We start from the raw sequence: 144,179 nt of genomic DNA, 5'->3' as shown, positions 1-144,179 counted from the left end.
AACTAAATGGTAACACAAGATAAACATACACTTAATACATTAAAAACAGGTCCCTAGCGGACTGACACCAATATGGCTGCTTGTTACAAAAGACATAGAGAGAGGGAGAGAGAGAGGGAGGGGGAGAGGGAGAGGGAGAGGGTGAGAGGGAGAGTGAGAGAGAGATGGAGAGGGAGAGAGAGAACATTGGTACATTTAGAAACTACTCTCACTTATAGTACTCTTATACTTTGCAAACGAACCACCGCCCGCTTGGAGTAAAAAGATCATGAATGTATTTACATGAAATGGGTTTATCTCTCTCAGAACCAGGTCACCTTGGAAATGGGGTTGGGCCTTTTCGCGGCATGCTTGTAAGGGTTTGATTGTCCAAAAATGGTTCCAATATGTCTTCTACTGTTGTTTGCCTCTGCATTTGTCCGGTGACTTATCGTGTAGTCCTGAACAGAACTACAGAGTTGATTTTTCCTTCAATTCGCTTTACTAAATACTTTACTTAGGACAGCTAATCAGCCGTACCAGTGATTGTCCGGGAAGTGAGTTTATCGTCTCTACCTCGTATTGAGATTCAGAGTTCAGACCAGTTTAAACATGCAGCTCTACGTCTCTCTGGTCTGATATGTTAATTCTTAACCCATCATTTTATACAGTTTGTTCAAAAGGGCAGTTCTGTCAGGCTGACACGCTCTCTGACCTCACTCAGGGGCGTGACTTGTCACATGTACAAAGTTATGTAAAACTATCTCTTATAGTTTCTCAAATCACATCCCTCTCAACAAAAACACCATCATTTTTTCATATTTCATGCACAACGCATAGGATGGACACTTCACACATGCAGTGGGTGTACTTTCCAAGGTACAGTATTTCCTTTATAACATTTTTAATGACATCACAAAATAACAAACCTAATTCGTAGCCTATTTCGAATAATATACTATTCAGACAGTCACTCCCATTTTATATTTAGTCTATGCCAATGTTTTTTATTTTACATCTTGTCACGCCCTGGCCATAGAGAGGTTTTTCTTCTCTATTTTGGTTAGGCCAGGGTGTGACTAGGGTGGGCATTCTATGTTCCGTTTTCTATGTTTTGTGTATTTCTTTGTTTTGGCTGGGTATGGTCCTCAATCAGGGACAGCTGTCTATCGTTGTCTCTGATTGGGAACCATACTTAGGTAGCCTTTTCCCACAGGGTTTTTGTGGGTAGTTGTTTTCTGTCTTGTGTTTTTCGCCTGACAGAGCTGTTGCGTTTTGTTCCACTTTGTTTTTGATTCAGTGTTCAGGTTTAATAAATACCATCATGAACACGTACCACGCTGCACCTTGGTCTACTCCTTCTCCTTGCAACAACTGTTACACATCTGTAATTGAATTACACTGAACAAAACACTGAACAAAAATGTCAACGCAACATGTAAAGTTTTGTCCCATTGTTTCATGAGCTGAAATAAAAGATTCCAAAAAGCTTCTCTCTATTAGTGAGCATTTCTCCTTTGCCAAGATAATCTATCCACCTGACAGGTGTGGCATATCAAAAAACTGATTAAACAGCATATTAATTACACAGGTGCACCTTGTGCTGGGAACAATAAGGACACTCTAAAGTGTGCCGTTTTGTCACACAACACAATTCCACAGACGTCTCAAGTTTTGAGGGAGCTTGCAATTGGCATGCTGACTTCAGGAATGTCCACCAGAGCTGTTGCTAGATGATTAAATGTTAATTTCTTTACCATAAGCCGCCTCCAATGTCGTTTTAGAGAATTTGGCAGTGAGACCAGTACGTCCAACTGGTCTCACAACCGCAGACCACATATAACCACGCCAGCCCAGGACCATCACCTGCGGGATCATCTGAGACCAGCCACATGGACAGCTGATGAAACTGTGGGTTTGCACAACTGAAGAATTTCTGCACAAATTGTCAGAAACCATCTCAGGGAAGCTCATATGCATGCTCGTCATCCTCACCAGGGTCTTGACCTGACTGCAGTTCGGCAATGTAACCGACTTCAGTTGGCAAATGCTCACCTTCAATGGCTACTGTCACCTGGAGAAGTGTTCTCTTCTCTGATGAATCCTGGTTTCAACTGTACCGGGCAGATGGCGAGCGGTTTGCTGATGTCAACATTGTGAACAGAGTGTCCCATGGTGGCGGTAGGGTTATGGTATGGGCAGGCATAACATGATTGCATTTTATCTATGGTAATTTGAATGCACGGAGATACCATGACCAGATCCTGAAGCCCATTGTTGTATCATTCATCTGCCGCCATCACCTCATGTTTCAGCATGATAATGCACAGCCCCATGTCACAATTCCTGGAAGCTGAAAATGTCCCATTTCTTCCATGGCCAGCATACTCACCAGACATGTCACCCATTAAGCATGTCTGGGATGCTCTGGATCAACATTGGCTCCCGAGTGGTGCAGTGGTCTAAGGCACTGCATCTTAGTGCTAGAGGTGTCACTACAGTCCCTGGTTCTAATCCAGGCTGTATCATATCTGGCTGTGATTGGGAGTCCCATAGGGTGGCGTACAATTGGCCCAGCGTCGTCCGGGGTAGGCCGTCATTGTAAATAATTATTTGTTCTTAATTGACTTGCCTAGTTAAATAAAAAAAGATAACATGTACGACAGCATGTTCCAGTTCCTGCCAACATCCAGAAACTTAGCACAGCCATTGAAGAGGAGTGGGACAACATTCCATAGGCCACAATCAACAGCCTGGTCAACTTTATGCAAAGGAGATGTGTTGCTCTGCATGCAGCAAATGGTGTCACACCAGATACTGACTGGTTTTCTGATCCATGCCTTTACCTTTTTTTTAAGCTATCTGTGACCAACAGATGCATATCTGTATTACCAGTCTTGTGAAATCCATAGATTAGGGCATAATGAATTTATTTATATTGACTGATTTCCCTATATGAATTGATACTCAGTAAAATCTTTGAAAGTGTTGCATGTTGCGTTTATATTGTTGTACAGTGTAGGGTTGAATGCTACCTTTCACTTGGTAGATAGGCACCAGCCCCCTGAGAAATGTGATTCCGACCTCTAACGAAATGCGGTTCCTATGTTCTGTGTTGCCCCATACTGTGCTGTCGGAACACATCCCCTTCATCAGTACTGTTTAACAAACCTTTACTTTTTAATTGTGTTTGTGTGCACTTAATACTGAAAAAGATCACCATGGCTGTAACAGAACGGTTTGAAACCTATGCAGTATTGCTTCATATTGTTTGCTTTCCTCAAGCTGATGTTGTTTGTCATCTGTGATCATGCATTCAGATCAGATGTGAAGCTTAGCTGGGTTGTTGCCTTTTCTTGTTAATGTATTAACCCTCTGAGTCTGTATCAACCCTCTGAGCTGAAGGCATCAACTCTTCACATCTTATAAAGATAGGCAACGTAACTCATCATTACAATTGCAGCCAACCGAATCAACTGTGCAGTAGCATTCACCATGGAAGTTCTTTGCTGAGGGGTGCATCCCAAATGGTGTGCTATGTAGGGAATACGGTGCCATTTGGGCATAGCTGAAGAATTTTGCAAATGAGAGCAAATCACCACAGCGGTAACCTCTTCTGTCATGATATACTAATGGCCACAGGTTACCAGAGTGGGCTTGCCAGCCGGAGCCTCCCACAAAGAGTAAATTCAGAGAGAGGAGGGATGCTGCATTTCCCATGGGGAATATGGAGAACAGAACGACAGAAAGAGACCCCAGGAATGTAATGAGGCGTGTGGAACACCAGTATGAACAAGCCAACATTACTGTCAAGCCAAACATCCCACAGGCTTCCAATGCCATAGTGCTGGATTTTCCAGATTTTCCTGTAACCTGTCAAGTCATAAATTGTAGTTCATTTATTGACATGTAAACACAACTTAATTATAATTAGGTTAATTGACGGGCTCGTCCCGTATGCGGGACGGACATCCAGCGAAAAATCATATCGCTATTAGCATAATGAAATTTAATTTTAAAAAAAATTCAAATATAGGACTATGTTATATCGTTTTATAGATACACCTCTCCTGAATCGAACCACGTTGTCCGATTTCAAAAAGGCTTTACAGCAAAAGCAAAACATTAGATTATGTTAGAGGAGTATATCGTAAAAGTAGCCACATAGCCATTTTCCGACCAACCACATGCATCACAAATAACAAAAAAAAACAGCTAAATGCAGCACTAACCTTTTACAAACTTCATCAGATGACACTCCTAGGACATCATGTTACACAATACATGCATTCTTTTGTTCGATAAAGTTCATATTTATATATAAAAACAGCATTTTACATCGGCGCGTAACGTTGACTAACTATTTTCCCTCAAATGCATCCGGTGAAATAGCGCTACAATTTACTAAATTACTATTCATAAACATTTTTAAAATGTAATATTGTCATTCTAAGATTTATAGATGAATATCTCTTGAAAGCACCTGTAATGCCAGATTTAAAAATAACTTTACTGGGTAATCACACTTTGCGATAAAAGGGGATGCGATACTCAGAAAATAGGCTAGCAATACAGGTCAGCGCCATCTTGGAACAATCGCATATCAAATCTAGTCTTGTATACTATTGTCAATAATCCCTTACCTTTGGTTGTCTTCATCAGAAAGCACTTCCAGAAATCCCAGGTCCACAACAAATGTATTTTCGTTCGAAAAAATGTATCCTTTATGTCTTCTTGTTAGCGCGTTCTGAAGGCTGCTCCAAAACTTCCGTCGTGCGCGGGACACCTCTTTCGAAAAAATGCATATTTTTTTATTTAGGTTCGTTCAAACATGTCAAACGTTGTATAACATAAATCTTTAGGGCCTTTATCAACCAGAGCTCCAATAAGATTCAAGGGGGATGATTGCATTGTCTTTCAAAACGTTTCAAAAGGGGAGGGTAGCCAGGGGCGCCGGCGTCATAATGGTGATGGCCCTCCTCATGTGACCACTTTCCACAGCGTCTCATTCATTCAGTTTTCACAGTAGAAGGCTCAAATCACTTTGTAAAGACTGGGGACTTCTAGTGGAAGCAATAGGAAGTGCTCAATGAACCATTGCTCACTGTGTGAATTACAGGCAAAGTGGTGAAGTTGAGTCTGCAATTCAGAATTCCACATCCTGTTACGATCGGTCTCGGGGTTTTGACTGCCATATGAGTTCTGTTATACTCACAGACACCATTCAAACAGTTTTAGAAACTTTAGGGTGTTTTCTATCCACAATTATTAATTATATGCATATCCTAGCTTCTGAGTTTGAGTAGGAGGCCGTTTAAAATGGGCACGAATTGTTTTCAAAAATCGCTGGAGCGCCCCCTATCCTAGGCGACCGTCAAGAGGTTAATGTTCTTATTTTTATTTGTATATATTTGTATACAGTAGCATAATGTATTGTATTTCACCATTTCATATGCTGTAGGGTAAAGCTTAACTGACATTCCTGTTTAATTGAACCCAGTCTTATATAGTCTAGAAAGTCACATGGTGTCTGGTACAAGACATAATTCCTCAAGAGCGCAGTTTGAAGTCATGCACTCAACAAACCCAACTTTACAGTGTGAACTGTAACGAAGCACAACTGCATATTCAAACATGCTTTCTCTCTGCTTTACCTGGAAACTCTGTCTGTATCAGCTAAGATTGAATATGTCTGTCTGTTTGAGTGATGTTTTTGTCATGAAACCACACTGTCAGACCAGGAGGAGACAGATGGGGTAGAGCAGCAGTGGGCCACAGGAGCCCAGGGGCAGAAGTCAAGGTAGCAATGGTCAAGAAGACTACTCTGAAGAACACTGATGCTGAAGCTGCCCACAGGAAGAGGAGAAAGATCCACCCCTCGGGATTCAGGGGGAAAGGTGGGAGAAATGTAATTCCATATTGACGTCAATTTAAAATCATAGAATAGCACATGATGTTCTCGTAAGCTCTTGTAATTAATGCAGAAAAAGCATAACATTTCTACCTGACTCCTGTAAAAAAAAAAAAATCAACTCTGTACGACATTGCCTCGGACAAAAGGTCCGTGGTGAAGGGAACTTTGGTTTGTGGGTATATACAACGTCATACTCAATGTTGACCAATAGATGGCAGTATTGACTTCTGAGATGTCTGTTTTTTGAGTAATATTCAGACATCATCGGTGTATGTGAGTGGTGGTATGTCATCAATAGCTATGTCCCAATTATCTTTCCTTCCTCCCAGAGTGTGCAGTTGTTCACTGATTTGAAAGGAAATGACTGGTGTAGAAATATGGTGGAAACTCCCACAAGCCGATGCCTCCTCCAATCCAATGCTTTTAGGTTTGTGGGAAGTAGTGAACGAGTGTACATTTCAGGAGAGATTTTGGTGACGTACAATATGATTATTCTTCTCAATTGATAGGCCTAAATCAAAAAAGGAGGATAAAAATGCATAAAAGGATAAATCATATTTTAATGTATATTTCAGTCTGTATCTCTTCCATCTTGTCCCTTTGAATGTGCAATTTAACTAGCATAGTTGCCTTTAAAGATGTTGCGGTCCAGTTCAGACATACTCAAGGGTCCTGTTCATTAGGCACCAAATGGAAGAAAACAGATTGAAACAGGGAGGGACTTTCATTTTCAGCTTCAATTTCTTTTCCTGTTGCTTGCCATAATGAACACAATCAAGCTGTCATGTGTAGTTTAGACCTCTGTTTCCTCCCTAGGGAACCTCTAATGCTGAATAGATGTATGCATAGAGTGCCCTTGGCATGACTCATGTACATGTTGTTTCTCGGCTGGATGAAAGTCCAGCCGGGGGGGGGTCAAGAGAGAGACAGAGGAAACAGGTACTAACTAGTGCTGGTTGTTCAGCATGATAAATGTCCATTGGATGGGGGCAGGGTATATGTCCATTGAGGTGGGGGGGAATCCATAGGGGCCTGATGGTCTGGGGTTAGAAGCTATTGGCCAGCATTTCAGTTGTTGCCATGATGCTCCTATACTGCCTGCGTCTGAGTGAAGGAAGCGGGGAGAGCAGTCCGTGGCTCGGGTGGCTGGGGTCCCTGATGATCTTGGCCTTCCGGCGACACCGGGTGTTTTAGGTGTCCTGGAGGGCAGGCAGCGTGCACCCAATGGTCCGTTCGTCCACCCGCTGTAGCGCCTTCTTCACCACAGTGTTCTTGTGGTTTGACCATTTCAGCTCCTCGTACATGTGTATGCCAAGGAACTTGAAGTTTTTGACCATCTCTATGGTGGCCCCATTGATGAGGATGGGGGCGTGATGGTCGGAGTATGTACTCAGAAGTAGGGATGGGGGAGAAATTCTGTACAGTAAAGTATTGTATTATTATTTTTTACAATATTGTATCGATTCTATGACTCCAAGTATAATTTTTGTTGATAGGTATTTAACGTCAGCTAGCATTAGTTGGCTGTACCTGCCCCAAAACTCGGGTATTTCTACTTTCTATAGCTTGGCCTCAATCTTTTTGTTTGTATAATTTTTATTAACGTAATTTTTTTCTTCCACTGCATATACTGTACAAACTTATACATACGAACAACAACTTACAGATACACACAAACAATGACTACATCTCATCTGCCCGGACCCACATGCTCACACCCCCATCTCCAGTACCCACATTATTGTTTGCAACTTGGCCTCAAATTCCGGACCCCACAGCATTCCCAGAAAGCATAGACCATTATCATTATAATCCTTACACCCAGACATGATTCCGCCACAGAATCTGTGAACCTTGTCTCCTGCACAACTCTACACAACAGTTTACAGTACACTGAATCAATCACACATTTTCGTGAACTGCAATTTATGCTCCAACTTTCCCTCCATCTTGTGCCAAAATCATTTATTTTTAAGTCTTGGTGCCAGTAGTCAAATATTTGTATCTACTGTATCTACATTGGTCAATCAAAAATTATCTTCCAATTATCTTCCAATTCTGTCATGGAAATAAATCTACTTCCTGTTTCCATGCCTCTAGTTTTCCATGTGGACCAATCCATCGGTGAACTTCAAAAAGCCATTCAAGGACCGCTCCACAAGGCCGTGCTCCCAGGGAATGACACTGGTTCCTGTAGAATACGCCTCACTCTCTTCCACATTGTTATAGTGTTCTTAACTATGAAGTTGTTAATGTTCTTAGCTTTATCCTTTGAAAATGGACAAGTAAAAAGATTCTGGGGGTGAGCATGCACACCTATTGTTCCTCTTTAGTGCATTTAGCTATATGTCGCAAGTAAAAGCCTTGGGTAGCGATTTGATAAAATTCTAAGTCTGGAATGTTAAAACCACCCTCAGACTTAGGAAGATGTAAAACTTTCCTTTTTATACTATGAATTTGCCCTCAGAACAGCCTCAATTCGTTGGGGCATGGACTCTACAAGGTGATTCGAAAGTGTTCCACAGGGATACGGGGCCATGTTGACTACAATGCTTTCCACAGTTGTGTCATGTTGGCTGGATGTCCTTTGGGTGGTGGACCATTCTTAATACACACGGGAAACCGTTGAGTGTGAAAAATTCAGCAGCATTGCAGTTCTTGACACAAACCAGGGCGCCTGACACCTACTACCATAACCCGTTCAAAGGCACTTAAATCTTTTGTCTAGCCCATTCACCAGCTGAATGGCACAAGTAGGGCTGTGGCGGTCCCGAAATTTCGTCAGCCGGTGATTGTCAAGCAAATAACATGAACACATTTAGCATCTCCTGGCTTCCACGCATAGCCTACAAGCCACTGCTGCTGACTTTTGGAACATCTACTGTCACAGATCCCCCCGGTACTGCTGCTCATTCTATTCCCCAGGTCCAGAGGTCTACGTCACCGGATTTCTAGGCTTCACTGAACGGGATTCATTATCATCAAACCCAGACTGTCTTGTCTGATTACACACACCTGGTTCCCATTTCCCGTTATTAGAATGTTATATAAACTCAACAAAAAAAGAAACGTCCCTTTTTCAGGACCCTGTCTTTCATAGATAATTTATAAAAATCCAAATAACTTCACAGATCTTCATTGTAAAGGGTTTAACCTCTCTGGTATCATTGGGATGCTAGCGTCCCACCTCGACAACCGCCAGTGAAATTGCAGGGCGCCAAATTCAAACAACAGAAATCACATAATTAAAATTTCTCAAACATACAAGTATTATACACCATTTGAAAGATAAACGTCTTGTTAATCCAACCACAGTGTCCGATTTCAAAAAGGCTTTACGGCGAAAGCACACCATGCGATTATGTTAGGACAGCGCCTAGCCTCAAAACACCATACAGACATTTTCACGCCAAGGAGAGGACTCATAAAACTCAGAAACAGCGATTAAATTAATCACTTACCTTTGATGATCTTCATCTGGTGGCACTCCCAGGACTCCATGTTACACAATAAATGTTTGTTTTGTTCGATAATGTCCCTCTTTATGTCCAAAAACCTCAGCTTTGTTGGTGCGTTTAGTTCAGTAATCCAAAGGCACAAAGCGAGCTCTCAACATCCAGACGAAAAGTCCAAAAAGTACAATAAAAGTTCGTAGAAACATGTTAAACGATGTTTAAAATCAATCCTCAGGTTGTTTTTGTCATAAATAATCAATAATATTTCAACCAGACAAAAGCTTCATCAATAGAAAAGGAGAAACAAGAAAGGTGCGCTCCCGATCACGCGCTGGACTCACGTCTGGAAATTTCCACTGTCCACTTATTTAAAGTGCTGTATCTCCCTCATTTTTCAGAGTAAAAGCCTGAAACAATGCCTAAAGACTGGCCACATGTAGAAGAAGCCATAGAGATTGCGAACTGGGTCCTAAGTCTTTGTATGGTGGATAGGCTTTCAATGGAATAACAGCTTTTCAACATAAGAGTACTTCCTGGATGGATTTTCCTCAGGCTTTCGCCTGCCATATCAGTTCTGTTATACTCACAGACATTATTTTAACAGTTTTGGAAACTTTAGAGTGTTTTCTATCCAAATCTAATTATATGCATATCCTAGCTTCTGGGCCTGAGTAGCAGGCAGTTTACTTTGGGCATGCTTTTCATCCAAAATTCCGAATGCTGCCCCCTACCCTAGTGAAGTTAAACACTGTTTCCCATGCTTGTTCAATGAACCATAAACCATTAATAAACATGCACCTGTGGAACGGTTGTTAACCTCCCTGGGCAAGGTGGGACGCTTGCTAGCTAATTTGACACCCACCAAGTTTGGCCCTCACCAAACTCAGATTTACTATAAGAAAAACTGGATTACCTTTGCTGTTCTTCATCAGAATGCATTCCCAGGACTTCTACTTCAACAACAAATGTTGTTTTGGTTCCAAATAATCCATAGTTATATTGAAATAGCTCCGTTTTGTTCATGCGTTCAGGTTACAATCCGAAGGGTGATGCGCAAGCGCATTTCGTGACAAAAAAATTCAAAATATTCCATTACCGTACTTCGAATCATGTCAAACGCTGTTTAAAATAAATTTTTATGCGATTTTTCTTGTAAAATAGCGATAATATTCCAACCGGGCGACGTTGTATTCATTCAAAGACTGAAAGAAAAACATGGAGTCGTCTCGTGGACGCGCATCTCCAGTGTCATTGTTCCCTGCCTGACCACTCACAAAAACTCCTGCTGTTTTTCGCCCAGAGACTGCAGAGACGTCATTCCACTTTCTGGCGCCTTCTGAGAGCCAATGGAAGCCTTAGAAAATGTCACGTTACAGCAGAGATGCTGTATTTTTGATAGAGATAATCAAGAAGGAGAACAAATTGTCAGACAGGGCACTTCCTGTATGGAATATTCTCAGGTTTTGGCCTGCCATATGAGTTCTGTAAAACTCACAGACACCATTCAAACAGTTTTAAAAACTTTAGAGTGTTTTCTATCCAAATCCACTAATTATATGCATATTCACGTTTCTGGGCAAGAGTAGTAACCAGTTTAAATCGGGTACGTTTTTTTATCCGGCCGTGCAAATACTGCCCCCTAGCCTCAACAGGTTAAAACCCCCTGTTGTGTAGTCCTGCGCCTGTTTCCAAATCCTTTATACCAGCGTGACATCTACATTTTAAAAAGTATAATAAATCCATGTAATTTAGCCTACACCTTCACAATAAATCCAATATTTATTTTAGACACGTCTAAAGAAAAATGTTATTTAGAAAATGTAGTCTATTTCAGAAGAACTGAATAGCAGACTGAGTTCTCCTTATGTTAGGTCCTGAGCTGGCTATGCCAAATAATTGTAGGCTACACTAGTTCATTTAGCAGACAAGCTTTCCTTAGAATTCCGTGGCATTATTTTATGGTATGAATACAAAGCTGAATAAAATGGAAAGGATATTTTCTCAAAACGATTTGAGGGAGTGCGCCCATGCGACTATTCTGTGTTGAGCGGTTAACAAAGAAATAGGTATTCCTATATGATTCATTTAGAGTTATTAATGTAACTTTAGTTGTACAAACGCTGGGCTATATGTTTTGATTTTTAATACATTGTATGGCTGCATGATGCAACTCTAATGATGTTGCTTAACCTGTTATGGCTAGGGGGCAGTATTTTCACGGCTGGATAAAAAACGTACCCGATTTAATCTGGTTACTACTCCTGCCCAGTAACTAGAATATGCATATAATTATTGGCTTTGGATAGAAAACACTCCAAAGTTTCTAAAACTGTTTGAATGGTGTCTGTGAGTATAACATAACTCAAATGGCAGGTCAAAACCTGAGAGATTCCTTTACAGGAAGTGGCCTGTCTGACCATTTCTTGAACTTCTTTGCCATCTCTATCTATTACAAAGGATCTCTGCTCTAACGTGACACTTCCTACGTCTTCCATAGGCTCTCAGAGCCCGGGAAAAACCTGAATGTCGTCATTCCAGCCCCAGGCTGAAACACATTATCGCCTTTCTCAAGTGGCCGATCAAGGGACTGTGGGCTTAGGCGCGTGCACTGGCCGCCACCGTCTTTGTGATTTTTCCTCTGTTTGCCGAAAAGGAGATTCCCGGTCGGAATATTATCGCTTTTTTACGAGATAAATTGCATAAAAATAGATTTTAAACAGCGGTTGACATGCTTCGAAGTACGGTAATGGAATATTTAGAATTTTTTGGTCACAAATTGCGCCATGCGCACGACCCTGATTTACCATTTCGGATAGTTTCTGGAACGCACGAACAAAACGCCGCTATTCGGATATAACGATGGATTATTTGGGACCAAACCAACATTTGTTATTGAAGTAGCAGTCCTGGGAGTGCATTCTGACGAAAACAACAAAGGTAATAACATTTTTGTTATAGTAAATCTGATTTTGGTGAAGGCTAAACTTGTCGGGTGTCTAAATAGCTAGGAGGGCAACAACCCAGCAGCAGGACCGCTACCTCCGCCTTTGTGCAAGGAGGAGCAGGAGGAGCACTGCCAGAGCCCTGCAAAATGACCTCCAGCAGGCCACAAATGTGCGTGTCTGCTCAAACGGTCAGAAACAGACTCCATGAGGGTGGTATGAGGGCCCGACGTCCACAGGTGGGGGTTGTGCTTACAGCCCAACACTGTGCAGGACGTTTGGCATTTGCCAGAGAACACCAAATTCGCCACTGGCGCCCTGTGCTCTTCACAGATGAAAGCAGGTTCACACTGAGCACGTGTGACAGACGTGACAGTCTGGAGACGCCGTGGAGAACGTTCTGCTGCCTGCAACATCCTCCAGCATAACCGGTTTGGCGGTGGGTCAGTCATGGTGTGGGGTGGCATTTCTTTGGGGGGCCGCACAGCCCTCCATGTGCTCGCCAGAGGTAGCCTGACTGCCATTAGGTACCGAGATGAGATCCTCAGACCCCTTGTGAGACCATATGCTGGTGCAGTTTGCCCTGGGTTCCTCCTAATGCAAGACAATGCTAGACCTCATGTGGCTGGAGTGTGTCAGCAGTTCCTGCAAGAGGAAGGCATTGATGCTATGGACTGGCCTGCCCGTTCCCCAGACCTGAATCCAATTGAGCACATCTGGGACATCATGTCTCGCTCCATCCACCAACGCCACGTTGCACCACAGACTGTCCAGGAGTTGTCGGATGCTTTAGTCCAGGTCTGGGAGGAGATCCCTCAGGAGACCATCCGCCACCTCATCAGGAGCATGCCCAGGCGTTGTAGGGAGGTCATACAGGCACGTGGAGGCCACACACACTACTGAGACTCATTTTTACTTGTTTTAAGGACATTACATCAAAGTTGGATCAGCCTGAAGTGTGGTTTTCCACTTTAATTTTGAGTGTGACTCCAAATCCAGACCTCCATGGGTTGATAAATTGGATTTCCATTGATTATTTTTGTGTGATTTTGTTGTCAGCACATTCAACAATAAATACAGAAAAAGTATTTAATAAGATTATTTCATTCATTCAGATCTAGGATGTGTTATTTTAGTGTTCCCTTTATTTTTTTGAGCAGTGTTTAATTCACAAGTCATAGGCTAATATTGTCACCCATTTTTTTTTTTTTTTTATCTTGTATTTACGTATACTAAATAATATATGAGTGACATTTTTTTAAATTTATGATGGAATGTTATCATGCACCTGTATCGAAACAGGGGTAGCGGGGAAAAATACATGTCATCTATGCACTTAAATAGCGAATGGAGGACGTTTTTTTTTTTTTTTTTTCATGCAAGCCAGGTAGGCTATACTCCTGTTGTAAAGATAAGCAATGTGCTTAATATTAGGAAAGTTGAGAAATAAATATAGTAGGCATAGTCTGTATAAAGCTGATCCTCCTCTTTTTACTGGAGGCCATTACTCTGTTTTCTCGTGCAATTGCATAGCCTATTGAAATGTTGCACAACATGAGCTCATGGGCTCTCAATAAGTGTTTGATTAGATTTTCAATAACATTTGCATTGACGTCAGAGTGATTACAGGGACAATCGAGTGCCGAGTACAAGACAGTTAGCAAGTTTGGTAGGGTACTAATGACCATCAGAGCTTGGAAAAGCCTAATTACAGTGACTAAAAGGTCACGTGGAATTTGACTGCCATCATGACTCGTGACCACAGGTGTGGCAGCCCTAGGCACACGTACACAATTCATATCTCAATTGTCTCTAGGCAAATCCTTCTTTAACCTTTCTCCTCCCCTTCATCTACACTCAGACTGACTAGGTGAATCCAGGCAAAAGCTATGTCATAGAAAGAGCAGGTGTTCTTAAAGGGGAATTTAACCCTGGGGGAATCTGGGCTTGTTTTAATCATGTCTGAGGCATTTCTAGGACAGTGGCCCCCGTCCCTCCCCCAAGGCGGGCTTTATTGAAAAGAGGGCAGACACTAACAACAATCCTTTGGGGCGAAACTGAAAGAACTGACCAGACACAATGGATTCAAGTGATTCCTCTCATCAACACGAATTAGACGATGGTGCATCTATTAACTACATGGTGACATTCAACATGTATTGCATATCCAGCAAGCTAGCTAGCTTATTGCCAAGTTTACTACCAAACAGTGAGGAGAACCAATAATACAACCATTTACTGTTGTAGATCTCTAAACTGAAGCTGGTTTTACTATAAAAAAATATTTGCCTAAGCATACCTAATAGCCATTGCTGTAGGCATATACTGTCTGCCTACCTAGCAAGGCTCATTTGTACGATCTGGCCATATTTCTTTCTATTAGGCTAGATATTGTTGTAAAAGTAATCTCTGTGCCTGTGCACATGTATGCATGTTTAACTAGTCTACCCTTATGTTGATGTTATGCTGGCATGGTTCAACTGTTGTTCAAACTGTACAATAGATAATTTATTTCGTTTTTTGTCTTACAGACAATATGGTGTAGTGCCTGGGATTCTTTCTGGAGTGGATTCCAGATACAGAAACAGAATTCCATTACCTGCGTGTGTCATTGTTGCAGAACTGTATCCCGTAAACTTTATCCCTCTTGAAAGATTAGACATTATGCTGGATTTCAAGCAGATGACTCATGAGGAGCTGAATGGTAGTTTGATCATGACAACACTCCTCCCACAGCTTTACAAGTATTCCCTGAACTTACTGTATGTGTCTTTGGAATTAAGTTTCACCATGACCCATCATCTGCTGACCACCAGTTCTCTTAGCTACAGATTATTACACCAGATAATGTGATTTAACCAAAGATTTTTGCTATCCATTACTGGGAGTTACAGGATAGGTACTGTTTGGTGTAGCACAGAGAATTTTTGACCAACCTTAGCGATGCTGTCTTCGTCCTTGATTCAGGGAAAAAGGAGCCTGATAAAATGTCCTTGTCCAGTGGCAGGGGTCAGTTTGAATTTAGAAAATGCTCCGTTATTAAAATAAAAAAATTCTACATAAAGTAATTCAAGAATATGTGCGCCGCCATCGTGTCTATTTCAAGTCTTCTCACTCATTGATTGAGACAGGACTTTGGGGTGGACACCCACCTGTCTCGATCAATGAGAGAAGACTTGAAATCGACAAGATGTCAGCAAAAATCTTTGGGTAAATCACATTATCTTCTGTAACAATCTCTAACTGCAGTTCTCTGAACTTGTGTGTTTTTACACCTGAAAAATACTTGGACACACTGAACTGTACTACACCATTGATACTATTTGTTTTGTATGTTACTTTTACCACATAACATTGTTCTTGAATACCCAGGTCTCTTGAGTTAGCATTAAATATTGTACACTCTTCTGTATTTTACATTTGGCAAATAAACAAACATTCTTTTGATATCTGGTTGACGCTACATAGCCCTGTACAGCTTATTTAAATACTTGATCTTCTGTGAATCCATAAGGGCAGACAAATTTCGAAGATTGATAAACAAAATATCCATATTTATGCTATGGTGGTTCTACATCAGGGCTATCCAACCCTGTTCCTGGAGTGCTACCATCCTGTAGGTTTTCACTCCAACCCTAATCTAGCCCACCTGATATCCATGAATTGGACTTAATCACATCAGATCTTTTTTAGAACTGATCTGATTGGTCAAAAGACCAATTAGTCTCACACTGCCTGTGTAATAGCAGCCATAGTCCTTTATCTGGCTTCGATACACGTGGGCTAGGGTGGCTGATACTCTTTGTGCTTATGGAGATGGGCTTGTCCTGTCTGCGGTGAATGGCCAGCTGGATAAGACTCTACCGATAATGGTGTAGGGCTTCTTAACCACCAACTGTTTGCTCCTCTTGCAGAATATTTGCTGGTACTGCACCTCTCCTGGAAAGACATGGTTGTGGTCTTAGCATTTTACACTTTTTGTGGAAGGGACGTAGGGCAACACACCTTTGTTGGTAAAGGTATCAACCTAATGGGACCAGCTAGGATATTCATTATGGACAATTAGGGGACATTGGGAGCTGCTTTTGAGAGGAAAGATCTGTCAACAAAGTGAATGGGCTGGGAGACTAAAGGTGTGAAAAGTCTTAGGAAGGCAGTTCTCACACAGTATGAATTGTTGTGTATGGGAGATTGAGGAGAAATGGCACCTCAATCGCTCTCATACACACCATACATTTACTGTCTAAGCACAACTCTGCACAACCAAACCCCCCTTCCTCATCTCAAAGTACTGTATGTAAACCTCCCCCAGCCCATTGACTTTGACTGATAATTCTTGTCAATAGTAGCCCTTTGCAGGGGAATTTTGTAGACGCGTCTTTGTATTGTGTTTTGAGGATAATCTCTGCAGAGAGAATAATGAGGTGGTTGTAATTACTGTTGTAGTCTTGATTTTCTTCCTTTCAGTGTCCCTTGCTGGTTTCTGTTCCACAATATTGTTGTGCTCCATAACCGCAAGGTATGTCAGCTCCCTCATGCTTGTGTACACAAAATGCCCCCGCTTTGCAGTATTTTTCAGCAGGACACTGTGGAATGATTTTGCACGCCCAATTTTTCAGTTTTTTATTTGTTAAAAAAGTTTGAAATATCCAATAAATTTCGTTCCACTTCATGATTGTGTCCCACTTGTTGTTGATTCTTCACAAAAAATTACAGTTTTATATCTTTATGTTTGAAGCCTGAAATGTGGCAAAAGGTCGAAAAGTTCAATGGGGCCGAATACTTTCGCAAGGCACTGTATACTCCGTCTGTCACCAGGCCTCGACGAGTCTCCCCCTGGTGGCTGACCTGCTGTACGCCACAGCGTGTATACCAAAATATATGATTTACAGGACTGTAACGTTAGCAAGCTAGCTAACGTTAATTGAGAATGTTCTGTTTTGTGGTGAAGAAAAAACATTACTGGTATCGCATCACATCTCAGCTGTCGTCGAAATGTATTCCCCATCAGTTCAGCCTGAAAATCCTTCTGATAATGTTTGGTCACCGCATCATTCTTGATAGCCCAAAGGCACTGGCAGAATCGGGGTGAATCTCTGGTAGGCAGAATGGTGAAAGATAACACATTTTCGCGCTTGTTTGTAACTAGCACAGCCACAGAACACCACGCGGTCATGATGACAAACAGTGATAAACAAACGTTATCAAAAAAAAATCTTGCCTAGAGATGTTCTGAGATTACTGTGTGTTGGTCGTTCGAAGTAAACAATGACATTATTCAGGTTTGTGGGCATGCCCCCTTTACCTAGCGGGCGGTATCAGCATTCGCAATGAATGCCAGACTTTGTGGTTCACTATGAGCAGATCAATAAACAGGGAGTCCAAACTTCCCGATTCTACCAGTGAAATAAAAATGTGCTTGTTCTAGCTTCTGGTTTGGATAATTGGGATGTTTACGATAAAAAATGTAATGTCGTTAATATAGTAATGACTATATGCTGTGGCAGAGCCAGTGTGAAATTCCCCTTTAATGTTTTGTATACTCAGTGTAGAATCTCAATACTTATATCGGCACCTAAGTATCATGGTAATATCGTATCGTGAGGTACCTGGCAATTGCCATTTTATAACCTCATATAGAAGCACAATGTTGTATTCAGGAATTCCTACAATTGATTGAAAATAAATGTTCTCACTAGTAATCAAGCATGTGTTGTTCGCTGTTGCTAATATTTGAACGATTACGCTCTTTGTTATTTGTGACATGTATTGTATATGATCTATCCTACTGGATGTAATTGTCCATAGTTCTATGTATGCACTCTCCTATCCTCCCCTCCCTCAGGCTACTAGGTAAAGTCCATTGCTCCATTGAAAAGGGAAGTGACCCCTGATAAAAAGTACATGCCGTATATCTTCAGTGATAGAAAAATATGAAGTGGCGTTATATAAAAGGCTGTTGTTTTGCCATATCAATAGAGCGGCTGTGGCCTTGTGTAGCCAGACGTCATGTTGTTTTCATGTTGTAAGGCAACAGCAGCAGCTGTTAAAGTGCATTTTAGAAGACAATTATACCAGTCTGAATGATTTCCTGTCAAAACGATGCTACCCGTTTAGCACTACTGATATACCATAAACCAAGTGCTACTTGCTTTGTAAAAATGCCATGGAATGAACCTTGGGATGCATTGTTCACCTTTTTTTGTCTGTGACCCACTCTGGCATTCATCACCATCTTAGTGTGGTTTTAAGTTGCTGCTTGGCTGGTGAGAATGAGTAACTCATAAAGATGAAAGTCCATTAACAGATAACAGACCACTGCTTGGACGGCTAGGATCTTAGAGCTCACCTGAACTGGCAACAGTAAAACATGGTGTAGGGTAAGGTTGCCCCCTAGACGCTGATCTTGGGTCAGTTTATTATTTCTCCCACTAATGGTTAAAATAACTGTCCAGTGTTTACAGATGAATTACAATATGATTTAAATATGTTTCCATACAGAAAAGGGCAATTAAGTCTGTTAAAAGGAAAATGTTCTGTTGTAATAGTGTGGGTGTACCCCAACAATAGAATGGTGTGGGCGTGTACTGGTCATTAAAAATATGAACGATAGTAGACCGCTGATTGGCCAGCTCATTCTCCTCAAGAGGATGACATCCTCCTCTATGAGGAAATAGCAAGCATTTTTTTAAACGATCTGTTTGAGATTCAAGTTTGAGGTGGGGTTTTTGAAGTGCTTTTTCTCCAATTTATTCTTTGGCCACATATGAGTATAATACAACAACATTGTTTGGGTATGTGGTAGCAAAATATGAACTTTTAAACGTGAGATTTTCACTGAACAGTTATTTTAAGGTTAGGATTGGGAGAGTGGAAGCTGATCCTAGATCTGTGACTAGTGGGAAACTTTACCCCTGAGCTAGATTGGAGGGGTTTTAATGTGTTGGGAAGGGCTCCGGTAGTTCCTCAGAGCATTCCAGGGGCCCATGAGTGGTCTGGTCCATGTTTTGAGTGTGGCTGGCTCCAGGGTGAAATCCTGTCATGATGCTCTGGTGTGAAAGGGCAATCTGGAGCACGGACGCAGCACAGAAGTCACTCAATTGTTTCTAGCCGTAGCAGCAGGTGGACTGGCACCTCCCTCCATTCAAATGAGTCCCCAACCAATCAGAGGGTCCCCATTACCAATCTCTGTTCAAAACCAAAAGGTGGTTAAGAATTATGAGCACACACAGTTGTCTTTTTCTCTCTGACTGGACACACATTCACTGACAAACTGATTTATTTGGGTCATTGAGGATTCCTTTGGAGCATGGATTGAGCCAAGTAATGCGGAGAAGGGTTTTATTTAGGCTAGCAGTCTTCAGTCTTTGTTTACTGTTGAGCATCATTATGATATGGACGACTGTCAATTTGCAGTGATAAGTTCAATTCAAAATCAAGTTACAGACATCCTCAACCCTTTTACAAACCTTTGGAGAGTTTTTCTGTTTCTACTTTCTTTATGGGTTTGTCTGTTTCTGCACGCTGACACTATGTTACTGTTTTAGTAACCTAATGACCTAATATGCCTTTGTTTTTATTTTGAAATGTTGAATCAACCCAAAAATATGTATTTTATTTCTTTGTTTTTCATCCTATTTATGTGCACATTTTTATGGTGTTCTTTCGGAGGCCTTTTGGAGGCTTAGCGGGGTTTTTTTGTAAAAGGAGATTAATTCCAAACCCCCTTCGTATTTAATAATTAATGTTTGGCACAACAGTAGGAAGCTTGAGAGAGTAATAGAGAGTAGAGCATGACGGGAAAGTGGCCAACCTGGGGTTCAACTGTGTGTAGTCTTGATTTGGCAGCGCTACCACTACGCCCAACCCTTGCTTGCATCCCAATTGGCACTCTATTCACTATTTAGTGCACTGCTCTTTTCAAAGGAAGTGCACTATATAGGGAACAAGGTGCCATTTGGGACTCAACCCCAGGCTCTGAAAATTACAGTTTTAATTGTGGAATTGAATTACCGTAAATTCCGGACTATAAGCCGCAACTTTTTTCCCAGGCTTTGAACCTCGCGGCTTAAACAATGACGCGGCTAATATATGGATTTTTCCCGCAAAAAAACACATTCTGTGATGTGCTCAGTTTTTTGGCGGCCGAACGGGTTACGGTCAAACAACTTTTTTGTTTTCTGTTTAGATTAAACTTCCCATCATTCTGATTACGGTAGTCATTTTGTCACCCTCATCATGGCAAAGACACGGAGAAATGCATATGATGCAGCTTTCAAGTTGAAGGCGATTTATCTGTCTGTTGGAAAAGGAAATAGAGCTGCTGCACGGGAGCTTGGTCTTAATGAGTCGATGATAAGACGTTGGAAACAGTAGCGTGAGGAATTGACTCAGTGCAAAAAGACAACTAAAGCTTACTGCAAATTTTACATTTTTTGTTACAAGCCGTGTTTCGTTAAAGCCTGTGTAAAGGTCATTTGTTTCAATGTACCGGTAGGCACCTGCAGCTTATAGACATGTGCGGCTTATTTATGTTCAAAATAATATATTTTTTTTAATTCAGTGGGTGTGGCTTATATTCAGGTGCGCTTAATAGTCCGGAAATTACGGTAGTTAAAATAATTATAAGGATCAGCCCTTGGTTAGTTCTGCTCTCAGTGAGTCATGATGGCCTTCATGTGACCAAACATGCCTAAACATCCGTACGGAGGCCATAATGATCTGATTAATAAGTTATTAATGCGTCAAATGCGTCAAACATACTGTCATCATATGATCCAGAAGGACAGCCCTTCCCGCGCCTTGCTCCTGTTTTTTACTGTATGCCCTACTGAATGTTTCTTCTTTCACATATAGGTCAGCTGAGAGTGTCAATAATGCCACAAAATGGCTGCCTTAATATTCAGAGTAAGTATGTTATTCAGTATACTGAAGATCAGGGCCCATATTCATAAAGGGTCTCAGAGTACGAGTGCTGATTTAGGATCAGTTTGGTATTTAGATCATAATGAATAAGATTACTTGGACAGGGGTGACTTGATCCTAGATCAGCACTCCCACTCCAGTTCCTAGATACATACGGCCCCTGGTTGTGGTTGAATCTTGAATGTGTGGTAAAGTTAATGAAATTATTAATGATAATATGGGTCTGTGATTGAATAAACCGTTTGGACAACTAACCTGGGCTCAAGTTGTTTGCCCCATTAAACACCATTTTCTTTTATTGACGTTAAATAAGTGTAAGTATTCCATGTTATTTGGTCTGCAGTAGACGGTTGGATGTGTAACCTCTTGTGTACTCGTCACAACTCTTCATTCACAGTCATTGAAGCCAGAGGACTCCTGGGGAATGAAAATAGGAAATGTGATTCTTATGTCAAGGTATATTCTTGCTTCCCTTAGTTTGTTTACAGTTGAAACTAACACCGGGATTCAATCTGATCATGCGTTGTAGCGTGCTTGACATTGGTTAATTTTTGATTGAGCCGGCATAAACAGCATATATCTCTGTGAAAAGGCACATTATCGACATGGCTCTACAATGTGTTCAAACAATTACTCCATACTTTACAAACAACAAGAACATAAACAAAAAATGCATAGCTCCAAAAATTCAACTACCGTATGGATGTCACCTTCTAGTGTTACATTTACCCACCAAGTAGCAGGGCTGTAGTTTTTCTGAAAAAAACAAATTCCAGATATGAACTTTAAATGTCTCGTCTGTTTGTGTGTTATATGAGTCCAATTATTGTCAATTTCAGCTCGTGATTATCCCAGACCTCAGTCACAGTACTCATCGGAAGACAGAAACTGGACTAGACTGCAAGAATCCTCTCTTCCATGAGACCTTTTTGCTGTGAGTGGTGTTTTTTGAATTCTTGTGAAATCCCCTTCAGTCTGTTGAAATGTTTCATACATAACATTTGTTAAGCCTTATTATAAGATATTATGAGAGCTCTTACAAACTTCCAACAAGTTATAAAGCATTATACCTGAAGATTTGAATAAGCTAAAGTGTTATCTATCTCTGTTACTCAGGGCTATTAGTGTGGAGGATTATCAGAAGAGACTGCTGGTCACTGTGTGGAATCGCAACCCATCCTCCAGGTATTTGGTCTTTAATGTTTTTCATTATTTCAAGTATTATTTTATTTTTGATAATGATAATAATTATAATCCTTATTATTAGTTGTATATAGTGTTGTTTGTTGAATATATGGTATTATTATGGTATTATTATATGGTTAATTGATTATATTATTATATGTGTGATGAAGTTTGTCAACCTCCGGACCATGGAATGTTGCTGGCTGGTCCCTGAGATGGTTAACTGACCCTAATTTAATCAGTTATACAGTGCTAATGTAAGCAGCCCCCTAAAGAGGATAAACTATAGCTTGCCAGTCCCTGGCATCAGAAAGGTTGAGAAACATTTGGCACAGGGCAGTACAAGCAGATCATTGTGAATTTAGGCAGATTTCACTGTGATCTAGATTTCACATTTCTAGGCAAGCATCTCCTTGAATCTCTCTCCTGTCAGCTGTTCTAGTATTCGGCAGATTACCATTTATGATATGGAGAAAGGAGGACTCGGTTTACATTTTCATTGACTGGGAAAATTTGAAAAACAAGGGTCATATTTCTTGTGACGTTTCCCTTTGGAACGTGGATGTAGGGTATAGTTGCCCCTATATCTTAAAGGTTAGGAATGGGTAGGGGAAGCTGTTTCTAGATCTAAGGGAAACTTAACTCTGGAGCTCTTGTGTCTACAGGAGGAGTGAGTTCCTGGGCTGCATGAGTTTTGGAACACACTCGCTCATAACTTCATCAAAGGTGACTATAATCCATGGAGGCACTGGAATCCTCATCTCTCCCAAGTGGACATTCTCTCTTTCTCCCCTGACCCATCTGTCTATCTCCTCATTTGAATTCCATGCTGTCACAGTTACCAGCCCTTTCAAGCTTAACATCCTTATCATTTATCGCCCTCCAGGTTCCCTTGGAGAGTTCATCAATGAGCTTGATGCCTTGATAAGTTCCTTTCCTGAGGATGGCTCACCTCTCACAGTTCTGGGTGACTTTAACCTCCCCACGTCTACCTTCGACTCATTCCTCTCTGCCTCCTTCTTTCCACTCCTCTCCTCTTTCGACCTCACCCTCTCACCTTCCCCCCCTACACACAAGACAGGCAATACGCTTGACCTCATCTTTACTAGATGCTGTTCTTCCACTAATCTCATTGCAACTCCCCTCCAAGTCTCCGACCACTACCTTGTATCCTTTTCCCTCTCGCTCTCATCCAACACTTCTCACTCTCCCCCTACTCGGATGGTATTGCGCCGTCCCAACCTTCGCTCTCTCTCTCCCGCTACTCTCTCCTCTTCCATCCTATCATCTCTTCCCTCTACTCAAACCTTCTCCAACCTATCTCCTGATTCTGCCTCCTCAACCCTCCTCTCCTCCCTCTCTGCATCCTTTGATTTCCTCTGTCCCCTATCCTCCAGGCCGGCTCGGTCCTCCCCTCCTGCTCCGTGGCTCGACGACTCACTGCGAGCTCACAGAACAGGGCTCCGGGCAGCCGAGCGGAAATGGAGGAAAACTCGCCTCCCTGCGGACCTGGCATCCTTTCACTCCCTCCTCTCTACATTTCCTCTTCTGTCTCTGCTGCTAAAGCCACTTTCTACCACTCTAAACTCCAAGCATCTGCCTCTAACCCTAGGAAGCTCTTTGCTACCTTCTCCTCCCTCCTGAATCCTCCTCCCCCTCCCCCCTCCTCCCTCTCTGCGGATGACTTCGTCAACCATTTTGAAAAGAAGGTTGACGACATCCGATCCTCGTTTGCTAAGTCAAACGACACTGCTGGTCCTGCTCACACTGCCCTACCCTGTGCTTTGACCTCTTTCTCCCCTCTCTCTCCAGATGAAATCTCGCGTCTTGTGACGGCCGGCCGCCCAACAACCTGCCCACTTGACCCTATCCCCTCCTCTCTTCTCCAGACCATTTCCAGAGACCTTCTCCCCTACCTCACCTCGCTCATCAACGCATCCTTGACCGCTGGCTACGTCCCTTCCGTCTTCAAGAGAGCGAGAGTTGCACCCCTTCTGAAAAAAACCTACACTCGATCCCTCCGATGTCAACAACTACAGACCAGTATCCCTTCTTTCCTTTCTCTCCAAAACTCTTGAACGCGCCGTCCTTGGCCAGCTCTCTTGCTATCTCTCTCAGAATGACCTTCTTGATCCTAATCAGTCAGGTTTCAAGACTGGGCATTCAACTGAGACTGCTCTTCTCTGTGTCACGGAGGCTCTCCGCACTGCTAAAGCTAACTCTCTCTCATCTGCTCTCATCCTTCTAGACCTATCTGCTGCCTTTGATACCGTGAACCATCAGATCCTCCTCTCCACCCTCTCCGAGCTGGGCATCTCCGGCACCGCGCACGCTTGGATTGCGTCCTACCTGACAGGTCGCTCCTACCAGGTGGCGTGGCGAGAATCTGTCTCCGCACCACGTGCTCTCACCACTGGTGTCCCCCAGGGCTCTGTTCTTGGCCCACTCCTATTCTCGCTATACACCAAGTCACTTGGCTCTGTCATATCCTCACATGGTCTCTCATATCTCATACCTGTGCCATTAAACCCCTACAACTCATCCAGAACGCCGCAGCCCGTCTGGTGTTCAACCTTCCCAAGTTCTCTCACGTCACCCCGCTCCTCCGCTCTCTCCACTGGCTTCCAGTTGAAGCTCGCATCCGCTACAAGACCATGGTGATTGCCTACGGAGCTGTGAAGGGAACGGCACCTCCATACCTTCAGGCTCTGATCAGGCCCTACACCCAAACAAGGGCACTGCGTTCATCCACCACTGGCCTGCTGGCCCCCCTACCTCTGAGGAAGCACAGTTCCCGCTCAGCCCAGTCAAAACTGTTCGCTGCTCTGGCACCCCAATGGTGGAACAAGCTCCCTCACGACGCCAGGACAGCGGAGTCAATCACCACCTTCCGGAGACTCCTGAAACCCCACCTCTTCAAGGAATACCTGGGATAGGATAAAGTAATCCTTCTAACCCCCCCCTTAAAAGATTTAGATGCACTATTGTAAAGTGGTTGTTCCACTGGATATTATAGGTGAATGCACCAATTTGTAAGTCGCTCTGGATAAGAGCGTCTGCTAAATGACTAAAATGTATGTAAAATGTTATCTTCTAATACTACAGGCTGGGACTCCGTTTTTTTGTTGTGTGTTTGAGAAGAAAAACCTAATAAAAATGTATTGGTCAGGTACACAGTTTTGCAGATGTTATCACTGGTGCAGCGAAATGCTTACGTATGTTTCTAGTGCCAACAGTGCAGCAATATCTAGCAATACAATATCAATATAAATAGCAAGAAATTGTCACGTCCTGACCAGCAGAGGGAGGTATTGTATTAGTTTTGGTCAGGACGTGGCAGGTTTTTTGTGTGTTAAGTGTTGTGTTGGTGATTAGGACTCCCAATTGAAGGCAGGTGTGTTGAGTTGCCTTTGATTGGGAGTCCTATATAGGAGTGTGTGTTTTTCTTTGGGGTTGTGGGTAGTTGTTTTTGCACTGCGTGTTGTATGCATGCAAAACTGTTCCTGTCATCGTGAGTAGAGTTTATTGTTTTTCCCTGTGGATGCTTTACTTGTGTTTATTAAAAAAACTATGAGTATCCACATTCCCGCTGCGCCTTGGTCCATTTCTGAAGACAGTTGTTACAGAAATTAAGACCTATCAGAATGAGTATTATCAGAACGAGCAGAGTCCGGAATATAAATATTCAGTATATAGGATGAGAACCATGACTAGAATACAGCATCTACACACAAAAGGGGCAAAACAGCATGCGAACATCATTAAGTGACCAGAACACATGCTTGTGCTGTCGAGGCAATTATTTCTGCTGGATTAACTGCTATTTTTTTAAATCTCATCAACTGTTTACCGCTACACAGCTTAATATAACACACACACACACGCACACACAAACAGCCATCTGTGGGCTCTGGGCTGGCCTTCGGTTGGGCATCAGCTGCTGGAGTGCAGTGAACCTCAAAGTTACTGTGCATGCAACCCTGAGGGAGGTGGTCATGAGATAGATGAAGTTAGCTGGGCAAGGCTTTGGCGCTGCTACACGTCCTCATCATGAAAGCATTCTGAAAGTCACAAAGTAGAATAAAAAAATATCAACCTCCCTGCAGTCTCTGTTATTTTAACCTCTTTTATTCTCTCCTCTCTTTCGTCATTGTCACTATCATCTCTGTCTCTTCATTCATTCTCTCCTCTCTCTCTTTAATGCCCTACTCTCGTTTTCTTACTCATCCCATTTCACAACAACAAACACATTAACCTGTTTAGGATAGGGGGCAGTATTGACACGGCTGGATAAAAAACGTACCCGAATTAATCTGGTTACCACTCCTACCCAGTAACTAGAATATGCATATACTTATTACACATGGATAGAAAACACCCTAAAGTTTCTAAAACTGTTTGAATGGTGTCTGTGAGTATAACAGAACTCATTTGGCAGGCATGGTTTCAGGCAGGAAGTGGCCTGTCTGACAAGGTGTCGTTCTTCTTGTCTCTGTTTATTGAAGAGTGAGGATCTTAGCTGTCCCGTGACACTTCCTTCGGCTGCCATAGGGTCTCAGAAGGCGGCAAAAAGCTGAATCGTGGCTTTGCAGGCTCTGGCTGAAAAAAAGTAGCGCGTTTGGGTAGTGGCTGGTTACAGTACTGTGAGACTCAGGCTCGTGCCCGCGTCGACCGAAAGCTTTGTTTACTTTCCTCAGTTTAGCTAAATGGACATGCCCGGTCGGAATATTATCGCTTTTTTACGAGAAAAATGGCATAAAAATGGATTTTAAACAGCGGTTGACATGCTTCGAAGTACGGTAATGGAATATTTAGATTTTATTTGTCACGAATTGCGCCATGCGCACGACCCTGATTTACCATTTCAGATAGTGTCTGGGACGCACGAACAAAACGCCGCTATTCGGATATAACGATGGATTATTTTGGACCAAACCAACATTTGTTATTGAAGTAGCAGTCCTGGGAGTGCATTCTGACGAAGACAACAAAAGGTAATCAAACTTTTATAATAGTAAATCTGATATTGGTGAGTGCTAAACTTGCCGGGTGTCTAAATAGCTAGCCCGTGATGCCTGGGCTATGTACTTAGAATATTGCAAAATGTGCTTTCACCAAAAAGCTATTTTAAAATCGGACATATCGAGTGCATAGAGGAGTTCTGTATCTATAATTCTTAAAATAATTGTTATGCTTTTTGTGTACGTTTATTGTGAGTAATTTAGTAAAATGTTAGCGAATTCCCCGGAAGTTTGCGGGGGGTATGCTAGTTCTGAACGTCACATGCTAATGTAAAAAGCTGGTTTTTGATATCCAATATCCAATGATAGGCGTGGCGCGAATTTCAAATTCCTCAAAAATACAAAAACTTCAATTTTTCAAACATATGACTATTTTACAGCATTTTAAAGACAAGACTCTCCTTTATCTTCTCTAGGGCCAGTGGGACGATTTCGTCCCACCTACGTAACAGCCAGTGAAATCCCGTGGCGCGTTATTCAAATACCTTAGAAATGCTATTACTTCAATTTCTCAAACATATGACTATTTTACACCATTTTAAAGACAAGACTCTCGTTAATCTAACCACACTGTCCGATTTCAAAAAGGCTTTACAACGAAAGCAAAACATTAGATTATGTCAGCAGAGTACCCAGCCAGAAATAATCAGACACCCATTTTTCAAGCTAGCATATAATGTCACAAAAAACAAAACCACAGCTAAATGCAGCACTAACCTTTGATGATCTTCATCGGATGACACATCTAGGACATTATGTTATACAATACATGCATGTTTTGTTCAATCAAGTTCATATTTATATCATAAAACAGCTTTTCACATTAGCATGTGACGTTCAGAACTAGCAAACCTCCGGTGAATTTACTAAATTACTCACAGTAAACGTTCACAAAAAACATAAATTATTTTAAGAATTATAGATACAGAACTCCTTTGTGCAATCGAGGTGTCTGATTTTAAAATAGCTTTTCGGTGAAAGCACATTTTGCAATATTCTGAGTAGATAGCCCGGCATCACAGGGCTAGCTATTTAGACACCCACCAAGTTTAGCCCTGACCAAACTCCGATTTACTATTAGAAAAGTTTGATTACCTTTGGTGTTCTTCGTCAGAATGCACTCCCAGGACTGCTACTTCAATAACAAATGTTGGTTTGGTCCCAAATAATCCATTGTTATATCCAAATAGCGGCATTTTGTTCGTGCGTTCAAGACACTATCCGAAGTGTAAATAAGGGTCACGCGCACGACGCATTTCTTGACAAAAAATGTCTAAATATTCCATTACCGTACTTCGAAGCATGTCAACCGCTGTTTAAAATCAATTTTTATGCAATTTTTCTCGTAAAAAAGCGATAATATTCCGACCGGGAAAGCGTGTTTACGTACAAAAGAGAGAGAAAATAAAAGCATGGGATCCCCTCCTGCACGAGCCTGAGTCTCATAGTACTGTGACTGGCCACTATCCAAACGCGCTAATGTTTTTCAGCCAGGGGCTGCCTCGATATCATTCAGCTTTTTGCCGCCTTCTGAGAGCCCATGGGAGCCGTAGGAAGTGTCACGTAACAGCAGAGATCCCCTGTATTGGATAGAGATAATCAAGAAGGCCAAGAAATGGTCAGACAGGGTACTTCCTGTACAGAATCTTCTCAGGTTTTGGCCTGCCAAATGAGTTCTGTTATACTCACAGACACCATTCAAACAGTTTTAGAAACTTTGGAGTGTTTTCTATCCAAAGCTAATAATTATATGCATATTCTAGTTTCTGGGCAGGAGTAATAATCAGATTAAATTGGGTACGTTTTTTATCCGGCCGTGAAAATACTGCCCCCTAGCCATAACAGGTTAACCCACAGAAACACATTAATGTTAACACTAGTGTGACCAATCATCAGACAGATTTTGTTTAATTTTGACACCCCCCACCATCAGAGGCTTATGACTTCTGACTGACCATATTATACTGTGTCTACTAGGTGATCAGTGGCTGGTATTATCTCCTCGGCGAAGCGCTGGGAAGAAGCAAGCATCTGAAAGTGGCTTCGAGACACCTCTCAGGCAGGCAGGACTCTGCTGGTGAATTGAGAGGGGCGCATCTGGCTTCTAAGCCACGGGGTAGGTGGGATTCACCGGATAATGAGGGGCTGGGAAAATGGGTCCAGTTGGACAGATTCCCAAATATCAGATGTTTTTTCTCTCATTCTTTTTCCTGCTTGCAACTGTGAAAAAGGAAAGTGCTGCGCAGCTACTCTATATCCAATAACATTTTATTGCTTTTTGAACGTTACTATGCCTTTAGTGAAACCAATATGTCCCGTAAACAAATTAATTGAAGTGTTTCACTTTGGATTGTCCTGAGTCATTCCACATCAGGGAAACAACTCAATTGGAAAGGCAGGCTGCTGAATGGGATGCCTGACATATACCTCAACGTGCTCTTTTCTCATCCATTTTTCTCATCCACTTTAACATGCAGGCGATTACATTTGATCTCCTCCGAGTAGAAGGAGGAAAGTTGGGGGAGAGGGAGGAGGAGGCTCTCTCTGACATGGAGCTGTGTAGAATGTGCGAAAGCAGCCAATGGTATTGTGTCTCCGTTGAATGGCTCCCTTTCATCCAGGATGTTTTAGGAGACAGTGTTGCTTGAGAGAGTTGTAATCACCAAGGTTACACTGAGGAAGCCCTAGTGACAGGATAGAGGTAGGAGTCATGCTTTAGGACGCGTCCCTTTTGCTCTGTGTCTCTGTGAACAGAAGTCTATGTAACCGCAATCTAGAGGGATCTCCACAGCCCAGAGCTCTCAGCACACTACTCTCTCTGAGTTGAACTCCAGAGCCTTGTTGACTCGCTACTGGAAAGCTTAGCAGTGCACTCTATCAGAGTGCAGAGAGCTAGTCCGGACGCTGTTTCTTTCATTGCAAAGTGGCTGCTACTTTTGAGCTGGGATGTTTTGGAAGAGCAGTGCTTCAGCTTGGGATTCTTTGGACTATGTTTCAGAATCTCCCTTGTCCAACCATGGTGCTCCAGCCTCCGAGACGGTGCTGCCTCCAAGCCCAGAGAATATGCTATACTTAACAGTGAGTAGTACTCCATCTCTCCTCCTTTCTAGTTCTAGAGAGGACAGTACAGTATAGATGAAAGTGTGTTTGACATCCATGTGATTGCCAAAGCATGTGTTGGAAAAATTCATACTGATTCATGGATATCGGCAGTGTTTGGCCTCTAAAAGCTTTAAAGGCACATTTTCATATTTTTATTTTATTTAACCTTTATTTTAGCAGGGAGTCCCCTTGAGACCAAGTGCTCTTTTTCAAGGGAGCCCTGCATGAACACAATTTATCACATTTACAACATACAAAGTTGTAAGTATACTTTGTTACAAGCAATTTAAAAAGCAAAACACATTCCTCAACAATTAACACCTGAATTGCCCTAGAGGCACCAGAGCATGAAGGTGCAGAGTACTCTGCAGATCGTTTCATATATGGGGCGCAAAGAAACTTTACTGTACTTAATTCTGTACTGATCAACGGGACCTCTAGAGTTAGCCATCCCTGTGATTGGGTCTGGTGGCTCGTATGTCTGTAATTTAACAATGAGTTATAGGAGAAGTTTGAATGAGGGCTTTACAAACAATAAGAGAGCAGTGCATTGATCTATGAGACTTGAGAGAGCCATCCTACTTTCTGATACAGAATGCAGTGATGTGTGCTGAACCTATTGCTCGTAGTAAAGTGTAGTGATCTAATGATAAACTATGATTTGTTTTATGTTATTTAATGAAAAGCATTACCTATTCCTATAAAAATGTATTATACATTTCTTAACTACATCACAAACATGCTTTTTGAAAGATATCTTTTCATCAGTCCAGATGCCCAGATATTTATATAGTACCTTCATACCTTAATGGCTCATGAGCTAAGTACAACTAACTGACTTACCCTATCATAACCCAAAATAGGTTGTTGTACTCCATTGTTTATCTTTTTGTTGTAATTTAGTTATTGTAAACAAACAATGTACAGTGGCAAGAAAAAGTATGTGAACCCTTTGGAAATACCTGGATTTCTGCATAAATTGGTCATAAAATTTGATCTGATCTTCATCTAGGTCACAACAAAAGACAAACACAGTCTGCTTAAACTAATAACACAAACAATTATACGTTTGTCTTTATTGATCACACCGTGTAAACATTCACAGTGCAGGGTAGAAAAAGTATTTCAACCCTTGGATTGAATAACTGGTTGACCCTCCTTTGACAACAATTACCTCAACCAAATGTTTTCTGTAGTTGCGGATCAGACCTGCACAACGGTCAGGAGGAATTTTGGACCATTCCTCTTTACAAAACTGTTTCAGTTCAGCAATATTCTTGGGATGTCTGGTGTGAACTGCTCTCTTGAGGTCATGTCCCGTGTGGCTCAGTTGGTAGAGCATGGTGTTTGCAACGCCAGGGTTGTGGGTTCGATTCCCACGGGGGACCAGTATGTAAAAAATGTATGAAATGTATGCATTCACTACTGTAAGTCGCTCTGGATAAGAGCGTCTGCTAAATGACTGAAATGTAATGTCACAGCATCTAAATCAGGTTGAGGTCAGGACTCTGACTGGGCCACTCCAGAAGGTGTATTTTCTTCTGTTGAAGGCATTCTGTTGTTGATTTACTTCTGTGTTTTGGGTTGTTGTCCTATTGCATCACCCAACTTCTGTTGAGCTTCAATCAGCGGACAGATAGGCTAACATTCTCCTGTAAATGTCTTGAGAAACTTGGGAATTCATTTTTCCATCAACGATAGCAAGCTGTCCAGGCCCTGAGGCAGTAAAGCAATCCCAAACCATGATGCTCCCTCCACCATACTTTACAGTTGGGATGAGGTTTTGATGTTGGTGTGCTGTGCCTTTTTTTTCTCCACACATGGTGTTGTGTATTCCTTCCAAACAACTCAACTGTAGTTTCATCTGTCCAAATAATATTTTGCCAGTAGCTCTGTGGAACATCCAGGTGTACTTTTGCAAACTTCAGAAGTGCAGCAATGTTTTTTTGGACAGCAGTGGCTTCTTCCGTGGTGTACTCCCATGAACACCATTCTTGTTTAGTGTTTTGTGTATCGTAGACTCGTCAACAGAGATGTTAGCATGTTCCAGAGATTTCTGTAAGTCTTTAGCTGACACTCTAGGATTCTTCTTAACCTCATTAAGCATTCTGCACTGCCACCTCTAGGGAGAGTAGCAACAGTGCTGAACTTTCTCCATTGACAATTTGTCTTACCGTGGACTGATGAACATCAAGGCTTTTAGAGATACTTTTGTAACCCTTTCCAGCTTTATGCAAGTCAATAATTCTTAATCTTAGATCTTCTGAGATCTCTTTTGTTCGGGGCATGGTTCACATCAGGCAATGCTTCTTGTGAATAGCAAACTCAAATTGTGTGTGTTTTTTTTTTATATATTGCAAGGCAGCTCTAACCAACATCTCCAATCTCATCTCATTAATTGTACTCCAGGTTAGCTGACTCCTGACTCCAATTAGCTTTTGGAGAAGTCATTAGCCTAGGGGTTCACATACTTTTTCCAACCTACACTGTGAATGTTTAAATTATGTATTTAATATAGATAATAAAAATACAATCATTTTTGTGTTGTCAGTTTAAGCACACTATGTTTGTCTATTGTTGTCACTGAGATGAAGATCAGATCAAATTTGATGACCAATTTATGCAGAAATCCAGGTAATTCCAAAGGGATCACATACTTCTTCTTGCCACTGTATAGCTTCAAAATATGATTGAAAGTTGATGTCATGGATGGTCAGTCCTTGCATCCATAACACCATCTATGTGGTTACATTTCTCTAGCTCCAACCCTCAGCTTTTTTGTAAACACTGTGGTGGTGCTACCATTGGGCTAAAACATAAACTCAGGATTGTGGCTTTAACTTAGGTTAATTGAGTATGTGGTAGGAAATATTTGTTCAGAAGTGATCAAACATTCATAAATTATGAATTGATGTGCACTCACACAGTTGTATTAGCTGATTGCATGTTGGTCACACCAGTGCTAAATGTTTTTCATTTTGACTGTCATTACAGAAGGCAGATTTTTCTATGCATATTGATATTGTTCTTTTAATTTTCCAAACATGAACCAGACATTACTAATACTATGTGTTGAAATTGAAGATGCATGGATGATGTGCATAGGGTTTGGCTTTGTAACCCATTACACTACTAGCTATTACATTAATTGTTTCGTTCCTTTTTACTTAGAAATGTCCTTGTTTTTGAAAGAAAAGCAAAACAAAATTCCATTAAAATAACATCACATTGATCAGAAATACAGTGTAGACATTGTTCATGTTGTAAATGGCTATTGTACCTGGAAACGGCAGTTTAATTTTTGGGGGGAATATCTACATAGGCGTACAGAGGCCTTTTAAAAGGCTAATTGATCATTAGAAAACCCTTTTGCAATTATGTTAGCACAGCTGAAAACTGACCTCGTTTAGACTATTTGAGTATCTGGAGCGTCAGTATTTGTGGGTTTGATTACAGGCTCAAAATGTCCAGAAACAAAGCACTTTCTTCTTAAACTCAGCAGTCTTTTCTTGTTCTGAGAAATGAAGGCTATTCCATGTGAGAAATTGCCAAGAATCTGAAGTTCTCGTACAACGCTGTGTACTACTCCCTTCACAGAACAGCGCAAACTGGCTCTAACCAGAATAGAAAGAGGAGTGGGAGGCCCCGGTACACAACTGAGCAAGAAGACAACTACATTAGTGTCTAGTTTGAGAAACAGACACCTCACAAGTCCTCAACAGGCAGCTTCGTTAAATAGTACCCGCAAAACACCAGTCTCAACGTCAACAGTGAAGAGGCGACTCCGGGATGCTGGCCTTCTAGGCAGAGTTGCAAAGAAAAAAACATAACAGACTGGACAATAAAATAAAAGATTAAGATGGGCAAAAGAACACAGACACTGGACAGAGGAACTCTGCCTAGAAGGCCAGCATCCCGGAGTGTATATACAGTTGAAGTCAGAAGTTTACATACACTTAGGTTGGAGTCATTAAAACTCATTTTTCAACCACTCAACAAATTTCTTTTTTACAAAATATAGTTTTGGTAAGTCGGTTAGGACATCTACTTTCTGCATCACACAAGTAATTTTTCCAACAATTGTTTACAGACAGATTATTTCACTGCATCACAATTCCAGTGGGTCAGACGTTTACATACACTAAGTTGACTGTGCCTTTTAATTAACCTGAGAGGTTTATTCATCTAGGTTAATGTGGAAAAAAGATTACAATGTCTCATTTAGAAAACTCATCAATTTGGATATTATTTAAAAGATCCACTTAAGAATGTAAATCTGGCAATTTCACTTATTAGTTCAATTGAATAAGACATCGATATCCGTCTGGATATCACGAGTAACGACTTGAGTGTCACCTGACTAATTCTTCTTGAAGGAAAGGACTGGTGACTCTTCAGAGGTCCCTGCTGGCACACGCTGAAATCAAACGGAAGTACCCAGGGCGGGACTTCCGTTCTGCAAGTCGGATGAATTACAATGTGGCACAAAACAAAATGGCTGTTTTCCCTTTTGTTAGCTTAGCATCTCGAGCAAGCTAATCCTACTTTTTGCATATTTCAGCATAACATAGGATTCCCTTGGCAAGGGAAAGGTTTTACTCATAACGTATTATGTTCAAACCCTTTTCGGCGATATTTGACGATGTTTTAACCGGAACTCGCGGCAAACAACGAAATGCACCATGGTCTACTCGCATCGAAACACGAGAGAGACAGAGAGATACTTATCGCTGGTCAAGCTAATCTCTCCTAAATTTCAATCAGCTGGCTCTTTGTCCTCGCTCGAGAAATTAATAATGACCTAGCCAACACGCGTCTGAAACGCGCGAGGCAGAAATAGCCCAGCGTTTGGCCAAACGCGCTATTTCTCAGATAGCTTCATCAGCCCTCATACAGAACTGTATAGCTTATGCTACCCACTGCCTACGTCAGAGCACAACACGGAGGCGATTCTCCAGAGCACACACGCAGCAATATTCTGAGTAGATAGCCCGGCATCACAGGGCTAGCTATTTAGACACCCACCAAGTTTAGCCTTCACCAAAATCAGATTTACTATAACAAAAATGTTATTACCTTTGCTGTTCTTCGTCAGAATGCACTCCCAGGACTTCTACTTCAATAACAAATGTTTTTTTGGTCCCAAATAATCCATCGTTATATCCAAACAGCGGCGTTTTGTTCGTGCGTTCTAGACACTATCCAAAATGGTAAATCAGGGTTACGAGCATGGCGCATTTCGTGATAAAAAAAATTCTAAATATTCCATTACCGTACTTCGAAGCATGTCAACCGCTGTTTAAAATCAATTTTTATGCAATTTATCTCGTAAAAAAGCGATAATATTCCGACCGGGAATCTGCGTTTCGGTAAATAGAGGAAAAAAAAGAAAGACGGGGGCGACCAGTGCACGCGCCTAAGCCCACTGTCCCCTGATCGGCCACTTGACAAAGGCGATAATGTGTTTCAGCCTGGGGCTGGAATGACGACATTCAGCATTTTCCCGGGCTCTGAGAGCCTATGGGAGCCGTGGGAAGTGTCACGTTACCGCAGAGATCCTTTGTTTTGGAAAGAGATGTCAAAGAAAGCCAATAAATGGTCAGACAGGCCATTCCTGTAAAGGAATCTCTCAGGTTTTTGCCTGCCATATGAGTTCTGTTATACTCACAGACACCATTCAAACAGTTTTAGAAACTTTAGGGTGTTTTCTATCCATATCTAATAAGTATATGCATATTCTAGTTACTGGGTAGGAGTAGTAACCAGATTAAATCGGGTACGTTTTTTTATCCGGCGGTGTAAATACTGCCCCCTAGCCCTAAGAGGTTAAAAGCTTCTGATAGGCTAATTGACATCATTTGAGTCAATGTATTTCAAGGCCTACCTTCAAACTCACTGCCTCTTTGCTTTACATCATTGGAAAATCAAAAGAAATCAGCCAAGACCTCAGAATTTTTTTTTGACCTCCACAAGTCTGGTTCATCTTTGGGAGCAATTTCCAAATGCCTGAAGGTACCACGTTCATCTGTACAAACAATAGTACGCAAGTATAAACACCATGGGACCACGCAGCCGTCATACCACTCAGGAAGGAGACGCGTTCTGTCTCCTAGAGATGAACGTACTTTGGTGCGAAAAGTGCAAATCAATCCCAGAACAACAGCAAAGGACCTTGTGAAGATGCTGGAGGAAACGGGTACAAAAGTATCTATATCTCCAGTAAAACGAGTCCTATATCAACATAACCTGAAAGGCCGCTCAGCAAGGAAGATGCCACTGCTCCAAAACCGCCATAGAAAAAGCCAGACTACGGTTTGCAACTGCACATGGGGACAAAGATCGTACTTTTTGGAGAAATGTCCTCTGGTCTGATGATACAAAAAATAGAACTGTTTCGCCATAATGACCATTATGTTCGGAGGAAAAAGGGGGAGACTTGCAAGCTGAAGAACACCATCCCAACCGTGAAGCACGGGGTGGCAGCATCATGTTGTGGGGGGGAGGGGTACTTTGCTGCAGGATGGACTGGTGCAGTTCACAAAATAGATGGTATCATGAGGAAAGAAAATTATGTGGATATATTGAAGCAACATCTCAAGACATCAGTCAGGAAGTTAAAGCTTGGTCGGAAATGGGTCTTCCAAATGAACAATGGATACTTCCAAAGTTGTGGCAAAATGGCTTAAGGACAACAAAGTAAAGGTATTGGAGTGGCCATCACAAAGCCCTGACCTCAATCCCATAGAAAATGTGTGAGCAGAACTGAAAAAGCGTGTGCAAGCAAGGAGGCCTTCAAACCTGACTCAGTGACACCAGCTCTGTCAGGAGGAATGAGCCCAGATTCACCCAACTTATTATAGGAAGCTTGTGGAAGGCTACCAGGGACGTTTTGCCCAAGTTAAACTATTTAAAGGCAATGCTACCAAATACTAATTGAGTGTATGTAAACTTCTGACCCACTGGGAATGTGATGAAAGAAATAAAAGCTGAAATAAATCATTCGCTCTACTATTATTCGGACATTTCACATTCTTAAAATAAAGTTGGGATCCTAACTGTCCAAAGACAGGGAATTTTTACTAGGATTTAATGTCAGGAATTGTGAAAAACGGAGTGTAAATGTATTTGGCTGAGGTGTATGTAAACTTCCGACTTCAACTGTATATAGTCAAAAGTTTGGACACACCTACTCATTCAGGGGTTTTTCTTTATTTTGACTATTTTCTACATTGTAACCCATATGGAATCATGTAGTATCCTCCCACCATATTTTATATCATTCAAAGTAGCCACCCTTTGCCTTGATGACAGTATTGCACACTCTTAGCATTCTCTCAAACAACTTCACCTGGAATGCTTTTCCAACTGTTTTGAAGGAGTTTCCACATATGCTGTGCACTTGTTGGCTGCTTTTCCTTCACTCTGCGGTCCAACTCATCCCAAACCATCTCAATTGGGTTGAGGTTGTGTGATCGTGGAGGCCAGGTCATCTGATCCAGCACTCCATCACTTTCCTTTTGGTGAAATAGCCCTTACACAGCTTAGAGGTGTGTTTTGGGTCATTGTCCTGTTGAAAAACAAATGATAGTCCCACTAAGCGCAAACCAGATGGGATGGCGTATCGCTGCAGAATGCTGTCGTAGTCATGCTGGTTAAGTATGCCTTGAATTCTAAATAAATTACAGATTGTGTCACCAGCACAGCACCCCCACACCATCACACCTCCTCCTCCATGCTTCACGTTGGGAACCACACATGTGGAGATCAACCGTTCATGTTCTCTGCGTGTCACAAAGACACAGCGGTTGGAACCAAAAATATACAATTTGGATTCATCAGAGCAAAGGACAGATTTCCACCAGTCTATTGTCCATTGTTCGTGTTCCTTGGCCCAAGCAAGTCTTTTATTTTTATTGGTGTCCTTTAGTAGTGGTTTCTTTGCAGCAATTCGACCATGAAGGCTAGATTCACGCAGTCTCCTTTGAACAGTTGATCTTGAGATGTTCACATTTGATCTTAAGATGTGTCTGTTACTTGAACTCTGTGAAGCATTTATTTGGGCTGCAATTTCTGAGGCTGGTAACACTATTGAACTTTATCCTCTGCATCAGAGGTAACTCTGGATCTTCCTTTCCTGTGGTGGGCCTCCTGAGAGCCACTTTCATCATAGCGCTTGATGGTTTTTGCGACTGCACTTGAAGAAACTTGCAAAGTTCTTGAAATTTTCCAGATTGACTGACCTTCATGTCTTAAAGTAATGATGGACTGTCGTTTCTCTTTGCTTATTTTAGCTGTTCTTGCCATAATATGGATTTGGTATTTTACTAAATAGGGCAATCTTCTGTATACCACCCCTTGTCACAGCACAACTGATTGGCTCAAACGCATTAAGAAGGAAAGAAATTCCACAAATTAACTTTTAACAAGGCACACCTGTTAATTCCATGTGACTACGTCATGAAGCTGGTTGAGAGAATGCCAGGAGTGTGCAAAGCTGTCATCAAGGCAAAGGGTGGCTACTTTGAAGAATCTCTAATATAAAATATATATTGATTTGTTTAACACTTTTTTGGTTACTACAGGATTCCATATGTGTTATTTCATAGTTTGGATGTCTTCACTATTATTCTACAATGTAGAAAATAGTACAAATAAAGAAAAACAATGGAATGAGTAGGTGTGTCCAAACTTTTGACTGGTACTGTATATATAGCCTTATCCATATAGATCATCTTTTTACATTTTAATGTCAAATTTGACTTCTGCTGTTAGGTTTTGCATCAGCATTTCTCAAGCAGAGTTTTAATGGAAAGGAATGGCCTAACAACAACATCCACAAACCAATCATGTCAATGGTGGAACTTCCCCCGCCCCCCACTCTTACTGTAATAAGTTAAAAGTGCTTATGCTGATAATAGAAAAAGGCAAAATAATGACAGGGAAGTGTAGGCTGTTGGTGTCTTTCAAATAGCACTTCATTGTCCTGCCCTCTAACTCACTTACTCCACCTTCCCCCGGTCCACTTGGCAGTCGCTACTTTTCCTTGTCCCACAGACAAAGATGGGAAGTAGCAAAAGCCAACATGATGGCTGTAATATGAAGCTGGGGCCACGCAGTGTTTATGTTTAATCTGCTGTTTGATTCCACTTACAAGTACTGTGGGTGTGTCCGAAATAGTACCCTATAACCCCAATGTAGCCTAGTGCACTACTTTTGACCAGAGCCTATGAGAATAGCCCTATGAAGCTCTGGTCAAAAGTAGTGCACTACAGTATACAGGGAATAGGGTGCCATTTTGGAAGCACACTGTTTTCCCTCCTGTAGAGAGAGGGGACTTTTCAGTCCACAGTGGAAGCTGGTCAAACATAACTCATTATGTGTAGTAGCCTTTTCTTCGCATCAGAACCCTCACTTTTTGAATAATGTTTTAATCTCTTTATGAATTTTTTTTAATTAGTTGTATTGTCTGCTGTCCAAAGCATTACTGTTATTCTGTGGTGGAAATTAAAAATAAGTTATGTTGAGTCATTTAATCGTAACACAATAAAAACAACAAAGATAATATTTGGAAATAAATATAAAATAGATAGTATGATAAACTTTTTTAGTACAACCATCCTTCCTAGTCCTTCCATGAAGGCACTTCAAAGTACTTTACACATCTTTTCACAAACCCTGATTCCTATGAAGGTGATGAGAAGTCAATTTATTGAAAATTTGTGTGTGGGTTAACATGAGTCACACGAGACTGGGGTAAATGTGCCGAGAGTGGAGGGACACCACTGTGCCTGTTTAGTTCAGGAAACATGTTGGCTTATCAAGCACAGACATACTGCTTGGCCACAGGTTGGGGGTTGGAAGGTGGTTTCCTGCTATTCTTCTGCCGAGTTGGGTTCCCATGAGTGGAAATGCTTGGTTCACAGCATTAGAGTCCAGCAAAGCAGGCTACTGGTCCCACTTCACATTGCACTTGCTCTATCTGAGATCCTACTGAATAATATGCTATCTGCTGCATGTATAGTATAATTTAATCTGCTGAAGCTATGCATACCATCCACGGGCTTTGCAGGGTCTGCATCGGACGGAATCTGCCTCAGGTTTGTCACACTACTTTCTTCAGGTCTGACACAGTTGGGGGGTAGAGAAGGACTGGGGAACTTCAGATTACACTGCACACAGTGGCAGTGTGCACTGGGAGACTAATAAATATAATACATCAGCAGTGTTGTATTAGCAGTGCTCTCATTAGACTGCCACTTCCATTATACTGTATAGGTGCAGGGGAAAATTGACCCTAGACACTGATCTTGGCATTTTCCCCACTAATGGTTAAGGTTAGGATTGGGGGGGAAGGTGATCCGAGATCTGTACCTATGGCATTGTATTGATAGCTTCTAGTTAGTTTCAGTCATGTCAATATTCTGGATGGTACTGTAGTTTGTATGTTCAACCGGTCGAGCAAAGACTTGCTGGAGGAATGTTGTTCAAACTTCAAGCTTCAGGGATTTCATCTGAGCTGCACAGTTGAGTTCCTATGTACAGTTGAAGTCGGAGGTTTACATGCACCTTAGCCAAATACATTTATACTCAGTTTTTCACAATTCCTGACATTTAATCCTAGTAAAAATTCCCTGTCTTAGGTCAGTCAGGATCACCACTTTATTTTAAGAATGTGAAATGTCAGAATAATAGTAGAGAATTATTGATTTCAGCTTTTATTTCTTTCATCACATTCCCAGTGGGTCAGAAGTTTACATACACTCAGTTAGTACTTGGTAGCATTGCCTTTAAATTGTTTAACTTGGGTCAAACGTTTCAGGTAGCCTTCCTCAAGCTTCCCACAATAAGTTGGGTGAATTTTGGCCCATTCCTCCTGACAGAGCTGGTGTCACTGAGTCCGGTTTGTAGGCCTCCTTGCTCGCACATGCTTTTTCAGTTCTGCTCACACATTTTCTATGGGATTGAGGTCAGGGCTTTGTGATGGCCACTCCAATACCTTTACTTTGTTGTCCTTAAGCCATTTTGCCACAACTTTGGAAGTATGCTTGGGGTCATTGTCCATTTGGAAGACCCATTTGCGACCCAGCTTTAACTTCCTGACTGATGTCTTGAGATATTGCTTCAATATATCCACATAATTTTCTTTCCTCATGATGCCATCTATTTTGTGAAGTGCACCAGTCCCTCCTGCAGCAAAGCACCCCCACAACATGATGCTGCCACCCCCGTGCTTCACGGTTGGGATGACGTTCTTCAGCTTGCAAGTCTCTACTTTTTTCCTCCAAACATAGTGCTGGTCATTAGGGCCAAACAGTTCTATTTTTGTTTTATCAGACCAGAGTACATTTCTCCAAAAAGTATGATCTTTGTCCCCATGTGCAGTTGCAAACCGTAGTCTGGCTTTTTTATGGCGGTTTTGGAGCAGTGGCATCTTCCTTGCTGAGCGGCCTTTCAGGTTATGTCGATATAGGACTCGTTTTACTGTGGATATAGATACTTTTGTACCTGTTTCCTCCAGCATCTTCACAAGGTCCTTTGCTGTTGTTCTGGGATTGATTTGCTCTTTTCACACTAAAGTACGTTCATCTCTAGGAGACAGAACGCGTCTCCTTCCTGAGGGGTATGATGGCTGCGTGGTCCCATGGTGTTTATACTTGTGTACTATTGTTTGTACAGATGAACGTGGTACCTTCAGGCGTTTGGAAATTGCTCCCAAGGATGTACCAGACTTGTGGAGGTCTACACTTTTTTTTCTGAGATCTTGGCTGATTTCTTTTGATTTTCCCATGATGTAAAGCAAAGAGGCACTGAGTTTGAAGGTAGGCCTTGAAATACAGCCACAGGTACACCTCCAATTGACTCAAATGATGTCAATTATCCTATCAGAAGCTTCTAAAGCCATGACATAATTATCTGGAATTTTCCAAGCTGTTTAAAAGGCACAGTCAACTTCTGACCCACTGGAATTGTGATTAAGTGAAATAATCTGTCTGTAAACAATTGTTGGAAAAATTACTTAGGACATCTACTGTGTGCATGACACAACTGACTTGCCAAAACTATAGTTTGTTAACAAGAATTTTGTGGAGTTGTTGTAAAACGATTTTTAATGACTCCAACCTAAGTGTATGTAAACTTCCGACTTCAACTGTAGATCTAAATTGGCTAAACTTTAAATACATAGCTTAGCCAGCTACTCACTAGCACGCGAGCTTGAGAGATTGTTTATGAGAACTGTGCTAATTCTCTATAATGCCTGCTACATGTACATTATTAGTGAATGTGCATGGTTCTGGTTAAATTTGTAACAGAAAGAGCATTTTCATAGACTGACTTGAAAGCCAGATCAGTGATTATTGCAAAAAGTGCAGGTTAAACTATTTTGGAATATAATCAAATATGGGGCCTATTGCAACCATCGATGGCACTAGATTATCGCCAGATTATGACTCGCCAGCTAACGTCTCGTCTAACCGTGCTGAATTCCCCTGCACAGTTGATCTCAATTGCAACCATTATAGGTCACCCTAAAATATGATGTCCGTATTACCTTAGTCCTGTTTGCAACTAAAGTCTTTCATGATATGTTCGCCCTCTGGTTGGTATTGTATGATTGGAAACTAATGTTGGTGTGGCTTATTGTTAATACTTTATTCGTTTCCTATTTTATGTCATCCAAAAGTGTCTGGTATGGTAATTTCTTATCAAGATCGTGGGTAAAATATCCCTGGACTGTCCATATTTGAAATGTGTAAATACATAAAGTCAGTCAGGGGGATTGAGTACTTTGTGCAGAAGGGTGTGGGCCAGAATCAAACCCACACCGACCTGGTAGGCCTATATGTGCACTCTGAAGGCAGTGGCCTTACCCCTAGACCACCGCATGCCATGTTTGAACAAAATCTTGACCTTAAAATACACTTGTATGTCGTAGCCTAGTGGAGACCAATATCTATCTGCCGTTATTCATCTATAGAAAGCGATGGTTGTTGATGTGTATGTCTGCATTTCAGATACATTTTTGTACATTTGAATGTTACAGTAATAGGACATATGACTAGCATTTGATCAATCGGGAGATAATTATTTTGATAGCAAGCCCTGATCCCAATGACTTGAATCGAGAGAAACTAAACTGCTATTTTTCAGTGATTTGCAAGGTTCATTTGAATTTCCTGATGCAGCAGGAAAATCCTCTGCAACAAAAGAGTGATCAAGTTAAGATCCAACATCTGTAAAGCCAGTCAACATCTGTGATACACATTGTGTTGAAAACCTGTTTATCATCCCTAACAATGACTGCTTTCTTGGCACCAACCCATACTAAGCTAAAGGAATTCATTGGAATGCTAGTTGAATCATTTCAGAATAACTGTGCCAGCCAAGCACACCAGAGTAGCTTGAGTGTTGTAGACCTAAGTCCACACAACCAGAGCTGAGATGCTCTATTTCCCCATTTCTGTTTGAACTGGTGCCTTTAGACAGACATCTTGATTGGGACTATTCAAATACTGTCACTGTCTTTACTGTTAGTCCAGGCCGTGGTTAGTAAGTTAAAGGTCAGTCCACCTCAAACCACAAGAAAGAGGATTTTGACCCCCACCATCTTAGATTGTTGAGAAATTATTACTGTAGTTAAAAAAATATGATTAGCATTCCTGCAACATTATTTTGTTGAACTATAATTTGATCTCTGAGAAATTAAGCTAATTGATTGCACCCAAATTGGCCATTTAAATTTATAGGATTCATATAATATTCAATAAATATATTACCTAACATCCGATTCGAATCACACTTTTTTCTAACAATGAGTTAGACCAGAAGAATCCATACAAATAGTTCTGACCACTAGATGGTGCTGTTCCTGCTATTAATGTTAAAGGTATAGTTCACTCAAATTACAAAATGAAATATTGGTTTCCTGTAAGCAGTCTATGGACAAGGTATGACAGCAATCTGTGCTTTGGATTTGTTGTCCACTGTTTCAAATGCTAACATTTAGCATTTGTGGCACAAATCCAATGCAAGTCACTGGTACCTATATTAGCATTTTCACGCTTCATGGCCAAATCATCCTAAAGTATCTACAAATTGATTGTGTAGCTCAATGATGTTACTTATAAAAATGCTAATATAGTGTCCATTGACTTGCATTGGATTTGTGCCACAAATGAAAAAAATGTTAGCATTTGAAACCGTGGCCAGGTAAACAAAACCAAAACACAGGTTGCTTTCATACTTTGTCCATAAACTGCTTACAGGGTAAGGACACCAATGTGTAATTTGGGTGAAATAACCCTTTAAATAATTTTTTACAAAAAAATCACCTAATAGCAGGAACAGCACCAACTAGTGGTCAGAACCTAGTAATATCAGGATGTAGTATGGGACATAAACCTAACCACTTCAATAACACATTTTTCTGATCACCACATTCACTGAGAATGCATTACATAGGATGAAGAAACAATACTCAGAGCCACAGCTGATACTGTAGATTCGTTGTTGGGCTGGGATTGGCGTGGGGTATGGGGGGTCCATGGGTGGCTTTTGACCATTTCTTTGTATTCCTCAAAGTTTAGTCCAAATTGGATGTTAGGTACTGTTGAATATTATATGAATCCTATCAAATGAAATGGGCAATTTGGGTGCAATCAATTAGCTTAGAGAACAAATTATATTTCAAAAAAATAATGTTGCATGAATGCTAATCTTATCTGCTTTTAACTACAGAAATGATTTCACAACAATCTGAAATGACGTGGAACGACCCTTAAGGATGTTCGGAACAGTTCCCATGTTTGTCAGCAAAGGTCTCCTTAGTCAGATCTCCCAGCAACAGCGTGCTCCGCTGTTTCTCTGGCTTCTCCGCTCTTTAGTGTTTTTAATATCGCTGGTGGCTTGAGGCCGTGGCATTAAAGCTTTTGTCCTGGGAAAGCTCCCATGGACCCCAACTTTGTATTCTTTCCTGACCTGGTTACAAAGGAATCTGCACTGCTACTGCTGCTATTAGTGGCTGTAGGGGGTCCAAGCCAATGGAAGATGTCACGTTTGTAATGTTCACTTCTGGCCTTGGGATTTTCATTAGAAACTGATTCTCATACTGTACTGTATAGCTGCGATCACACTGCACTTAGCCCAGGGTTAACAGCCTTCTTAGCCCTGGGTTAAGAGAGATTTCAGCCCAGGCTAAGAACAATGCAGTGTAAAAAGGCATTATTTCTCAATGTTTGTACACTTAGACAGTGATTGATTAATTCAACGATTCAGTGTCAGTTTTTCCTTTTAGATTTTGATGAATACAATTACATGGAGGAGGGACCTCATTCTACATCAGCAGTTCTACTCTGAGACGCTTTATGAATGTGCTCCCTAATCTAGCTCCACTTTCTTACATGGGTAGGAAGGCAGCAAGTGCGATGGGAATTCAAAGTAATATGATCTCTTTGGCTCTGGCAGGTGACTATCCTTCGGGGTAAAGATGGCTTCGGCTTCACCATCTGCTCGGACTCACCTGTGCGTGTTCAGGCTGTCGATCCAGGTAAGTTGTTGCCTGGTCCCAGATCTAATTGTGCTCTCTTGCCAGCACTATGGCAAGGATGTTTGAGCAAGGCACCTAACCCTAATTGCTCCAGGGTCACGTGATGACAGGGCAATTCCACGTTAACAGAATGATGCTGAATCTCAGATTTTTTACTTTAAAATGTATATCAAACCAAAAACAATGATTGCAAAGTAAAAAAAAAACATACTGCTCTATGCATAAGGACAACTTTTAACAATTTCCACTGAATATTTCATAAAAACACATTTACTTGAAGAACAGTGCAGATGCAAAGTTTGGTAACAGAATGACAGTTTGTGCTGTTTGTGTCGTCATTCTGTTACCAAACTTTGCATCTGCACTGCTCTTCAAGTAAATGTGTTTTTAAATAAAATATTCAGTAGAAATTGTCATCTTTGTGCATAGTATGGTTTGTTTAAAGCTATAATCCTTAGTTCCTACAGTGGTTCCTCAATTTAAAGTTTTGAAGTTATGCTGCGGTGCATTGAGATACATTATGATATAGTACAGTGAACTGAATAATGAGGATAAAGAAGAAGAGGGTGATTTTGAATTTAGAACAATAGTGTAAGAATTGTTCTTCTTCTGGGCCTCCGAGTAGAGCAGCGGTCTAACATGCTGACCAGACCGCTCATGTCCGCATGTTGATTTTGTCCACCCACATCAGACGCGTATCAGGACACGCAGGTTGAAATATCAAAACGAACTCTGAACCAACTATATTAATTTGGGGACAGATCGAAAAGCAATTACACTTGCTTGGGTGGGTTGAGATCATTAAATATGAAAGCACTAAACCTCTCTCTAAAAGCTTCACTTATTCAAAAGTTTTACTTGAACCCTAAATGGTTCTCAAGTAGATTACTAAGAAAGATCATTCATTGTTTAAAAATTGCCTTTGTGTAGATTGTCATGTCTCATTTTCGATTAATTGAAAATTATACTTTTTTCAAAGTATCTCTCTTTTTCAAACAATCATTGCAGAGCTGTCCATTGGTGTGTGTGAGTACCTGTGCTGTGTGTTTTGGGCTTTCGTGCCCTTGTGGATAGCGCAGATGATTACGGGTCTTCTCCCGTGTGATATTAGTGTTATTTAATCGAGGTACTCCTCGCTCTTTTTTTGGGTTTCAACCCTGTGTTTTTGTTGATTTACAGCATTACCCCAAAAATGGAGGAGGCAGGTGGCAGCGGGAGGAGGTAGGGAACTGGTCTGTCTGCCCAATATAAAGGATCAAAACTGGCAGAGGAATAAAAATAGCATAAATAGGAAAGCATACCAGTTTCATTTGAGGACCAGGATGTTGACAACTGTGCCATACAGATTGCAAAATAGTTGGGAAGAGATTTTTGATATACTGATTCCATGGTACGATTCCATGAGTTGACATATAAAGCAACACAAGATTCAAGACTTCGTGCTTTTCAGCTAAATTTTTTATATAGAATTCTTGCCACTAACAAAATGTTGAATATTTGGGGCATAAAATCATCGAGGATACAGAATCAATAGACTTACATTTATTTTGGTATTGCCCTCAGGTAGCCTGTTTCTGGTCTCAGGTTCAGGAATGGCTGAAAATGCATTGATCTAAAATTGACCCTAGAAATAGTACTGTTAAGAGATCTGGAGAGACCGGGTCAGTCAATTACTAATGCTCTTAGTAAAAGTATTTATCTTCAACTCGCAATCTGTGGATTCTATTCGATTAGATAGATTGAAATTGTACGTTAAACATCCCAGCATAGTTGAAAGATATATGTTGTGATCCGAAGAGGGTGGCCAGCAGAGATCGGTGGGATGGGCTGAGGGAAGCTGAAGGTTGGGACGTGAAATTGGAGACAAGTAGGAGTGGAGTTAGAATGATGGTCAAAGATAACATTTTAAAATAAAGTCTAAATAAAACACAATAAAAAGTACATTTGAATGACACTGAGGGGCAGTGTTTTTACAGCTAATTCCGTTTTTTTGGCCTGGTGGGAGATCTGTCAACATGCCCTTGAGCAGGTCATTGACCCTTGATGCTTCTGTGTGTCACTCTGAATGGGAGTCTGTTGGATGACTGGTATGGTGTAGTTGTTGAGCAACTTCACTGCAAATATATTGTATGTTTAGGATATTCAATAAAATATTTTTATTAAAAAATAAATACAGTTTAAAAAAAGTAAATTTAGCAATTGAACAAAAATCCAATTCAATTTGAAAATGTCCTAATTGCAAAATCATGTAACAGAATTTGGGGATTCCAGAACTGTAATTTACATGTAAATAAACATAAGCATGTTTTATGTTTTTAATACTGCAGATAGAATGCTCTGTGTGCCAGAGATGGTACAATTCAGCTTGTCTGGGGATGACAAAAAAGGACTTCAACAAAGCCAAAATAGAAAATGATTGGAAGGGGCCTCTTTGCTGTTAAATTAAAGACATAAATAAATTAATGTTGTGCCTTGTAACTACTTTAAAATGTGGAACTGTTTCACAAAAAATGCAAACATTGATTTGGCATACAATTTAAGATTGTAAACATTGTACAACTTTATGTACACATGGTCTAACTTCAAAAATAACAAATTGCACTTGAAATTAACATTTCTTTAAAGTTATTGCAAAAAAAAATCATATTTTCACTTGTTTTATGCGACAAAACAAACAAAAAACGAACAAGTGACAACAATAAGGGATCATAGCTTTCACCTGGTCAGTATGTCATGGAAAGAACAGGTGTTCCTAATGTTTTGTACACTCAGTGTATATGTGTTGACTGAATATACGCAAGTGATGTCTCCTAAATTAACGAATTGATGGCACAGCCATATATTAGACTTGTCTTTTTCATGGAGGGTGTAAAACACTACAGAACTTCATTTGGAGTCTCTCTCCACTCAGCCAGGCACCTAAGCCTAGCAAACATAGCCTACATCAGGGTTCACCAAATGACAGCCTGCGAGTGATTTTATTTGGCCCCTCAAGTTTCCTAAGCAGATAAAATGATTTTTATTTAAGAAATCTGTTCCTAAGTATTCCCACGTATAATAGTTATCGTATAAGCAAGGTTAAGTAAATTATTATGTTTTAGTCGATCATTATATCTGTTTGGGCTTCTTGCGGTCCATTGGCAGTCTACAAATTATTATGTTCTGGCCCCCAACCATGCGCTCAAGAGAAAATCGGCCCGAGGCTGAATCTAGTTGATGATCCCTCTCCTACATCAAAATAATGTACACTATAATGTACACTTGTGTGAAGATTTAGTTGAGGTAAATTATTTTAATCATTAGCAGGACAAACGACACGATGTGGTCCCAAAAACATCTCTGATATAGGGTCCAGCATATCTCTTGCTGATGTCATTGAATGTCTCTGTTTAAGTAGTATTTTGATACTTTGTTTAAGGCAAACTTTGTGGATGGGGCCTCCCGAGTGGCGCGGTGGTCTAAGACACTGCACCACAGTGCAAACTGCGTTGCTACAGTTGCTGGTTCGATACCCGTGCCGCCCGAGACCAGGAGACCCATGAGGCAAGGCACAATTGCCCCAGCGTCATCCGGGTTAGGGGAGGGTGTGGCCGGCCGGGATGTCCTTGTCCAAAAAATAGGCATGTGCGCTTTTGTTTTTTCTCCCTCTAAAACAGAAATAAATCATTCTAAATAACAAACTGTCTTTATTTACAAATTAGTAAGAATGTCTCACCATATGTTCAAGAATGGCATTTTTCCCTTCATTCAGATTACAAACGCTCATTTTCAGTTATTTGAAAACAACTAAATCATCTCCAAAATATAGTTCTTTTTTAAACAAGCCATAGAAAGTTGGTTGCAATTTCAGTTTAATCCACCAGAAAAGACAGAACAAATATTACAACAAATATTGTGGTTAAACTCAAATATACTGATAAAAAAAAACTATAAATTGGAACCTTTAACAACCGGAAGGGAAAAAGTATTATTATTATTATTAACCCTGCATTATAATTATATAAAAGCCCCTTTTAGATATTCTGTGTTTTTATTTACAATAGTGATGGACAGCTGGAGGTATTTTGTTTTTCACAAGCGTAGCAGGCTGTGAAGTCTGCAAACAATGTTTCTAGGATGGGCTATTAGCAGGACAATATATATTGGTCATGGCTCTTGAGTGGCGCAATGGTGTAAGGCTCTCCATCTCAGTGCAAGAGCCATCACTACAGTCCCTGGTTTAAATCCAGGCTGTATCACATCCAACCATGATTGGGAGTCCCATAGGGCGGCGCACAATTGGCCCACCATCAACTGGGTTTGGCCGTCATTGTAAATAAGTATTTTTTTCATAACCTGTTAGGGCTAGGGGGCAGTATTTACACGGCCAGATAAAAAACGTACCCGATTTAATCTGGTTATTACTACTGTCCAGAAACTAGAATATGCATATAATTATTGGCTTTGGATAGAAAACACCCTAACGTTTCTAAAACTGTTTGAATGGTGTCTGTGAGTATAACAGAACTCATATGGCAGGCAAAAACCTGAGAAGATTCTGTACAGGAAGTGCCCTCTCTGACCATTCCTTGAGCTTCTTGACTCTTTTTATTGAAAACTTAGGATCTTTGCTGTAACGTGACACTTCCTACGGCTCCCATAGGCTCTCAGAACCCGGGAAAAAGCTGTATGATGTCGAGGCAGCCCCTGGCTGAAAAACATTAGCGCATTTGGATAGTGGTCGGTCAGAGTACTATGAGACTGAGGCGCGTGCACGAGGCGACCCCATGTTTTTATTTTCTCTCTCTTTGTACTAAAACACAGATTCGGAATATTATCGCTTTTTTACGAGAAAAATGGCATAAAAATTGATTTTAAACAGCGGTTGACATGCTTCGAAGTACGGTAATGGAATATTTAGATTTTTTTTGTCACGAAACGCGTCGTGCACGTCACCCTTCTTTACACTTCGGATAGTGTCTTGAACGCACGAACAAAACAGAGGATATTTGAACATAACTATGGATTATTTTGAACCAAACCAACATTTGTTATTGAAGTAGAAGTCCTGGGAGTGCATTCTGACGAAGAACAGCAAAGGTAATAACATTTTTCTTATAGTAAATCTGACTTTGGTGAGGGCTAAACTTGGTGGGTGTCTAAATAGCTAGCCCTGTGATGCCGGGCTATCACCTTAGAATATTGCAAAATGTGCTTTCACTGAAAAGCTATTTTAAAATCGGACATAGCGAGTGCTATGTTTATCGTGAGTAATTTAGTAAATTCACCGGAAGTTTGCGGGGGGTATGCTAGTTCTGAACGTCACATGCTAATGTAAAAAGCTGTTTTTTGATATAAATATGAACTTGATTGAACAAAACATGCATGTATTGTATAACATAATGTCCTAAGATTGTCATCTGATGAAGATCATCAAAGGTTAGTGCTGCATTAAGCTGTGGTTTGGGTTTATGTGACATTATATGCCAGCTTGAAAAATGGGTGTCTGATTATTTCTGGCTGGGTACTCTGCTGACATAATCTAATTTTTTGCTTTCGTTGTAAAGCCTTTTTGAAATCGGACAGTGTGGTGAGATTAACCCCTGTGCGGCGGGACCGACATCCAGCGAAAAATCATATCCAATTAGCATAACAAAATGTAATACTTTTTTTTTTCAATTTTTTTTCAAATTATAACGTTTTATAGACACACCTCTCCTGAATCGAACCACGTTGTCAGATTTCAAAAAGGCTTTACAGCAAAAGCAAAACATTAGATTATGTTAGAGGAGTATATCGTAAAAGTAGCCACATAGCCATTTTCCGACCAACCACATGCATCACAAATAACCAAAAAACAGCTAAATGCAGCACTAACCTTTGACAATCTTCATCAGATGACACACCTAGGACATCATGTTACACAATACATGCATTCTTTTGTTCAATCAAGTTCATATTTATATCAAAAACCAGCTTTTTACATTAGCATGTGACGTTCAGAACTAGCATACCCCCCGCAAACTTCCGCCGAATTTACTAACAATTTACTAAATTACTCACGATAAACGTTCACAAAAAGCATAACAATTATTTTAAGAATTATAGATACAGAACTCCTCTATGCACTCGATATGTCCGATTTTAAAATAGATTTTCGGTGAAAGCACATTTTGCAATATTCTAAGTACATAGCCCAGCATCACAGGGCTAGCTATTTAGACACCCAGCAGGTTTAGCACTCACCAATATCAGATTTACTATAAGAAAAATGGTCTTACCTTTCCTGTTCTTCGTCAGAATGCACTCCCAGGACTTCTACTTCAATAACAAATGTAGGTTTGGTCCAAAATAATCCATAGTTATGTTCCAACAGCGACGTTTTGTTCGTGCGTCCCAGACACTATCCCAATGGTAAATAACGGTCGCGCGCACGGCGCATTTCGTGACAAAAGATTTCTAAATATTTCATTACCGTACTTCGAAGCATGTCAACCGCTGTTTAAAATCCATTTTTATGCCATTTTTCTCGTAAAAAAGTGATAATATTCCGACCGAGAACCTGCAATAAGATAAACATCCGAAGGAAAATATATCACTGGGTCGAATCGGGCACGCGCCTAATTCCATTGTCCTCTGATGGGCCACTTGGAAAAGGCGATAATGTGTTTCAGCCTGAGGCTGCCTCGTCATCGTTCAGGTTTTTCCCGGGCTCTGAGAGCCTATTGGAGCCGTGGGAAATGTCACGTTACAGCTAAGATCCGGACTCTTCAATAAACAGAAGCAAGAACAAAAAAACCTTGTCAGACAGGCCACTTCCTGCATGACACCTTCTCAGATTTTTGCCTGCCAAATGAGTTCTGTTATACTCACAGACACCATTCAAACAGTTTTAGAAACTCTAGGGTGTTTTCTATCCATATGTAATAAGTATATGCATATTCTAGTTACTGGGTAGGAGTGGTAACCAGATTAAATCGGGTACGTTTTTTATCCGAACGTGAAAATACTGCCCCCTATCCCAAACAGGATAACAAATGTTGGTTTGGTCCAAAATAATCCATCGTTATATCCGAATAGCGGCGTTTTGTTCGTGCATCCCAGACACTATCCGAAATGGTAAATCAGGGTCGCGCGCATGGCGCAATTCGTGACAAAAAAAATCTAAATATTCCATTACCGTACTTCGAAGCATGTCAGCCGCTGTTTAAAATCCATTTTTATGCCATTTTTCTCGTAAAAAAGCGATAATATTCCGACCGGGAATGTCCATTTAGCTAAACTGAGGAAAGTAAACAAAGCTTTCGGTCGACGCGGGCACGAGCCTGAGTCTCACAGTACTGTAACCAGCCACTACCCAAACGCGCTACTTTGTTTCAGCCAGAGCCCGCAAAGCCACGATTCAGCGTTTTGCCGCCTTCTGAGAACCTATGGCAGCCGTAGGAAGTGTCACGGGACAGCTAAGATCCTCACTCTTCAATAAACAGAGACAAGAAGAACGACACCTTGTCAGACAGGCCACTTCCTGCATGAAATCTTCTCAGGTTTTTGCCTGCCATATGAGTTCTGTTATACTCACAGACACCATTCAAACAGTTTTAGAAACTTTAGGGTGTTTTCTATCCAAAGCCAATAATTATATGCATATTCTAGTTACTGGGCAGGAGTAGTAACCACATTAAATCGGGTACGTTTTTTATCCAGCCGTGTCAATACTGCCCCCTAGCCCTAACAGGTTAAACCTGCATATTTAGCTAAAAGAAATCCAGGTTAGCAGGCAATATTAACCAGGTGAAATTGTGTCATTTTGCGTTCATTACACGCAGTCAGGGTATATTCAACAGTTTGGGCCGCCTGGCTCGTTGCGAACTAATTTGCCAGAATGTTACGTAATTATGACGTAACATTGAAGGTTGTGCAATGTAACAGGAATAACGTTTTGTTTTTGAGATGATAGTTTCCGGATTCGACCATATTAATTACCTAAGGCTCGTATTTCTGTGTGTTATTATGTTATAATTATGTCTATGATTTGATAGAGCAGTCTGACTGAGCGATGGTAGGCAGCAGCAAGCTCGTAAGCATTAATTCAAACAGCCCTTTGCAATGCATTGCGCTGTTTATGACTTCAAGCCTATCAACTCCCAAGATTAGGCTGGTGTAACCGATATGAAATGGCTAGCAAGTTAGCCGAGTGCGCGCTAATAGCGTTTCAAACGTCACTCGCTCTGAGACTTGGAGTAGTTGTTACCCCTTGCTCTGCACGGGTAACGCTGCTTCGAGGGTGGCTGTTGTCGATGTGTTCCTGGTTTGAGCCCAGGTAGGAGCGAGGAGAGGGACGGAAGCTATACTGTTACACTGGCAATACTAAAGTGCCTATAAGAACATCCAATAGTCAAAGGTATATGAAATACAAATCATATAGACAGAAATAGTCCTATAATTCCTATAATAACTACAACCTAAAACTTCTTACCTGGGAATATTGAAGACTCATGTTAAAAGGAACCACCAGCTTTAATATGTTCTCATGTTCTGAGCAAGGAACTTAAACGTTAGCTTTTTTACATGGCACATATTGCACTTTTACTTTCTTCTCCAACACTTTGTTTTTGCATTATTTAAACCAAATTGAACATGTTTCATTATTTATTTGATGCTAAATTGTTTTATTGATGTATTATATTAAGTTAAAATAAGTGTTCATTCAGTATTGTTGTAATTGTCATTATTACAAAGAAAACATTTTAAAAAATCGTCCGATTAATTGGTATCGGCTTTTTGGTCCTCCTATAATCGGCATCGGTACCGGCGTTGAAAAATCATAATCGGTCGACCTCTTCAACAGATGGAAAAAAACTACACCAGTCAAGCAATTCATTTCTACAATAATCTTCATTTTAATTTGACTTTTCAAACTACAAGAGGGCTTAATTGGAGTCTATTTCTTCGGAGCCTAGGCCTATGTAAAATAACTTAGCCTACCTCAGCCAGTTTTGAGGCTTAACAGCCTTAACAGCCTAATAGAAGAATGATTTTTTATTATTAGGCCAACTTAGAATTGCAACTGGTCAAAAATGTAGCATCCTACATAAAACAATTATTTTTAAAAAGGCTGTCTGTGTCGGGATAGCCTGCTATTGTAACGGCATAACAAACAAAACATACTGTCAGCTTAAGACGTAAATATTCCTGGATACCCTCTCACAATAATATTAGTATTTACTAAATACAGTCATATAGGCCACTAAGTAACTTATTCAATGAGAAAAGTTGCATTTCCTCTTGGACATGATCTTGTGGATGTCTGGTTTAATGGATGGATGTGATCGAACAACTCAAGCTTCCTAGTAAAGGCCTCAAATTTCTCCACCATGTCCGCGAATGTTTCCCTCTTCCTTGTAACTGCAGATTTAACCCGTTTAAGTTACAGAATATGCCCGGAAAAAAAGCTGTGTGCAGCTTGCAGTTAACGATTCAATGTTTCTGCATCGGGCCTCGATATGGGGCGGGAAGGCCACTGAAAGTTCTATGCTTAGATTCATAATTACGTCTGAGATTGAATTATTTGCAAACAGCGATATTTTCATTGGAAATAAGACACACTGGCTTGGCATTGGGAAAATATGGAAAGATGAATGCATATCTCTTTGTACATTTTTCTCAGAAACTTAAATTTTCATTATCCACCTTCTTGATAATTTTTGAGAGCGACATTTTATCTTGCTATCAAGCAAATTGTTCTGAACAAATGTTGACGTTAAAAAAAGTAGTGTAGTCTACAGTAGGCTACGTAGATCTGTTTTTCCCCACCAATCAACGCACAAAGAAAGACAAAAATAATAATTGACTAGAGACAGTGATTTTATGAGCGTAATCACATCAAAATGATCTTATTGTCACTGAATTTATTATGTACTAATCATATGTGTTTAACATGTTATATTTGTAGTGTAGGCCAATTAATTGTGCTAAAATGATATACTTGTTATGTTCTGGCCCTCCGTCATCCAATTGTTATAATAGGATTTGAAGCAATAGCCTACCCGGGTGTGGTCAACTATTTCAGCACCATTTCGCGCTGCTCTGAGTCAAGCATTCGGACTGGTCTTGATAAATCAATGAGATTTTTATTTTCACTGAATCTCCTTTTGGGTATTGGTTAGTATATATTTAGTGTGGAAATGGTCATGTTTCATTTTTTGTTTTTCTTGGAATACAAACACCATAATATTAATCAAATTGATTAAGCTAAATTTAAAATAAATCCCTTAAACTATGTTCTTACAAAAAAGTTCAGCCAATATTACAAAAAGTCAAATGCTTCTCAAAGATGCCCTCTGGTGGTAAAACTAGCACTAACTAGCATTAACCCCTGGTCGGGCTCCGTCCCGTATGCGGGACCGACATCCAGCGAAAAATCCTATCGCCATTAGCATAACAAAATTTAATATTATTTTTTTTCAAATATAGGACTATGTTATACCGTTTTATAGATACAAATCTCCTGAATCGAACCACGTTGTCCGAATTCAAAAAGGCTTTACAGCAAAAGCAAAACATTAGATTATGTTAGAGGAGTATATTGTAAAAGTAGCCACATAGCCATTTTCCGACCAACCACATGCATCACAAATAACCAAAAAAACAGCTAAATGCAGCACTAACCTTTGACAATCTTCCTCAGATGACACTCCTAGGACATCATGTTACACAATACATGCATTCTTTTGTTCGATAAAGTTCATATTTATATATAAAAACAGCATTTTACATCGGCGCGTGACGTTGACTAACTATTTTCCCTCAAATGCATCCGGTGAAACAGCGCTACAATTTACTAAATTACTATTCGAAAACATTTTTAAAATGTAATATTGTCATTCTAAGATTTATAGATGAATATCTCTTGAAAGCACCTGTAATGCCAGATTTAAAAATAACTTTACTGGGTAATCACACTTTGCGATAAAAGGGGATGCGATACTCAGAAAAATAGGCTACCGTTACAGGTCAGCGCCATCTTGGAACAATCGCATATCAAATCTACTCTTGTATACTATTGTCAATAATCCCTTACCTTTCATTATCTTCATCAGAAAGCACTTCCAGGAATCCCAGGTCCACAACAAATGTATTTTCGTTCGAAAAAGTTCATCCTTTACGTCCCAATAGCTTGTTCTTGTTAGCGCGTTCTGAAGGCTGCTCCAAAACTTCCGTCGGCCGCGGGACTCCTCTTTCAATAAAATGTTTTTTTTTTAAATTTATGTTCGTTCAAACATGTCAAACGTTGTATAACATAAATCTTTAGGGCCTTTTTCAACCAGAGCTCCAATAAGATTCAAGGGGGACGATTGCATTGTCTTTCTAAACGTTTCGAAAGGGGAGGGTAGCCAGGGGCGCCGGCGTCATAATGGTGATGGCCCTCCTCATGTGACCACTTTCCACAGCGTCTCATTCAGTCAGTTTTCACAGTAGGAGACTCAAACCACTTTGTAAAGACTGGGGACATGTAGTGGAAGCAATAGGAAGTGCTCAATGAACCATTGCTCACGTTGTGATTTATAGGCAAAGTGATGAAGTTGAGTCCGCAATTCAGAATTCCACATCCTGTTACGATCGGTCTCGGGGTTTTGACTGCCATATGAGTTCTGTTATACTCACAGACACCATTCAAACAGTTTTAGAAACTTTAGGGTGTTTTCTATCCACAAGTATTCATTATATGCATATCCTAGCTTCTGAGTTTGAGTAGGAGGCCGTTTAAAATGGGCACGAATTATTTTCAAAAATCGCTGTAGCGCCCCCTATCCTAGGCGACCGTCAAGAGGTTAATGGCAACACTGGCTGACAATTAAATCACGTGCCATAGAATTATGCGGCAGCCCGCAAGGTGTGCTGCAGTATGACCCAACTTTTACAGTAAGAACCACTGTAAAAAAAAAAAAGTCCTGATTTAAAAAATGGTGTAGATGTGCTCAAAGATGTTCTCTGGTGGTTTAAATGAGCATTAACGGCAAGCACTGTAGCACACCCTCCATACCACGGCATACCACACGCTCTACCGTGGTTTGACACAACTTTTAATTGAGGAACCACTGTACCGGAAGCGCTGTGGGTAAAATCACTGGGGATGCCAAGCTAATAAAAAAGCCATATTACAACCTATGTTGTGATATTTGCGTTGTTTGCTCTATAAATAATTTGTTCATATGCCACCATGATATACAACAAGACCTGGACAACAAAAAGACAAGTCACACAGTGGCGGAATAAATTCAACTACATATATGTTTGTTTCATCACAAAACTGGAGAGCAATATCTGTCCGGTGAAGTCCACAAAGCAAATATTGTGCATAACAAACAGTTATATGACCTGCAGCATGGTCAAGCAAGTTAATGTGTGACAGTTTACTAAACAACTACTGATTTAGAACCACAGAATTACCGCAAGTCAGCACAAAGACAACAGGAGCACTGCTTTCCGCTATTCCAGCATCATTTCAACTTAGACATTTAAACATCATCAACTCAACAAATCTATATACAGTACCATTCAAAATAAAATATATTTTGATTTGTTTAACACTTTTTTGGTTACTACATGATAACATATGTGTTATATCATAGTTTTGATGTCTTCACTATTATTCTACAATGTAGAAAATAGTAAAAATTAAGAAAAACCCTTGAGTAGGTGTGAGTAGGTGTGTCCAAACTTTTGACTGGTACTGTATCCTTAGTTTAATACACTGAAAATAAACTTAAAGATACCAAAAACAATTCATGTGTCTGGCCATGGGACTGATGTCTGTCTGCACACACACTGTGTGTGTGCGTGCTTGCATACAAAAAGAATTGGGGGACTCACCCAACTTGTAAACTAGTTGAACACCAATGCCATTCTCCTCTCTTTCATGTTGGCAAAACGGTCTATGGCTCTCATTCAGTGAGCTTTTAGTTTTTGTTTTCATAGGCTACCTAGCTAAAATGCTTGCTAACCTAACTTCCTAACATGGGCTACAAATTGGGCTCTTGTGTGGCGCAGTGGTCTAAGACACTGCATCGCACTGGTTCAAATCCAGGCTGCATCACATCTGGCTGTGATTGTGAGTCCCATAGGTGCACAATTGGCCCAGTGTTGTCTGGGTTTGGCCAGGGTAGGCTGTCATTGTAAATGAGAATTTGTTCTTAACTGACTTGGCTAGTTAAATAAAATATTGAACTTCAATTGTCTCAGGCCAGTGCACAATATATGAATTTATGGTTAGATCAGAATTTCCGTCATAATCATTGACCTGTACGGAGAATTAAGTCCACATCTCCATCCATGGCTGAGGAAAGGGCTGATTTAGCAAGCTAGCTACTGCAGGACATCAACACAAGCAGACCAGAATCAAACAGGTTTGTCTGACAATGATGACATTTTGCTTAGGATGTGATTTGATTGGTGTGAATCCAAATCCCATGGGGGGGCATTTTGCTGCTCCAGGAAAACCCACAGTTGAGCTCAGCTCAACACTGATTGGCACATTTTTTTAAATCATTTTTTTTATCAAGGTGGTCTATTTAATTGCTTGCTTGCTGGTATCGATCAATCAAATGCTATGGCGGCAATATGTCATACTCTTTTGTTCCAGACAGATACATGGACTACACATACTGAAACAGAGGGTCGCTGTTCCCTCAATCAGATTTCTCCGGTTTGATTCAGCCACTTGCAAATTTACAGAAAATAATGAAAACACAGAGAGATGAAAGACAAATTATTTTATAATTGTACATTTTTATTGGTCAAATATTTGGGGAAGCCTGGCTTCCTTTGGCATCCATGAATACACGCCACTGCACTGTACAGTCGTGGCCAAAAGTTTTGAGAATGACACAAATATTAATTTCCACAAAGTTTGCTGCTTCAGTGTCTTTAGATATTTTTGTCAGATGTTACTATGGAATACTGAAGTATAATTACAAGCATTTCATAAGTGTCAAAGGCTTTTATTGACAATTACATGAAGTTGATTGTCACGTCCTGACCAGTATAAGGGGTTATTTGTTATTGTAGTTTGGTCAGGACGTGGCAGGGGTGTGTTTGTTTTGTGTTGTCGGGGTTTTTGGGTTGTGTTCTATGTTTTCTATTTCTATGTCTAGTTTATTGGTTTGACCTTCAATTGGAGGCAGCTGTTCCTCGTTGCCTCTAATTGAAGGTCCTATTTAGTAGGGGTGTTTTTCATGGGGTTTTTGTGGGTAGTTGTTCCTTGTTTAGCTGTGTGCCTGACAGGTCTGTTTTCGTCGTTCTTTTTGTTCAGTGTTCTTTTGTTTAATAAAGAAGAAAATGAGCATTCACATTCCCACTGCATTTTGGTCCAATTCATACGACACCTGTGACATTGATGCAAAGAGTCAATATTTGTAGTGTTTACCCTTCTTTTTAAAGACCTCTGCAATCCGCCCTGGCATGCTGTCAATTAACTTCTGGACCACATCCTGACTGATGGCAGCCCATTCTTGCATAATCAATGCTTGGAGTTTATCAGAATTTGTGAGTTTTTGTTTGTCCACCCGCCTCTTGAGGATTGGCCACAAGTTCTCAATGGGATTAAGGTCTGGGGAGTTTCCTGGCCATGGGCCAAAAATATCAATGTTTTGTTCCCCGAGCCACTTAGTTATCACTTTTGCCTTATGGCAAGGTGCTCCATCATGCTGGAAAAGGCATTGTTCGTCACCAAACTGTTCCTGGATGGTTGGGAGAAGTTGCTCTCGGATGATGTGTTGGTACCATTCTTTATTCATGGCTGTGTTCTTAGGCAAAATTGTGAGTGAGCCCACTCCCTTGGCTGAGAAGCAACCCCACACATGAATGGTCTCAGGCATGACACAGGGCTGATGGTAGCGCCCACCTTGTCTTCTCTGGACAAGCTTTTTTCCGGATGCCCTAAACAATCGGAAAGGGGATTCATCAGAGAAAATGACTTTACCCCAGTCCTCAGCAGTCCAATTCCTGTACCTTTTGCAGAATATCAGTCATTCCCTGATGTTTTTCCTGGAGAGAAGTGGCTTCTTTGCTGCCCTTCTTAACACCAGGCCATCCTCCAAAAGTCTTCACCTCACTGTGCGTGCAGATGCACTCACACCTGCCTGCTGCCATTCCTGAGCAAGCTCTGTACTGGTGTTGCCCTGATCCCGCAGCTGAATCAACTTTAGGAGACGGTCCTGGCGCTTACTGGACCTTCTTGGGCGCCCTGAAGCCTTCTTCACAACAATTGAACCGCTCTCCTTGAAGTTCTTGATGATCCGATAAATGGTTGATTTAGGTGCAATCTTACTGGCAGCAATATCCTTGCCTGTGAAGCCCTTTTTGTGCAAAGCAATGATGACGGCACGTGTTTCCTTATAGGTAACCATGGTTGACAGAGGAAGAACAATGATTCCAAGCACCACCCTCCATTTGAAGCTTCCAGTCTGTTTTTCGAACTCAATCAGCATGACAGAGTGATCTCCAGCCTTGTCCTTATAAACACTCACACCTGTGTTAACGAGAGAATCACTGACATGATGTCAGCTGGTCCTTTTGTGGCAGGGCTGAAATGCAGTGGAAATGTTTTTGGGGGGATTCAGTTAATTTGTATGGCAAAGAGGGACTTTGCAATTAATTGCAATTCATCTGATTACTCTTCATAACATTCTGGAGTATATGCAAATTGCCATCATATAAACTGAGGCAGCAGACTTTGTGAAAATTAATATTTGTGTCATTCTCAAAACTTTTGGCCACGACTGTACATCCATGTGTGGACTTACCTAGGAATGATATATACCCATTTGATTTTTGAAGAATATCACTTTAAAATTTCTCATGAGCTTAGTTCAAATGTCATACCCCATCAGAACCCAAAATATGAGCTTGTTTTACACCAATGTTTGTAAATAATGTACGTGTAAACAGACACTGTACAGCCTCAAAACATGGTTAACACTATAATGTTGATATCATGGCTGGTCAGTACTTGCATCAGCTTTTTACGAAAACAGAGGCATGGTGTCCGATTTGTTATTGTTTCAATTAAGGTTTAACTTTGCAATCATTGGTTTTTGTTTGGCATACAAATTAAAGTGAAAAATCTGAGTCTCAGCATCATTCTGAGTGGTATTCCAGAAACCAGAAATTTCCGACTCCAGAAAGAGAGCTTGAAAGAGAGCGTTATGAGGGTCGTAAAAAGGGGATCAAGGCGCGGCGTGTAAAGTGCTCATATTTTACTTTAATGAAAACACTAAATCAAAACGACCGTCAACAGTTCCGTCAGGTACTTACAACAAAACGAAAAAGAACTACCCACAAAACCCAAAGGAAAAACAGGCTGCCTAAGTATGGTTCCTAATCAGAGACAACGATAGACAGCTGCCTCTGGTTAGGAACCATACTCGGCCCAACACAAAGAAATACAACACATAGAATGCCCACCCCACCCCACACCCTGACCTAACCACACAGAGAAACAAACCCTCTCTCTCAGGTCAGGGCGTGACAGAGAGCCTGATCAGAAACCATAGCAATGTATTCTCTGAAGCAAACCTGCTACCTACTAGTTTAACCTAATCTTAACCTGTCCTGGTGAATAGATACGGGACTTCTTCTTCGTCCCTATGGCCTCTCCCTTCTTGGAAAATCCCCTTGACATCGGAGTCTGCTTTGTTTGCCGTGCTTTACAAAGGGAACAAATTATTGGACCTCGAATACATCCTTTAGATCAGCGGTTCGCACACTTTTTATCGTCCCGTACCCCTTCCAACATTCAACCTCCAGCTGCGAACCCCCTCTAGCACCAGGGTCAGTGCACTCTCAAATGTTGTTTTTTGCCATCATGAGTGCCATCATGAATGAGTGTGAGTTTGTCCCAACCCGGCTCATGGGACGTGACAAAGAGCTCTTATAGGACCAGGGCACAAATAATAATATAATAATAAATCATTTTGCTCTTTTCTTAACCATCTTACATATAAAACCTTATTTGTTCATCGAAAATTGTGAATAACTCACCACAGGTTAATGAGAAGGGTGTGATTGAAAGGATGCACATAACTGCAATGTTGGGTTGTATTGGATAGTCTGTCTTAAATCATTTTCCACACACAGTCTGTGCCTGTATTTAGTTTTCATGCTAGTGAGGGCCGAGAATCCACTCTCACATAGGCACGTGGTTGCAAAGGGCATCAGTGTCTTAACAATGCAATTTGCCAAGGCAGGATACTCTGAGCGCAACCCAATCCAGAAATCTGGCAGTGGCTTCTGATTAAATAACATTTTCACAGAACCGCTTGTTGCAATTTCGATGAGGCTCTCTTGTTCAGATATCGGTACGTGAACTGGAGGCAGGGCATGAAAGGGATAACGAATCTTGAGTTCATTTGAACACAAAAAGTCATACAATGATGGAAAGACCTGTGTGTTGTCCTTGTTAATGCAGACAAAGAGCTCAAACTTCTTAATCATAGCCTCAATATTGTCCTGCATATTGAATATAGTTGTGGAGAGTCCCTGTAATCCTAGATTCAGGTGAGAAAAAACATCACACAGATAGGCCAGTCATGTGAATAACTCGTCACCATGCAAGCTTGGGTGCTGCCATAGAGTTACATTAGAAGTGCCCATCCAAGAAGGCTCAAGGTCATTGGCCACAGATAAAATGACGTCAAATCACGTTATATCTACAGTAGCTTTGATTGGACTGGTCACGTCAACATCATACTTTCAAAATCTTAGCTAGCAAGCTGGCAGTCATCATCGTGAATCAAATCAAATCTCCTTGCAAATGTTTCTAATCCATTTCATATGAAGAGAAATAACGAAGAGAAATTAAAGATAAAACGTATCGGTGCTCAGACAAGGCTCTGCTGATAGCCAGATGTAGCAGTGGTAAGGTATTGGGATTGCTGTTGACAGCTTTATGTAGGCCCTAACAGTTTGTGTGCACTGTTTGTCACCATTATAGTGTAATGCATGTATTGTTTAGTGTTGTATTGTGTATTGGCTTTGCTGGCATGCATCTACATTTTTTTGTGGGCATGCACAAAATGTGCATGCTAAAATCGCCACTGCTAACATCATTGGTGCTATAGATGGGACACATTCCCAATTCAAAGACCCTCTAGACCAAATGGAGACTACATGAATAGAACATTTCACTGCATAAACAGGTAGCTATTGAATACTGTAGCCTACACTTTCACCAAACCAAATCATTTTCAGAAACAGACATTAAATTCAATGATCTTCCTTACTTCTTTTGTCAGATTATCTGTGACTACCATGGGGTTACAACTAAACATAGAACAAACACATTGTTGCCCGTGTTGTCATGAAAAGCACTCTAGGAATTCAATAAATTATTATTCAACCGACATAGGCTATGGAATGATCCAACCATTGCAATTGTGGCATAGGCTACTACAAATTACATATTAGGCCATAGCCTTGACACTTAATATCACCAGCGTTGCAATAAAAGTGCTCTATAAAGTGAAAGCATTATTACTAAATCACCCATGTGTGTAAGCTAGGCCTATTAGATATTGGAACTATGCCACTTCACTTGTGCATTTACTCTGTGTGCAATTTTTGCCAGTCTCCCTCTCTGGCTTTTGCGGCGGGGGCTGTATAACTTTTTTTGGTAGATATGTGAACATATTCGTTGTATGTTGTTACAATTGTTTGTTGTTCTAGACTTATGAAATATTAGGCTCTGTCTTTTGACTCCGTATCTGTTGTCTTTACTGTCATCGACATGAGGACCTTTTTGAATGTTGCGTGCACACACACACCAGTTGTCAGATCAACTAATTTGCGCTTCGCTAAGCTTAATAACTTAAATGAGAAGCAGCCGTTCTGGACTCCCTCATCTGGTTAAGACAAGCCGGATATGTTTAGGAAATCCTGAATTTGTTTAACAATCTTTCTGGAATACCCCTCTGTTATCTTGGAATTGCCAATATGGCAGACCCTAGCTGTGACCCCACTCTCTGAGGGTGTCTCAGGATATGCAAAAAACACATTTCCTATTCACACATGCATATTAATACACACTTGTACATGTGTGAAATAGGAAAAATATAGGCACCCACCAAATTATTATTGTCAGGTAAGTGGTAATATAATCTCGGCCACCTAGAACCTTAAATTTCCCAATTTCAACATTTCGGTTCAGGGGGGAGAAGTATGAGATACAAAACTAACGGAAGTGCCAGAACCACTTTAGTAACTCCACCCCCCTCTTTCCAGATGTCTATGAGCCAAATGTCCTCTCCCCTTCCAAAACTCAAAACATCCTAGGTGCAGGTGAATTCTGATTTGTCCTAATATCCAGTGACACAAAACCAGCACACAGGAACAATAGTTCCTCGTTATTTGTCACATCCCACAGTCTGGTGACAGATGTAACGATACCAATTATGTTACATAAGTCTGTCCACGAGAGGTAAGGTGTAATAATATGAGTATCTGTTCAATGAGGAGTCTGAGAGTTACCTTTTGGCAATTCATCCACCCAAACAATCATTTGATTGAATGGTATTGTCTATAAATTAGTCTCTTGTGATAACGAAAAAACCTTGGTCAGGAGGGGGTGCACCTACACCTGGCATCTTTTGAATTTCGTAAGGGGAGGTCTTCATTTGGCCCAGAGACTTGGCCCGAGAGTGTCTCAGAGGAGAGGGTGTGGACTTGTCTGCTACCCTGCCAGCTCGCCGCAGGCCAATGCTCACGCAAGATTTGGTGTTGGGTTGGCGAGATTAAACATTAGTGGTTGTTCATAGAGTTACTGGATGAGTATGGCTTCTGTTACTACCATACTGTGTAGCATTATTGTTGATATTGGTTGCATTTTAATTTATATTTCCTGTTTTGTTATGAGTCATTGTGTTCTGTTGGGTTCTGTGTGTGTGTGTGTGTGTGTGCGTTTGTGTCTCAGGGAGTCCAGCGCACCAGGCTGGCTTACAGCAGATGGACACTGTGCTGCAGCTCAATGGCCTACCAGTGGAGCAATGGAAGTGTATCGACCTTGCTCACGCATTCAGGTAGCCTACAGTCCTACACTGTCCGATCTCTCTTTGGGTTTCACCTGTCCTGAACATACAGTACATTAGGGCTGAACCGATTTAGTCGATTGTTTGGTCGATAGGCTGTTGGTCAACCGAGATTTCTTTAGTCGAGCAGTCGCAATATATATATTTTATCGTGCACAAGACACCTGTCTGATTCACGCCTGTCTCAGGGTACTAATCCATTGTGGAGGCCACAGGATGGCACAATCCATTACAGTAAGACATGATACTGAAATTGTATATGGTTATATTAATTAAAAACAATGGTGCAACATTGATAAATCTAATATTATTTTATAGCAAATGCACTTTCTCCCGCATTGGATATGGTCGTTATCCGCAGTTCTGAAACATATTCTTTAGTGCGCCGTAGAATTTGCACCTTTCCCTTTGTTACTATATGCATAATAGAAAAGTTAACCAGCATTTTGGGATTGAGAACAATTTTTTATTTAACTAGGCAAGTCAGTTAAGAACAAATTCTTATTTACAATGGAACAGTGGGAACAGTGGGTTAACTGCCTTGTTCAGGGGCAAAACTACAGATTTTTACCTTGTCAGTTAGGGGATTCGATCTAGCAACCTTTCGGTTACTGACCCAACACTCTAACCACTAGGCTACCTGCCACCCCAAATTCATCAGAGGCAGCAGCAGCAGAGATGAGGAGCAGCCCTTCCTTAGCCTAATTGTCTAAGAAAATTGAGAGAATAAACCCTGACTTAATTAGGTCTGTAATCAATAGCCTAACTGTTAAATGGGCCTGGCTTTATAAATCATCCATATACAGTGCATTCGGAAAGTTTTCAGACCAATTGAGTTTTACACATGTTCTTACGTTACAGCCTTATTCTGAAATGGATTCAATTGTTTTCTACATCAATCTACACACAATACCCCATAATGAAAAAGCAAAAACAGGTTTTTAGAAATGTTTAGAAATGTATTAAAAATGTCAAACTGAAATGTTAAATTGACAAAAGTATTCAGACCCTTTACTCAGTACTTTGTTGAAGCACCTTTGGCAGTGATTAGAGCCTTGAGTCTTCTTGGGTATGACGTTACAAGCTTGGCTCACCTGTATTTGGGGAGTTTCTAACATTCTTCTCTACAGATCCTCTCAAGCTCTGTCAGGTCTCTCCAGAGATGTTCGATCGGGTTCAAGTCAGGGCTCTTGCTGGGCCACTCAAGAACATTCAGAGACTTGTCCCGAAGCCACTCCTGCATTTTTTTGGTCGTGTGCTTAGGGTCGTTGTCCTGTTGGAAGGTGAACCTTCACCCCAGTCTAAGGTCCTGAGCACTCTGGAGCAGGTTTTCATCAAGGATCTCTCGATACTTTGCTCCGTTCATCTTTCACTCGATCCTGACTGGTCTCCCAGTCCGTGCCTCTGAAAAACATCCCCACAGCATGATGCTGCCTCCACCGTGCTTCACCGTAGGGATGGTGCCATTTTTCTTCCAGATGTTTATGCTTGGCATTCAGGCCAACGAGTTCAATCTTAGTTTCATCAGACCAGAAAACCTTGTTTATCATGGTCAGAGTCCTTTAGGTGCCTTTTGGCTAACTCCAAGCGGGCTGTCATGTGTCTTTTACTGAGGAGTAGCTTCCGTCTGGCAACTCTACCATAAAGGCCTGATTGGTGGGGTGCAGCAGAGATTGTTGTCCTTCTGGAAGGTTCTCCCATCTCCACAGAGGAACTCTGAAGCTTTGTCAGAATGACCATCGGGTTCTTGGTCACCTCCCTGACCAAGGTCCTTCTCCCTCGATTGCTCAGTTTGGCCGGGCCCAGCTCTAGGAAGAGTCTTGGTGGTTCCAAACTTATTCTATCTAAGAATGATGGAGGCCACTGTGTTCTTGGGGACCTTCAATGCTGTGGAAATGTTTTGCTACCCTTCCCGAGATCTCTGCCTCGACACAATCCAGTCTCGGAGTTCTACGGACAATTCCTTCGACCTCATGGCTTGGTTTTTGCTCTGACATGCACTGTCAACTGTGGGACCTTATATAGACAGGTGCGTGCCTTTCCAAATGATGTTCAATCAATTGAATTTGTAGAAATATCTCAAGGATGATTGATGGAAACATGCTGCACCTGAGCTCAATTTCGAGTCTCATAGGAAAGGGTCTGAATACTTTCCAAATTAACTGTACTGTATACCTACAGAAATAAGACTGATCTAGCTTATGTTGCCTGTTTGAGTGTTTGTTTAATAGACTACTGATTCCGTGAGCACCAAGCCTCAAGAAAATGCAAAATATCTGATAAAGCAATTTCACAGATTCTGCTGTTTTTATTCTTTGCTATGCTGTTTTTCATGAGAACAGACTGGTATTACTTATAACAGACAAACATTATATTGTAATCGAACAGCATCTGTTTACCTCGTTCCTATACCCTCCCTTTTCTTGATCTCCTTTTTATTGTTATGATTACAATTATTATTATTATTATGATCATTAATTATTAATGTCGTTATCGTTAGTAGGCTTTGTATAATAGCCTTGTATAACCACCATCAAGCTGTAGGCCAAAGAGCGTGTCCTGTTTTTTAGTTTTTATACCTTAGCTAACTTAGGCCTATATTTAAATACAGGCTACCATATCAATCAATCATTAATTCATTCAAGCCATCACACCGCATATGAGACATTCTTGCTTTGAAATCAAATCAAGGACTTTTGTTTTAAAATGAAATAACAAAGGGTGCTTTGACTAATTAGCCTAAACAATAACTAAACCACAATTCACGAATGCATGCAACAGGTTTTGTCTGCTGTAATAAAGGCTTTATATATTTATTTATTTTCATTAGAACAGACTCTGTGGTACACTTATTTATTTAGTGTTGTGTACACTGTTCCAAATGGTCAGAAACAATTATAATATTGTAATCTAACAGCAACTGTTTGGCACACATAATACTTACGCAACTCTTGATCCTATACTTACCCTTTTCTTGATCTCCAGTAGTTTCCACAACTAAGTCAAATGTCTTCCCCTTCCCTCCTGAGCAACCAGTGAACATTTGCCCATTTCAAGTTTCTTTTTCACGTCCTCCGCATCCATTTTGCTCTCATGTGTTACTGTGTTCGGAGTTTGTTATAACCAATTTATTGATGTGAATATGATAGGCTATAGGTCAGGCCCTGTTGGTCACATGCATGTGATGCTTACATGTTTCACGTAAAGAGAGCAAGGGTTGAGGGAATAGGGAATGTTTTTGAGGGATAGGGAATGGATTTGGTAACATAACTTTTCAGTCAGAAACAAGTAAGAAACTAAATGGCTGTAGTGATGTTGCAGCTTCAGCACAGACAGCCCGATAATCACTTGCTGCGCTGTGGTGCCTTTTAACTGCCTTTTCACTCCAGTCACATGGGCACTCGCTGTCATTTCTTTAGCACAGTTTGACCATCGGTCTCTTTCTTGAGTCGTCATTTTGTTATTTAATCAAACAGTGTGCTTAAAGCATCAGACAAGCTCAGTGCATATGTAGTTGAATTTATTCAAACTTAAATGGATATGGAAATATGCATTTAAACATTTAGACCAATCAATTGGTTGAAAGAACAGAACGACTCTCGGTCGACCAAGATTATTTTTTTGTCAGGGACAGCCCTACAGTACATACAGTGCAACAGGTTCTCTCCTATCAAATGTGTTGTCTGAATCAACTGTCCTCTCCATTCACAGAAACTGCCACAATGAGATTACTGTAGTGGTATGGAGGACCCTACCTATCATGAAGCCGTATTTTGAGGGCCTGATCCACAGACCGTCTTATAAGGCATCTGCCTACGACACTGTGGTGTCCCCGGTGGGGAAGAAACGAGACAAGACTCCGCCATTGCTGACCCACCCCACCCATGGCAGACGGAGTGGACGTAAGCAAGGGCTTGTGTCAGAGGACGGCCTTGGATCCTTGTGGAGGGACAAGCGAGAAGACAAGGGAGAGTACTACAAAGGACAGGAGCCAGACTACGGGACTACTAAGATCAGGACTCGGACCCTCAAAGGCACCCGGGTGACCTCATCAAATGGTGACAACTACATTATCCTCTCCCCTGTGGACCCGGGAAGCCAGGTGATTGTATAGACTACATTATCCATGGAGCTCAGCAAATCTTTTTGTGACTCATAGGCTGTATTCCCAAATGGCACCCTATTCCCTATATAGTGTACTACTTTTGACCAGAGCCTTATGGGCCCTGGTCAAAAATAGTGCATGAATTAGGGAATAGGGTGCCATTTTGAATGCAGGCTTAGGTTTAGCACTCACTGTTCCTCTCTTGATTCATAGTCGGCTTATGTTTACTCAACGTATTTAGTTCTGTCCTTGAGCTGTCCTTGTCTATTGATGTTCTGTATTGTGTCATTCTGTTTTATGTTTCATGGTTTGTGTGGACCCCAGGAAGAGTAGCTGCTGCTTTTGCAACAACTAATGGGGGTCCTAATAAAATACCAAATACCAAAATTATACATGTCACCGCATGCACCACCATCCATACTGTAAACTGTAGACCTTTAACCCCCTTGTCGTCTTCTGACCTCACTAGACGGTTTTAATGCTTTTCTACTTCTCAGATCTTGCATCCCGTTTATCAAGACCGGAATGGTACACTTGGTAAGCAACTTTCATAAGATTAACTAACCAGTCAGTAGATTTGGTAAGACTTTACTAAACACTTTAAAAACGTAAGCTTGCAGGTATAATGCTTTTTAATGCTTGTTAAAAGCATGTATGAGGCTTATAATACGTATTTGTTTGGGTAGTGAAGCGGCAACTTTTAATTTGGCTCTATACTCCAGACAAGACAAAATTGCAACAGACAGAGAACACAGGAGACAAAGGGTTGTGAGACAGTGGATAGTGGAATATATACGGAGGGAACGGGGCAACAGAAGACGAATAGCAGAGGGGCTAAGGATCTTGGAGATGGGGAAAGAGACGATAAAATGGTGGGACAGTTTGCTGGACTCTACCCAGAGGGGCAGATCCCGAGTGGACAGCCATCCCCTCTGCCCATGATGGTAGCGGGGAGCAAGGGTCCGGTGGTGGTCCACCTGACGTTGGTACCAGGAGGTGGTCTGAGAAGAGCGGCCCGGGCTTTCTTCCAGGTACGGCGACAATGAAGGGCAAACACCTGGGCAGAAGGTGTGCTGACCTCTTGCTCCGGGAAGAGTGGGGGCTGATAACCTAGGGAACACTCAAAAGGCAAGAGGCCCGTAGCAGAACAAGGAAGCCTGTTGCGAGCATATTCCACCCACAAGAGTTTCTGGCTCCAGGTGGTGGAATTAGTGGAGACGAGGCAGCGAAGAGTTGTCTCCAGGTCCTGATTGGCTTGCTCCGACTGGGGATGAAAACCAGAGGACAGGCTGGCCGTTGACCCAATAAGGGTGCAGAATGCCTTCCAGAACCGGGAAGAGAACTGGGGACCGCGATCAGAGACCATGTCGACCGGCAGTCGATGGATCCGGAAGACCTTCTGCACAATGAGCTGGGCCGTCTCCTTAGCTGAGGGCAACTTAGGAAAAGGAATAAAATGGGAGGCTTTGGGAAACCGGTCCCGCGCCCCCGGGGTACGACTGGGAACACTGTGCCTTGCGGACCAGACTCTCGATTCCCCAGACAATAGCAGCCGCTAGAAGGGAGGATGGTCTCGGGGTCTGAGGGTGTAGTTGCAGGGCTGTAAAGACGTGAGAGCGTGCCAGGCTTCACATTCTTGGACACCGGGCGGAAGGAAGCAGTGAAATGGAAGCGAGTGAATAACAGGGCCCATCTCGCCTGCCTGGAGTTGAGGCGCTTGGCGGTGCAGAGATATTCCAGGTTCTAATGGTCCATCCACACCAAAATTGGCTGTTCTGCCACTTCTAACCAGTGCCTCCACTCCTCCAACGCCATCTTGACACTGAGTAATTCTCCTTTTCCCACATCGTAGTTCCTCTCGGCGGGGTTTAGGCGATGGGAAAGGAAGGCGCAGGGATGCAGCTTCTGGTCCTGGGCAGAGCGTTGGGACAGGACAGCCCCCACTCCGACATCCAAGGCGTTGACCTCCACCACGAACTGATGGGATGGGTCCAGATGGATTAAGATGGGCCTGTAGTAAATCGCTGCTTGAGGTCAGAACGCCCATTCAGCTGCTGGAGACCATATGAACAGCACCTTGGGAGAGGTGAGTGCAGAGAGGGGAGAATCAAGGGTGCTGTAACCCCGGATGAAACAACAGTAGAAATTTGCAAACTCCAGGAAACTTGCAGGTGAACTCTGGACGTGGGTTGAGGCCAATCCACCACCGCTCTCACCTTGTCTGAACACTCCCTGCAGTGATGACGTATCCTAGGAAGGAGATGGTGGTCCGATGGAACTCACACTTCTCCGCCTTCACGAACAGCTGGTTCTCCAGGAGACGCTGGAGGACCTGTCAGACATGGAAGACGTGCTCTTGAGCTGACCGGGAATAGATGATGATGTCGTTGAGGTAGACAAACACAAATCGGTTCAACATGTTTTAGAGCACATCATTGACAAGGGCCTGGAACACTGTGGGAGCGTTGGTCAGTCCAAACTGCATCACCAGGTACTCCTTGTGCCCGCTAGCCATGTTAGACTCATCCCCTCCCCGTATCCGAACCAGATGGTAGGAATTCTGAAGGTCCAACTTGGAGAAGATGGTTGCTCCCTGGAGAGGCTCAAAAGCTGAGGAGATGAGTGGTAGCTAGTAACTGTTTTTAACCGTAATGTCATTGAGACTCCGGTAGTCGATACACGGACGCAGGGTCTTGTCCTTCTTCTCCACAAAGAAGAACCTTGTGCCGGTGGAGTCTCGGGACCTGACATGGCATAAAAACGCCCCTGAGGAGGTGTAGTACCCGGGAGAAGGTCGATGGCGCAGTCATATGCCCGATGCAGAGGATGCGAGGTGGCATGGACCTTGCTGAAAATCTCCCAGAGGACCTTGTATTCCCGCCAGAACGATGGAGAGGTTCGGGGCTTCTCCCAAGCCCGCAGGCAGCACCGACTTCAGGCAATGCGCATGGAAAAACGGGCTCCAACCCAGGATAGCACCAGTCGATCAGAGGATTGAGCTTCTGGAGCCAGGAGAACTCCAAAACCACTGATGCATGAGGGGATTCAATGGGCAGGAACTGAATGCTCTCACTGTGATTGCCCGACACTCTCAGGCTAATGGGAAACGTAGTGTGGGTGACTCTGCCAATAGAGCACCCATCCAACGCTCAGACGTCCATGGGAATGGAGAGGGGTTGTGTGGTGATGCCCAGCTCCGACACCAGGGTAGCGTCCATTAAACTCTTGTCGGCCCCAGAGTCAATGGGCAGGTAGCTAAGAAATGGGCATTTTTAGATATACGGGGTAAAGTTGATAATTTCATAATCAGGACAGCAATCACTTTTGCAAGCTGCTCACACACAGCTCAGACAGATCCAGCTCAGAGAGGCCCACTCCATCTGCAGCAGATTTTATACTGAACAAAAATATAAATGCAACATGGAACAACTTCAAAGATTTTACTGACTTACAGTTCATATAAGGAAATCAGTCAATTAAAATAAATACAATAGCCCCTAATCTATGGATTTCACATGACTGGGCAGGGGTGCTTGGCAGCCAGGGCCAGCCAATCAGAATGAGTTTTTCCCCACCACAAAAGGGCTTTATTATAGACAGAACCCCCCACCCCCACCCTCCCCAGACAATCCCACAGGTAACCTGGGCTGGCGCGGTTACACGTGGTCTGCGGTTGTGAGGCCGCTTGGATGTACTGCCAAATTCTCTGAAACTACGTTGGAAGCAGCTTATTGTAGAGAAATGAGCATTCAATTCTCTGGCAGCATGACAATTGCACGCTCCCTCAAAACTTGAGACATCTGTGGCATTACATTTTAAAAGTGTCCTTTTATTGTCCCCAGCACAAGGTGCACCTATGTAATGATCATGCTGTTTAATCAGCTTCTTGATATCCCACACGTGTCAGGTGGATGGATTATCTTGCAAAGGAGAAATGCTCACTAATAGGGATGTAATCAATAAGCTTTTTGTGCATATGGAACATTTCTGAGAGCTTTTATTTCAGCTCATGAAACACGGGACCAACAATTTACATGTTGCATTTGTATTTTTGTTCAGTGTTATTTAGAATGGAATATGTATGTGTTTATGCAACAAATGTTTTCGCATCGTATTTTCCATATGCACAAAAAGCTTATTTCTCTCAAATTTGGTGGACAAATTTGTTTACATCCCTGTTAGTGAACATTTCTCCTTGGCCAAGATAATCCATCCACCTGACAGGTGTGGCATATCAAGAAGAATGTGTTCATTAGTGTTCAAAAACATATTATATTCTTATTTATAATAAGTGACTCCAAAGTGACACTACATTATTTTGCATTAATTTCTATTGGGCACAACATAAACTGAAACACAACCAAAACAAGCGTCAAATGTATCCAACAACTTTGTAGAGCCACAAGCTTGATGTGGTTATTGCGTGCTAGGAATATAGGACCAATTACTAAACTTTTGACTACTCTAAAGACCGACTCCCCCTAAAAAGCAACTTCTTGTTTTGAAAATGACCTATGTGGCATCGATATGAGACAGAAACATTTATTCTGGTGTCAAAATCTACTACAGTAAAAATAATAATTCTGATCATAAAGTCAGTCTCGTCCTAAACTGGGATTTGCGAGTTGAACAAAATGGTATGTCATGGAATGAAACCATAATGGTTTTCCTTGGATTGGGTTCATTTCAATCCTGCTTGACACAGCCGGCATCACCCAAGTAATCATCAATTGCATGCAACCCCATCGTAATGCCCATGGTCAATTTGGTTTGGCATTCGATATCGCTATGGGGCTAGTTAGGGACCATCAGTAAATGTTACTCACCACCTGGATTCGGTTTAATGTAGCAAAATGTGAAATGGTGTTTTTTACATTGGATAAAAGTAGAGACTCAGAGCTACAAAATGCTATATCATACACTGCATTTGAGGAACAATGGGAATGTAATTCTGCTTTGAAAGTTGGTCAACTTGTAAACTCACTTTTGAGAAAATCGCCTTTGAATGTTTTGGTATCTAGTGAAGAGCTCTTCTTTGTCTACACCCATTCAGCATCGTTCACACCCTGTTAAGCTTTAGCCCCACCCTTCTCGTTTCGCTCTCGAATCTCACACTTGATGCTCTGGCCGATGATTTATTTACCTCTGGATAACACGAAAACAGCCTAACCAGCTCCGCTGGCAACAGTTTCATTACACTTTTTTTTCTGACACCGGCCATATTCAACGGGTGTTGTACACACGTCTCGTTAGATAACAAACCAGTCAGCTAACGTTAGCTAGTTAACCTGTTGAGGGTAGTGGGCAGTATTGACACGGCTGGATAAAAAACGTACCCGATTTAATCTGGTTACTACTCCTGCCCAGTAACTAGAATATGCATATAATTATTGGCTTTGGATAGAAAACACTCCAAAGTTTCTAAAACTGTTTGAATGGTGTCTGTGAGTATAACAGAACTCAAATGGCAGGTCAAAACCTGAGAGATTCCTTTACAGGAAGTGGCCTGTCTGACCATTTATTGTCTTTCTTTGACATCTCTTTCAAAAACGTAGGATCTCTGCGGTAACGTGACACTTCCCACGGCTCCAATAGGCTCTCAGAGCCCGGGAAAAACCTGAATGTCGTCATTCCAGCCCCAGGCTGAAACACATTATCGCCTTTCTCAAGTGGCCGATCAAGGGACTGTGGGCTTAGGCGCGTGCACTGGCTGCCCCCGTCTTTGTGTTTTTTCCTCTGTTTGCCGAAAAGGAGATTCCCGGTCGGAATATTATCTCTTTTTTACAAGATAAATTGCATAAAAATGTATTTTAAACAGCGGTTGACATGCTTCGAAGTACGGTAATGGAATATTTATAATTTTTTTGTCACGAATTGCGCCATGCGCGTAACCCTGATTTACCATTTCGGATAGTTTCTGGAACGCTCGAACAAAACACCGCTATTTGGATATAACGATGGATTATTTGGGACCAAACCAACATTTGTTATTGAAGTAGAAGTCCTGGGAGTGCATTCTGATGAAGACAACAAAGGTAATAACATTTTTGTTATAGTAAATCTGATTTTGGTGAAGGCTAAACTTGCCGGGTGTCTAAATAGCTAGCCCGTGATGGCTGGGCTATGTACTTAGAATATTGCAAAATGTGCTTTCACCAAAAATCTATTTTAAAATTGGACATATCGAGTGCATAGAGGAGTTCTGTATCTATAATTCTTAAAATAATTGTTATGCTTTTTGTGAACGTTTATCGTGAGTAATTTAGTAAATTGTTAGTAAATTCCCCGGAAGTTTGCGGGGTGCTAGTTCTGAACGTCACATGCTAATGTAAAAAGCTGTTTTTTGATATAAATATGAACTTGATTGAACAAAACATGCATGTATTGTATAACATAATGTCCTAGGGTTGTCATCTGATGAAGATCATCAAAGGTTAGTGCTGCATTTAGCTGTCTTCTGGGTTTTTGTGACATTATATGCTAGCTTGAAAAATGGGTGTCTGATTATTTCTGGCTGGGTACTCTGCTGACATAATCTAATGTTTTGCTTTCGTTGTAAAGCCTTTTTGAAATCGGACAGTGTGGTTAGATTAACGAGAGTCTTGTCTTTAAATAGCTGTAAAATAGTCATATGTTTGAGAAATTGAAGTAATAGGATTTTTAAGGTATTTGAAAATCGCGCCACTGGATTACACTGGCTGTTGCGTAGGTGGGACGAATTCGTCCCGCCTAGCCCAGAGAGGTTAAACAACAATGAACAAAGTGCCAACACTGCCTAACATTATGCTCTAACTGGAAAAGCAAAAAGCTCTGGGAAACGAATAACGTCTGCTAGGGAGCCAGACAGCTGATGTTAGCTAGCTAGCTAACAGTACACTTTAGCTTACATTTACATTTACATTTTAGTCATTTAGCAGATGCTCTTATCCAGAGCGACTTACAGTAGTGAATGCTGGAGTTTAGAGCCAAATTAAATGTTTTAGCTGACTGTCTAAATAAATACGTAGGGGAGTGTACTGTACAGTATGTTAACTCTCTATGTATATTTTTCTGAGAGGATATTGTTGCATTCATGTTTTACCAAAACAGGTAAGATTTATCAAACTCACCCAAGCGGTGGACTTCAGCAGGGCAATGGCTTTCTACAGGACACTGCTAGCGGGCTACAGGCCACAGGCTTATCTTCTCAACGCTCCATCATCGGCAAGACGGCTACCATGCTGCCCCCATCTGGCTACCAACCCAGCTATGGCAATTACCAGAACTGCACCATTGTCCAGTCTCATCTGCCCTACTCCAATTACGGAACCTACGTCACGCTGGCGCCCAAAACCCTCATCTTCCCCGTCTTTGTTCAGGTTGGCTCTTTTGTTTTATTAATTTGTGTTATTACATGATCATGTTTTTCTTGAGCTGACTGGTGGGTCTGTTGGTGTTGTTGCTGTCAGTCATATTTGTCCCTTGGCTGAACTGATCAGATGCATGATTGGGTTGTCTGGATGAGAAGCAAGTAGAAGACTTTCAAACTGACAGCAGGGTAGTGTTTGAGGTGACGTTGTAGCAAAACATATCAAATTGTTGTGGAACACAAAGCGACAATGATTGTTTCTAATTTGACAAGTTCCAACAGTACCTCCCCATTTCTTCATTTTCGGGCCTAGTGAAGCATTAGTGAGATTCATGATTGTGATGGTGTAATGTTATTTAGCATCCGATTTAAACTCGACCTAAGAGGTTTGATTTCAGAGAGATAGAAACATTGACAAAATCATATCCTGTGTGCCTAACTTGGTAGAGCATGGTACTTGCAACACCAAGGATAGTGGGTTGATTCCCGCTGGGGCAAACCATACAAAGAATGTATTCGCGCATTACTGTAAGTCGCTTCGGATAAAAGAGTGTACTAAATGGCATATTCAGTATATATGATATAAATTCATGCATTATTAGCACAGGGGTGTTTACTGGTGTGTTTTCTCTTGTAGCCCCTGGAACTGTGTAGCAAGCGAACACTTCTTCTCTCAGAGGAGATGATCCTGCATGAGAGCCAGTACATGTCTATCAAGGTACAACGTCATTTCTCTTCTGTTGTGTTATTTACTTCACATTGTTGCTCTTCTACCTGTGTAATTACACTGTAATGACATAGTTAGATTATTACATAATAGTTTTGCCGTAGCTTTGTAATTGCACAGCAATGAAGTTGAGTGGTTCTTGTTTTTACACCAGTGGAATAAGGAACAGTCCCTATTCTTCTTGTGCAATTTAAAAAAAAGAAACTCAGTTTCTATTCAATTATAACACAATTACTGAATTACCATTGTAATACCAAGTAACTTAATGTTAGAATAATGACCACATAAGGTATGCACAACAATTAACATTGACATTTCCTACAAATACGCCTTTTTTCTTTAGTCTTGGAATTTGTTGAATAGTTGTATTTCCTACATTATAGGTCTGCCTTTGCACCAGAGTCATTTTTCAGCACAAATGTACATTTTCTCTGTCAGGTTTCTAGTTTGCTCCAGTGACACCCCATAGAGAGATGCAGTATTATTAGGACGGATTAAACATTACCTGGTAAAAGCCAGATCCATATCACTGAACAATGTATGAGAAATGGAATGCTATGCCTATGTCCCAAATGCCATCCTATTCCCTACGTAGTGCACTACTTTTGACCAAGTCACGTAGGGCATTGGTCAAAAGTAGTGCACTATAAAGGGAATATGGTGCCATTTCGGATGGAATGATATGGGTCTCTTTAATGGTGATGTAGGATACACAGAACTTGATATAGTTACTTCTCAGATACAGACTGACGGTTTATGATAAATTAATACAAATGTGTGCTGCCTTTTCACCAAGAAGAAAGGAGATGGCTGGATTTGATGTGTCTTACAGTAAACTCAGCAAAAAAGTAACGTCCCTTTTTCAGGACCCTGTCTTTCAAAGAAAATTCGTAAAAATCCAAATAACTTCACAGATCTTCATTGTAAAGTGTTTAAATTCTTATGGATGGTGGCAGTATTGAGTAGCTTGGATGACTGACGTACCCAGAGTAAACTGCCTGCTACTCACGCCCAGAAAATAAGATATGCATATTATTAGTAGATTTGGATAGAAAACACTCTGAAGTTTCTAAAACTGTTTGAATGATGTCTGTGAGTATAACAGAACTCATATGGCAGGCAAAAACCTGAGAAAGAATCCAAACAGGAAGTGGTTTGTGGTTTTTCAAGTGATTCAAGGATTTCTCTGGTTGAAACCTTATTGCGGATTTATGATAAAAACATCCTAAAGATTCATTCTATACATCGTTGACATGTTTCTACGAACTGTAATGGAATTTTTTGAGTTTTCGTCTGACCTGCGCGTCGTGAATTTGGATTTGTGAACTGAAGGCGCGAACAAAAAGGAGGTTTTTGGACATAAAGGATGGACTTTATCGAACAAAACAAACATTTATTGTTGAACTGGGATTCTTGGGAGTGCATTCTGATGAAGATCATCAAAGGTAAGGGAATATTTATAATGCTATTTCTGACTATTGTTGACTCCAACATGGCGGATATATTGTATGGCATGTTTTTGTGTTTGAGTGCCGTACTCAGATTATTGCATAGTGTGCTTTTTCGGTAAAGCTTTTTTGAAATCTGACACAGCAGTTACATTAAGGAAAAGTTTATCTAAAGTTCCATGCATAACACTTGTATTTTCATCAAGATTTCTGATGAGTATTTCTGTAAATTGATGTGGCTCTCTGCAAAATCACCGGATGTTTTGGAGGCAAAACATTACTGAACATAACGCGCCAATGAAAACTGAGATTGTTGGATATAAATATGAACTTTATCGAACAAAACATACATGTATTGTGTAACATGAAGTCCTATGAGTATCATCTGATGAAGATCATCAAAGGTTAGTGATTAATTTTATCTCTATTTCTGCTTTTTGTGACTCCTCTCTTTGGCTGGAAAATGGCTGTGTTTTTTTTGTGTATAGGCTCTGACCTAACATAATCATATGGTTTGCTTTCGCCGTAAAGCCTTTTTGAAATCAGACACTATGGCTGGATTAACAAGAACTAAAACTTTAAAATGGTGTATAATACTTGTATGTTTGAGGAATTTTAATTATGAGATTTGTGTTGTTTTGAATTTGGCGCCCTGCACTTTCACTGGCTGTTGTCATATCGATCCCGCTAACGGGATTCAAGTCATAAGACGTTTTTTGCCCAGGGTCTCTGCTCATCTGTGTGAACGTGCCTTAGGCATGCTGCAAGGAGGCATGACGACTGCAGATGTGGCCAGGGCAAAAAATGGCAATGTCCGTACTATGAGACGCCAAAGACAGCGCTACAGGGAGACAGGACGGACAGCTGATTGTCCTCGCAGTGGCAGGCCACGTGTAACAACACCTGCACAGGATCGGTGCATTCAAACATCACACCTGCGGGACAGGTACAGGATGGCAACAACAACTGCTCGAGTTACACCAGGAATGCACAATCCCTCCATCAGTGCTCAGACTGTCCGCAACAGGCTGAGAGAGGCTGGACTGAGGGCTTGTAGGCCTGTTGTAAGGCAGGTCCTCACCAGACATCACTGGCAACAACGTCGCCTATGGGCACAAACCCATCGTCGGTGGACCAGACAGGACTGGCAAAAAGTGCTCTTCACTGGCGAGTTGCGGTTTTGTCTCACCAGGGGTGATGGTCGGATTCACGTTTATCGTCGAAGGAATGAGCGTTACACCGAGGCCTGTACTCTGAAGCGGGATCAATTTGGAGATGGAGGATCCGTCATGGTCTGGGACGGTGTGTCACAGCATCATCGGAGTGAGCTTGTCATCATTGCAGGCAGTCTCAACTCTGTGCGTTACAGGGAAGACATCCTCCTCCCTCATGTGGTACCCTTCCTGCAGGCTCATCCTGACATGACCCTCCAGCATGACAATGCCACCAGCCGTACGCTTGTTCTGTGTGTGATTTCCTGCAAGACAGGAATGTCAGTGTTCTGCATGGCCAGTGAAGAGCCCGGATCTCAATCCGATTGAGCACATCTGGGACCTGTTGGATTGGAGGGTGGGGTCTAGGGCTATTCCCCCCAGAAATGTCTGGGAACTTGCAGGTGCCTTGGTGGAAGAGTGGGGTAACATCTCACAGCAAGAACTGGCAAATCTGGTGCAGTCCATGAGGAGGAGATGCACTGCAGTACTTATTGCAGCTGGTGGCCACACCAGATACTGACTGTTACTTTTGATTTTGACCCCCCCTTTGTTCAGGGACACACTATTCCATTTCTGTTAGTCACATGTCTGTGGAACTTGTTCAGTTTATGTCTCAGTTGTTGAATCTTGTTATGTTCATACAAATATTTACACGTTAAGTTTGCTGAAAATAAACGCAGTTGACAGTGAGAGGACGTTTCTTTTTTTGTTGAGTTTACATTTTATGGTCCTTATTGATTTAGTTTATAATAACTTTTTATTAGCCGGGATAGTCCACTGAGTAACACTTGCCACTGTTTGCCACTGTTTTTAAGTTAGGCATATTGTCTCAGCTTTGCTTTGCTTCTCTTCAGCAGTGCGCAGATGTATATATTTCATAGTTCTGTTATTTTTTTAAATGTTATACTATACTGTACTATACATTACTACAGTCAGGTCCATAATTATTGACACCATTGATAAAGATGAGCAAAATAGACGGCATAAAATAAATAATACAAATGCTGTGCTATATTGCATGCAACAACAAAAAGGGTATTTTATACTACTACAATTGCTTAGAGACAGATTTTGTATCAAAATTATCGCCAACCCTGTTTTCAGTAATCCAGCACCCTGACAGCACTGAGCCTTTTTCTAAAATGTTTTATGAGATTAGAGAACACTCTATACAGAATCTTTCCAGATCCTTGATATTCTTTGTCTGTGCTTATGGACTGCCCTCTCTTATTCAAACCACAGGTTTCAATGGGGTTCAAGTCCGGAGACTGAGATGGCAAAAGAGTACCACAGTATGAGTCATAATGCCCATTAAACCTAGCGGTCAAACAAGGAAATAGTTCCAATGGTTTTTCCACCATTCGTTTTTCCCAAAGGGGATTTTAGAAACTCATAAAATAAGGGTTGTGTTTCGTGTAGGCTTACCCTGGCGTGACGTTTTGATAACTGTGTAAATCTCTCGAGTACAAGGTGACTTTCATCACGCGTTCTCTTTAATTTCAAACTTTCCTACAAGTTATTTTGGCTGCTGTATTTAACATTCAGCAAACAAGAGCAAACTTGCATCCCTCTTCGAAAAGTCTAGTAGTATAAGAAAGACAAAAAAAATGCTACTCATTTCCTCATGCACGTTGTGCAGTATGGGGGGGACCCGAAAAAACACAAACAAAGGCTCCAAAAACACCAAAATACAGTGCATTCAGAAAGCATTCAGACCCCTTAACTTTGCAATCTTTAGGGATCTCAGACGATACAAAAGAGAGTTTGAACAGGCTAGTAATAGGGGTTGCAACAATTGCAGAGGATAATTTAAGAGAGAGAGGGTCCAGATTGGCTAGCCCAGCTGATTTGTAGGGGTCCAGATTTTGCAGCTCTTTCAGAACATCAGCTATTTTGGATTAGGGTGAAGGAGAAATGGGGGAGGCTTGGACAAGTTGCTGTGGGGGGTACAGAGTTGTTGACCGGGGTAGGGGTAGCCAGGTGGAAAGCATGGCCAGCCGTAGAGAAATGCTTATTGAAATTCTCAATTATAGTGGATTTATCGGTGGTAACAGTGTTTCCTAGCCTCAGAGCAGTGGGCAGCTGGGAGGAGGTGCTCTTTCTCTCCATGGACTTTACAGTGTCCCAGAACTTTTTGGAGTTTGCGCTACAGGATGCAAATGTCTGTTTGAAAAAACTATCCTTTGCTTTCCCAGCTGCCTGTGTATATTGGTTCCTAACTTCCCTGAAAAGTTGCATATTGCGGGGGCTATTCGATGCTAATGCAGTACGCCACAGGATGTTTTTGTGCTGGTCAAGGGAAGTCAAGTCTGGAGTGAACCAAGGGCTATATCTGTTCTTAGTTCTACATTTTTTGAATGGGGCATGCTTATTTAAGATGGTGAGGAAAGCACTTTTAAAGAGTAACCAGGCATCCTCTAATGACGGAATGAAGTCAATGTCCTTCCAGGATACCTGGGCCAGGTCGATTAGAAAGGCCTGCTTGCTTTAGTGTTTTAGGGAGCGTTTGACCGGGGACCCATTAGGGACGCAGGCAATGATCGCTGAGACTTATGTCAATGTGATATTTCAGTTAGAATTTTTTTTATACATTTGCTCAAGTTTTTAAAAATCTGGTTTTGCTTTGTTATTATGGGGTATTGTGTGTAGATTGATAAGGGAAAAAAATATGTAATCAATTGCAGAATAAGTCTGTAACATATATTTTTTTTAAAGTCAAGGGGTCTGAATACTTTCAGAATTCATAAGCATTCACATCCCTGTTAAAATTACCTTTGGCAGTGATTACAGCTGTGAGTCTTTCTGGGTAAGTCTGTTAGAGCTTTGCACATCTGGATTGTACAATATTTGAACGTTATTCTTTAAAAAAATGTCAAGTTTAAGTTGGTTGTTGATGACTGCTAGATCTTCAAGCAGATTTAAGGCAAAATTGTAACTAAGTTTTGGAAAGAAACTCTTGTGTATATTTGGCCTTGTTAGGTTATTGTTCTACTGAAAGGTGAATTTGTCTCCCAGTGTCTGTTGGAAAGCAGAGTGAACTAAGGATTTTGCCTGTGCTTAGCTCTATTCCGTTTCTTTTTATTAAAAAACTCCCTTGTCGATGACAAGCATACTCATAACATGATGCAGCCACCAGCATGCTTGAAATTATGAACAGTGGTACTCATTGATGTGTTTGGAAGGATGCCTGTATCTTTGTAGTGACTGGGTGTATTGATACACCAGCCAAAGTGTAATTAATAACTTCACCATTCTCAAAGGGATATTCAATGTCTGCTTTGTTTTTCATTTTTATCCATCTACCAATAGGTTCCTTTCTTTGCGAGGAATTGGAAAACTTCCCTGGTCTTTGTGGTTGAATTAGTGTTTGAAATTCACTGCTTGAATGAGGGACCTTACAGATAATTGATTGTGTGGGGTACAGAGATGAGGTAGTCATTCAAAAATCATGTTAAACACTATTATTGCACACACAGTCCATGCAACTTATTATGTGAGTTGTTAAGCAAATGTTTACTCCTGAACTTATTTAGGCTTGCCATAACAATGGGGTTGAACATTTATTGACTCAAGACATTTCAGCATTTAATTTTTAATTAATTTGTCAACATTTCTAAAAACATAATTCCACTTTGACATTATGGGGTATTGTGTGTAGGCCAGTGACACAAAATCTCAATTTAATCCGTTTTGAATTCAGGCTGTAACAACAAAATGTGGAAAAAGTCAAAGGGTGTGAATATTTTCTGAAGGCACTGAAGCTACAGCCCTGGATGGGTTTGACTTTGAAAACCAGAAGCATATGCAGAAAAGTACCTGATACCTACGGTAGAATATGGTGGTGGCTATTTTGCTTCCACTGGTCCTGGGGCCATTGTTAAGGTCAACAACATCATGAACTTTACCAAGTACCAGGAGGTTTTAGCCAAACACCTGGTTGCCTCTGCCAGGAGGATGACACACTTGTGGCAAAGTATCTTCCAGGAAGACACTAACCCCAAGCACTAATCAATATCCACAAAGAAAATTGTTAATTGACCACAAAAATCTACATTTTGCAATGGCTATCTCAGTCCCTGGACTTGAACACTGTAGAAAACATGTGGTTTGAATAGAAGACAGCAGCCGTAAGAGCAAACAAAGGATTTCAAGGATCTGGAAAGATCCTGTATGAAGGAATGTTATAAATTGATTTGCATTTTAATGAGGGAAATAAGTATTTGACCCCCTCTCAATCAGAAAGATTTCTGGCTCCCAGGTGTCTTTTATACAGGTAACAAGCTGAGATTAGGAGCACACTCTTAATAAAGGGAGTGCTCCTAATCTCAGTTTGTTACCTGTATAAAAGACACCTGTCCACAGAAGCAATCAATCAATCAATCAGATTCCAAAGTCTCTACCATGGCCAAGACCAAAGAGCTCTCCAAGGATGTCAGGGACAAGATTGTAGACCTACACAAGGCTGGAATGGGCTACAAGACCATCGCCAAGCAGCTTGGTGAGAAGGTGACAACAGTTGGTGCAATTATTCGCAAATGGAAGAAACACAAAATAACTGTCAATCTCCCTCGGCCTGGGGCTCCATACAAGATCTCACTTCGTGGAGTTGCAATGATCATGGGAACGGTGAGGAATCAGCCCAGAACTACACGGGAGGATCTTGTCAATGATCTCAAGGCAGCTGGGACCATAGTCACCAAGAAAACAATTGGTAACACACAACGCCATGAAGGACTGAAATCCTGCAGCGGCCGCGAGGTCCCCCTTCTCAAGAAAGCACATATACATGCCCGTCTGAAGTTTGCCAATGAACATCTGAATGATTCAGAGGACGACTGGGTGAAAGTGTTGTGGTCAGATCAGACCAAAATGGAGCTCTTTGGCATCAACTCAACTCGCCGTGTTTGGAGGAGGAGGAATGCTGCCTATGACCCCTAGAACACCATCCCACCGTCAAACATGGAGGTGGAAACATTATGCATAAGGGGTGTTTTTCTGCTAAGGGGACAGGACAACTTCACTGCATCAAAGGGACGATGGACGGGGCCATGTACCGTCAAATCTTGGGTGAGAACCTCCTTCCCTCAGCCAGGGCATTGAAAATGGGTCGTGGATGGGTATTCCAGCATGACAATGACCCAGAACACACGGCCAAGGCAACAAAGGAGTGGCTCAAGAAGAAGCACATTAAGGTCCTGGAGTGGCCTAGCCAGTCTCCAGACCTTAATCCCATAGAAAATCTGTGGAGGGAGCTGAAGGTTCGAGTTGTCAAACGTCAGCCTCGAAACCTTAATGACTTGGAGAAGATCTGCAAAGAGGAGTGGGACAAAATCCCTCCTGAGATGTGTGCAAACCTGGTGGCCAACTACAAGAAACGTCTGACCTCTGTGATTGCCAACAAGGGTTTTGCCACCAAGTACTAAGTCATGTTTTGCAGATGGGTCAAATACTTTTTTCCCTCACTGTACTTGTTAAACAAAATCTCCTTGTCTGAGCAATTGTATTAGTATAAAATAATGTACTTTCCCCATTCCTTTGTTGAATTATAATAATATAGCTCAGTATTTGTATTATGGATGGACTTTCCAAATAAAGTGTTACCATTTCTTTTATACAGTCTTTTTTTTGCTGATCTTTTCAAGGGTGCCAATTTAATTATGGAGCTGACTGAATGTACACTGAACAAAAATATAAAATGCAACATGTAAAGTGTAGTCCCATGTTTCATAAGCTGAAATAAAAATTCCTGAAATGTTCCAAAGACCCACAAAATTATAAATACATTTTGTGCACAAATTTGTTTACATCCCTGTTAGTGAGCATTTCTCGTTTGCCAAGATAATCCATCCATCTGACAGGTCTGGCAAATCAAGAAGTTGATTAAATAGCATGATCATTACACAGGTGCACCTTGTGCTTGGGACAATAAAAGGCCACTCTAAAATCTGCAGTTTTGTCATACAACACAATGCCCCAGATGTCTCAAGTTGAGGGAGAGTGCAATTGGCATCTGTCCAACAGATCCGTTGCCAGAGAATTCAATGTTAATTTCTCCAACATATACCAGCGCCAACCTTGTTTTAGAGTATTTGGCAGTACATCCAACCAGCATCACAACCGCAGACCATGTGTAACAACGCCAGCCCAGGACATCCACATCCAGCTTCTTCACCTGCGGGATCATCTGAGACCAGCCACCCGGACAGCTGATGAAACTGTGGGTTTGCCCGATCGACTTTCTGCAAAAACTGTCAGAAACTGTCTAAGGGAAACTCATGTGTGCTCGTTGTCCTCACCAGGGTCTTCACCTGACTGCAGTTAGACTTCATAACCATCTTGGCACAGATGTACCAGGCAGATGGCATACGGTGTGTATGGCGTTGTGTGGGTGAGCGGTTTGCTGATGTCAACGTTGTGAACAGAGGTGTCCTGTGGTGGCGCTGGGGTTATGGTGTGGGCAGGCATAAGCTATGGACAATGAACACAATTGCATTTTATTGATGGCAATTTGAATGTACAGTGATACCGTGACGATATCCTGAGGCTCATTGTCATGCCATTCATCTGCCCCATCACCTCATGTTTGAGCATGATAATGCACGGCTCCATGTAGCAAGGATCTATACACAATTTCTGGAAGCTGAAAATGACCCAGTTCTTCCATGGCCTTCATACTCAGACATGTCACCCTTTGAGCACGTTTGGGATGCTCTGAATCGACGTGTGTACGACAACGTGTTCCAGTTCCAGCCAATATCAGGCAACTTCGCACAACCATTAAAAAAGAGTGGGACAACATTCCACAGGTCACAATCAACATCATGATCAACTCTATGTGAAGGAGATCTGTCACGCTGCATGAGGCAAATTACTGGTTTTCTGATCAACGCCCCTACCTTTTTTCAAGGTATCTGTGACCAACTGAAGCATCTCTGTATTCCCAGTCATATGAAATCCATACATTGGGGCCTAATGAATTCATTTAAATTGACTGATTTCCTAATGTGAACTGTAACTGTGTTTTATTTTTGTTCTGTGTACTACGCTCTGTGACTCAGTGCCTTGCCCTCTGTCTCCCCCTGAAGGTGACATTGCTCATTTACACAGACCTGATGCTGCTGACCAGGGAGGATGAGGCAGGCCACTGTAATGTGCTGCAGAGCCCCCTGTACCTCCAACAGCTCCACCTGCGAGATGGTGAGCACACACACACACACACACACACACACACACACACACACACACACACACACACACACACACACACACACACACACACACACACACTACACACACACACACACACCTGTGTTGTGTTTTTGTTGGCTGATGGGACCTCTTTGTGCTGGAGGGATGGGGCCGGATGGATTTGGGGACTGTGGAGGCCTCAGTGACTTTGGAACTGGAGCTCAGCTGATGCCCCATTGATGCCGTGTCTGCTTCGAACAATGGACTTGTCTCCAGCTCCGACTACAGAGGCAGACTGGGTGGTTGGGTGGACGGGGGGGCTGTGTATCCTTCACCTTCCTGTTACACCCCATAGCAGCACTCATCAGCTTGGGGATCTATGTGGGAATGTCCTATAGGGCTGAATTATCAAATTCCTCCCTACTCGTCTGTACTTGTATATGTCAGAGGATGGAAGCGATAGAAGGATGAGTTTTTGGATGAGGCGATCAAAGGATAAACAATGTCTATTTAAGGATGTGGGATTTGCGGTCCGTTTCTCTATGCTGTGTGAGATGTCTTTTTTCTCTCATCCTGTACAGTTCCTGCTGATGTTTTGAGGTTGTACATCATCCACTGGACAGAGGTAAACATGAATGAGCTTTTGAAATTTGTTTTTAATTATTTGATTTATTATATACAAATCCAACAATACAATTTGTGTCTGGTGTCCGGGGGGTTTTGAATAAGAAAAGAAAGCAAGAAGACAAATATCCATACAAAATACAAATACTGTATTATGTTTCAGGTAAAACCCAAATGCAGACTGTATTGAAGTAACAATGTTCATTACAGCAACAGGGGCAGGCAAACGACAGGTCAAGGCAGGGGTCGATAATCCAGAGTAGTGGGTAAAGGTACAGTACGGCAGGCAGGCTCAGGCAGAGTGGTCAGGCGGGCTCAGGGTCAGGACAGGCAAGGGTCAAAACCAGGAGGAAGAGAAAAAGAGACTGGGGAAAAGCAGGAGCTGAGAAAAACGCTAGTTGACTTGACAAATGAGACGAACTGGCAACAGACAAACAGGGTACACAGGAATAAATACACAGGGAATAATAGGGAAGATGGGCGACACCTGGAGAGGGTGGTGGAGACAAGGACATGTGAAGCAGATCAGGGCGTGACAAACTCAAAAATAAAAAGACTAATGGTTGTTGAGTTTCATAAATCAGGCAATGGGTACGACAGAAAAATCTAATATTCCACTTTACACTGTTAGGGCAACAATTAAGAAGTTTAAAACCACTGGTGCTGTGGTAATCTTGCCTGGTAAAGGACACATGTGTACAGGTTTAGGTAGGTTACTTTCTAAATGCATCCGTTACTGTTACTAGTCACCTGTCCAAAATTGCAATCAGTAACGTGACTTTTGGATTACCCAAACTCAGTAACGTAATCTGATTACTTTGTTACTTTCTGTTTATGAGGCATGCTTTTTCAATGCTGAATTGAATGTCAGAAGGGAAAACAGAAAGGTTTCAATGTATTTATTTCACAAACAGCCTTTCTGAATTTAAAGGTCAACTGCCGCTTAAGGGCCAATCTCTCTGGTTTTAACCTCTCTGGGCTAGGCGGGACGAATTCGTCCCACCTACGCAACAGCCAGTGTAATCCAGTGGCGCGATTTTCAAATACCTTAAAAATCCTATTACTTCAATTTCTCAAACATATGACTATTTTACAGCTATTTAAAGACAAGACTCTCGTTAATCTAACCACACTGTCCGATTTCAAAAAGGCTTTACAACGAAAGCAAAACATTAGATTATGTCAGCAGAGTACCCAGCCAGAAATAATCAGACACCCATTTTTCAAGCTAGCATATAATGTCACAAAAACCCAGAAGACAGCTAAATGCAGCACTAACCTTTGATGATCTTCATCAGATGACAACCCTAGGACATTATGTTATACAATACATGCATGTTTTGTTCAATCAAGTTCATATTTATATCAAAAAACAGCTTTTTACATTAGCATGTGACGTTCAGAACTAGCAAACTTCTGGGGAATTTACTAACAATTTACTAAATTACTCACGATAAACGTTCACAAAAAGCATAACAATTATTTAAAGAATTATAGATACAGAACTCCTCTATGCACTCGATATGTCCGATTTTAAAATAGCTTTTTGGTGAAAGCACATTTTGCAATATTCTAAGTACATAGCCCAGCCATCACGGGCTAGCTATTTAGACACCCGGCAAGTTTAGCCTTCACCAAAATCAGATTTACTATAACAAAAATGTTATTACCTTTGTTGTCTTCGCTTTCGCTGTAAAGCCTTTTTGAAATCGGACAGTGTGGTTAGATAAAGGAGAGTCTTGTCTTTAAAATGCTGTGAAATAGTCATATGTTTGAAAAATTGAAGTTTTTGTATTTTTGAGGAATTTGTAATTCGCGCCACGCCTATCATTGGATATTGGAGCAGGTGTTCCGCTAGCGGAACGTCTAGATGTAAGAGGTTATACAATACATGCATGTTTTGTTCAATCAAGTTCATATTTATATCAAAAACCAGCTTTTTACATTAGCATGTGACTAGCATGTGACTAGCATTCCCACCGAACACTGCCGGTGAATTTACTAAATTACTCAAGATAAACGTTCACAAAAAAACATAACAATTATTTTAAGAATTATAGATACAGAACTCCTCTATGCACTTGATATGTCCGATTTTAAAATAGCTTTTTGGTGAAAGCACATTTTGCAATATTCTCAGTAGATAGCCCGGCATCACAGGGCTAGCTATTTAGACACCCAGCAAGTTTAGCCTTCACCAAACTCCGATTTACTATTAGAAAAGTTTGATTACCTTTGTTGTCTTCGTCAGAATGCACTTCCAGGACTGCTACTTCAATAACAAATGTTGGTTTGGTCCCAAATAATCCATTGTTATATCCAAACAGCGGCGTTTTGTTTGTGCGTTCAAGACACTATCCGAAAGGGTAAATAAGGGTGGCGAGCATGGCGCATTTCGTGACAAAAAAATTCTAAATATTCCATTACCGTACTTCGAAGCATGTCAACCGCTGTTTAAAATCAATTTTTATGCCATTTTTCTCATAAAAAAGCGATACTATTCCGACCGGGAAAGCCTGTATATGTACAAAGAGAGAGAAAATAAATACATCTCGTGCCCTCGTGCACGAGCGCGAGTCTCAGAGTACTCTGACCAGCCACTATCCAAACGCGATAATGTGTTTCAGCCAGAGGCTGCCTCGATATCATTCAGCTTTTTCCCGGGTTCTGAGAGCCTATGGGAGCCGTAGGAAATGTCACGTTACGGCAAAGATCCTCAGTCTTCAATAAAAAGAGCCAAGATGAACAACAACTTGTCAGAGAGGGCGCTTCCTGTTTGGAATCTTCTCAGGTTTTTGCCTGCCATATGAGTTCTGTTATACTCACAGACACCATTCAAACAGTTTTAGAAACTTTAGGGTGTTTTCTATCCAAAGCCAATAATTATATGCATATTCTAGTTACTGGGCAGGAGTAGTAACCAGATTAAATCGGGTACGTTTTTTATCCGGCCGTGTCAATACTGCCCCCTAGCCCTAACAGGTTAACTGGCCTAAATTGTATTGATATGAGCCAGAAACATTAATTATAGTGTAATTCAGCTCCTACTTGGGCTGTCAGTGGTAAAACCTGAGACTGGTGTTGTTGATAAGTAGCTACGTTTTGTTTATAGCTAGCTGCTACATGTCATTATTTAATAGGCTATGCTGCTATGATACTGTGATGTAACTAGCTAAATACATTAGCCTCTCCCTAACGTGTAATGTAAGAGGAAGATTTGCCTAGCTAACTTTGCACCTGAAGACAGGTTTGATGAATGTTGCCAGCTTGCTTTCCATGTTTCAACTCGATCTGGCTAGCTACTGTAAGATCCTTGCTAAATAATCAAGCAAACTAGCTAGCTAGCATTTGAGGGCTACCCCAAAAAAGATGCCTAGTGGTTAGAGCGTTGGGCCAGTAACCGAAAATCTGTCGTTCTGCCCCTGAGCAAGGCAGTTAACCCACTGTTCCCCGGGCGCCGAAGATGTGGATGTCGATTAAGGCAGCCCCCCACACCTCTCTGATTCAGAGGGGATGGGATAAATGCGGAAGACACATTTCAGTTGTACAACTGACTAGGTATCCCCCTTTCCCGATTGTGTATTTTCTAGGGCAAATAAGGAGGCTGTGGCCAGACACCAGTCCCGTTTCAGAATAATGGAGGACATGGGGCCTCCCAAGTGGCGCAGTTGTCTAAGGCGTTGCATCACCATGCTAGAAGCGTCACAACAGACCTGGGTTCGATCCCGGGCTGTATCACAACAGGCATTCTATTTTTGCTCTATTATAGTGGCCACTATAGTAGACAACGATCAAGTGCACAAGGCTGTGTGCAAAAATAACGTTCACTGAGTAGAAAATATAATAATGTCCACGTTGTCTACACCTGTAGGGATGTTCTGGGACCTAACAGTGCATATGAGGAGAGACGAGACATAAACGAGCCAGTTCTAGAATATTGTGTTGTAGGACAGCTGAGTTACTGAAGACCGCGGGCATTCAACTCTCAGTAGTATATCGTTTCCACTAAGAAAATATCAAACCAAAATGCACTTTTTCAATACATAAAAATAACATATTTACTTGACGTGATGAAACATTGAAACATTTAGTTGCAAGCTACTTTCGTAGAATGACTCTTATGAAACACATTCCTGACACTGGCTCTTGCTATCTTGCCATAACTGATGTGACAGAGAAATATCAGTTGATAGGATAGCCAGCTGTAGCTATCATCAAATTATGCTAGCTAGCTGCTGTCAGCTTGGCTAACCACAAGGTCAGCGCAGGCTTTAGCCTACACATAGAACTGAATTAGCTGACCATCTTGAGATGGCAAGTCAGAGGGGAGAAGTCCTCAACTTGAAAACGTTGTTTTCTCCATAGCAAAGCTAGCTTAGTTTACCTCGCTCTACTCACTACTACACTGACTTTTTTGTTGTGATTGAATAGCAAAGAAACATCCACATCAAACCACACCCTCAAGACAACTGTCGTTTGCCTTCAGTTAAGGCCGCATGAGCATTGATAAAAAACAAAGCCAAATCAGGATGTGCAGTCGCCCTTTAAAAGTAATCCAAGAAGTAATCATCTATTTTTTTCAAAAGTATCAGTAATCTGATTTGAAAGGGCAATACTATTTTATTATTTATTTCATACAGCCGTTTTTGCTTATCTTTATCAGTGGTAATGTTGACTGTATACATATAACTAAAATGTTTACACTGTCTATTAAAGCCTTGTTTTGACACATTGAATGCCGCATTCAATTCAGGATGAGCTGTTCTTTACAATAGACCACCTCAAAAAAGGCGGTGTCATGCCTCAAATAAGGTTTCAAAATGTTTAGCTAAGGTGTGTCCTAGAAAATACGACCCCTATTTCTCTGTGTTGTCTACTGTAGAGGAGTGAGTGCCTGTTCAGTCTGGAGGCGTACACGGTGGAGCAGAAGAGGCGGGTACATCAGTGCCTGCGGGAGAACATTGACAAGCATCTGGAGCAGAGAGATACACTTGTACATGATCAGGTACACTGCCTACTAGGGTCAAATTGAAATGGGCACCCTCCACTTCTTTCCCAAAATTCCCAGGAGATTCAAAAATTCTGGTTGGCAAATTACATATTTCCTGCTTATGCCCTCCTGATTCCAGGAATCTTTCCACCAGGATTTCTGGAAAACTAGGACATTTTTGGAAAGTTATGTACATTTTTCAACTTTTACAATTTTTCTACTGTCTGCATATCTGACTCCTCAGTTTTGGCTAGCAACATAGGATTGTGAATATGCTTGTTTCTTATTAAGTCCATTCAAACTCGCACTGTCAGATGAGGCTAGAATTATATGAAAGGATATCCTTTTGAGAAAGGCAAGTTGCAGAATGGTTAACCTTGATCACATAATGATATGTAGTTATTTGGATATAAGGTGATTTGTAGATCAGGGATTCTGCACAATCCCACTGCAATGTAGTTATTTCAAAGGCACATTCACTACATTCTAGATTGCCTCCAAAGCTAAAGCAATGAACCAATGATTGAATAGCTGAGTGTTGCCCCGCTGTGTGTTGACAGATGTTGGAACCAATGGCCGATGTCCATTGTGAGCTCGGTATCCTAAATCTGGGCCGTCAAGCCACCGAAGAGCCCTCCTCGCATGGCCCTTCCTCCGAACCCTACAGCATCAGCAGCCCGCCAGCCAATATTCTGAACCTCATCCCCCTGGTGGTGCGCAGCACAGAGGACCTTGGACAGAAGTTGCCCCTCACGCCCGCGCCGTGTACCATAGGTAAAACCTGCAAAAGCATGAGCCTGGAGAGAACGGGCATCTGGAAGGATAGGGAGAAGGTAGGGGAGGAGGGAGACGAGGAGAGGCAGCAGGGTGAGGGAGAGAGCGCCACTGAGACGTCAGAGACAGCGTGCATGGGTGCCATACCTATATCCCCCTCTCCGTCCTCCTCGCTCACAGTCCCAGATGTGCGCTTCCTCGATCGCTCCTTCAACACAGAACCCATGGAGGAAGAAGAGGAGGATGAGGAGGACTGTGACGAAGACGGCCTGGAACGTCGGAGCATCGGGGAGTGCTCTCCCTTTAGGAAGCGGGGTGAGGGCGTGAGCGGTGGCGACGAGCCGAGGGTCCTCCACAGACGCACGCTTAGTGAGGGCAGTCTGCTGCAGGAGCTGCGCTCGCCACGTTTCATCTCCGACAGCACCATCCACCACCTGGACAGAGGCAACGCTCCCCCGCTGGGCGGCTGGATGCGGCCCTCCCCCAAGACCCTGAGGAAGGAGTTGACCAGGAACGGAGGCTCGGTGCACCAGCTCTACATGCTCCTCTCAGGGAGGAAGGTAAGTCTCTGCAAGTACCACTGCAAGTAAGATGGCGGTGGTGTTCACCTCAAGATAAAAACGTTAGACTAAATATTAGCACTTCACATACTGGTGGGCAATAACCTTCAATCTGGATAACAACACAAAACAAATCATGTATCGACAAATATTATGAAAACAAGCAACACCCAAACATGACAGAGAGTAATGGACACAAGCGATTTAAGCTTTTCACCACCGGGAATGGTAAGGGTGAAAACAGATCTGTTAAAATCGATAAATGACAAGCTGGGCATACTTGAATTAGTCAGTAAAGATATAAAGGAGATGAATGCAAGCCTCAACATGAGTGACGAAAAGCTGCGACAATGGAGAAAGCAACAAACAAACAAGCTTAAACGTCCATTTAAGATTGAAACGTTTTTGCTCAATTTTGCATGCCTTCTCAAACAACTGCAATGGTAAATGCATTCGTAAATCAAGTCCTTTCCTGAGTTGGGAATCTGAGAATCTGAGTTTATGGTGGTTTGTGGGGGAAAGGGGTTGACTGTGTTTGTGTGTATATGTATCCCACAACCTTTTGAAGGGAGTAAAGGTGTTAGGGACAATATATGATGATTCACAATAATTGTTTGCTAAAATAATAATTGCTTGCCAAAAAATGTATTTTTGTAATGGCAATCCTGGGTAGAGGTAACGATCCTTTGCATGAAATGCCTACATTATTACTAATATGGTTTGTTAATTAGGGATTTTATATATATATATATATATATATATATATATATATATATATATATATATACTGCTCAAAAAAATAAAGGGAACACTTAAACAACACATCCTAGATCTGAATGAAAGAAATAATCTTATTAAATACTTTTTTCTTAACATAGTTGAATGTGCTGACAACAAAATCACACAAAAATAATCAATGGAAATCCAATTTATCAACCCATGGAGGTTAGGATTTGGAGTCACACTCAAAATTAAAGTGGAAAACCACACTACAGGCTGATCCAACTTTGATGTAATGTCCTTAAAACAAGTCAAAATGAGGCGCAGTAGTGTGTGTGGCCTCCACGTGCCTGTATGACCTCCCTACAACGCCTGGGCATGCTCCTGATGAGGTGGCGAATGGTCTCCTGAGGGATCTCCTCCCAGACCTGGACTAAAGCATCCGCCAACTCCTGGACAGTCTGTGGTGCAACGTGGCGTTGGTGGATGGAGCGAGACATGATGTCCCAGATGTGCTCAATTGGATTCAGGTCTGGGGAACGGGCGGGCCAGTCCATAGCATCAATGCCTTCCTCTTGCAGGAACTGCTGACACACTCCAGCCACATGAGGTCTAGCATTGTCTTGCATTAGGAGGAACCCAGGGCCAACTGCACCAGCATATGGTCTCACAAGGTGTCTGAGGATCTCATCTCGGTACCTAATGGCAGTCAGGCTACCTCTGGCGAGCACATGGAGGGCTGTGCGGCCCCCCCAAAGAAATGCCACCCCACACCATGACTGACCCACCGCCAAACCGGTCATGCTGGAGGATGTTGCAGGCAGCAGAACGTTCTCCACGGCGTCTCCAGACTCTGTCACGTCTGTCACGTGCTCAGTGTGAACCTGCTTTCATCTGTGAAGAGCACAGGGCACCAGTGGCGAATTTGCTAATCTTGGTGTTCTCTGGCAAATGCCAAACGTCCTGCACGGTGTTGGGCTGTAAGCACAACCCCCACCTGTGGACGTCGGGCCCTCATACCAGCCTCATGGAGTCTGTTTCTGACCGTCTGAGCAGACACATGCACATTTGTGGCCTGCTGGAGGTCATTTTGCAGGGCTCTGGCAGTGCTTCTCCTGCTCCTCCTTGCACAAAGGCGGAGGTAGTGGTCCTGCTGCTGGGTTGTTGCCCTCCTACGGCCTCCTCCACGTCTCCTGATGTACTGGCCTGTCTCCTGGTAGCGCCTCTATGCTCTGGACACTACGCTGACAGACACAGCAAACCTTCTTGCCACAGCTCGCATTGATCTGCCATCCTGGATGAGCTGCACTACCTGAGCCACTTGTGTGGGTTGTAGACTCCGTCTCATGCTACCACTAGAGTGAAAGCACCGCCAGCATTCAAAAGTGACCAAAACATCAGCCAGGAAGCATAGGAACTGAGAAGTGGTCTGTGGTTACCACCTGCAGAACCACTCCTTTATTGGGGGTGTCTTGCTAATTGCCTATAATTTCCACCTGTTGTCTATTCCATTTGCACAACAGCATGTGAAATTTATTGTCAATCGGTGTTGCTTCCTAAGTGGACAGTTTGATTTCACAGAAGTGTGATTGACTTGGAGTTACATTGTGTTGTTTAAGTGTTCCCTTTATTTTTTTGAGCAGTGTGTATATATATATATATATATTCACACACACACACACAGTACCAGCGAAAAGTTTGGACACACCTACTCATTGCAGGGTTCTTCTTAATTTTTTATATTTTCTACAGTGTAGAATAATTGTGAAGACAGAACTATGAAATAGCAGATATGGAATATTGTAGTAGACCAAAAAAGTGTTAAACAAATCAAAATATATTTTATATTTGAGATTCTTCAAAGTAGCCACCATTTGCCTTGATGACAGCTTTGCACTCTTGACATTCTCTCAACCAGCTTCATGAGGTAGTCACCTGGAATGCATTTCAATTAACAGGTGTGCCTTGTTAAAAGGGGGTGGTATACAGAAGATAGCCCTATTTGGTAAAAGACCAAGTCCATATTATGGCAAGAACAGCTCAAATAAGCAAAGAGAAATGACAGGTCATCATTACTTTAAGACATGAATGTCAGTCAAAAAATTTCAAGAACTTTGAAAGTTTCTTCAAGTGCAGTCGCAAAAACCATAAAGCGCTATGATGAAACTGGCTCTCATGAGGACCGCCACAGGAAAGGAAGACCCAGAGTTACCTCTGCTGCAGAGGATAAGTTCATGAGAGTTAACTGCACCTCAGATTGCAGCCCAAATAAATGCTTCAGAGTTCACGTAACAGACACATCTCATCATCAACTGTGGTATACAGAAGGAGACTGCGTGAATCAGACCTTCATGTTTGAATTGCTGCAAAGAAACCACTACTAAAGGACACCAATAAGAAGAATAGACTTGCTTGGGCCAAGAAACACAAGAAATGGACATTAGAATGGTGAAAATCTGTCCTTTTGTTCTGATGAGTCCAACATTTTTGGTTCCAATCTGTGTGTCTTTGTGAGATGCAGAGTAGGTGAACGGATGATCTCCGCATGTAATGGTGCCGGTGGGGATGGCTGCCATTTTACGGGCTCCTAACCAACGGTGCTATTTTGTTTGTTTTTTCGCATTTTTTGTAACTCAGTTTGTACATAATTTTGCTGCTACTGTCTGTTATGACCAAAAAGAGCTGCAGGACATCAGAACAGCGATGACTCACCTTGAACTGGATGAAGATTTTTTTCTTTAATGAGTCTGACGCGAAGAATATACTGCTTTGTCAAGACAAGGCCGAAATCCCAGTTATCAGCGTGAAGAAAAGACGGAGGAAAAGGAGAGCGCGGTGCCTTGTAAGAGTTCACAGACGAGTAGGTAAACCACAACTTCCCTCAATATTATTGGCCAACGTGCAGTCATTGGAAAACAAACTGTATTACAATTATATTTAATCTACAATTAAGACTATCGTACCAACGGGACACTAACTAATATATTATGTTTCACCGAGATGTGGCTGAAAGACGACACAGATAATATAGTAGAGCTGGCTGGCTTCTCCGTGCATCGGCAGGACAGAGCAGCTACGTCTGCTAAGACGAGGTGTGGGGGTGTGTGTGTCTATTTGTCAATAACTGCTGGTGTGCATTGTCTAATATTAAAGAAGTCTCAAGTTATTGCCCGCCTGAGGTAGAATACTTCATGATAAGCTGTAGACCACGCGATCTACCAAGAGAGTTCTCATCTATATTATTCGTAGCCGTCTATTTACCACCACAAACCGATGCTGGCAGTAAGACCACACTCAACGAGTTGTATAAAGCCATAAGCAAACAAGAAAATGCTCATCCAGAAGCGGCGCTCCTAGTGGCCGGGAACTTTAATGCAGGCAATCTTAAATCCGTTTTACCTAATTTCTACCAGGATGTCACATATGCTACCAGAGGAAAAAAACTGTAAATCACCTTTACTCCACACACAGAGACACATACAAAGCTCTCCCCCACCCTCCGTTTGGCAAATCTGACCAAAATTCTATCGTCCTGATTCCTGCTTACAAGCAAAAACTAAAGCAGAAAGTACCAGTCACTCGCTCAATACGGAAGTAGTCAGATGATGCGGATGCTAAGCTGTTTTGCTAGCACAGACTGGAATATGTTCTGGGATTCATCCAATGGCATTGAGGAGTATACCACCTCAGTCACCAGCTTCATCAATAAATATATTGATGACATCGTCCCCACAGTGACTGTACGACAATCCCCAACCAGAAACCACAGGCAACATCCGCACTGCGCTAAAGGGTGGAGCTGCTGCTTTCAAGTAGCGGGACACTAATCCGGATGCTTATAAGAAATCCCGCTATGCCCTCAGATTAACCATCAAACAGGCAAAGCGTCAATACGGCACTAAGATTGAATCATATGAGTTCTGCCATATGAGTTCTGTTATACTCACAGACACCATTCAAACAGTTTTAGAAACTTATAATACTAATAATATGCATATTCTATTTTCTGGGCCAGAGTAGTAACCTGTTTAAATTGGGTACATTTTTCATCCGGCTGTGAAAATACTGCCCCCTAGCCCCTAGAGGTTAACAAAAACAGTCTGGTTGGGGAGGTTCAGTTGGGTGGTTGAGTCATGGCGTTCATAAGTCATAGTGGTGGATTCGAATGGGGTGATAACCAACCATCAATTCCCTACAACCGCCACTTGTGTGGTGGTGACCCCATCCATTGCTGTTAGTTTCGCTCTACCACGTTCTTCGAAGCTTAAGTCCACAAAGGCAATCAGTGTTATCCCTGACGAATGGCTTGCTAGGACAAATAAAGTGGACATCTTTGGTTAGAGTACACATTAACAGGTTAGGGGTGAGATATATGGATTGTGTTCCTGATAAGCTCTGACTGGGGTTGTGGCAATTTTCACATGGGTGCTGTCACGACAAAATCCTACATTTTAGAACCATTTTCAATCTATAGATATTCTCCAGTTCAACAACCAGCAGCGTCAGTAAAAATCCCACTTCATTACGATCAACATCAACGTGTATTGGAATTGCCAACCCCAGACTATAGGCCAAATGTGACTGTAATGGCTTTATCGTGGTTGTGGTAGCTGAGCTGATGTTGTGCACCATTGAGAGCGGCACTAGATATGAGGGGATTCTATTCATTGCCAAGTGGTCCATAGAAGAGGTAACTTCACGGAGAAAATCCTCCAACAACAATCAATCAAACTATTGGACATGGGCATAGTCATGGTTCATGACCTCTACTAGCTTTCTTGCTAACAGGATGGTTTTGTTCAGTAGTGTAGTGTGTGTGTTTACCACCAAAATAGTGTCCTGGAGAGACTTTCCCACATGTTGCAACCCGAGTGCCTGTGATTTCATCTGTTGCTGGTTAAGTGGCTTCAGTAATCTCCCTAACATTTATTTTGACTTTGGCTAGACTGACTGCATTGACGGCAGTGGTACCTAGAGCAAAAAGTGACCCTACTGCTGCACCTATCGAGAGTAGCACCCCGGCAAATCGTTTTTCTCGCCTGGGCTCTGATAGCTCTGACTGGGTGACTCTGAACTTTTGGAGTTGGGCCAACATATGGGCAGTGTCTAGCTGGGCGTGCTTAACTGCCTGGGTGGTCCAATCAGCCTCCGGCCTAACTCAAATGTGCTGCAGTTGGAATGTGTTGGCAGTACACTTTTTCTGCATCTGGGCGGACGTACATCCTCAAAGGAGAGTCATGACAGTTTGCTATTCTGTTCTTCTGAAATAGACTACATTTTCTTCATCATGTTTCTTTTGACCTGTCTAAAATAAATAATGGATTTATTGGTAAGGTGTAGGCTATATTACATGGATTTATTAGACTTTTTAAAATGTAGATGTTCCAAAGGTCTGCATTACTGGCTTGTAGGCTATGTGTGGAAGCCAGGAGATGCTAAATGTGTTTATGTTAATTAACAGTCAATTACCGTGAGACCGACAGTTACTTGCTTCACAATCACCGGCTGACAAAATTTCGTGACCACCATAGTTGTGATGCAAAAATTCCAGCAAAATGTGTAACACATAGAATTAAAAAGGTATTGTCAGATATTATTCATCTTAATCAGACAGGTTTTTTACATAGACGATACATTGGCGATAATATAAGACAAGTGCTGGAAACAATAGAACATGATGAAAAATCTGGGGAACCAGGCCTGGTTTTCATAGCTGATTTTGAAAATGCTTTTGTTAAAGTACGACTGGAGTTTATATATAAATTCCTGGAATATTTCCATTTTGGAGAATCTCTTAAAATGGGTTAAAGTTATGTATAGTAACACTATGTGTAAAATAGTAAATAATGGCTACTTCTCAAAGTTTTAAAGAGAAATAAAACAAGGTTGTCCACTATCGGTATATCTATTTATTATTGTCATAGAAGTGTTTGCTTTTAAAATCAGATCCAACAATAATATCAAGGGGTTAGAAATCCAGGGTTTAAAAACAAAGGGGCATAAAGTTCATGCAGTAATACCTGCTCACCAGAACTGCATACATTTTTTTTGACAGAGATAACAATTTGGGAATTTTGGTGTCTCTAATGCAAGCAACTGCACAATGATCACCGAAATCATTAGGGAAAATACCAACGGCCAAGTATTTATGCCGATTATTTGTTAGAATCACATCAGCAAGTGACTTGCATTTATAATTTGAGTAAAATTGTATGTATTGCACAGTCCTATTATGGCCTCGGAGTTTGGAGACAATCAATCCCAGTTTAAATCGCCCATAAGGACCATTTCATTTTCCCCCCAACCACGCATCAGTTCAGCCAGAGAATCCAGGGATTCTACTTTTTCAGATGGAGGTCTATAGCATCCTATCAAATCTAAGTTCACAACTTTTGATAACTGCAGTTTCTGTCATGCCCTGATCTGTTTCACCTGTCTTTGTTATTGTCTCCACCCACCTCCAGGTGTCACCTGTTTTCCCCATTAGTCCCTGGGTATTTATTCCCGGTGTTCCCTGTTTGTCTGTTGCCAGTTCGTCTTGTCAAGTCAAACAGCGTGTTGTTTTCCTGTTTTTTTTCTTATTGCTCTTTTGCTAGTCCTCCGGGATTTGACCCTTGCCTGCTTTGACTCTGAACCCGCCTGCCTGACCATACTGCCTGCCCTGACCTCGAGCGTGCCTGCCACTCTGTACCTCCTAGACTCTGACCTTGTTTATGATCTTTTGCCTGTCCACGACCATTCTCTTGCCTGAACCTTGGATTATAATAAATATCAGAGACTCGAACCATCTGCCTCCTGTGTCTCTATCTGGGTCTCGCCCTGTGCCCTTATAGTTTCAGTGCTAAAAACTGTTTTGGTTTAGATAAAGACCTTAGTTCAGATGATTTTAAATAATCCAAACTACAGTCATCTGATACAACACAGTTTTTAGCCAGACCAAACCCTGTAGATGAGAAAGTTTTATGAGTATGCCACAGGAGTCAAATGGTATCACAATCGGATCCCTCTGAAAGATGAAAATGGCTATACCATCAGTCAAAATAGGGTTTAGCGGTATCTCTGGGTTAGGGAGATTTGTTTTTGATAATTTAGACTATGCAATGAGACATAACCCATGTAGGCAGCAATTAAAACCATTTGTACAAAAATACCCATTTTAACCACTGAATCCAACAATTCACACAAACATTTTTAAATATACTGAGTCTTTTGAAACCTTCAATTCCCTAAAAATGTTCAGCTGTAGCCTACAGGTCTAGTAGAGATAGAAACCATGTGTGCCTGAGCGTTGTTGCCTTAGAACGGCCAGCGATTTCGACAGCTGCTGCAGGAATGTACTGACAGGGATTTTGCCCACTGTGTGTGTCCCGGCCAATCACCGGTGGCTAGTCCACCTGGTGGGGTATCCTGGGCTAGCAAGCCCAGTGCATCTAGACATTATGTCACAGAGCCTGTTGTTTAATGACAACTCTCTCAGCCTATAACGGTTTTGCTTAGTAATAAAAACTTGTAACACTTGAAATAAACAAAGTGTGACACAACACACTCAGCGAAACTGCCCTGTCGCCATCTTGATTCCATCCGATCCGACAATGTAGCACTATGAGTTGTGATAGAAAGTTACAAAAAACAGATCTTGCTACCATGGAAAGAAAAATACCTGTCTATTTGTGGAAAAAATCACCCTGATTTAACTCTTTAGTCATATCCCAGTTTACCTATTTGCTTATGGTCTTGTCTACACCTAGCGACCTGTTTTTTTTATTTATTATATGAACAAAAAATATTCCATTTTTTTTGGAATCGCAATCCAGACAAAATTAAAAGTGCCTATTTATATAATGAATATGAATTCGGAGAGCAGAAATGATTAAATATTAATGCACTAGACCTCTCACTAAAGGAGTCAGTCATACAAAAGTTGTACTTAAATTAAAACTGCTTCTCTAGCAAATTAGTAAGTTTGTCTCAACCCATGTTCAAGAATGGCCTTGCAATTTCAGTTTAATCCATCAGAAAAGACAGAACAAATAATACAACAAATATTGTGGCTAAACTCAAATATCCTAATTGATAAAAAATATTATTTTTCAATAAAATGTTTTTAAAAAGTATAATCTTTGTAAATTATATCACGAATAGGACTGGTGGAATTATGTCACACACCAGCCTCAGAAGTCCTCAACTGGCAGCTTCATTAAATATTACCCGCAAAACACCCGTCTCAACGTCTACAGTGAAGAGGCGACTCCGGGATGCTGGTCTTCTAGGCAGAGTTGCAAAGAAAAAGCCATATCTCAGACTGGCCAATAAAAATAAAAGATTAAGATGGGCAGAAGAACACAGACACTGGACAGAGGAACTCTGCCTAGAAGGCCAGCATCCCGGAGTTGCCCCTTCACTGTTGACATTGAGACTGGTGTTTTGCGGATACTATTTAACGAAGCTCTCAGTTGAGGACTTGTGAGGCGTCTGTTTCTCAAACTAGACACTCAAATGTACTTGTCCTCTTGCTCAGTTGTGCACCGGGGCCTCCCACTCCTCTTTTCTGGTTAGAGCCAGTTTGCACTGTTCTGTGAAGGGAGTAGTTCACAGCGTTGTACGAGATCTTCAGTTTCTTGGCAATTTCTCGCATGGAATAGCCTTCATTTCTCAGAACGAGAATAGACTGACGAGTTTCAGAAGTTTTTTGTTTCTGGCCATTTTGAGCCTGTAATCTAACCCACAAATGCTGATGGTCCAGATACTCACCTAGTCTAAAGAAGGACAGTTTTATTGCTCCTTTAATCAGGACATCAGTTTTCAGCTGTGGTAACATAATTGCAAAAGGGTTTTCTAATGATCAATTAGCCTTGAAAATTATAAACTTGGATTAGCTAACATGCTGACCACACCGCTCGTGTCGCGTGCTTGAGCGTTGCAAAATAAATTTCAACATACCTGTTATTCAATTATTGCACCCACACTGCTTGCGCATGCCAATGAGCGTCTGCGTTGCCAAGCGTTAAAATAGAAGTCACTTCTATTTGTGACGCTGAACGCAGTGCAAGTCTTGCCTCTACCATCTCTTTATAGAAGCAGATACCCACGTGCCATCTCCTCATTGGTTATACCCACATGGGTGATTAAAAGATGAACTGAGTTCAGTCGGTCGTCGTGGTAACTGAAAGTTAGATGCCAATCGCCATAGAATGTCCAAATAAGAAAAAGCCTGGAAGGAGGAGAGATGACCAGAAATGATTCGGTTGACCGTTTTATGTGTGAATTAATTGTCGGAGTAGAGGACCTTGTGCATTTCAGGTAAAATAACAACTCAACGTTTATATCCCAGGACAAATTATCTACCAACAGCAAGCTAGCTAAATAGGACATATTAGCTAGCAACTGAAAGTGACCTAGCTAAATTGCCATAAATGTTTAATGATTTTCGACCTGTCCCCAAATTAATATAATTGGTTCAGAGTTTGTTTTGATATTTTAACCTGCGTGTCGTGATCGCGTTTGGTCTGGGGGGCCAAAATCAATTTGCGCACAATGGCGCATGCATGTGGCCGGTTCGGTGTTACACAACCTGCCATTGGAACAAAGGAGTGATGGTTGCTGATAATGGGTCTTTGTACGCCTATGTAGATATTCCATAAAAAATCTGCCGTTTCCAGCTACAATGGTCGTTTACAACATTAACAATGCCTACACTGTATTTCTGATCAATTTTATGTTATTTTAATGGACAAAAAAAATTGCTTTTCTTTCAAAAACAAGGAAATGTCTAAGTGACCCCAAACTTTTGAACAGTAGTGTAGGTTCAGAACTTTTGTGAAACAGCACAGTTAAAAATATATGGCAAATAGAAATCAAACTGGATGGACACCAAAAATAGATGGGAGAGGTTGAGGATAGAGGACTAAAAACAAACAAAATATAGCCACAGTAAAATAGATTGTGTCTGTAAAATATATATATAGTACGTATAAGCTGAAAGTAGAAGCCTAAGTGTTGCTGTTCATTAGTTTACTTGAATTAGGGGAAGGGTGGTATGGTTAGTGGAAAATAATGAAGGAAAATATTTTTTTTAAAGATATGTATATGTGTTGAGATAATGCCAAGAGTGTGCAAAGCTGTCAAGGCAAAGGGTGGCTGGCTATTATTCTACAATGTAGAAAATAGTCAAAATAAGGAAGAAACCCTGGAATGAGTAGATGAGTCCAAACTTTTGACTGGTACTGTACTTGCTCTCTTACTTATTTTTCTCTGCCTTTCTCATGTTCTAACTCTCTCTTTTTGTGTTCCTTTCTTTCCCCCAAGGTATGCAGTGAATCTGACTGTAACTGTGAGTTTAAACATGGCTACATGAAAAAGAAGAAATCCATGAACCTGTAAGTCCTGAAAAAATGTGGACATTGGAAAAAAATCTCCAGCGGTCTTGACAGCATAATAGAAGAACTATACTGAATGATATGCCTATGTTTTGTCCATAGGACATATCAAATATACCCAGATATGACACTGACACATGAGTGTCAAACAATTTTACCAGTAGGACATTTACGAGTCACTGCTGCCGTAGCTAAAGCCCTAAAGCCAATGTGGCCGACTGTGTTACTTTTTTATATGTCACTGGTTGCATCTCAAATGGCATCCCAAATGGAACCCAATTCCCTACTTTTGACCAGGATCCATCAGGACAAAAATATTTGTATATGTTTAAACAGCATATTTTTTGTTGGTTTTTCATTCAAATTATAAGAACATTTCATAAAATTCCACGTGGATTCACAGCAATGGTTTGGGTGTCACGGTGTGTCCCTTTCAGATGGTTACACATTGCACCAGTACTACCATTACTGTACCTCAATTCCCCCTCGCCAGGTTTGCATTTCGTTCTCATTTAACTTCTCAAAGTATTGCCTTACAGCACTTTGCTGCTCTCGCTTGCCTATTTCTGCAATTTTCCAACTGTTAATGACGATGACGTAGTGGTGGAGAGTGACTCCCGGTGCCGACTCCCGTTTTTTGTGTCAAGATGGCGGAATCGACTCCTAAGATTCAGTATTTCTGGAACAGAAGAGACTGAATAGTTGTCATACTTCCAAGAACACAAACACTCGCATCTTTCATAGCGAGTTAGCGAGGGACGGAGAGAGACGGGAGGGTCGGCCACTAGGCAGACAGAGTAAGAACCGTGCACTAGGCCTATCTATCTGCAATCAAAAGATGTATCTTGCAATGGAATGCTGTGTCTTGGCTTGCAATGTCTCACAACTTCAGTAAAGCAGGGCCTATGATCAATGAATAGGCTAGGATATTCTACACACAACATTTTACATTTTAGTCTTATCCAGAGCAACTTCAAATTAGTACATTCATTTTAAGATGGGTAGGTAAGACAACACATCACAATCGTACTAAGTACATTTTCCCTCAACAAAGTATTTATCAGCCAAGTCAGTGCTAGTGGGAAAAGAGAAGTGTATTTATTTGTTTTGTGGGGAAGGGTGCACTGTGAGTTATTTAAGATGCTTTTCAAAGAGACAGGGTTTCAGACGTTTTTGAAAGATGGGCAGGGACTCCACCATTGGGGTGCCAGGACAGAGAACAGCTTTGACAGGGCTGTGCTGGAGTTGCTCTCCCGTAGGGGTGGGAAAGCCAAGAGACCAGAGGTGGCGGAACGGAGTGCTCGGGTTGGGATGTAGGGTTTGAACATAGCCTGAAGGTAAGGAGGGGCTGTTCCCCTTGCTTCTCTGTAGGCAAGCACCACAAAAATGCTGGATTAAAAAACAGAACGTTAGGTTATTTTTTACACAGCCAATTGCATCACTTATTTGGGTAATTTAGCTACGGTCTACTGTGTCAGATCAGTTGGTTATTTTTGGCCACCTATGAAAGTAAATGTCATTCCGCTTCATCTGTTCTGTTGTATTGTCAACACATGTTAAGGTTGAACACTGAATCTTTTGTAGCTTAATAAGGTTTATGCAAATTTAGTTCCCTATGCGTATCCCAAGGTTGAGATAGTGTCAAGGGAATTATTTTATCCCCATGATAATAATTAACAATCAATAAGCCTTGACTAATTCCCAAGGGTTGTAAGACACTGGGTAAAGAATAATTAGGCAAGGACTCAGCTTTCTGCAAAAGGTCTGTACAGTTTATTCAGAGAACGTTCTGAGGTCCAAATAACAAAGACATTCATTTTATGCTAACTCCCCGCTTATGCACATACCTCCACACAAACAGTAGATGTCCTATGCACACCCATACACCCGAACAGTAGGTGAATAGTATCCCTCCCCGGACTTCCCACCACTGTTAATCACTATCCAGCGCTGCCTGTTCCTTTCCCTCGAGATTAGGAGAACCTTGAAGGCTACTCCCTGTCTCTTCACACACACATGTCTACTGTTCCCTTAGGCCCACTAATCTCTCTCTCACACACACACACACACACACACACACACACACACACACACACACACACACACACACACACACACACACACACACACACACACACACACACACACACACACACATACACACACACACACACACATATTTCTCTCCCTTCCGGGTCTCTACTAGACCTTCTGGGACCAACGTTCAGTACTTTAATTATTCATTACCCATGCTACATAACTACTAATTGGTTACGTGACAGGGTCGGATTCTTTATTCATTTACCTTTATTATATAATTCTCTTATCAGATAGTTACCACTTTATGATATGTGACCCGATTCAGGAAACTAGGCGTATGTCGCAAGCCATGACTTCACAAGAGAGCTTTTTGAATGTAAAGCATTTTTTTAAATCAAAATGCATTTTTTGGCAGAAATGCCACCCCTACTAGGCCACGCCTCCAGTCTTCTGATCTGACCCTGTAGATAGCTCAATAACCCAGCATCAACAGCCAAACTTAAAGAAATCAATAGGCCAAAATAACCCAACGTGTGTTCTGTCCAATATTTACCCAAACTGGGTTGTTTTTAATGCAGCATTTTTTTCAGTGCACACCGCTTCGTACTCTCTGGATGTTGTAGAGCGTGAACCTGCAAGAGCGAGTCAGTGCTTTGATGTTTACAGAGAACAAAAGGCTGTTGTCCAGGGTCACGCCAAGATTCTTTGCACTTTGGGAGGGGGACACTGTGGAGTTGTCAACCGTGATGGAGAGGTCGTAGAGCGAGCAGGCCTTCCCTGGGAGGTTGATCTTGAGGTGGTGGGCCGACATTCAAGCTGAGATGTCTGCCATGCACACAGAGATGTATGTCGCCACCTGGGTGTCAGAAGGGGGGAAGAGTAGTTGAGTGTCATCCGCATAGCAATGACAGGAGAGACCATGTGACGTTTTGACTGAGCCGAGTGACTAGAGATAAAAGTGGCCTAGAACCTTTGCCCCGAGGGACACCAGTAGTGAGAGCACCCGGTGCAGACACAGATCCGCTCCACGCCACCTAGTAAGAGCGACCTGCCTGGTAGGATTGTGCAGAGCCTGAGACACCCAACCCTGAGAGGGTGGAAAAGAGGATCTGATGGTTCACGGTGTCAAAAGCAGCGGATAGATTTAAGAGGATGAGAACAGAGGAGAGAGAGTCTGCTTTAGCAGAGCGGAGCGCCACTATGACACAGAGGAAAGCGATCTCAGTTGAGTGAGTCGCCTTGAAGCCTGACTGGGTAGGGTCAAGAAGATCATTCTGAGAGAGATAATGATAGAGTTGGTCAGAGACTACACACTCATGTGTTTTGGAAAGGAAAGAAAGAAGGGATACCGGTCTGTAGTTTTTGACATCAGCGGGGTTGAGTGTTGGTTTCCTGAGGAGGGGAGTGACTCTGGCCTTCTTGAAGTCAGAGGACGCAGCCAGCGGTCAGGGATGAGTTGATGAGGGAAGTGAGGAATGGGAGAAAGTCTCCAGAGATGGTCTGGAGATGGGAGGAGAGGATGGGTTCAAGTGGGCAGGTTGTTGGGCCGGTGGACATCACTAGTCACAGGATTTCATCTGGAGAAAGAGGTCAAGCCATAAGGTCAAGCCAGTCTGTGTGAGTGGGACCAGTTTATGAGTGAATGATGAGCGGATGTCGTCAACCTTTTTTTCAAAGTGGTTAACAAAGTCGTCCACGGAGAGGGAGGAGGTGGAGGAATAAGGAGGGAGGATAAAGTGGAGAAGATTTTCCCATGGTTGGAGGCAGAAGCTTAAAATGTAGAGTGATAGAAAGTGGCCTTGTCAGCGGATACAGAGGAAGAGAAGGTACAGATGTGGGATTGTAACTTGATCACTTTTGTCGCAGAGAATTTTCCTGCTGCATCAGGAAATTCAAATGAGCCTTGTGAATCTCTGAAAATGAGCAGTTCTCCTTCTCTCCATGTAGGGGAAGTCGAGTCACTGTGATCACGGCTTGCTGTCGAGTAATATTCTCTCTTCAGTGTGCACATATAGTCCTACCGTGTTGGTGTGGGTTTGATTCCAGCCAACACCCATCTGGCACAAATAACTCAATCTCCCCCGATTTACTTAAGTTACACATTTCAAATATGGCCAGTCCAGGATATTTTACCCACAATCACTTTTGGATAAGATAAATAGGAAACAAATAAAATAATATCTATAGGCTTCATCAACATTAGTTTCCATTCATACAAAGTGTTGGATAAATTGCCACAGTAGATTTGGCATGGTAAACAAGGAAATATTTTTTTATATTGTACGGCCCTTAGTCTTATCAAAAAGGGCTAAATTGTTCCAATGGCAACACCTAGGTAACACCGAGATCATCTTTTAGAGAGCTGTAATGAGGTAACCAATAATGGTTGCAATTGTGATCAGCTGTGGGGGTGAATTTAGCGCGTATAGATGGTTTAACGAGACATCAGCTGGCAATAATTTAATCTAGTGCCATCGATGGTTGCAATAAACCCTATGTTAGTTGATTATATTCCAATAGGCTACCCGATAGCCTAGCCATGCAATAATTTGATTTCGGCCATCAGTTGATTGACAGATGTAGGCCTACTGTAGAACGATAAACTTTCCTCCAGTGTGGATGCTCACCCAAGTTTTATAGTTATGTGACAGTGACTGCATGGAATTCAAATGAGGAGATAGACAGGTGATAGAGGGACTAACCCTTTCCTAACCTTAACCTAATTCTCCATACCTGCCACGTTAATTCTGCTAAAACTGCTGCGTAAATTCTCCTAACCTGCTACGAAAAGTCACTTTTGCTAGTCAGACCTGCCCTGAGAACAGTCTTGGTTTCCACTAATGCAATACAGCTTCGCACTGGCTTGCCTACTCTTTCTCTTTGCTAATGAAGCGAGTGTGTGTTCAATCTTCGCTCTGTCCATCCACTTTTTGGCAATGACATGGATTAACCCAGAGGACACTGCTACTCCAGCTGCTATCTCTTCATCTGACTATGTGTGCTCTCATTATCTGAGAGCATCTGGTCATCACGGTGGTGGCACAGGGCTACTCATTTTTTCCTTAGTGAAGATTTTCTCTTTAACCTCTTACATCTAGACGTTCCGCTAGCGGAACACCTGCTCCAATATCCAATGATAGGCGTGGCGCGAATGACAAATTCCTCAAAAATACAAAAACTTCCATTTTTCAAACATATGACTATTTCACAGCATTTTAAAGACAAGACTCTCCTTTATCTAACCACACTGTCCGATTTCAAAAAGGCTTTACAGCGAAAGCAAAACATTAGATTATGTCAGGAGAGAACCCAGCCAGAAATAATCAGACACCCATTTTTCAAGCTAGCATATAATGTCACAAAAACCCAGAAGACAGCTAAATGCAGCACTAACCTTTGATGATCTTCATCAGATGACACACCTAGGACATTATGTTATACAATACATGCATGTTTTGTTCAATCAAGTTCATATTTATATCAAAAAACAGCTTTTTACATTAGCATGTGACGTTCAGAACTAGCATACCCCCCGCAAACTTCCGGGGAATTTACTAACAATTTACTAAATTACTCACGATAAACGTTCACAAAAAGCATAACAATTATTTTAAGAATTATAGATACAGAACTCCTCTATGCACTCGATATGTCCGATTTTAAAATAGCTTTTTGGTGAAAGCACATTTTGCAATATTCTAAGTACATAGCCCAGCCATCACGGGCTAGCTATTTAGACACCCGGCAAGTTTAGCCTTCACCAAAATCAGATTTACTATAACAAAAATGTTATTACCTTTGTTGTCTTCGTCAGAATGACCTCCCAGGACTGCTACTTCAATAACAAATGTTGGTTTGGTCCCAAATAATCCATCGTTATATCCAAATAGCGGCGTTTTGTTTGTGCGTTCCAGAAACTATCCGAAATGGTAAATCAGGGTCGTGCGCATGACGCAATTCGTGACAAAAAAATTCTAAATATTCCATTACCGTACTTCGAAGCATGTCAACCGCTATTTAAAATCAATTTTTATGCAATTTATCTCGTAAAAAAACGATAATATTCCGACCGGGAATCTCCTTTTCGGCAAACAGAGGAAAAATCACAAAGACGGGGGCGGCCAGGGCACGCGCCTAAGCCCACAGTCCCTTGATCGGCCACTTGACAAAGGCGATAATGTGTTTCAGCCTGGGGCTGGGATGACGACATTCTGTTTTTTCCCGGGCTCTGAGAGCCTATGGAAGACGTAGGAAGTGTCATGTTAGAGCAGAGATCCTTTGTAATTGAATGAGATGGCAAAGAAGTTCAAGAAATGGTCAGACAGGCCACTTCCTGTAAAGGAATCTCTCAGGTTCTGACCTGCCATTTGAGTTCTGTTATACTCACAGACACCATTCAAACAGTTTTAGAAACTTTGGAGTGTTTTCTATCCAAAGCCAATGATTATATGCATATTCTAGTTACTGGGCAGGAGTAGTAACCAGATTAAATCGGGTACGTTTTTTATCCAGCCGTGAAAATACTGCCCCCTAGCCATAACAGGTTAAGGTTAGCTAAAATGCTAAAATAGTCCCAGGCCTGCCCCGAAAACTGTCTTGGTTTCCACTAATTCTATGCTGCCAGCACAATGGAGAGAGGGGGGCAGGCAGAAAGTACTGTGGTGTGCATATGTCTTGGTAATCAGTATCTCTTGTCTTGCATGCTTTGCAAATTCACCAAAGTATGTCACAACTTTTCCCCCCATCTTTTCATATTGAAATGGACAGCTGCAAGACAGGGAGATCGGCTGACATGACGAATTGTGGGTGCTATCCTGTTTGACCTCCTCTGTTCTTCAGCAGATGCAGACTCAATCACAATCATTACCAAATGTTGCTATGCTCAAATGTTTCTATCATGATATAACTACTCTCATTTTCATTCCCATAATTATTATTGATTTACCTAGAATGTTGTTGTTTCATCCAAACCTTTTTCATTTTCTTCAAGCTGGTTATTTAGAAGCATCATAGAATCTCCTTGCTAGCTCGACTCTATGGGTTATACTCATAATATACTCATTATACTCATAATAAAAAAATGTTTTCCACAGGGCCAAGGACATGAAAAATCGCTTGACTTTCTTGAGGAAGAACGATTTCCATAGCAGCAACCCAACAAACGGGCTGGAGAAAGTCCTGAAGTCAGTCAAGTAAGAGCCTCCTTGTAAAGAACACTCCGGATATGAGTTTCCCCTAGTTAAAGATCTAGGACCAGCTTCCCCTCCCCCAATCCTATCCTTAACCGCTAGAGGATACAACCCCGCAAAAGGGATTGGTTGGATAACAACCAGTGAGATAGCACGGCGCGAAATTCAAAACAAAATAATCTCAAAATTAAAATTCAAGTATTATACGGCATTTTAAAGATACTCTGCTCGTTAATCCAATCACATTGTCCGATTTCAAAAAGGCTTTACGGTGAAAGCAAAACATTAGATTATTTTTGCATAGCACCTTAGCAAAAAAAAGCAATTTTCCAAGCATGGATAGCCATCACAAAACCAGATATACAGCTAACCTTTGACAATCTTCATCAGATGACACTCCTAGGACATCATGTTAGACAATACATGCATTTTCTGTTCGATCAAGTTTATATTTATATCCAAAAACCCAATTTTTACATTGGCGCGTGACGTTCAGAAAATGTTTTCTCCCCATAACTCCTTGTGAATAGGCACATTTAATTTACAGAAGAACTCATAAACGTTGACAAAATGTATAACAATTATTTAAAGAATTAGACATAATCTACTCCTTTATGCAACCACTTTGTCAGATTTCAAAATAACTTTACGGAAAAAGCACATTGTTGAATATTCTGAGTACAGAACTTAGCCTTCAATGCTAAGCTATTCAGTTAGCCTACAACCACAGCGTCGACAAATCTCAAAAAAATATGTTCGAAATATTTACTTACCTTCGCTGATCTTCGGCGGAATGCACTCGGATGGGCACCCACTTCCACAAGAAATGTTCATTTGTTCTGCAAAGTCCATAATTTATGTCCAAATACGTCCGTTTTGTTGACCCATCCAGAACACTTTACAATGCCATGTGGCGTGGACGCAAATCCATAGACGAAATGTTCAAAGTTCCATTATCGTTTGTAGAAACACGTCAAACGATGTTTACAATCAATCCTTTAGGGTATTTTTTAACCTCTCTAGGGCCGGCGGGACGAAATCGTCCCACCTACGTAACAGCCAGTGGAATCCTGTGGCGCGGTATTCAAATACCTTAGAAATGCTATTACTTCAATTTCTCAAACATATGACTATTTTACAGCATTTTAAAGACAAGACTCTCGTTAATCTAACCACACTGTCCGATTTCAAAAAGGCTTTACAACGAAAGCAAAACATTAGATTATGTCAGCAGAGTACCCAGCCAGAAATAATCAGACACCCATTTTTCAAGCTAGCATATAATGTCACAAAAACCCAGAAGACAGCTAAATGCAGCACTAACCTTTGATGATCTTCATCAGATGACACACCTAGGACATTATGTTATACAATACATGCATGTTTTGTTCAATCAAGTTCATATTTATATCAAAAACCAGCTTTTTACATTAGCATGTGACGTTCAGAACTAGCATACTAGCAAACTTCCGGTGAATTTACTACAAATTTACTAAATTACTCACGATAAACGTTCACAAAAAGCATAACAATTATTTTAAGAATTATAGATACAGAACTCCTCTATGCACTCGATATGTCCGATTTTAAAATAGCTTTTCGGTGAAAGCACATTTTGCAATATTCTCAGTAGATAGCCCGGCATCACAGGGCTAGCTATTTAGACACCCAGCAAGTTTAGCACTCACCAAAGTCAGATTTACTATAAGAAAAATATTATTACCTTTGGTGTTCTTCGTCAGAATGCACTCCTAGGACTTCTACTTCAATAACAAATGTTGGTTTGGTGCCAAATAATCCATTGTTATATCCAAACAGCGGTGTTTTGTTCGTGCGTTCAAGACACTATCCGAAAGGGTAAAGAAGGGTGACGAGCACGGCGCATTTCGTGACAAAAAAATTCTAAATATACCATTACCGTACTTCGAAGCATGTCAACCGCTGTTTAAAATCAATTTTTATGCAATTTTTCTCGTAAAAAAGCGATAATATTCCGACCAGAAATCTGCGTTTAGTCAAAAAGAGGAAAGAAAATAAAGCACGGGGTCGACTCGTGCACGCGCCTAAGCCCATTGTCCTCTGATCGGCCACTTGCCAAAAGCGTAAATGTGTTTCAGCCTGGGGCTGCCTCGATATCATTCAGCTTTTTCCCGGGCTCTGAGAGCCTATGGGAGCCGTAGGAAGTGTCACGTTACAGCAAAGATCCTCAGTCTTCAATAAAAAGAGCCAAGATGAACAACAACTTGTCAGACAGGCCACTTCCTGTTCAGAATCTTCTCAGGTTTTTGCCTGCCATATGAGTTCTGTTATACTCACAGACACCATTCAAACAGTTTTAGAAACTTTAGGGTGTTTTCTATCCAAAGCCAATAATTATATGCATATTCTAGTTACTGGGCAGGAGTAGTAACCAGATTAAATCGGGTACGTTTTTTTATCCGGCCGTGTCAATACTGCCCCCTACCCCCAACAGGTTAACGTAAAATTGCGATAATTTTACAACCGGGCAATAGGTATTCATCCCAGAAGAAAAATAAAAAACAACGAAGTCACGTGCATGCGCGTCATAAGACACCTGTCCTCAGACTGGCCAGTGATTGACTGAGCCACAATTTTCTGCCCGGTAACAGGTGACGGATGAAACCAGTTCCTAAAGATTGTTGACAGCCAATGGAAGAGTTAGGAGGTGCAACGTAAACCCTATGTCACTGTAGTTTTTCAAGGGATTCAAAAGAAAAGATACATTTCTAATTTCTCCCACTTCCTGATTCAATATTTCTCAGGTTTTTTGCCTACCATATGAGTTCTGTTATACTCACAGACACCATTCAAACAGTTGTAGAAACTTTAGAGTGTTTTCTATCCAAATCTACTAATAATATGCATATTCTATTTTCTGGGCCAGAGTAATAACCTGTTTAAATTGGGTACATTTTTCATCCGGCCGTGAAAATACTGCCCCCTAGCCCCAACAGGTTTTAACCATTAGTGGTGGACCCAAGATCATCGTCTAGGGGCAACTTCACCCTACACTGTAAAGCACACTCCTTCCACTGGTGCATCCCAAGACCTCAGAAGAGGATACTGTAACTCAAACTGACTTCATACACTAGTCATTTGAAAAGCATTACAATAACAAACCAAAACCTGTCGTTCAGTTTGTGATCAGCATGTCATGTTTTTGCATTGAGAGAGCAGTTACTGTTACCGTTTTCCTCAATCACCTCAACTTCGAGCTGCTCACAGTAGGAAATACTTTTAATCATAGTCAGAGTATAATGATAAACACTTACAGTACCAGAGGCACAGTGTGAGAGAAGGTTATTTTCTTTGAAAAGCTCACACACAATAAGAAACGTGATGTATTAGTCCTTTGTCGTTCTGTGCTGTCATTTTTAGGCCATCGCCAGAGGAGGCCCTGAAGTGGGGGGAATGCTTTGATTCGCTGCTGGCTCACAAATGTACGTTTTTCAATGCACAAAGATCCTAATGTCTTTATTTATTTTTTAGTTAAAGGTGCTACACATAGTATTTTTTATTTATTTTTCATTGTAATTTCAGAAAATGTCCATAATGTATTTGCCGTTAATAGTGGAATGATAGTATTTCACAGTATTACTTCCCCGCCAGTGTTGCGATTGGCTGTGATATTTGCCTGTTGATTTCTCCCGCCAGAGCGGCATCTGTTGTCACAAAGGGAAAGACGTTCTGACTTTTGTGGCTGTGTTATCTGGTGGCAATAGCTCTGTCATTTCCTGGTGGAAAAATTCTACACTGATTTTACAGCGATTTAGATGGTACAATGATTCCCTACACTATTCAGTGCTTGTTTTCTCACATAAACTGAAATTGAGCGAACAGTGTAGAATTTTAGCAAGCAGAAAATGAGAGAGTTCCACTAGATAACACAGCCACAAAGTCAGAACCGCTTTCCCATTTTGGCAACAGATGCCTGTCATCAATAGACGAATATCACAGGTTTTGTTGTGGAATTGTTAGACATTACCTGTTAGATACTGCTGCACTGTCAGATCTAGAAGCATAAGCATTTCACTACACTCGCAATAACATCTGCTAACCATGTGTATGTGACCAATCAAATTTGATTTGATTACAAAACTAAGTATTACTGTGAAACACTATCATCCCACTATTAGTGCCAGATACGTTATGGACATTTTCTGAAATGACAATGCAAAAATAAATGTGCATCACCTTTAACTTTTGTTTAGGTAATGTATATTTTCCAAGGGAGCCATGCAAAAAATACATTGGTCTCAAAATGACTGTGTAAATGAATGAATTTGACCATTTTAAAATATACAATTGCAATGTGAATACAGCAAGCATAAGAACACAGTCAACAGACTTATTTCCATTGTGCTCCTGTATGCTGATACATCTAAAAACACAACATTTTGATATATACTATTTAATAACACAATATTTAATACAAAAACACTATAAAATATGATATATTGTCTTGGACAGATGGAGTGGCAGTCTTCCAAAGGTTCCTGCAGACAGAGTACAGTGAGGAGAACTTGGACTTCTGGTTGGCCTGTGAGAAGTACAGAAAAATCAAATCCCAGTTCAAAATGGCCTCCCGAGCAAAACAAATCTTCTCAGAATACATGTCCATACAGTCCTGTAAAGAGGTAAAGCCAATACACAGTACACACACCATGGTTCATCTTTAGAGTAATACTTTAGTGATGATGCTACTATTTGAGCAGTTTGAGTTTTTGTGAGGAAGAGTGTTACAGATAAGATCTTTTGTTCTTATTTATACCATTTAGAGATACAAAATGGAGTAGGGTGAAGTTGCCCCTAGGTGCTGATTTTGGGTCAGATATATATATATATATATATATATATATATATACTGCTCAAAAAAATAAAGGGAACACTTAAACAACACATCCTAGATCTGAATGAAAGAAATAATCTTATTAAATACTTTTTTCTTTACATAGTTGAATGTGCTGACAACAAAATCACACAAAAATAATCAATGGAAATCCAATTTATCAACCCATGGAGGTCTGGATTTGGAGTCACACTCAAAATTAAAGTGGAAAACCACACTACAGGCTGATCCAACTTTGATGTAATGTCCTTAAAACAAGTCAGAATGAGGCTCAGTAGTGTGTGTGGCCTCCACGTGCCTGTATGACCTCCCTACAACGCCTGGGCATGCTCCTGATGAGGTGGCGGATGGTCTCCTGAGAGATCTCCTCCCAGACCTGGACGAAAGCATCCGCCAACTCCTGGACAGTCTGTGGTGCAACGTGGCGTTGGTGGATGGAGCGAGACATGATGTCCCAGATGTGCTCAATTGGATTCAGGTCTGGGGAATGGGCGGGCCAGTCCATAGCATCAATGCCTTCCTCTTGCAGGAACTGCTGACACACTCCAGCCACATGAAGTCTAGCATTGTCTTGTATTAGGAGGAACCCAGGGCCAACCGCACCAGCATATGGTCTCACAAGGGGTCTGAGGATCTCATCTCGGTACCTAATGGCAGTCAGGCTACCTCTGGCGAGCACATGGAGGGCTGTGCGGCCCCCCAAAGAAATGCCACCCCACACCATGACTGACCCACCGCCAAACCGGTCATGCTGGAGGATGTTGCAGGCAGCAGAACGTTCTCCACGGCGTCTCCAGACTCTGTCACGTCTGTCACGTGCTCAGTGTGAACCTGCTTTCATCTGTGAAGAGCACAGGGCGCCAGTGGCGAATTTGCCAATCTTGGTGTTCTCTGGCAAATTCCAAACGTCCTGCACGGTGTTGGGCTGTAAGCGCAACCCCCACCTGTGGACGTCGGGCCCTCATACCACCCTCATGGAGTCTGTTTCTGACCGTTTGAGCAGACACATGCACATTTGTGGCCTGCTGGAGGTCATTTTGCAGGGCTCTCGCAGTGCTTCTCCTGCTCCTCCTTGCACAAAGGCGGAGGTAGCGGTCCTGCTGCTGGGTTGTTGCCCTCCTACGGCCTCCTCCACGTCTCCTGATGTACTGGCCTGTCTCCTGGTAGCGCCTCCATGCTCTGGACACTACGCTGACAGACACAGAAAACCTTCTTGCCACAGCTCGCATTGATGTGCCATCCTGGATGAGCTGCACTACCTGAGCCACTTGTGTGGGTTGTAGACTCCGTCTCATGCTACCACTAGAGTGAAAGCACCGCCAGCATTCAAAAGTGACCAAAACATCAGCCAGGAAGCATAGGAACTGAGAAGTGGTCTGTGGTCCCCACCTGCAGAACCACTCCTTTATTGGGGGTGTCTTGCTAATTGCCTATAATTTCCACCTGTTGTCTATTCCATTTGCACAACAGCATGTGAAATGTATTGTCAATCAGTGTTGCTTCCTAAGTGGACAGTTTGATTTTTTGAGCAGTGTATATATATATTCGGAGTATTCAGACCCCATGATTTTTTCCACATTTTGTTACGTTACAGCCTTATTCTAAAATTGATTGAATAGTTTTTTCTACACATCTTACCACATAATGACAAAGCAAAAACAGGTTTTTAGAAATTTTTGCTAAGTTATTAAAAATAAATAGCTGAAACATCACATTTACATAAGTATTCAGACCCTTTACTCAGTACATTGTTGAAGCACCTTTGGCAGCGATTACAGCCTCGAGTCTTCTTGGCACTCCATTGTTCTCTGCAGATTCTCTCAAGTTTTTTTTAGGTTGGATCGGGAGCATTGCTACACAGCTATTTTTAGGTCTCTCCAGAGATGTTCGATTGGGTTCAAGTCCGGGCTCTGGCTGGGCCACTCAAGGGCATTCAGAGACTTGTCCCGAAGCCACTCCTGTGTTGTCTAAGCTGTGTGCTGAGGGTCGTTTCCTGTTGGAAGGTGAACTTTCGCCCAAGTCTGAGGTCCTGAGCCCTCTGGAGCAGGTTTTCATCAAGGATCTCTCTATACTTTGCTCCGTTCATCTTTCCCTCAATCCTGACTAGTCTCCTAGTCCCTGACGCTGAAGATCATTCCCATAGCATGATGCTGCCACCACCATGCTTCACCGTAGGGATGGTGCCATGTTTCCTCCAGATGTGACGCTTGGCATACACGCCAAAGAGCATACATGCCAATCTTGGTTTCATCAGACCAGAGAATCTTGTTTCTCCATGGTCTTAGAGTCTTTAGCTGCCTTCTGGCAAACTCCAAGCGGGCTGTCATGTGCCTTTTACTGAGGAGTGGCTTCTGTCTGGCCACTCTACAATAAAGGCCTGATTGGTGAAGTGCTGCAGAGATGGTCGTCTTTCTGGAAGATTCTCCCATCGCCACAGAGGAACTCTGGAGCTCTGTCAGAGTGACCATGGGGTTCTTGGTCACCTCCCTGTCACTGCCTTTCCAAAGAATGTCCAATCAATTGAAAATACCACAGGTGGACTCGAATCAAGTTGTAAATACATCTCAAGGATGATCAATGGAAGCAGGATGTACCTGAGCTCAATTTCAAGTCTAATAGCAAAGGGTCTGAATGCTTAGGTTAATAAGGTATGTGTTTTTTTTTTATAAATTTGCAAAAATTTATAAAAACCTGTTTTTGCTTTGTCATTGTGGGGTATTGTGAGTAGATCGAGAAAGAAAAATATTTATTTAATCCATTTTAGAATAAGGTTGTTACGTAACTAAATGTGAATAAAGTAAAGGGGTCTGAATACTTTCTGAATGCACTGTGTATATAAGCACTGTGTATACAGTACTAGTCAAAAGTTGACACACCTACTCATTCAAGGGTTTTACTTTATTTTTACTATTTTCTACATTGTAGAATAATAGTGAAGACATCAGAACTATGAAAGAGCACAAATGGTATCATGTAGTAACCAAAAAAGTGTTAAACAAATGAAAATATATTTTATGTTTGAGATTCTTCAAATAGCCACCCTTTGCCTTGATGACAGCTTTGCACACTCTTGGGATTCTCTCAACCATCTTCATGAAGTAGTCACCTGAAATGCATTTCAATTAACAGGTGTGCCTTGTAAAAAGCTAATTCGTGGAATTTCCCACAGCCGTCCCTGTGGCTCAGTTGGGAGAGCATGGTGTTTGCAACGCCAGGGTTGTGGGTTCGATTCCCACGGGGGGCCAGTACAAGAAGAAAGAAAAAAATGTATGAAATGTATGCATTCACAACTGTAAGTCGCTCTGGATAAGAGTGTCTGCTAAAATGTAAAATGTAAATTAATTTCTTTCTTTCATAATGTGTTTGAGCCAATCAGTTGTGTTGTGACAAGGTAGGGGTGGGATACAGAATATAGCCCTATTTGGTAAAAGACCAAGTCCATATTATGGCAAGAACAGATCAAATAAGCAAAGAGAAATGACAGTCCATGATTACTTTAAGACATAAAGGTCAGTTAATCTGGAAAATTTCAAGAAATGTTAAAGTTTCTTCAAGTGCAGTCACAAAAACCATCAAGCTGCAGAGGACAAATTCATTAGAGTTAACTGCACCTCAGATTGCAGCCCAAATAAATGCTTCAGAGTTCAAGTAACAGACACATCTCAACATAAACTGTGGAAGGGACTGCGTGAATCAGGCCTTCATGGTTGAAATGCTGCAAATAAACTACTACTAAAGGACACCAATAAGAAGAATAGACTTGCTTGGGCCAAGAAACACGAAAAATGGACATAAGATGGGTGGAAATCTGTCCTTTGGTCTGATGAGTCCAAATTTGATATTTTTGGTTCCAACCACCGTGTCTTTGCGAGATGTAGAGTAGGTGAACAGATGTTCTCTGCATGTGTGGTTCCAGCCGTGAAGCAAGGAGGTGGTGTGATGGTGTTGGGGTGCTTTGCTGGTGAACTTTTTTGGTTCTACATGATTCCATATGTGTTATTTCATAGTTTTGATGTCTTCACTATTATTCTACAATGTAGAAAATAGTAAAAATATAGAAAAACCCTTGAATGAGTAGGTGTGTCCAAACTTTTAACTGGTACTGTATATATACACCTACTATCGGTTTTGATTCAGAAAATGTGTACTTTTCCACCTAAAACAATTATTTCATATTTTTTGTGGCTGACTGCAACAGCAGATATGGGTAACAACTGCGCATGTGTGCTCTCATGAGGCAAACTCTTACAGGCTGACTACACTGCTCGCGTCGAGTGCGCGAGCGTTGCAAAATAAATGTAGAAATATATATTATTCAATTATTGCACCCACACTGCTCGCGTGCGCCAATGAGCGTCTGCGTTGCTAAGGGCTAAAATAGAAGTCAGTTCTATTTGTGATGCAGATCGTGCTGCAAGTCCTGCCTCTCCCATCTCCTCATTTGTTTATAGAAGCAGGTACCCAAGTGCCATTTCCTCATTGGTTATACCCATGTGGGTGACTGAAAGACGAACGAGGTCGGTGGTGGTAATGCACCTAATTTATGAAAGTTGCCAATCGCAATATAAAATCCAGAGAAGAAAAGGCCTGGTAGGAGAGTTGACTAGAAATGATTCGGTTGACCGTTTTTGTGCATTTCAGGTAAAATAACAACTCAATGTTTATATCCCAGGACAAATTAGCTAGCAACAGCAAGCTAGCTAAATAGGACAAATTAGCTAGCAAGTGCAAACTAGCTAGCTAAATTGCCATAAATGTTTTATGCTTTTTGACCTGTCCCCAAATTAATGTAATTGTTTCAGATTTTGTTTTGATATTTTAACCTGCATGTCGTGATCGAGAGGTAGAGCGAGAGAGAGAGGTAGAGCGAGAGAGAGAGGTAGAGCGAGAGAGAGAGGTAGAGCGAGAGAGAGAGGTAGAGCGAGAGAGAGAGGTAGAGCGAGAGAGAGAGGTAGAGCGAGAGAGAGAGGTAGAGAGAGAGAGAGGTAGAGCGAGAGAGAGAGAGAGGTAGAGCGAGAGAGAGAGAGAGAGGTAGAGCGAGAGAGGTAGAGAGAGAGGTAGAGAGAGAGAGAGAGAGAGAGAGAGGTAGAGAGAGAGGTAGCGAGAGAGGTAGCGAGAGAGGTAGCGAGAGAGGGAGACAGGTAGAGAGAGAGGTAGAGAGAGAGAGAGGTAGAGAGAGAGAGAGGTAGAGAGAGAGAGAGGTAGAGTAAGAGAGAGGTAGAGAGAGAGAGAGGTAGAGAGAGAGAGAGGTAGAGAGAGAGAGAGGTAGAGAGAGAGGTAGAGAGATAGAGAGAGAGAGGTAGAGATAGAGAGAGAGAGAGGTAGAGAGGTAGAGAGAGAGAGGTAGAGATAGAGAGAGAGAGGTAGAGAGAGAGAGAGAGAGAGAGAGAGAGGTAGAGAGAGAGAGAGAGAGGTAGAGAGAGAGAGAGAGAGGTAGAGAGAGAGAGAGAGAGAGAGAGGGAGGTAGAGAGAGAGAGAGAGAGGTAGAGAGAGAGAGAGAGAGAGGTAGAGAGAGAGAGAGAGAGGTAGAGAGGTAGAGAGAGAGAGGTAGAGAGAGAGAGAGGTAGAGAGAGAGAGAGGTAGAGAGAGAGAGAGAGAGGTAGAGAGAGAGAGAGAGAGAGAGGTAGAGAGAGAGAGAGGTAGAGAGAGAGAGAGAGGTAGAGAGAGAGAGAGGTAGAGAGAGAGAGAGGTAGAGAGAGAGAGAGGTAGAGAGGTAGAGAGAGAGAGGTAGAGAGGTAGAGAGAGAGGTAGAGAGAGAGCGAGAGGTAGAGAGAGAGAGGTAGAGAGGTAGAGAGAGAGAGGTAGAGAGGTAGAGAGAGGTAGAGAGAGAGAGGTAGAGAGAGAGAGAGAGGTAGAGAGAGAGAGGTAGAGAGAGAGAGAGAGGTAGAGAGAGAGAGAGGTAGAGAGAGGTAGAGGTAGAGAGAGAGAGAGAGAGAGAGAGAGAGAGGTAGAGAGAGAGAGGTAGAGAGAGAGAGAGAGGTAGAGAGAGAGAGAGAGAGAGAGAGGAGAGAGAGGTAGAGAGAGAGAGAGAGAGGTAGAGAGAGAGAGAGAGAGGTAGAGAGAGAGAGAGGTAGAGAGGTAGAGAGAGAGAGGTAGAGAGGTAGAGAGAGAGCGAGAGGTAGAGAGGTAGAGAGGTAGAGAGAGAGAGAGGTAGAGAGGTAGAGGTGGAGAGAGAGAGAGAGAGAGAGAGAGAACGTTGGAGCCAGGCCAAGTCCCTCTCCTCTTCCCACTGGGAGGTCTCAGTCTCTCCAGCTACCACTGATCACTATGGATCTCCTGGCAGTGCCTAGACACTGCTCACCTTGCCTAGAATCAACACACGCCACACTCAGTGTATTTCTCCTTGCATGCACACACAAACACACCGATGCGCACACATACAGATGCACACACAAGGGTGCATGAATGCACATGCCAAGCACTCTCACCCAAGCCCAAAAAACGAACCAAAATTGATTCCAAAAGTAAACAGTAACGTTTTCAAAAGATTGATTTCATGCACTGAAGATAATTGCATGACCCCCAAAAAAGTTATATGCTGTGGATCAATGCAGTATGAAACAACATTAACCTGAATAATGGCAGCACGCGACAACAAATCCATACAATTATTTCCATTGATGAAGCCAGGTAAACGGCTGCTGTCTCTGATACATTTGAAGGGTAAATCACATCACAGAACAGCTTTACACAGAGACATCAAACTGAAAAACATAATTGTACATTCTCCCGGCCCTCATACAGGGCCATTGGAGAAATCCCTCAGGCCTCATTATGTGTCTATTTTATTTATATTATGTGATGTGGAATCACATTACACTCCCACATTGGTCGCTGGCTGTCCTCTTGAAGGGCACTCATTCACTGTAAAGTGGATTGTTCATACAGTACTGTATCAATGCTGACATGGTGCTCCATTAAAAGTATCTATTCTAACGAGAACGATGGATGGCGGGACGGAGGAATGGAGATGGTTATGTTTTTTCAAATCAAATGACTTGTCACATGCACCAAGTACAACAGGTGTAGACCTTACAGTGAAATGCCTACTTTACAAGCCCTTAACCAACAGTGCAGTTTTCAGAAAATACCTATAGTACACTTTTTTTTTAAAGTAAGAGATAAGAACAAATAATTTAAGAGCAGCAGTAAATAACAATAGAGGGGCTATATACAGGAGGTATCGGTACACAGTCAATGTGCGGGGGCACCGGTGTCTTGGTAATTGAGGTAATATGTACATGTAGGTAGAGTTATTAAAGTGACTATGCAGGAAATAACAGAGAGTAGGAGCAGCGTAGAAGAGGGGTGGGGGGGGGCATGCAAATAGTCCGGGTTGCCATTGATTAGCTGTTCAGGAGTCTTATAACTTGGGGGTAGAAGCTGCTGTTGCAGTCAAGCCGAATGTGCACATCACCCATTGATTACAAACGAAGATAGATGCCATGTGTTTTTCTCTTCACTAACTGCTGGAACTGTCATGGCCAACTGAGCTGTTGCTTTACAAACCATAGACAGGTCAGAGACAGGCCCAGTGACAAGTCCAGTGACAAGTGCGTCACACTCTGGTCCCGGTGAGGAGAGGTGTGACAGCGGCTGGACAGACAGGGTGCTGATGACTCAGCCCAGAGCCTCACTGCACTGAGAGCCACTTTTTGTGTCCCAAATTATACCCTATTTCTTTATAGTGCACTACTTTTGACCAGGGCACTATGTAGGAAATAGGGTGCCATTTGGGATGCAACCACTAAGATGTCACTGCACTGTGGGGACCGAAGTGTCAGCCAAATATCCCCCAGGCCCAGCGTCTGTCTGTCTGTTAGCCTGACCAGGTCTGTGACACAGTTCGTGCTCTCATACAGCTCTGCTCCATTGTAGCATGTGTCGTGACTCTCAACTTGACGGTGAAGCATAGTCTCTTGAATCTAGATTAGGTATTGTAATGAGCTTTTAGGCCAACCTATTCCAGAATTGGTTGCAATTTTTTTTCTCCTGTCATAAGTGTAAACAAAGCCAAAGTGTTATTAAGGTTACCTGTCTACTGTCAGATCATGTTTTTTAGTGTGTGTGTGTGTGTTACTCAGCTCAACTGTCAGAACATGTTCTGGTGGTTCTCCACAGCCTCCAGTAGTATCTTCTCAGGCAGGTCCATCTTCCAGCGCCACTCTGTGCCCACCGGGTTAGTGTGGTGTCTGTCGGGACAGATAGACAAGATCAGAAAGGACAGCTCTGTCTGTTCACACACATACACACACTGCCCCAGACCTGGCCTGTCTATCCCCAGTGGGGCTGGCTAAGTAACCAGACTGGTCTGGTGACCTCTTACGTCGGCCTGCCATGACCATTTTAGTCCCTCTCAGATCACCTAAAGGGCACAAGCTAACAGAAGTTTACACCATTTATTTTTAGACACTAGAGTTAAATGAAAGTACTGTAGGCACAAATGCAACAGGTGACAGTAAATATGGAAAACTATAACGTGAGGAAATCCACACACATCAGGGGCTCTGTATTCCACCTCACAGTTCACTAGACTAGAGAACATTCAGTCTACCCATCAGTTCTGGTGCCCCCTGCTGCTGAAGGACAGTAAGACAATACCTATGTGTCTGACAAGGTTCTGTTGTTGCCAATCGTCCCAGATAGGGACCTCAACTCAGACGGGACTATCACTACTGACAGCACCCCATTCACCAGAGGTTTGAACTGGCAGAGACATTTTCACAAAGGAGTTTTATTATCTTCATATTTTCAAAGGTTAGCCTGGTTCCAGATCTGTTTGTCCAGTCTTACAATAGGAGTTAGGAAGACAGCACACACAGATCAAAATATCTGCCCCCTCCAGTCACAAGCAATGTCACGTCACGTAATTCAGCTTCTAACCTCTCTCCCTTTGATTAGCACGATCATTAATCACCCACATGTTAATCATTAGCTGCCTCGTTAGCTTTTGGTTAGCTAAGCGATAGCATGGCCATCAATCAATGACGGGGTGAGGAGGGATACGAATATCTGGGGTTCTTTACTAAGTTCTGTATTCAGTCTGCCTATGACAATATTGTAATATGGTTCATTTTAAAATTATAGTTGGTAGAGCATGGTGTTTGCAACGCCAGCATGGTGTGTGCAACGCCAGGGTTGTGGGTTCGATTCCCAAGGGGGGCCAGTACAAAAAAAAAATATGCATGAAATGAAAATTAAATAAATGTATTCACTACTGTAAGTCGCTCTGGATAAGAGCGTCTGCTAAATGACTAAAATGTAAATGTAATGTAAATGTGATCGCGTTTGGTGTGGGGGGACAAAATAAATGTATGCACAATGGCGCACGCGCAGCCAGTTTGGATTCCGTGTGAGTTTTATGGGGGAGAAGGAGCTGGCGCAGAAGTTAAAACCAGTTAGCCTTAAGTTATTTCTGAAAAGTGAAAATCCGAAGAGATGGTATCAAGAGCAAGGTGGAGTTCGGTCCCTGGCTGCAAGAAATCTAGGGAAGAAGACACAAAATGTCACTGTTTTTCATAGATGGCTCGTAGCAATGAAAGAGAACTGTAAATTCGATGTAAACACTCCTACAGCCAATCTTGCCAATCTACGTGTGTGTAGTAGCCTTGCATTTCATTGACTACAGAAGAGATATACAATCGGAAATGGGGAAAAAACACCAAACTCAGACACAACGGTTCCTTCTCTATTCTACATTGTTGTATTCGGCCCAATTGACAAATAACATTTGATTTGTATTGCCATGCACTGGATATGGTACCGTGCCAAATTACAATAGGTGCTTATGAGAAAAGTTTCAAAGCGAGCATCTGGAGGTTGGTAATCTAATCATTGCAGTTTGAGTTGATCTTATTGTGTTGTAACCATTGCACCATATAATGTAGATATGGCCTGGATGCTCTACCGGTTAGCATGTGTGGCCTATCTTTATGACAAGGGGTTTGAAGAGATGAGACAGTAATTGTGTCACCTAACATTGCAGAATAGACAGAATAAAATGTAAGGTTGTTGCATTTTAATTACTTGTCTACTCGCTTATTTCATAATCAGAATCTCCAATGTCTGATGTGTGCGCTAGCCATGGTTTATTTTCATTTAACATTTCATGCTTTGAACGACTGTATATATCATGTTTTAGGGAAAACCTAGATGCAGACAGTGTCAAAGTAACAAACGTTTATTACTAGAACAGGGGGCAGGCAAAATGACAGGTCAAGAAGGGCAGGCAGAGGTCAGTAATCCAGATCAGAATCTAAAAGGCACAGGACGGCAGGCAGAATGGTCAAAACCGGGAAAACTTGAAAACAAGAACTAGGAAAAAGACAGGAGCAAGGGGGAAAACGCTGGTAAGCTTGACGAACGAAACGAACTGGCAAGTGAAACAGAGAACACAGGTTTTACACAGGGGATAATGAGGAGAGATGGTGGGGGGTGGAGACAAGCACAAAGACAGGTGAAACAGATCAGGGTGTGACAGTTTTGCAATGCGTGAACTACATGGCCCCAGGTAGGCCTATTTGGTTGCATGTAGTCTGGTCTATTGTGTATTCGTAACCTCCACCTCCCCTGTCGATAGTGGCCATGAGTATCCTAACAATATAATTACTTTTAGCCCCATGGCCATAAAACATTCATTAGATATTATAAACATGGTATCACATTATACTTGTGTTAGGATGGAAGTTTTGCTTTGTCAATACACATAAGAAGAATAATTTGGCATATAACCCATACTATAAAAACAATCAATTCCTTTCACGTTTAGAATTGTATATATAACGAACTACCATTGTGTCACAAATAACTGTGAGGTCAATGACCCCAACTCACTCGCCGATTCTGGCCTCAATAGATTGGTCTTCAAAGAACCAAGCAACAGCAAGCTCCTCTGGCACCCATGTGAGTTGATGTTGTCAACTGGATATTTTCACACATTTTCCTGATGTGTTGCCTAGCCATGGCGTATCAGCATGACAACATTTCAGGCAACTGTATAGCCAACTGTCATTTACTCCTGAGGTACTGACCTGTTGCACCATCTACAACCACTGTGATTAATATGTGAACATCCTGGTCATCTATAAATGTTTGAAAATCATTTTAGAACAATCTGGCATAAATGGCAATGTACTCTTATCTCCACCCGGCACAGCCAGAAGAGGACTGGCCACCCCTCACAGCCTTGTTCCTCTCTAGGTTTCTGTCTTTCTAGGGAGTTTTTCGTAGCCACCGTCCATCTACATATTCATTGCTTGCTGTTTGTGGTTTTAGGCTGGATTTCTGTATAGCCCTTATGCTGATGTAAAAAGGCTGTTATAAATACTTTTGATTGATTGATTGCGTGGAATACCTTGGCCCAAGATCCACCTGGGGTATATGATTGCCCATAGTCTGGTGTGTTTATTTGTATTTATTTATTTTTGCAGTCACAGTACCTAACCTGACACACACACACACACACACACACACACACACACACACACACACACACACACACACACACACACACACACAATACAGTGCATTCTGAAAATATGCAGACCCCTTCCCTTTTTCCACATTTTGTTACATTACAGCCTTATTCAAAAATGGATTACATTTTTTTTTAAATACTCAATCTACACACAATACCCCAAAATGACAGATTTTTTTGCAAATGTATTAAAAATGAAAAACAGGTTTTCAGACCTTTTGCTATGAGACTGGAAATCGAGCTCAGTTGCATCCTGTTACCATTGATCATCCTTGAGATGTTTCTACAACTTGATTGGAGTCCACCTGTGGTCCATTCAATCGATTGGACATGATTTGGAAAGGCACCCACCTGTCTATATAAGGTCCCACAGTTGGCAGTGCATGTCAGAGCAAAAACCAAGCGATGTGGTCGAAGAAATTGTTTGTAGAGCTCCGAGAAAGGATTGTGTCGAGGCACAGATCTGGGGAAGGGTACCAAAACATTTCTGCAGAATTGAAGGTCCCCAAAAACATAGTGGCCTCCATAATTCTTAAATGGAAGAAGTTTGGAACCACCAAGACACTTCCTAGAGCTGGCCGACTGGGCAAACTGAGCAATCGGGGGAGAAAGGCCTTTATCAGGTAGGTGACCAAGAACCCGATGGTCACTCTGACAGAGCTCCAGAGTTCCTCTGTGGAGATGTGAGAACTTTCCAGAAGGACAACAATCTCTGCAGCACTCCACCAATCAGGTTTTTATGACAGAGTGGCAAGACGGAAGCTACTCCTTAGTAAAAGGCACATGACAGCCCGCTTGGAGTTTTTTTTAAAAGGCACCTAAAGGACTCTCAGACCATGAGAAACAACATTCTCTGGTCTGATGAAACCAAGATTGAACTCTTTGGCCTGAATGCCAAGCATCACGTCTGGAAGAAACCTGGAACCATCCCTACGGTGAAGCATGGTGGTGGCAGCATCATGCTGTGGGGATGTTTTTCAGCGGCAGGGACTGGGAGACTAGTCAGGATCGAGGGAAAGTTGAACAGAGCAAAATACAGAGAGATCCTTGATGAAAACCTGCTCCAGAGCACTTAGGACCTCAGCCAAGACAACGCAGGAGTGGCTTCGAGACAAGTCTCTGAATGTCCTTGAGAGGCCTAGCCAGAGCCTGGACTTGAACCCGATCGAACATCTCTGGAGAGACCTGGAAGTAGTTGTGCAGCCAAAGGTGCTTCAACAAAGTACTGAGTAAAGGGGCTGAATACTTATGTAAATGTGATATTTCATTATTTATTTTTTTTGAATACATTTGCAAACATTTCTAGAAAATGTTTTTTACTTTGTCATTACTGTGTATTGTGTGTAGATTGATTAAAAAATGTAATCAATTTTAGAATAAGGTTGTAACAAATGGTGTAAAAAGTCAAGGGATCTGAATACTTTTCGAATGGACTCTACCTGTAACTTTGACTATTCACAAGTCCTTGGAGTCTTCCACTTCCTTAAAACCAGTGTAGACCCCATAAGGCGATAGATATTTGGCTCGGATGGCATTTACCACGCAGGATGGGACTGGAACCCCGACTCCTGGACCCAGTGTCTTACCACAGAGGCCTTACCACGGAGGACACACCATAGTGCTCTCCAAGCAGCACGTTAAGATATGGCAGCCCTTTTTGGCTTGGAGGCGAAAGAAACACACACATATTATAGGCAAGGTGCTGGCTAGCGGAGTAGAACACTTGAAAAATTAAAGGGAGAGCCGCACACTCTAGTAGCTCAGATGTAATAATTTAATAACCAACGTTTCGACAGACAAGATGTCTTCATCAGGGTATAAGGACAAACACTGCGGGATGACTAGTTTATATAGTGTCAAAGGACACACACAGGTGTCTGTAATCATTGGCAGGTGTGGCCTGATATCATTGGTTAATTCTAAAAATAACATACCAAAAACATGAAAGGATAGCATACGATCATAGATACAATTTGTCTACATAGGCCTTCAAACATTTACAATAGCAAAATCACAATAATCACAAGAATGGCTTCAGAATGGCTTTACGTCTACGTTAAGACCGAAGGGAGCAAGGGTCTTTAAATTAAAGATCCAGGCAGCCTCTCATTTTAACAATAAATTGTCGAGGTCACCCCCTCTCCTAGGGAGGGTGACCAGTTCGATGCTGATATAATGTAGGGATGAAATCGAGTGGTTTGGCTTATCTTTCACATGAAGATGGGTAACACAACCTGCAACCCACCCTGATCCAAAGTAATTATTTTTAATGGAGCATAATCCATAATCACATATCAATAAAGCATGTTGCCAATTCCTGTTGTGTTCTGTTTTTTCTATTTTTGTTTTTCTGTCTTCTGTTGGGGCTGGGGGGTATTATATTGTTTGCTGTCATTATCTGTCTGTTTGTAAAACTGAAAATTCATAAACAAAATATAAAAAGTACCATTCAACGATACATCAGCATCCCTCCAGTAGTTTTCTTCATCACTCGCAAGTATTTTGTTGTCAGACATGTTTGTAGGTTGTTGTTTACTTCTTAAAACTAATCTGTAACACCATGCTACTGTCTTCACTTTTCCTCAGAAAAAAAAACTAGCCTCTGATTGTGAATAAGGGCCTTACGTGCAGTTTTTATGTAAAGGGATTCCTCCACGAGAGCGCACATACACAGTTACCTATCTCTGCTGTTGCAGTCTGCCATATAAAATTAATGATATAAAATAATCGCAATCGTTTTAGGTGGAAAACTACACATTTTCTGATAGGGGAAAAAGGCAAACGTTACCTACCTAGTTTCAGTGTATGGAATCACTTGGGAAATGTTGGATTTTAGGTACGCTTCCCCTTTAATAGACCAATAAGAAAGAGTTCCAAACCTCTCTGCCAATAACGGAGTTTTCCATTTTCCCCTCCCCACTCAGACCACTCCCAGACAATTATTGCTTAAGAAATTGCTCTTGCTAAGAAGCTATTTTTGTTTCTTGACTATTTTGAATGAAAACAAATCACAGTAAGATACAGTATTTAACTCTTACCCAGAAATGATTTGATAGTGAGAAAAACAGCTGCATTGATCCTTTAAATCTAGAATCCTTAGTTACGCCATCCATTTTTGGGTGTATAAATTTGTGATATATAAGAGCTTAGTTCAATTGTTGTACCAAAATAAATGCTTTTTTTACTCCAATGTTTGTAAACAATGTACATGTGATCAAACACTGTATAGCCTCAAAACATGGTTAAAATTATAATTTTGATATGATGGATGGTCAGTCTATGCATTTGAGAGTGGTTACATTTCTCCAGGCCTGTCCCTCAGCTTTTTACCAAAACAGAGGCGGGGTAACCAATTTGTTATATTCTACAAAAATCAATGGATACATATCATTAATTTATAAGTCCAAAAATGTATGTAGCTACTGCAGATCCCTTTTTAAGAGCCTCCTTCTAATAACAGGTGAATCTGGACTCCTACACCCGAGAGGTCACCAAGGAGAACCTGCAGAGCACCTCGGCATTGACCTTTGACCTGGCCCAGAACAGGATCTATGGCCTCATGGAGAAAGACCCCTACCCTCGCTTCCTGCACTCGGACCTCTACAGGGACTTGACCAACCAAAAGAGGTTCAACGCCATGGTGCCAGATCTGCCCTGAGTTGGAAGAGAGATTGAGGACATTGGATGACTTGGAGCCCTGGTTCGTGTTCATTAGAGGGATGGACATTGGAGAGCTGTGCCCAGGTGACATTCACGTTGTCTAAATTGGTTTAGATAATGGTTTGGTACTATTTTTGTCAGTGTTATATTTACCTCATCTGATTCTCCATGGGCATTTTCCCAACCTGGTTCTGTGGTCATTGGTTTCTGACGAGTTAATAAACATTTTTTTTGGAACAAATACAGCTCCCATATCCTCATGGGCCTTCCTGTTTGTGGCATAGCACAAACCTTCACTGCCTTCTATTTCTGTGTGTAACACAGGCAGATTTCTGACACTTCACTATTCCAAAGACTATAAGATGCTATACACTAGATCTAGGAGGTGTTCAACATAGCCAAGAGGCCATCCAGTGTATTCAAACCGTTGTGCAATCCACAAACATGGTGCAATGAAATCCCCCCCCCCAAAAAAAATAAAATAAAAAATTATACAAGCAATCCTATATGATCTTTTAATATTTCAACATTGGAAGCTCTACAAGGTGGTTGCCCCTGCTTACAGAAAACCTTGACCATCAGCATTCAGATTCTAAGTGCAACATGAATGTTTTATGTACAGTGCCTTCAGAAACTATTCACACAACCTTTTCCTCATTTGAGATTAAAATGTATTTAATTGTAATTTTTTTGTCAACGATTTACACAATACTCGAACATATGTACAAAAATATAAATAAATATAAAAGGAAAATTAAACACTAATATATCTTGATTAGTATTCAACCCCCTGAGTCAATACCTGTTAGAATCACCTTTGGAAGCGATTACAGCTGTGAGCCTTTCTGGGTAAGTCTCTAAGAGCTTTCTACACCTAGATTGTGGAACATTTGCCATTCTTTACAAAAGTAGACAAGCTCTGTCAAATAGTTTATTGATCATTGCTAGACGACCATTTTCAGGTCTTGCCATAGATTTAAAAATATTTTAAGTCAAAACCGTAACTCAGCCACTCAGGAACTTTCATGATCTTCTTGGTAAGCAACGCCAGTGTAGATTTTGCCTTCTGTTTTAGGTTATTGTCCTGCTGAAAGGTGAATTCATAGCCCAGTATTTGATGGAAAGCAGACTGAACCAGGTTTTCCCTTGGAAATGTTGCCTGTGCTTAGCTCAAACTCCCCAGTCCTTAACAAATACAAGCATACCCATAACATGATGCAGCCACAACTATAGAGTTGAAGTCAGAAGTTTACATACACCTTAGCTAAATCCGTTTGAACTCAGTTTCTTTTCACAATTCCTGACGTTTAATCCTAGTAAAAATTCCCTGTCTTAGGTCAGTTAGGATCACCACTTTATTTTAAGAATGTGAAATGTCAGAATAATAGTAGAGAGAATTATTTATTTCAGCTTTTATTTCTTTCATAACATTCCCAGTGGGTCAGAAGTTTACATACACTCAATTAGTACTTGGCAGCATTGCCTTTAAATTGTTTAACTTGGGTCAAACACTTTGGGTAGCCTTCCACAAGCTTCCCACAATAAGTTGGGTGAATTTTGGCCCATTCCTCCTGACAGAGCTGGTGTAACTGAGTCAGGTTTGTAGGCCTCCTTGCTTGCACACGCTTTTTCAGTTCTAACCACACATTTTCTATAGGTTGAGGTCAGGGCTTTGTGATAGCCACTCCAATACCTTGACTTTGTTGTCCTTAATCCATTTTGCCACAACTTTGGAAGTATGCTTGGGGTCATTGTCCGTTTGGAAGACCCATTTGCGACCAAGCTTTAACTTCCTGACTGATGTCTTGAGATGTTGCTTCAATATATCCACATAATTTTCCGTCCTCATGATGCCATCTATTTTGTGAAGTGCACCAGTCCCTCCTGCAGCAAAGCACCCCCACAACATGATGCTGCCACCCCTGTGCTTCATGGTTGGGATGGTGTTCTTCAGCTTGCAAGCCTCCCCCTTTTTCCTCCAAACATAACGCTGATCATTATGGCCAAACAGTTCTATTTTTGTTTCATCAGACCAGAGGGGGGGAAAAAAGTACGATCTTTGTCCCCATGTGCAGTTGCAAACCGTAGTCTGGCTTTTTTTATGGCGGTTTTGGAGCAGTGGCTTCTTCCTTGCTGAGCAGCCTTTCAGGTTATGTCGATATACGACTTGTTTTACTGTGGATATAGATATATTTCTACCCGTTTCCTCCAGCATCTTCACAAGGTCCTTTGCTGTTGTTCTGGGATTGATTTGCACTTTTCACACTAAAGTACGTTCATCTCTAGGAGACAGAATGCGTCTCCTTCCTGAGTGGTATGACGGCTGCGTGGTCCCATGGTTTTTATACTTGCGCACTATTGTTTGTACAGATGAACGTGGTACCTTCATGCATTTGGAAATTGCTCCCAAGGCTGAACCAGAGTTGTGGAGGTCTACAATTTTGTTTCTTGGCTGATTTATTTTGATTTTCCCATGATGTCAAGCAAAGAGGCACTGAGTTTGAACGTCGGCCTTGAAATACATCCACAGGTACACCTCCAATTGACTCAAATGATGTCAATTAGCCTATCAGAAGCTTCTAAAGCCATGACATAATTTTCTGGAATTTTCCAAGCTGTTTAAAGGCACAGTCAACTTAGTATATGTAAACTTCTGACCCACTGGAATTGTGATATAGTGAGTTATAAGTGAAATAATATGTAAACAATTGTTGGAAAAATTACTTGTCATGCACAAAGTAGATGTCCTAACGGACTTGCCAAAATTAGTTTGTTAACAAGAAATTTGTGGAGTGGTTTAAAAACGAGTTTTAATGACTCCAACCTAAGTGTATATAAACTTCCGACTTTAACTGTACCTGAAAAAATGGAGAGTGGTACTAAGTAATGTGTTGTATTGGATTTGCCTGAAACATAACACTTTGTATTCAGGACAAACAATTACTCTGCCTCTTTTCTTGCAGTATTACTTTAGTGCCTTGTTGCAAACAGGATGCATGTTTTGTAATATTTTTTATTCTGCACAGACTTCCTTCTTTTCACTCTGTCATTTAGGTTAGTATTGTGGAGTAACTACAATGTTGATCTATCCTTAGTTTTCTCATGATGTGAGAAAACTGAGGATCACAGCCATTAAACTCTGTTTTTTATGTCACCATTGACCTCATTGTGAAATCCCTGAATGTTTTCCTTCCTCTCCAGCAACTAAGTTAGAATGGACTTCTGTGTCTTTGTAGTGACTGGGTGTATTGATACACCATCCGAAGTGTAACTAATAACTTCTCCATGCTTAAAGGGATATTCAATTTTTTTTTTTTTACTTGCTCGACTGAGGGACCTTACAGATAATTGTATGTGTTGTGTACACAAATCAGGTAGTCATTCAAAAAATCATGTTAACTTCTTTGGGATAGGGGGCAGTATTTTCACGTCCGGATAAAAAACGTACCCGAATTAATCTGGTTACTACTCCTGCCTATAAACTTGAATATGCATATAATTAGTAGATTTGGATAGAAAACACTCTAACGTTTCTAAAACTGTTTGAATGGTATCTGTGAGTATAACAGAACTCATATGGCAGGCCAAAACCTGAGAAGATTCCATACAGGAAGTGCCGTCTGACAATTTGTTGTCCTTCTGTTGCGTCTCTATCGAAAATACAGCATCTGTGCTGTAACGTGACATTTTCTAAGGCTTTCATTGGCTCTCTAAAGCCGCCAGAAAGTGGAATGGGGTGTCTGCTATCTCTGGGCAAAGAACAGCAGCAGAATTTGTAAGTGGTCAGCCTGGGGACAGTGAGACTGAGATGCGCGTTCACGAGACTACTCCATTTTTTTCTTTCAGCCTTTGAATGAATACAACGTTGCCCGGTTGGAATATTATCGCTATTTTACGAGAAAAATAGCATAAAAATTGATTTTAAACAGCATTTGACATGCTTCTAATTTTTTGTCACGAAATGCGCTCGCACGTCACCCTTCGGATAGTGACCTCAACGCACGAACAAAACGGAGCTATTTGAATATAACTATGGATTATTTGGAACCAAAACAACATTTGTTGTTGAAATAGAAGTCTGGGAGTGCATTCTGACGAAGAACAGCAAAGGTAATCAAATTTTTCTAATAGTAATTCTGAGTTTAGTGAGCCCCAAACTTGGTGGGTGTCAAAATAGCTAGCCGTGATGGCCGAGCTATGTACTCAGAATATTGCAAAATGTGCTTTCGCCGAAAAGCAATTTTAAAATCTGACACCGCGATTGCATAAAGGAGTTCTGTATCATTTACCTTACATTTAAGTCATTTTGCAGACGCTCTTATCCAGAGCGACTTACAAATTGGTGGATTCACCTTATGATATACAGTGGAACAACCACTTTACAATAGTGCATCTAAATCTTTTAAGGGGGGGGGGTTAGAAGGATTACTTTGTCCTTAAAGAGGTGGGATTTCAGGTGTCTCCGGAAGGTGGTGATTGACTCCGCTGTCCTGGCGTCGTGAGCGAACAGTTTTGACTGGGCTGAGCGGGAACTGTGCTTCCTCAGAGGTAGGGAGGCGAGCAGGCCAGAGGTGGATGAACGCAGTGACCTTGTTTGGGTGTAGGGCCTGATCAGAGCCTGAAGGTACGGAGGTGCCGTTCCCCTCACAGCTCCGTAGGCAAGCACCATGGTCTTGTAGCGGATGCGAGCTTCAACAGGAAGCCAGTGGAGAGAGCGGAGGAGCGGGGTGACGTGAGAGAACTTGGGAAGGTTGAACACCAGATGGGCTGCGGCGTTCTGGATGAGTTGTAGGGGTTTAATGGCACAGGCAGGGAGCCCAGCCAACAGTGAGTTGCAGTAATCCAGACGGGAGATGACAAGTGCCTGGATTAGGACCTGCGCCGCTTCCTGTGTGAGGCAGGGTCGTACTCTGCGAATGTTGTAGAGCATGAACCTACAGGATTGGGTCACCGCCTTGATGTTAGTAGAGAACGACAGGGTGTTGTCCAGGGTCACGCCAAGGTTCTTAGCACTCTGGGAGGAGGACACAATGGAGTTGTCAACCGTGATGGCGAGATCATGGAACGGGCAGTCCTTCCCGGGAGGAAGAGCAGCTCCGTCTTGCCGAGGTTCAGCTTGAGGTGGTGATCCGTCATCCACACTGATATGTCTGCCAGACATGCAGAGATGCGATTCGCCACCTGGTTATCAGAAGGGGGAAAGTAGAAGATTAATTGTGTGTCGTCTGCATAGCAATGATAGGAGAGACCATGTGAGGATATGACAGAGCCAAGTGACTTGGTGTATAGCGAGAATAGGAGAGGGCCTAGAACAGAGCCCTGGGGGACACCGGTGGTGAGAGCACGTGGTGCGGAGACAGATTCTCGCCACGCCACCTGGTAGGACGCAATCCAAGCGTGGGCCGTGCCGGAGATGCCCAACTCGGAGAGGGTGGAAAGGAGGATCTGATGGTTCACCGTATCAAAGGCAGCAGATAGGTCTAGGAGGATGAGAGCAGAGGAGAGAGAGTTAGCTTTAGCAGTGCGGAGAGCCTCCGTGACACAGAGAAGAGCAGTCTCAGTTGAATGACCAGTCTTGAAACCTGACTGATTTGGATCAAGAAGGTCATTCTGAGAGAGATAGCAGGAGAGCTGGCCAAGGACGGCACGTTCAAGAGTTTTGGAGAGAAAAGAAAGAAGGGATACTGGTCTGTAGTTGTTGACTTCGGAGGGATCGAGTGTAGGTTTTTTCAAAAGGGGTGCAACTCTCGCTCTCTTGAAGACGGAAGGGACGTAGCCAGCGGTCAAGGATGAGTTGATGAGCGAGGTGAGGTAAGGGAGAAGGTCTCCGGAAATGGTCTGGAGAAGAGAGGAGGGGATAGGGTCAGGCGGGCAGGTTGTTGGGCGGCCGGCCGTCACAAGACGCGAGATTTCATCTGGAGAGAGAGGGGAGAAAGAGGTCAAAGCACAGGGTAGGGCAGTGTGAGCAGGACCAGCGGTGTTATTTGACTTAGCAAACGAGGATCGGATGTCGTCAACCTTCTTTTCAAAATGGTTGACGAAGTCATCTGCAGAGAGGGAGGAGGGGGGGGAGGGGGAGGAGGATTCAGGAGGGAGGAGAAGGTGGCAAAGAGCTTCCTAGGGTTAGAGGCAGATGCTTGGGGGCAGTATTGACACGGCTGGATAAAAAACGTACCCGATTTAATCTGGTTACTACTCCTGCCCAGTAACTACAATATGCATATAATTATTGGCTTTGGATAGAAAACACCCTAAAGTTTCTAAAACTGTTTGAATGGTGTCTGTGAGTATAACAGAACTCATATGGCAGGCCAAAACCTGAGAAGATTTCAAGCAGGAAGTGGCCTGTCTGAGAAGTAGTGTTTCATCTTGGCTCTTTTTATTGAAGACTCAGGATCTGTGCAATAACGTGACACTTCCTACGGCTTCCATAGGGTCTCAGAGCCCGGGAAAAAGCTGAACGATATCGAGGCAGGCTCTGGCTGAAACACTTTATCGCTTTTGGCATGTGGCCACTCAGAGTACTATGGGCTTAGGCGCGTGCCCGCTTCGACCGAATGCTTTCTTTTCCTTTGTCTGTTTACCTAAAAGCAGATTCCCGGTCGGAATATTATCGCTTTTTTACGAGAAAAATTGCATAAAAATTGATTTTCAACAGCAGTTGACATGCTTCGAAGTACGGTAATGGAATATTTAGAATTTTTTTGTCACAAATTGCGCCATGCTTGCCACCCTTATTTACCCTTTAGGATAGTGTCTAGAACGCACGAACAAAACGCCGCTATTTGGATATAACGATGGATTATTTTGGACCAAACCAACATTTGTTATTGAAGTAGATGTCCTGGGAGTGCATTCTGACGAAGACAACAAAGGTAATAACATTTTTCTTATAGTAAATCTGACTTTGATGAGTGCTAAACTTGCTGGGTGTCTAAATAGCTAGCCCTGTGATGCCGGGCTATCTACTGCGTGTCACACGACGTAATTTTGAATATTGATTAGCTCCCAATGTGTTTATTCTAGAGACTTACTGTTTCTTTCCATGGCCGCAGCTCAATCCCCTCTTTCCACTGATATAAAGCTTGGCCTATTTCATAATATAGGGTTTGTGAAAGCGGTGTTTTTCTACACATGAGAGGATCCAGACAAGAAAATTGTCACAAAATCCTATTTAAAAACCCAAGCCTTTTGAGCTGGCAACTCATACGACCCCATCAAAGAGAAGACTCACAAACATGACAATGTCGTTTGTTTTGCTTTATGGCAGTCGTATAAACTTTGACACCCACGTCCTTATTCCAAAGATGTCGTCTCACAGAAGTCTGAACCGTTTGCGCTACAAACTAATAGTCACCAACATCAACAGATAAGACTCTCACAAACATTTAGCACTCACACAAGCTTCAGGGGCGTCATCGGAAGTTAACCTGTGAAAATGGCACAACATGAATCGGGTATAAAAAGTGCCATAAACAAAGTGACTAAATATGGGTATAGATGTATAAAAAAAAATGTTTGCTTATATCTCCTACATATAGACCCAGTCGGTATTAGATGCACCGTCGCGGCCCAGCCTGCCTGTGGGGGAAAACAAACTGTGGTAACCTAGGTTACTCTATTGGCTCACAGCAAAAACTTGACCTTTTTCAAACACAGTTTTGTTGTTGTCTGGTTGTTTTAGTCAATTACAAAACTACATTTAAGAAAAGTACAACATGTATAAAGATAACTTTTCAGCATTGCCTGCTCCATAGCATTCTCACTACTTAGAAAGATGTACTATTGTAGGGCTTCCCTCATGCCCCTTTTCATGACGAAGCTAGCAGCCATGCGAGCGAGCGTGTGTGTGTGTGTGTGTGTGTGTGTGTGTGTGTGTGTGTGTGTGTGTGTGTGTGTGTGTGTGTGTGTGTGTGTGTGTGTGTGTGTGTGCTAGCTAGCTACCGACCGGAACATTAAGCAAGCCAAGACCAACAACACAAACAAACTGACTATACAGATACAAGTAGTGGGTGGAGTTACAAACTGACTGTACTAAAGAAGTTAAAAGTCTTACCTGTGATGAAATGTTTTCCACACACATAGCTACGTGTAGCCTACTTGGACACAGAGTCCCCACATTTCCCACTCTCCTACGCTGAATAGCCTGAAGCCACAGGGCTCTTCTCGCAGGCTCTATTTTCCTACATGGGAGCATTGAAAAATCAACGACGAAGTTCACTCTTTTACAATGGGAATATTTGTTTTCCCCAATTTGTGAGCGTGGTCGAGGGGAATTCCTTATTATTACGTGACTATTGACTCGAACTAAAGGACAGACATTTCAAAAACGTATTCCTTTTGATTTATTTTTGGGCTGTTTTGCCATTTATGAATCTGTTATCAATGTGTTTCTATGGGCTATAGCAGTAAAAGTCAAATTCAATATTTTATCAAATAATTGTTTTAAATATTTGTTTTTATACCTACAGGGGTCCTAAAAAGCTTTTTAGCTAAATGATCCATGGTATCTTAAAACAATTCCATATGTTAGCTTAGTAGATAACGCGAACTTAGGCTTAGACCAGACGTTTAAATAAAATGACTGATAAGTGCAGCGACTGTAGATTCTGACCTTGTATCATTTTAATTGTCAGTTCCTATTCAATGGATGCAAAGAGATTTACTGATCGTTTTACTGTATTTCTTAATGTATTGTTGACATTAACTTCAATGCAGTATGACCACAATGTTACTTTTGTTCTCCGCCATTATTAGGCAAAATAAAGTACTCTGTGAAATGGCTGTTGCTTTAGACACATATAAAAATAAATATATATATATATATATATATATATATATATATTTTAAATGTATGTCGGTCTAATCTTGTTATTGTCATGTCAGACTAGTTTTGTTTTTATAAATACCAAAATACAATAAATTCAAGTATAACATGGCCTCGTATCATTTAATTGCATAAAATGTCAAGCTATTCCACAGCCCAAAGGACACTGGAAGTTGTGGTTAGTGTCCTCACTAAGATTAGAAGGTTCGATCCCAGGTCGAGATGTACTTTAAAGATGGGTCCCGATGCCTCTCTGCTTGGCATTAAGGAGATGGATTGAGGGTAAGTCCCTGCATTAGACTACTGTCCTGTCCAGGGGGTACATCAAGCTGCTAAATGCTACAGAAACAGGAGATAGCCTCCTGCCCTATGGGCCATTTGGCCCAGACAAAGGGCTTTGTAATTGCTACTGCACCTGCATATTGGGCCAGCTGGTGGACGCGACTATGTGTACTGTCACCTACAGAACACTAGAGGGCAGTGACAATCCTACAATAGGAATGACTACAACAAAGACAGTAGATAAATGTGCATCAGTAACTTTCTCACTCATTTACCAAAATAATCTGAAATGCAACCAAAACTAACAGCAAATGCATCCAACAACATTTGTAGAGTCACAAGCTTGATGTAGTCCATGTGTGCTATGAATATGGGACCAAATACTCAACTTTTTATTACTTTAATACACATTTTATCACTTCAAATCCAAAGTGCTGGAAGACAGAGCCACTGTCACTGTCCCAATACTTCTGGAGCTCACTGTATATCCGCCTCAGGTCAAATTTAGGGCCAGCACTATGCAATTGCAATTCACTTGAAAACAATTACTTGAAGGTATTTCTACAAGTTTAGGAAAGACGAGAGGTTTAAATATACATTTACCTGAACTTGAGGACATAAGTTCAAGTAATATTATTTGTAGACAGCACACAAACTGAGGATTGGGTGTCCTCCAGACCAGTATCCATCTAGCCAACCATTTTCCTGAGATACTGATTTCTCCGCCTGCACCCTACACTCTGGTCTGATGTGGAAACAAGTTCAAGTCAGGACGTGCAGGACACAGAGTTTCCTGTTCAACTGGTGTTTTTTCCCCGGCTGCGTGGGAATAGGTTTTGGCAAACTACACTCTTTGAAAAAAGGGTTCCAAAAGGATTCTTCAGCTGTCCCGATAAGAAAACACTTTTTGGTTCCATGTAAAACCCTCTGTGGAAAGGGTTATACATGGATCCGAAAAGGGTTCTACCTGGAACCAAAACTGGTTCTTCAAAGGGTTCTCCTATGAGGACAGCCGAAGAACCCTCTTAGGTTCTAGATAGCACCTAGTGGGGAGTAAACGTAAATGTTCTAGGGGGGTGTACAATCTCTTTTCTTTTTAAATACAACATTTATTGCTCATGATTCCTTGCTGACTGAGTGACTCTTAGGGTGCATCCCAAATGGCATCCTATTCCCTATAAAGTGCACTATGGGTCCTGGTCAAAAGTAGTGCACGACAGGGATAGGATGCCATTTGGAGGACACTACAGACTTGGCTGCGGCTTTATTTATTTATTTATACAATTGTGAAACTCTCCAAGTTGTAAAACTTCAGGAAACTTTTGTTGATTTCTATGTTTGAGAAGCGAGGAGGAGACAATACAGCAACAATTAAGCAGTGTAGCAATGTTCCTACTGTAACTCTGGGTCCAGCGGAGTAGACTGAACCAAGAGTGGAGTTTTTTTTTGTTTGACAAACACTGAGTTTATAATAGTGTTTCACCTCAAGGATCTATGCTCCAATCTGAAGAACCGACTTCATCCACAACGTTATATTCCATTTTGTTGGACGATACTTTTCCGTGTTCACATGCATACATTTACATTTACATTTAAGTCATTTAGCAGACACTCTTATCCAGAGCGACTTACAA

At 41.7% G+C, this 144,179-nt stretch overlaps 1 protein-coding gene across 2 annotated transcripts; it reads left to right on the top strand.

The window, feature by feature from the left end:
- Positions 1-30,150: 30,150 nt before the first annotated feature.
- Positions 30,151-133,900, top strand: rgs3b (regulator of G protein signaling 3b). 2 transcript variants are annotated; one of them, XM_045708483.1, is made up of 16 exons: positions 30,151-30,499; positions 45,986-46,067; positions 66,013-66,118; positions 69,839-70,229; positions 70,730-70,769; positions 77,322-77,590; positions 78,218-78,298; positions 88,055-88,166; positions 88,739-88,782; positions 93,664-93,786; positions 94,332-95,105; positions 106,131-106,201; positions 113,335-113,433; positions 116,830-116,891; positions 117,922-118,088; positions 133,237-133,900. In XM_045708483.1, exons 1-16 carry the CDS (start codon positions 30,368-30,370, stop codon positions 133,432-133,434), a joined length of 2,751 nt encoding a protein of 916 aa, XP_045564439.1. In that variant the 5' UTR covers positions 30,151-30,367; the 3' UTR covers positions 133,435-133,900. The 2 variants fall into 2 exon arrangements, with proteins under 2 accessions (XP_045564439.1, XP_045564440.1); XM_045708484.1 differs by lacking the exon at positions 30,151-30,499 and adding an exon at positions 40,443-40,620.
- The last annotated feature ends 10,279 nt before the right edge of the window (positions 133,901-144,179 follow it).

Source organism: Salmo salar, chromosome ssa26 (genome assembly GCF_905237065.1).
Source record: "Salmo salar chromosome ssa26, Ssal_v3.1, whole genome shotgun sequence".
Classification (NCBI taxonomy): Eukaryota; Metazoa; Chordata; class Actinopteri; order Salmoniformes; family Salmonidae; genus Salmo; species Salmo salar.
The sequence above is the reverse complement of the archived record's forward strand: the minus strand, read 5'-3'. Positions and strand labels throughout refer to the sequence as shown.

Coding starts and splice junctions, on each gene's coding strand:
- rgs3b (XM_045708483.1), top strand. CDS start 30,368: ATGTTTTGGAAGAGCAGTGCTTCAGCTTGGGATTCTTTGGACTATGTT. Junction 46,068..66,012: donor TGTTCAGGCTGTCGATCCAG/GTAAGTTGTTGC, acceptor TTTGTGTCTCAG/GGAGTCCAGCGCACCAGGCT. Junction 106,202..113,334: donor AAGAAGAAATCCATGAACCT/GTAAGTCCTGAA, acceptor TGTTTTCCACAG/GGCCAAGGACATGAAAAATC.